This window comes from Besnoitia besnoiti (assembly GCF_002563875.1).
Source record: "Besnoitia besnoiti strain Bb-Ger1 chromosome Unknown contig00007, whole genome shotgun sequence".
Lineage (NCBI taxonomy): Eukaryota > Apicomplexa > Conoidasida > Eucoccidiorida > Sarcocystidae > Besnoitia > Besnoitia besnoiti.
Genome location: NW_021703915.1, coordinates 1,049,326 through 1,185,546, shown reverse-complemented (window position 1 = coordinate 1,185,546; position 136,221 = coordinate 1,049,326). Strand labels below are relative to the sequence as shown.

Below are 136,221 nucleotides of genomic sequence, written 5' to 3'. Positions count from 1 at the left end.
AGAGCTCGTTTTTGCCAATGTGCTCAGTCGCAGTTGTCAATATACTTAGTCGCATTCGCCAATGCGCTTAGCTGCAGCAACAAATAAAGCATGTGGTACCGGTGGCGTAGCCATTTAGTGGATTTGCCAGAGTACATCTGTGACAATCTACCTTGTTAGCTAGACTCAGCTCGATTTCCGACGATGAGTCTCCTCTTGCAGAATACACTGTTCGGGGCACTTGCTGAAGAGAGTTATGAGTTCTCCTTGCGTCATGTATAGCCTACTCTTAGACGTTCAATATATTGCTATCTTCACAAAAGTTGTGCCCCCGCGCTACTGACTAGCAACTTCGGAGAAGGCTCTGCGCTAACTGATTTGCATCTATCAGTCGACGCGCAGCGCGCCCTCTTTGTTTGAGGAGCCATGCCTCATAAGGTGCCACAGGTATGCCTGTGTGCCCGCTCATCGTTGCCTCACTAACTGCCCTCAGAAAGCTAAGCAACAGATCGAGAAAAACGGGTTCTCTTGTCGCGCCTCATCATCAAGCCGGGCGCCTACGAGTTCGGCCGAGGCGACCAGGAGTTAAGACTCTGCAATGAACGACTTTGCTCTCCTTCAAAAGGAAGAGAAAACGTGACCAGTTGGCGTCTCGAAACACGCAAGCAAGCGACCTGACCGAACTTTGGGCGCACGCAATCGCCACGGACGACTTCACGCGCACTCACATACATATGCGGGCGAATGCAGAGGCAGAGGCGAGCTCAAGGAGATATTTAAAAGCGCGACTGTTTGTGTAGAGGACTCCCGCTGCGGAACAGCGGGTCGAGACAAGTTGAAACACAGTGCACAGAACGAGTCAAGGCGAGGGAGGGAGGGAAGCCTCATAGGCAACCATCTCCACGTCACGAGGAAGAAAACCTGCAGCACAAGAACGAGGTTGACACAAAAGCCGCTCGGGGGCAATCCCATTCAAAGAGAGTCCCGCTGGCCTGGAAAGGGAAAGCCAACCGACAAGCGCTCGTCCTACACGCAAGCGCACACTCCGTGCAGCGTATCTCTGGCGTGAGCGACATGCAGAGGACGTGTCCATCGACAGGCGTCCACACAGCGGGAAGAACCACGCATTCTGAGAGCTGAGTCTCTGCCTCGCAGCAAGACGCCGCCATTTTATTCGCCGCCCGTGGAAGTTCTAGCGGACACTCAGACTGAGCCACTCTCTACAGTCCATTATTCGTTCACGTGTTTCTCGAGACTTTTGCACGGTCGCTGCTTCAGACGATCTGGAAGCCGCGAATGCACGCCCCCGGTGATGCGGCGGGCTTCTCGGTTTCCGCGGTTCACCGCTGACACCCCGCTGCAAGCCTCCAGAAACAAGAGGTGGTGAACCCCCAGAAGACCAAGTGGAGATACACGCTTCAAGAAACACAGGCTCGGGGCCTGGCTGGCGAGCCTCGTATCCCGGCGCAGAAAGCCACACGGGGAAGGAACAGCGTGCATGGGTGTCTCCCGCCCCAGCACAGATCCATATGCCTACGCGCGCCTCCACCCGTACACGCGACACATGTGCATATGTGTATATTGATACACAGCGTTCCTTACATACGCAAAAGATGATCTCACAGCAGGTACACACGACCTTTATGACGGAACTCAGAAGCGTCAAAGGGAGACTCCAACAGAAAGCAGGAGCCAAAGCAGGAGTAAATTCGAGGCTCAGCAACACTGCACCACGCGGAGCCGCACCAAGCGTTCCGTTGCGCGGAAATTCTTCTGGACCTAAGGCAGACACTCACGGCCACAGGCCGTCCAGCATCATCCCCGAGGGGCGACGCGGACGTCGGCTTGAACGCCCGCCTCTGAGCCGCGGCGCCTTTCCACCTGGCGCGACCACAGGTTTTCCCGAACTCCCTCTCGTGGCAAAACTTTCGCAATCCTTGCGGGGAAAGGTGTTTCCCGCGATGATACGCGGCGGACCGAGGCTCCACTCCCCGCGCCCCTCCCTCTCGCGGAACCGTCGCGAGAAGAAAACGGGGCCCTCTCGCCACGCGCAGAACGAGACTGAACCGCCCCTGAGAGACGCTCCGCCTCCAGGCCGCTGGATCCGGCCCTCCGCCGCTTCACAAGTCGACGTTGAGCCAGGGCGAGTCCTGCGCAAACATGAAAGATGTGACGCGAACCAGCTGACCACCGGACCACGCACCCTCGAGTTGGTGGCCTGTGGCGAGGCGCAGCACGCCGTTGCCTTCTTTTCTTCCAGAGACGAACTCGCCTTCGTAGGCACTTCCGTCCTCCGCGCAGTAGAAGACGCCCTGTCCGTGGCGCTTGTCGTCGAGCCACTGACCCTCGTAGCGGTTTCCGTTGGCATAGGTGAACACGCCGAAGCCGTTGGCGCGGTCGTCGGTCCACTGACCCTTGAAGCGGTCGCCGTTTGCGTAGATGAGCTCGCCTTCTCCATGTTTTTTGGCGTCCATCCAGTCGCCAATGTATTTGTCTCCGCGCGTGTAGGTCAGCGTTCCCTTGCCGTGGACCTTGTCCTGTTTCCAGTACCCTTCGTACTTTTCGCCGTTCTGGTACGTGAGGACGCCGTACCCGTCCTTCATGTCCTGCGCCCACTCGCCCTCGTAGACGTTGCCGTTGGGGAAGACGTAGGTGCCTTTGCCGTGCATCTTTCCGTCGATCCAGTCGCCTTCGTAGACGCCACCGTCGCTGTAGACGTACTTGCCGTGGCCGTGCATCTTCCCGTTGACCCAGTCGCCCTCGTACTTCTCCACGACCGACCCCTTGGCGCTCACGTAGGTGACGCTGCCCTTGCCGTGGCGCTTGTCATCTCGCCACTCGCCCGTGTAGACGTCGCCCTCGGCGTAGCGGTAGGTTCCGCGGCCGTGCATCTTTCCGTCGACCCACTCGCCCTCGTACTCGTCGCCGTTGCTGTAGGAGAGCTTCCCGAAGCCGTTGATCCGTCCCATTTCCCACTGCCCCTCGTAGCGATTGCCGCTGGCGAAGTGCGCCACGCCCTGACCGTGGATCCGGTCCTCCACCCACTTGCCTTCGTACGTCGCGCCATCGGCGTACAGGAAGCGTCCGTGCCCTTCGCGCTTGCCAAACACGAACTCGCCCTCATACTTCTCGTTGCCGCTGTAGATCAGCGTCCCTTTCCCGTGGAAAAGGCCGTCCTTGATCTGGCCATGGTATGCGTGGCAACTCTCCATCGTGAACGCGCAGGAAACGAGCGGACGAACAAGACGAAGAAACCCACCAGGGCCAGTGGGAGACTGCCGTCGTCGCTTTACAGTTTCAGACTTGAAAACCGACGGGCGCCTCAGCGTCTTGAGGCGCGGCACGCAGCCAAAGGTCTTCTACGTAGGGACGAAGTCGAACACACGCGAAAACCGGGGATGACTGAGCAACATGCAGATTGTCCTTCGAAGCTATTGCTCTGCCGATACACGCAGTCGCGTCCGCACAGTCGACTCCACTGGGGCCAGTAGACAGGCCTACTCGTGGGAGGCACGAAAAGAAAGCAAAAGCAAGTCAGACTCGACAGCCGCGGAAAACAGCTCGCTTGAGTATCGAGGGGAGCATAAGGCGAGCAAGGGCAGAATAAAGGGAGCAACACAGGCAAGAGAGGAAAACTTCAAAAGACTCTGAAAGATAGTAGCCGAACACACAAGGAATTGAAGAAAAAACCGGGTACCTCTGTACCACAAGACGGGACGAAAGCTTGCGGCCGACTCCGTCCCCTCAAAGCGGTCTATGCTTTGCGTTGACGTCTGCTGACGAAAGAAATCAACTTATTGCAGCTCCAGTTGCAAGTTCAACAAAGCCAGTAAATCAAGGACGGGCTGGCCTTTCCGTTGAAAAGAGGTACCGCTGGGGAAGCCCACAGCAGGTCACTGTCAGATGCAGAGAGAAGACGCGCGAGCACAAAACAACGTGGACTGCGCTAGTTACAGAGAGTAGGAAGGCACGACGCTTCCCAAGAAGATTACAGCAGCGATGAAACGCTGTTCCCCTGGATTTCTAGGCTCACGAAAAGGCGGGGGACCTCCCTTTGTATGGGAAGAATCGCTTTAACTTTTCAAAAGAGTGGCGAGGACAGGAAGGGAGGGGGGGTCAGATGCCCGTCCGGTTTTGTGACGACCACGGAAAGGCGTCAAATATAGAAACACACGCAGTTCGTCAAGACAACGCCACTGTACGACGTTCGTTCCCCAAAAGAGATTATTTTCACAGCGCGCACGAAGTGCTTGTACGCCTTGTCTTCTGGCGCAGCGCGTCCACGTAGGAAAGGCTATCCGCCACGGAGGGCGGCCTCACTGAGTTCTCTCTCGCTCCGCGAAGACGCCGCGTGAGCAGCAACGCATAGTCACCGATCGCCCGCGCACGGCCTAGCCACACAGAATGAGATTGCAGAGAAGCCGAAGGGGGGGGGGGGGGCGGAGCTAGGGAAACGGAGACAGGCTTCTTTTTTCTAGCAGAACAACTGCTTTCGGTTACGTTCACTTCGTTAAGACGTCACACCTCTCCACGTTTTTAGTCACGAGGATGCTGTCAGCGATCCCGGAACCCCGGCGGACTCACGACAGAGGGGCGACAAGACAAGAAGAGGGGAGGACCGCGAAGGAACACGCGTTCCTCGGTATTATGGCATGAAGAGCTAGGAGAAGGCACTGTGTTCGTAACGAAGTAGCTTGACCGGCACGTCGCAAGCTCTCCTTGCATAGTCTTTTCCATTTCTTCGTTCCTCCTGTTACCTCCTGAGCGCCTAGCTTGACACAAAGTTCTCCACAAGAACGAAACGCCGTTCCGGACCAGAGCGCTGCTTCCCGATAATGAGAAGACCAGCTGTCAAGGTGTATCTGAAGGCATGATGAAATGCTGTCGCAAACCTCAGTTTCTTGCTTCCGCAGTCACTCCCCGTGCGATGTAAAGGGTGCTACTGGAGGATGTCGGGCCCGCTGCCGCCCGTAAGGCATTGTCGACAGACTATTTAGAACCGCCTGATAACTTCGCCGACACGACATTCACTTGAGGACAACGCTGATTTCCTATCTAGAGCCCTGATTTAGGTGTGCAAGATTCCGCCCCGGGAGCAGGCGCTTCGACATCCTTTCGCAGCAGGCTACACATTGTAACTGGCAACTGTGCCTGACCTCTCTGCAGCGGGAGTCTCTCAACAGAGAGATCTTTCAAAGCACTGTGCGGGTAACCGAACAGAGCCTTGCGAGTGACAACCATAGAGCGTAATTTGTGGACTGCGATGCGCTCGTTTCTTGCTTGAAGTTCCACATATGCGAGGCTGTCACGCGTGGTTATGCAAAAACAATGGAACCTTCAACTCCAAGCGTCGGAGATGCAGAAGGTTCAGATGCGAATCGCCTTGGAGACCTCCATGCTTCAGCTTACTCGTGCCAGTGTTTGAGTCCGCGCCTGAGGGAACCCGCCCTCAGAGTTCCCACTACTGTGAAGCGGGCGACCCCATATGGCAGGAACCTCAACTAAACGTGTCCTATTGTCGAGCTGACACCGAGAAAAGCATCGGCCTCTCAACAGCTGAGCAGAACTGGCAGAGTGCGGCACCTGTGGAGGGCCGTTAACCAGACGACGAGTTTTTGTATTTAGCTTTCCTGCGCAGTTACCTGCAGCATGCTCGAGCGGCACGCCACTCATCTCTGTACTGCTTCTAGTTTATCCCTAAAAAAGTTTTATCCTGATACGAAAAAACCGGCGAACTTAAGGTACAGACCTGTCGTTTGAAACGAGACAAAAAATAGTTCTCCAAGCAGCGGCCACCAGCCACGTGACTGACGGGCATGTTTTGACATGTCGCCCTCTGCACCAGACATATACACCAGAAGATCGCCTTGCTACCATTTGCTCTACTTTGTTCACGCCTGCGGCGGCTGTCTCACTGAAGGCTGCTGCACAGGCGGGGCCGGGACGCTCGGGGGGGCATTGGGGGACATCGACTTTTGGTCTTTCTGTTCTGACAGAGCTGCGTCTGCCTCTCGCTTCATCATCTCAATCACGCGCTTGGCGAAGTAGCCCGGATTCTCAATGTTGTATCCCCCCTGCAGAGCCGCGACATCGAAGAGTTGGAGGGCGACCTCTTTCGCCTTGGGGTCGGTCACATCTCGCTTGACCTGCGAGGAGACAGGCGCCACAGAACGTTAGCTCTTCATAGCACTCAGGGGCACCACGGGCAAGCAGATTCGCAGCAACTCCACGCAGTGCTATCTGTATTTCATGAGTGGGCTGCTGCAGCGTGAGATAAGCTACAGTAGGCCCCCCCGCCAGAAACAACGCGGTGCCCTCTGGCTGGCGAGGCGGCGCACATCCCCAGAGTTTCGCTTCCGGACTTACCATGATATCTAGTCGCTGGATAATCGGGTGGTAGGGGTTGAGTTCCAGGATCGGCTGATTGAGAGATGCACCGTAGAGCTCTTGTTCGCTGACGCCTTGCGCTGCCGCCTGCTGCTTCATGTATCGCTGCATTGTGGGAGATAATCCAAAGTCGCCCTGAACGAGGACTGCGGGAGAGGTGAACAGTCGGTCTGTGACGTGCACATTGTGGACTCTTGAGCCGAGAATCTGCTGGAGCCACTCGCAAAGGCTGCAGAGACAGAAATAGCACACAGAACCACACCACGGTTGGTCGGGCCTTCCAGAGTTTCAGTTTTGCAAGTAAGCTCTCGGGAGAGCGTCATGCACGGCGCAACACTTCCGGTCAAGGCTCCGTCCGATCCATCCACCTGAAACTGCGCATCCCTCTGAATCTACATGTTGCCACGAACTTGCATCGCAGCGAATTCACCGAAAAGTCTTCTGCCGAGACACTCCGCAGTTTTTTAGTTTGTTTTCGCCGGTCACATACCTGCCCATCTGCACGCGTTTCGTTTCAATGCTGTCCTTGTCTCCGACCCCAGCCGTCCTGGCCTGACCGGCTCCTGTCCCTCCCCCCGTCGAGGTGCTCCGGGTGCCGCTTCCCGGGCTTTCTTCGCCGCCTAGTTTGAGATCGGCCTTGTTCACATCAATCACCTGAATGCCCTTAAACTGGTTGATGCTGAGACTGGCAAGGAAAAACTCGTCGAGCGGCTCGGTTCCAAAGATGACTTCGTACCCGAGTTCGCGAGGAAGCTCCAGCGCCGGGCTCTCTTCTGCTGCCTTGCGGTTTTCTGCGGCCAAGTAATAGACTGCGTTCTGCTTGCGCCTCAACACGATGCGACCCGACGAGTTGGTCGGCAGCGGGTCCTCTCCACGGTCGATCTTGTCATTCCTTTCTTTCATGCGTTGCAGGTAGCCCGCCAAATCCGTCGTCTCCTTCGGAGATGCCGTCGAATAGAACTGGACTAGCGACGCAAGGTCTTCCTGGTTGTCTTTGTCTTCCACCGCTCCGACCTGAACAGACAAACGAGCCGCCGACGCCCCCGTCTCACATGAGGCGCTCGCAAAGCCCGTAGTTGCATGCGTCGCAGCATCCGGACGAGAAAAACCCCAAATCCACACCATAAACTCTCTAAGGAGAATTTCAAAAGACGCGAGAATGGCATAGAGCCGCTGGCGCCCTCCAGCTCCACCCCCCACCCCGCATTCGCTTCAGACTCCTCGCTCCCTGGTAGCGACGGCGAGCTCACACGTCTTGAGCTTTCTCCTCCACACTCCGCTGCCCCCGTACTCAAAGCTCGAGCTGTTGTTGCGCGCGCCATCTCGTGTATCACTGAAAAAAAAGCGTACCTTGACGTATTTTCCGTAGTTGTCCCAGAAACGCCTCCACTTCTCTCCCCCTTCGTTCTTCATGTTCTTCATCATTTCGACAGCCTTCGCAGCAATGCGCTTGTTGATCACTTGCAGCATGCGCGACTTCTGGAGGATCTCGCGACCGACGTTGAGCGGCAACTCGTCAGAGTCTACCACACCGCGAATGAACGTGAGCCACCTGAACAGACGTCACAGCCCCGTACAGAGAAGAGAGCGGTGCCTCTCGAGACGCCAGGGCAGGCTGCGATGACCAAGAATGCGTTACGGCGAAGCTAAGCGCGCGAGAGCTCCTCTCAGGATGGGCTGCAATAGAACCGTGACACAACGGTCTTTACGCAGTTCAACCTGGTATTACAAATTCCAGGCGCTGAAGCAGACGGGAAACGGAATTCGACGTTTCAGTCCAGCGCCCTTGCCATCGTCGCCTGAGGCTTACCGAGGGACGGCATCCGCGAACTTGTCGTTGATGAAGACACGCTTGACGTAGAGGCGGATTCCCCTGGACTCCTCGTCAAACATGTTGCGGGCGAGCTCCCACGGCAAGGCACCCGGAATAAACAATAGCGCGTTGAAGTCGACTTGGCCTTCGACTTTCATGTGCACAAATCCGAGCGGATCGTCGTAAGCCTGCAGAGGAACATGCGAAAAGCACAAGAACCTAGTTGACGGGCAGTTGCCGGAGAGCAGAGGGATGTACTCGAAGACAGCGTCCACTGGCGACAGTCAGCATCTGTTTATTGATTCCGGTATCGCGAAATCTCCTCACACACACCCGCGGAGCGGCGTCGGTAGAGGGAGCGAAATCATCATTTCTGCCGCTGGAGTTGAGATACCGAAGAGCACATCGCTTTCTCACAGCCCCCCAAAAATATAAATTAAACAGCTTGCAGTCTCCTGGCTGCAGAACAAATGGCTTGATGATGCATTGGGAACAGCGCGAAACATCAGCAGCGCATGCGAAGTCAGATGTAGTAAGAATACACAGCGACCCGACTCAGACGAAGGCGCATCAGAAACTTGTATTTGATTCCGGTACTCGCGCTTTTCCGCCAGATCACCGGCACTGCGGCCGCTCGGTAGAGGGAGCGAAATCATCACATTGCCTTCTTGAAGCCTCGGTCAAGCACCCCACGACTTCAGAACAACATACGCAAAGACGAACCATCACGCAATAAAATAATGACAATCACTGTGTGACCGCCGCGGGTGAAAAAACCTAGCTATCCGCCGAAAGCACCAAACGCACCATGCAAAATCTGTGACAACGCACATTTCGGCGTTCAGAAATAATAAATATGATTCCGGTTTCGCAAATTCGCCTCACGTGCGACTCTCACGAGGAGTGGCATCGGTAGAGGGAGCGAAATCATCACTGTGACGTTTAAAAAAAAACTTCATCACACGACGCTGCTGTTCAACTACATGTTTTTCACATGAAAGATGTAGACGCGGATACCGCTCACGCCATAACGCCACGGGACTCAAAAATACGTCTCTTCAGAAAACAGGCGCACTCCATATTTCATAAGCACACACGACCGCCGCAGCCGCAGGCATTTCCAAACAGTGTTAGTTGATTCCGGTACTCGCACGTATCCGCCACATCGACCGGCACTGCGGCCGCTCGGTAGAGGAAGCGAAATCATCACTGTTGCTTTCGACGACTTCGGCGAGACTCACACACAGCACTGCGCGTCACACCGCACTGTCGCATGAGGGCACGCTTTGTAGTTCCAGCACCAAGCCTCCACTGAAGAGACAGACGTCTGCGCCAGGAAGGAGCGCAGGAAGGGATTCGGGCCTTCAGAAATATCTAATTTGATTTCGGTGTCGCAGTACATCCTCACAACTGCCCGACAAAACGGGATGTCCGCAGAAGGAGCGAATAATCATTCAGACTACAAGCAAATCTGTACGGGGCAAGGCAAAGCACCAATCACATCGCACAGAGCACCCAGCCCCCCCATGGAGGCCGGTTTCATACACAGGACCCCTGAATCACAACTTGACACGGAGAGAGAGCCCATCACAACGCATCCGATAAAGAGATTTCGCGACTAGAATCCGTCAAAGGCAAATCAGACAGTTAAGTATGATTCCGGTATTCGCACTCCTCCGTCACATTTAGCCCTGCGGCTACTTCGGTAGAGGGAGCGAAATCATCACATTGCCTCTCACGCACGCTAGCCAAACAATGATTCACACGCCTGCAGGCCACACGGAGAAAGTCGACCGCGCCAGCCGCATCACCCGGCGGCGGCATCGTCAGGCACTACACACAGTGCGCCGCTCAAGCCTCATTCGGGGAGGGCAGCGGCGACGCCGGCCTCGCGCACAGGCCTTCAGATGTAAAAGTTTGATTCCGGCACCGCAAAGCCTCTCCACAGGCACTTCCGGCGCCAAGTGACGTCGGCTGAGCGAAATCACCAGTTGGGTCTGCGCGTTCGTCGCACAGCTACTCGCTTCCAACTCGAAGGGCAGGGCGCCATACGAACATGACTACGCAGCGTTTTCTTCACCACAGCAGGGCATCCAGAAGTACTGGAGTGTCCATATTTTCTCGAGGGAAGGCGCCGCGGCGCACCGCTCGGGCCTCGCTAGCTTGCATGCCTCTGCGTCACGTTCCAGGTTCGAGGGCTCTCCCCCGCGGCTGCGAGGCACTGAAACACCGGGCGTCCCTGCTTTTGATCACCCGCTGGAAAAGCGCGCACATCACATCGGTCCCCGCGCCTTCGCACCACCTACCTTGAAGGTTGATTTGTAAAAGTCGACGTAATCCTTGTCGGTTAACTGACTCTCGTCCCTTCTCCAGATGGGCGGCTGCGTGTTGAGATGCTCCCACTCGTAGTACCTGTGCGTGACCGTTCTGAACTTGCCGCCTGTGCCTGCCGCGGCTGGCGCGAGGCCCGTGTCACCCTGCCTTCGCGCCGCCAGGGTGTCGCTCACTTTGGTGAGTTGCTCGTCTACGTTCTCCGGCGTGAGCCGCGTGAGACCTGGAACCGGACCCTCTTCCGCCGCCGACTCCCGCCGCGGTTCGCTGCCTTCGGGAACGCGCTCGTACTCGATGCGCTCAGACCAGATCTGCAGCAAACATACACCCCCCACCCGCAACCGGGTGCCCTTGGCCTACTCGTGAACATGCATTGGGAGAGCGACAGCGAGTCGGGCCCGACTCGCTGTCGCTCTCCCAAATACCCCGTAGAGACTCTGCTCCCCCGCTCGATTCCCCGCCCGAGAGGGCTAGAGCATGCCCCTCCTCCCCTCCCCCCCCCCCCACCTCGCCACCCGCCGGGGGCCTCACATGAATGGGGAGCTGGATGAACTCGGAATACTTTCGCATCAGTTCCTTGAGCTTGTAGTCTTCGAGGTAGTCGTCGCTGTCTTCCTTCAAATGTAGCACCACGCGGGTGCCGCTCCAGTCCTTCTCCAGTTCCTCTTCTGCGTCTTTTTCGAGGTCCGCCGCCCCCTGCGAGAGGGCATCTGCCTCCGCGGGCGGGTTCGCCCCTGCGTCGCTCGCCGCCTTCTGCGCCCTCTGCTTCTTCCAGTGGTCTCGCAGCACCTTCCGCTCGTCGAGGATCCGCGCTCGCTCCGCCGCTGCGTCGACGCGCTCCAGTGTGAACGTCTGGCCGCAGGTGCTTTTCCATTTCCAGACTTCTCGCGCGCCGCTCGGCTGCTGGTCGCCCTCGCCGGCGCCTTGCCACGCGGCGCTGTACACCTCGACTGTGTCTGCGACGAGAAATGCGGAGTAGAAGCCGACGCCGAACTGGCCAATGAGCGAAGACGCCTGCGAGCCAGCGCCCGCGACGCCCGAGCTCTGCTGCTCCTTAAGCTGCTGCAGAAATCGGTAGGTGCCCGACTGCGCGATCGTGCCAAGGTTGTTGATCAACTCGGCTTTGCTCATTCCAATCCCGTCGTCCTCAATCGTCAGCGTATTCCGCTCGCGATCGGCGCGCACGCGGATGCTGCCGCGGAACTTCCGACCCACTTTCTCCATCAGCATGCGTTTCTTGTCGCTCGCGTCTGCGGCGTTCGATATCAGCTCACGCAGAAAAACGTCGCGATCCGTGTACAAGGAATTCACAATGATGTCCAGCACTCGCTTCACCTCAGCCTGGAACGGGAAGACTTCGGCCGCCGGCGCAGCAGCCGCGCCTTGCGCCGCCTCGCTCCGAGTCGCACCCGGCGGCGGTGAGGCTGCAAGGACTGAGGCATTGCCAGCGGAGGAAGAGCCGACCAAAGGTCCTTCTTGCGGCGACGCGGCTCGGAGTGGGGTCAGGACGGCGCCGGCTGCGAGAGAGGCTGGCCGCGGCGGCGAAGCAAGAAATGCATGCGGCGCTGGCGACGAACCCAGCGCGGCGTGCCGCGTTCCGCGGACGGCGTTAGAGAGCAAGAGGCTGCCATGCTGGGAAGCAGGCAAAGGAGAAGTTTCTGAGAAGAGTGCCCGCCACTGCGCCCAAGTGGCGGACTGCGAGGGAGACCGGCTGCGGCTGCAGACAGAGTTGAACGAGGCGGAGGGCAAGGAAGGCCCCCTGAGAGTGTGCTGCCGAGAGGGGAACACCGTGAAGAGGAGGGGGTCACGGTGAAGCCAGAAACAAAGGGCAGGAAAGTAGAGGAAACCACGGATAGAAGAAGCAGAGAACCTAGGAGGAAGGCGAGGGAGGCCGACACGGCATGGTCGCGGCAGACGTTTCTTAGCCGAGATGCCGCACCGGCTACGAGTGCGTAGCAAGCGGGACCAGACTCAAAATCCGCGGCATCTCCCGCGCTGCATACCCCTCCAGCGGAGCCACGAAAGCCCCTTTTGATCCATCGCACAGAGGGGACGGCACCCCGGCCGCCGACCTCAGTGACGGCGCCCATGGACGAGGCGTAGAGTTGACCTCCAAGCTCTGGGTTGGCACGCACACAGGTGGACGCCTCAAGCGCGATTCATGCTCAAACAGAACATATTTTCTCCTCTCGGTTCCGAAGCACACTTCCTGGGGTCGGAAAAATTCCCTCTGCTGGCCGTCCATGAGGAGTGCGACTCACACACCGTGAGAGGGGCGATCTTGTCTGGCGAGACACGCTCTCGCAGAGTTCACCCTTGCGCAAGAGCTGAGTGTGTTTCCCAGCGCGAAGAAGTTTCCCGCTGCCCAGAGCCGAAGGCCCACGACACGCCTCGCGACGATTCGTTTCAGTCGAGACGCAATCGATCTCACACGCGGTTGCTGGTAAACTCTGGCGCTCTCTGTAGACAGACTTCCGGTCACACGGCAGATGTCAGCAGACAAGCCCGCCGCGCATCGGGACACATGAGACCGTAGGCGACGCGGGCGACTGCATCCTAGTCCGTTTTTTCGTGGGGAGAGACTCCCTCGGCACTGCGCGGCCGCCGAGGGTCGCGTGGATAGGGACGCGCCCGCAGGGGGGTGGGGGGGACGCCTCGTGGCTCGCCCCGAGCCATCGCCGCCACCGACCGCAGCCGCAATGACGCAGCGTCATTGCAGAGCCAGCCACAGGGGCGTGCGTCCACCGGCGCGAACGCGCGCAAGACGCGAAGAGGCTGCGCTGGCCTTGCGTGGCGCTGCGGTCTGCGAGCTTTTCTTGACAAGGTTGGGCCCTGCCGCGACAGAAACTTGACGACAGCGCGTCTTTTTTTCCCGCACTCCGACCCTACTCCACCCCGCGCTGCAGCAACAGGGGTGTCGCCTCATCGCCGGGTTTAACCACATATCCCTAGACTGAGCGCGCAAACACCGTGTGAACGAAATCGTGGGAGGGGTTTCTGCAGAAATCTCTGGGATATCATCGTTTGAACTGTTTTTTTTTTGACGCCTTTTTTTCTCTTTAATCTTTCCTCCCCTAACTCGACAAGATGGGCAACTGCTTGTCCGGCGGCTCCAAGGCGACCCGCGATGAGCCTGTCAACGCTCCACCAAAGCCCGCAGCACCCGAAGCTGCGCCTGCTGCGCGTGCGAGCGGCGCTGTAGTAGAGAAGAAACCTACAGTTGTTGAGGAAAAGAAGGAAGAGACTCCCGAACAGGCGCCTGCAGAGGCTGCCCCTGCTGCTGGTGGTAAGAAACAGCCGTTCCCCGCTTTGCCCACGCGGAAAAATCGCGGGAAAATACCGCCCTCGCGCCTACCGCGGGAAAATTCCTCGGCGCCACCGCCCGAATTCCCAGACGGCATGTGTGCGCACGCGTGTCTGCCGTTTTTCTGGTGGACTCCTGCATTTGCGAACGGAAATTTGCGTGCTTCGCTCGGCGCACCTTGAAAATTGTGGACGTGCTGGGCAAGAGTGCCTCGCGGGACTGGCAGCGGGTCGCCGGCGCGTTGCTGGCGGTGACCAGCTCGCTGATCTGCGAGATCACAGTCCTCAGACTGCAAAGTCTTGGATCTGTGTACGGACGTGCTCTGAGAATGCGATCCCACCCGCTGTGCTGCAGTGTTGTTTTTGGAAGGAACACGTGTGTGGAACCGCACTTCACCTCCCCCCATCGGGAGCGCCGCACAGGCGCGGGGACGCCTGTGCGGCGCCAGGCCATATGCGTCGCCAGAGCGGCGGACGGAGTTGCAGTGTGGTGTGTCAGTCTTCGTTCTGGCTAGTCTCCTCGTCTGTCGACGGTGGTTTGTGCGTGAGGACGGGTTTTGGCTGCACGATCGAGACTACATGCTTTGCCTTGCGCTGCGGGATCTGGTGTGTGCGTTTTCTGCAGAGGCAGCCCCGGTCTCCGAGGCGACGCCCGCAGCAGCTGAGGCTGCCGCCGCTCCCGCTGAGGGCGAGGCCCCCGCCGCGGCTGAGGAGCCCGCGACGGTGGACGTGGAGATCTCTGGACCGCCTCCTCTTAAGGCTCCTCCCCCCCGCCCTCAGGCTTCTCTGCCGATCACGAAGAAGTCCACCGAAGTCGCTGCGTAGGGAGGCCCAGGTCTGCGAGGGACAAGGAAAGCGACGTGGCGAGGGAGAAAGGTAAAAATCCTCTTTCCAATCACCAGGGAGCGACGCTCGCGTCTCCGGTGACGCAAGAGCTCTGCACCGGTTCACCTTGAACCCTGACGAACCTAGCATGCAGGTAGTACTCCACAGCTTCCGTATTGGCTCTCTCCTTCAGGCACTCTTGAGGTGCCGTGGGGTGTGAGTTTGTGCTAAGCTTCGTGCGTGAGTGTTTCGACTGAGAGGAGGCCCCCGGGTGTGTCGGGGTCTCTCGTGCCATGACTTTAGCGGCGCCACACGGAAGGCAAGAAAAGGACGGGCGGTCGCCGCGTGCGTCCCTGTATGAGACTCCGACTTCTGTACCGGGGAATTTGCAGGACGCAAGAGTCCTGGGGCTCCACCAGGGGGACGGGCTTCTACCTAGGCGGCACCGGAAAAGGACGCCAGTGCATTTCGGTTAGGTGGCCTTAGTTGGTGTTGCGAGGCGGAAGTCCGCGGATATCTCCAGCAGGACGCGCGTGGAAAGCGGGAAGAATCCATATGTATGCGCCTTTATATGAACATGCTGAACACGAAGAGAGCTTGTCTGTCTTTGTGTATACGACCGGTTAGGAGGTCTGCCGGAACCGCCCCGGCAAACGCATGCCATGCTTTGTGCTCGTTTTGTCAAGTGTGCCAGACGTCGTGAGTCTGGCCTCTCTCTCTCCTGGGTCCGAAAGAGGAAGAGGATGGTATTATCGCCAGTGCAGTTTTCACTTCTGTTGATGGTGCACACTTTGGACCTTCCAGAGTGTCCTCGATGATGCATATTTGCTCGAAGTCTTCCACTGACAAGACCTTGATGCTACCATGATACATGGACGCGCGTCCTCACTATTTGTATTGCCGAGTTATGCCGCGTATCGACGTTTTTCTTGTCTATCAGCAGCGAAACAGAACACTTCTCCGTCCTTTTTTGTTGGAGTTGTCAAGTTAGATTGCGATGTGTGGCGAGTGACTACTTACTCGGGGTGGTCACCAAAAGAGGGGCTGCTCCCTGGCAAGCACCGTGGCGTTGTGAGGAGGCACCTATGATGCACTCAACTCTCTTTTGAAGACACAAGCATTCCTGCGCGGGTTCGAGACACCTCGCACATTTCGGGGCTAGTATAGTCAAAGGGCATCATGTAGGCCGTCGGACGCTGTCACAAGCCTTTAGGAGCCGCTGGGCGCCAGAGATTTTAGAAACGTCTAGACCAGCAGCAGAGTCGCTCGCGTAGTTTGCTCTAGTGGAGCACTTCCCGACTGGCGCCACGTATACCTGAGCGCCGAAATATGAGGTCGCAGTGTACGGGGTACTTGCATCGCTTCAGCCCGCTTTAGCTGCAATCGTGTGGAGAGCGAATGACATGTGTGACCGTGGAAGAAATTCGTAATTCGCCTTCCAAAAAGCCGCAGCTGTCCTAAAAGCGATTTGGGTTTACAAACGCAAAAACTGCAGCCCCTGAGGGCGTCGCGTTCGCAGAGCTGGCCCCCAGAATTGCGCTATCCCTCGAGCTATCAGTAGCGGAAGACACCGCAACGGCTTCCAGAGTTGTTCCGCGCCTTTTCACGAGAAAACGTAGCGAAAATGGACGCGGGGGCGGAAGGTGTGACTGCATATGGAACATTATTACACACCTCGGTAAGCACATGCTGGACTAAGCAGACTAAAGCTCTGCGAGATACCTGCGCACCTCGGATAGTATGTAATCCTGTTTCGCATAAAGATATGCTCACATATTTATATTCTGTTAACATCCCAACCCCTCCGTGCTATGGAGCGTACCGAGTAAACGCCAATTTATCCAAATTCTCTCCGGGCAGCTTTGTTACCTTCCGATTCCGTCCATCTACCCTAATGCCGTACGGGTTCAATCCAGAGCCGTCCCTGGCGAGCGCCTTTTTTCTGGCTTCCTGTATCTGATGGAGGAATGCTCCCAGAGTGAATATGATTGTATACACGCACCTACCATGGCGAAGCCTTTCTCGTATGTCTAATCTAGTCGTATATCACCTTGCGGCGTTTGCCGTGGATTCATACCTGACGGCGTGGACAGCGGTTAACCTCGGATGAAGCAGTTCTGCTTGTTTCTCATCCAGAATGCCTGGTGCTCGTTCGGGGCCGGCAAAAATGACGACTCCGAGAGGGAAACTCTTCAAAGGGGGTGTGTGCGGGTGAAAAGCTCTTCGCATCACTAGACGAAAACTCTTTCTCCACTGCATGCGCAGGGCGCTCGCAGTGTCTGCTGGATCTCTAAAACCACACACACTGCCTCTCTCGATGAACGAAGCTAATGCCTTCATCTTCATTATTAGTGGAATCACGGGCAGCCCATGTCAGATGAGCACCAGCTGTGTCTTCTCTGCTCGCCGTTGTCTCCCGTCGAAAACACACAGTATTTCTTTACAGTGCATGCGGGATCTCTGCAAAACACCAGGTCTCAGGGGGCCCCAGCCTTTCGCCGCCCGAAATAGATCCCCTGAATATCGTTCTCTCTAAACACAGAATTATCCTCTCCCTTCCCTCAACGGGCCTCCTGGATCATAGCACTTCCCATGCTGCGCCAAGTGGGCCGCCTTTTCCTTGGTCGTGCATGCATTGCAGCACACCAGCATTGAGGCGACGTCGTTGGCCTCCCGATTCTAAATTCTGAGCAGTTCCAGCTTCACCGACCTTGATGCGTGTGCACACTCAATTACTTTTTCTGTGGTGCGAGCCTGCATGCGAATCATCTTCGCAGCTACCCCTCGCGCTGCATCAACAGCGAAAAGTCTGCCTGGAAGGACCTGTCAGACGCCTCTACTCTTTTGCAGCCTCGTTAACACCGGCATCAGGGGAGCCGCTTGGATCCTTTCCACATTGTCCGACTGCACTAGAAGATTTCCATCCCGCCATTCCACCGCCGTTTGGAGGTGACCAGACCTGTCTTCGTATATTTTCCAGCATACATGTGTAGTCAGAAGAAGCCTCTTTACCACAGTCGGTGTCGGGGCTTCTCGCTTCGACCCGGTTGTCTTTTTCTTTCCGCCGTCAGGCGCGCCACAGGCGTCTCTCTCGGGATCGAGTCCTGATCTTTGCTCTGCTCTGTGTCGCAGGCAGCCTCGCGCGTTGACTCTGCGAGGAGCTGCAGCCTTCGTCTCGGCTTCTTCAGGCGAGTGACTGCAGCTCGTGTCTTGCCGCATGCATTAAAGGTTGGGCGAAAAATGCTGTCGCGTCTCTGCAGCACCAACAGCACAAAGGCCGTCGCCTTCCTGTACGGCGAAGAGCTCCTCTGCGCCGGTGTCGGGTCTGAGCTGCGGGTCTACGACAGTGCCTCGGAGTGCCCGGAAGACACTGACTCCTCACCGGGCTGCTCGAGGGGCGCCAGAGCCCGGTTTCGCGCGCGCGGAGAAACCTTCCCCACCCTGCAAGAGACTGAGGCGGATGGCGAGAAGGCGCCGCCGCCAGGCGTGGGTACCGGCGATGCCGGCGCCAGGCGGGCGTCGCGCGACAGTCTCGCGACGTCTAGTCCGCCGCAGCCCGGGCGGCCTGCGGCGCCGTCTTCGTCTTCTTCGCGCTTGGTTGCGAATGCGCTCTTCGCGCCGTCGACGCACATTCAGGGCCTCGCCACGTCGTCCCTGCGTGGACAGATTGCTGCGTACGGGCTCGGGCGCCTCGTCCTTTACCAGTTGCAGTGGAGAGACGGTGGAGGAGTGGAGTCTCACGGCCGGAAAAAGCGAGAGCGGGAGGGGGTTGTCGAGCCTCCGAGCCCTGAGGCTCCGAGGGACGACGACGGCGCCCCTCTAGCTCGTGCGCGAGGGAGCTTGAGTGCGCTTTTCGAGCTCTCCTCGCCCCAGTGGATTCTCGACGTCAGGATCTTGGAGACCGACGCGGTGAGGCGTTCCGCGTGCCCCCTCCTGCTTGCAGGCTTCGCTCACGGCGGCGTCGAGTTGCTTGATGCGGCCTGCGGCGCCCGCCTGGCTGCGTGGATGTGCACTGACCGCAGTCTCCTCTACTCGCTGGCGATCCAGGTGCCCGACTCCTCGGCGGCGACGAAGCAGGCCCCGGCTGAGGAGCCGGTGCGCGGACGCGGGGAGCTGCATGCGCCGCGGGCGGCTGAAAATGGAGCAGGAGGAGGAAACTGCGGAAGGCAGGGGGCAGGTGACGTGCTGGGCGATGCCCACGAGACCTGTAGGCGACCAGCCGTGCCCACGACCCCTTCGGAGTCTTCCGTGACAATTGCCAGCGGGACGGTCTACAGCAGCATTCTCATGTGGCGCGTGGATCTTCCCGCGCGCTCCAGCCATACACCTGCGGCGCCCTCGAGTGAAGGCGCCGATCAGGAGGGCGCAGAAGGCAGCCCGCGGGCGATCGCCGTCTGCTCAGACGCTTCCGACGCGCGAACGCAGTCTCCCCTTGGTGGGCTGTCTTGGGCAGAAACGGCGCACGTGAACCAGGTCGCGTCGCGCAGCGGCCGCGCAGACAAGCTGATCGATCCGAGTCAGATTCTCAAAGGCCATCGGGGAGTTATCTTCAAGCTGAGGTTTTATCTCGAAGGCATGCTGCTGTGCTCTGCCTCGGATGACCGCGAAGTCCGCGTCTGGTGGAGGTCGGCCTGCGAAGCAGCCCCAGGGGACGCGTCTGCGCTGCGCGGGCCTTCAGCTGACTGTAGTGAGCCTTTGCCGGCGCTCCAGGAGACGCAGAAGATACCCGAGTATTCGTGTGTCGCGACCCTGAAAGGCCACCGGTCGAGGGTGTGGGACATCGCCCTCCTGGACCTCTCAGCTCGCCGGCCGAGTCGGTCGGGGGGCGTCTCCGCCGAGGACGCGAGACCTGCGGGCGCTCGTTCCTTCGAGGACGCCCTGCGAAGTTGTCTGATTGTGTCTGCGGGCGAAGACTCCAGCTGCCGCATCTGGTCGCTCCGCGGCGAATTGCTCTACAGCCTGCTGGGGCACGCAGGGCGCGGCGTGCGCGCGGTGTGCACGCCGGAGCTCCCAAGTGCCGGTCGCTTGCCGTTGATCGGCTCCGGCGGAGAGGACGGCGACGTGAAGCTCTGGTCTCTGGAGGAGTCGCCGTCTTTCCTTGGCACTCTGGAGGCGCACCTGGCGCAGTGCGACGACGCGGCTGCGCGCCGCGCAGCGGCGGGAAAGGTATCAGGACTCAGTCCCCCGGCGGAGAAGGGCACGGCGCAGCCCCAGGCATCCCCCCTCGAGGCGCGCCGCGAGGTCGTTTGGAACTCTCGTGAGGGAGGGCGGCGGGATGATTTTGTGCGCGAGGTTCGCCTCCTGCACAGCGACTCTGCGCTGGTCGCGACCAACTTTGGCCGCGTATACTTCCTCCGTCTAAGACCCGACAGCTGCGGACCCGCCTCACGACACAATGGAGTGGAAGGGCGTCAGGAGGCCTTGGCGGCGGAAGACCTTGCGCGTGCGAGCCACGGGGACTCCGCCGGTTCTGTCGCCGCGTTCCTTCTGGTCGAGGTGCCTGCAGTGCTCACGTGTCTGCGCGCCCTCGACGGGCTAGTCGCCGCGGGATGCGCGGACGGAACGGCCTTCTGCTTTCGATTTTTCCCCGACTCGGTAGCCGCCTTGCCCGGAGACTCTCGCGGAAAAGACCGGCGGCCTGCGGAGGGCTCAAACATGAAGCCCGTCCTTCCTCGCCCGAGTCGGTGGCAGTGCTTCCGGCGCGCGCGGGTAGGGAATCTGTTTCAAGTTGCTCTGCCGGCTTCCCGCGGCGAAGTCGCGCTTTTGCGCCTCCTCGGGCCCCTTGGCGGCCTCCACGCCGCGGCGAGGAGCTCCTTCTCAAACAGGAGCTACTGGAGTGAAGTCTGCGGCCGCGTGGCTCTGTCCGCAGACGGAAGCCCATCGCGTTCCAAGCAGGATGCTGTAAAAACGCCTGCTTCCGCCGCCTCTGGGCTCGAGGCGCCAAGCGCAGCGGGAGGCGCGTCCGGCCGCCCCTGCGCATCCCCGCGACACGCCGACTGCGTGGATTTCGAAGCCTCAGGCGACACAATCCTCGTGGCAACTGATCACGCGGGGCTGGTTTCACTGTGGCATCTGTCGGGCGAGCGCAAAAAGGATGAGCGCGAGGCCGTCGTCGAGTCTCGGCCCGAAGAAGCGTGTGGGATGGACTACGCGTCTTTCCCCGAGGCGGAGGAGCTCTTGGAGCCGGAGGCCCCCGACTCGCAGGCGCCGCCGACCCAAAGCCGTGTTTCTGAAGGACGAGGCGACACGGAGAGCGTCTCAGCCTCCCCCGCTCGAGAGCCGATGCCCGCCAATCCCGCGGTGACGCCGATCCAGACCGTTCAGCTGCCAAACGCTGGCGGAAAGCGCACGGACCCGTCGCGCTGTTTCTCTTGCCTAGGGCTGCTGTGCGTGGCGGACTCGTCGTGTGAGGCTCCCGCGGCGGAAGCAGGCGATCTGGGTGTGACGCACGTTGGTCGTGAGGAGCTCGCGATTCTTCTCGTCCTGGGCGACGAGACGGGCAGCTTGCATGTGGTGCAAACTGTGGTGCCTGAGACTCCAGACTCGTCGCGGCAAGCCAGCGAGTCCAAGGCTGGAGGGCCTCGAGGAGGACGGGAGGCCGGTGAAAAGAGCCGCGTGAGGTGGGCGTGGTCGGCCGCACGAAGCAGGTTGGCTCACACAGTCCAGTCGGCGCACAAAGGCAAGAAAGTATGGGACGTGGCAGCGCACGGAGAATTCCTCATTTCGTGTGGAGGCGACGGGACTATTCTGTTTTTCCAAGTTACAAAGCAGGCGGAGGAGCCGTGCCAGCTCACGCAGAAGGGGGCTGAAGCGTCCGCAGGAGGCGGGGAGCTCGCCATCGGCGCTAGGTTTCCATTTTCGGTAACGATCTCTGCAGTGTCGTGTGTCAAAGTGCCTCAGCTGACGTTCATGCACTCTCTCGTTCCAACGGAGACGGCGCCTGCGTGGTGGTCTGTAGCCCGCTCCGCGGCCAGCGGTGACGCGGCTGTCTCGGGCGATCCGCTGAGACACCACTGGCTCTGTGCCTTCCGGACTGCGGACTTTGTGCTGTTTGACTTTCGAACCTCGATGGAACTGATGCATGTGAGATGCGGCAACAGCCGCCGCCCACTCGATTTCCACCGCGAGAACTCAAACAGGTACACCTTCGCGAGTGCGACGAAGCATCTGCTGTACTTCCATACCCGTGGTCGGAGCCCAGGCCTTTCTGCGCGGACGGAAACGGGGCTGTGCCGCACCCCTACGGCCTCGCGGATGCCTTGTCTGGGCGAGCCGGGAGACCGCCCAGCGCGAGGCGGCGCATGTACGCCGTCGCTCCAGGGACACGGGCAAGACCCAGCCACAGACAGCGAAGATGATCCCGGCGAAACAGGCGGGCTCGCCGCGCGAGGGTCGGACGATCTGGTCTGTGGACACAAAGCGCTTGCCCTGAAGGATGGGACAGGCGCATTCCCCGTGGAAGACGAACGCAGGAGCGCGTCGTTCAATCCAGGGTTTCACGGCAGGGAAGTCTGGTCAGCGTGTTGGCTAGACGACCGCACTCTTGCGACTGGCGGCGAAGACAACTCAGTCAAAATCATCAACCTGGTGGGCGAGGCGTGCGCAGAAGCTGAGGAAGAGTCGCGCGACGGGCTTTCTCGGCGAGATATAGCTGGATGTCAAGGGGATCGAAGCGCGGCTCCTCTCAGCGGCTATGCAACGTCGGTGGTCCGCGGGTTCGCCAGTTTTGGCGAGCCGTCCCCTGGTGAGCGTATCTGCCGTAGGCCGCCCAGGCCCTGGCGGCCGCGGTGGCGTCTTCAGGTACTTCAAACCGCAGTGCATCACGCGGCAGCGGTGCGCGTGGTGCGCCTGCTGACGTGCCTTTTTCCAGCGGGGGCCTCTCACGAAGCCGAGGCCGTGCCGCGGATCTTAGTGAGTGTTGGGGCCTGCGACATGGTGAGCCTCTTCTTTGTCCCGCCGTCGGGCTGCACTGAGGAGGACGGAGGCAGGCTAGGCTCGAGTTTGAGCAGAAACTCGCTCCTCATGCGCCACTTGCTCTCCGCGAGGCTCTCCGAACGAGGAATGGGAACAGACGTACGCCTGAACGGAGTCGACGGCTTTCTGGAGCACCGCTGTGCCTCCTTTGAAACAGGGCCCCGTAATAACGCGTCTTTTTCGGCGAAGGAGCCAAAAGTTTTGACAGCGCATCTGTGGACTGCTGCGTCGGCCGCCGAAGTCGCGTATCTCCGCGCGACGGTAGACTATGCGGCTGCCGAGGATTTCAACGCCCTCGCAGGCCGCGACAAGGACAGCAAAAACCTCCTGGAAAAGCGTGCGTATGCCCCCTTGGAAGGCGCCGCACTGTGCGTGCGCACAGTCGTTTTGGACAGACTTGGCATGCTTCCCGCGTCACAGAGAGATACCCAAGATGATATCCACAGGCCCGAACCAGCCGAAGCTCGGACTGTCCTGATTCTTGTAGGGATGACAACGGGCGAGATTGCCGTGTTCGTGGGGGGCACTTCGGAAACGCGACTACACCTCCAGCGCATGTCGACTCTGAAAGCTCACCAGTGCGGCGTTAACGACCTGGAAGTGACTGAGACGGATCTTTCCGGCGCGTCTGCGTTGGCGAGCAACAGTTCTTCGAGGGTGCGGGGGGATTCTTCTCCGGCACCTGCGGAGAGCCACAGCAGCATTTCTCGCCGTTTCTGCGTCGCGTCGTGCGGAGACGATCAGTCGGTGACCATCCAGTTTGTTGGCGTAGAGTACGATCCGGGCAGCGCGGCCGCGTATTCGCTTCGCGTGTTCTCAGCTTGCCGCGTGGAAAACGCCCATGCATCATCCGCGAGAAGCTGTACGCTTTTCTTTCCCCTGTTATTCACTGTAGGCTGGGACCGGTGGGTACAGGTGTGGAACATCGCTGAATTAGCGCGATCCAGTGGCGGGGAAGCACCTGACACTAACCCAGCTGCCCTACTTAACGACGGGGGAAACCAGGCAAAGCGCCCAGCTGTTGCCCTATGTCCCTCTACAACTGCGCAACGGCTAAACGCCCGGTCGAGCGAATACCAGGAACGAAACTACTGGGGGGAGTATGGGTGTGGCGGGCCTTCCGGAGCCCAACCTTTCTCCGTGGAACGCATCGATGCGATTAAAACCTCCGTAGCGGATGTTGCCCATCTCGACGGACGCGCTGTCGCGGGGGGCATCCGTTTGTGCGCGGTGGGAAGCTCTGGCGGCATTGACTGCTTTCTGTTCAGAGGGCTGTGCACTGAGAAAGATTCACGAAAAACTTAGACACAGGTACTTGTCGTACGATGACGCGAATACATCGTAACGATCGTGATTATATATGTATATATGCAGGTGGCAATCCCCTTCTGTCCTGCATCTAGTCTCGCATCTTTGGCTCGACTGTGCTTGGGCCCCTGAAAGGGCGGCTTATCTAAATGATTCTTCACTTGAGACACGTTTCCCCTCGGAAAGAGGGCATGCCGAGTTTTGGACAAAAAATCCCCTACACCGAGGCGATGCATTCGACTCAATTAGCTTCACACCGCAAACTGAATACCGTTGCCCTCTACTAGCATTCTCTGCTGGGGCAAGCAACAAAAGACAAGTAAAAGTTGTTTTCAAACGCACACAGCAAATTGAATGTTGAGCGCGACGAACGATGCGACACCTGTACGACCCTTCGCTTCCTCCGCTCTCAGCTGTCCCTGAGGCAAGTCTGTTCGAGAACTTGCCTTTTCTCGACGGCTTTCAACCCGTCTCTTCGCTTTTTACACAATGTCGGACTCAACCGGAATGGTGCCAGTGAGGAAGACATGCCACCACAATTTCTCGAGTTCGGTCTGTTTACCCGCCGGTTCCCATGGCTTCGGAGAAGAGCAGAAATGCAAGATCTTGATCGGTCTGACAGCGTCCCAGTATCCTCTCTGACTGGCGTAAGTCATGTGATACAGTGTCCGTTGGGCATTGTACCGGAACGGCAATCGGGCGCCGGCAGGACTGGTATACCACGATGCGAAATACGCGTTTAAAAATCCGGTATCGCTGCCATCATGGGATGGTAAGTGCGCTAGAGCGGAAACCATTTTCTCAAACTCACCAGCATCCGGCTTCAAAACAACGACACCCGCGTTGAATTTATCTGGCGGGAAAATATCTGGAGCAAAAGCAGGCAGAGGCTGCCGAAAAAAAAGGTCGTCTATACAGTCTAGCACGATGCAGTCCGCATCGACGTAGACGACTACATCGAAATCGCTCTGTTCCCAGAGGCGCAACTTTGTGAAACAAGTCTCCCAGCCGGGCACATGACATTTGCTTTTTTTGTTATCAGGATAGGGAATGGGGTCAACGAGACGAGGAATAACACAGATCTTGCCATCTTTGCTCAGAACGCTTTCCGATGCCTCATTTTCCGAAAGATGTTCATCTAAATTGCCCTTCGGCTTCGAGTCACGGTCAAAGGGCGTATCTCCTTTCCCTAACGCGCCCTGATGCCCTTCTTTCGATTCCGGCTCAGACGCACGCACGTCGCAGGAAATATCCTCTGAACCTGTCACAGCGGGACACGAGTCATACTCTTTTTCGTCTTGCGGCGCCAGTTTACCTGGCGCCTGTTCCCCGTTATAGACTGCTTGGCGCTTGTGAATCAAAGATTTGATGGTGCTCTTGGAAACACTTGCTGTGTACAGAAGAAGCAGGGGATACTGCGACTTTGTTGCCTCAAGAGACTTCAAAAGCGCCTCGACACCGTAGTAGAAGGAGTTATCGGTCAAGAGTGTCGCGTAGGCGTATCGCGGCAGCATTGTCCCGACACAAATAAAAAAATCATCGGCGCCTCTCGACAGACTCGCCAGCACTTCACCCTCCGAAAAACAACGAGCGTCCGCAGCTGCTCGAACCCCGCGTGGTCTAGGCACGTACACTTCGCTCCCAATCCCGTAGCATGGCAGCAGGTATCGCTGTCGCTAACAATTGATTGTCTGGAATCAACTTGCCTAATATACACACACATCACATTTCCTGTCTCTCGGATTTCGACCGCGCGGCCTCCGTTCTCGTCCCTAATGAAAACACCATGCAGAGTGCTGCCTTTACGGGTGGCGTGTTGATTCCGGCTCCTGCGACAGCGACAAGAACGGTGCTGCCTCAGAATGCAGCATGCACGGAATTACATGACAGAGGCAAACAAAGAAATTCAACACAAGAGCTCTGAGGTACTCCAATTTCCTTCGCGGACGTCTCACTGACTTTGTCCCGCCGCTGCTCGCCGTGCACGTCTCGATGGAAGCCACGCGGATCCGCACTGACAAGAATCTCAGAAGGGACGACGGTACTCAGGACGGCGCAGCTTAAGGCCGTGGACAAGACCCTCACCGAAGCACGAATACAGCCGCAGCCAGCGAAAGCCACAGTGCTGTGGAAGGCGAGACACAAGCGCCCACACAGCACGAAGATGGACTACCTTCCCTCAGAGCGTGCACCACGCAAGGTCAAAGCCGCTCGTTCCTTTGCGATGCCGCTACGGACTCGCGGGCAGCTCAAGAATATTTGTCTTTTCTCATCGCCCACCTAGTAACACAGGGGCAGAACCGGTCATGAGGAGGGAGGAAAGATCTGCAGGGGGAGGGGGCTAGAGGATGCGACAATCTAATAGGGTTGAGCACGGAAGTACTGACTGTCTTCCCTCAATCGGTGACATGCACGAAAACGAAGAAGACGTGAAGACTAGTGAATAGGAGCCTCTTGTGCCGGTCCGGTCGCTGCCGCGAGCGAGGAAATACCATGCGAGCCACAGAAGAAACCGGCATCCGCTCGTGATCTCCCCCTCACACTTCACCGCGAGACACCCCAGTGTACATATGGACAACGAAAACAATTCAAATAACAAATACATCTACACACACGTTGAAGATCCGCTGCTGGGAACGCACACGCGATGTAGAGGGGTTGCACATTCCTCGGCGAGTTGCATGCGAGGTGCCGGAAGTGACCGTAGCGAGCTGCTGGAGTTGGAGCCTCGGCTGATAATCTCGCACATCAGCCCCGTAACACCCCGCGAGACGCGAGGCGGGTCGAGCCGGGAGAGGGGCAAATTCTGTTAGGGATTACCTTCTTTCTCCATGCTCTGTGGTATCTTTTTCCATGTTAGCTAGCCGTGTTTGCATCCCTCAAAGCCCCTGTGGCTTGTGAGAAGCTACTAAGGATGCGGGAGTTTGGTTCGGGGGAAGGTCACCGCTGAGCCGCCTCACCCTTCTTCCGCTACTCAGCTGAGACGAGGGGGGTCAACAACCTGCGCGTCGCTGCTTTTTTCTTTCAGACTTCTCTCGTCGTGCGTCACAGCACTGGCAATATGGGTGTTTTTCATGTCTCTTTTTCTGTAGTTGTGAGTGCGTTGCTGGCTGGAAGGTACTTTTTGCACTCACAGTCTGCTCCTGCGCTAACCGGTTCGCCCGGTTTGCCATGCCCAGTGGGTTCTACAGAGGGGGCAGAGGCAGACTGGAGGGCCGTCCAAGGAGCACGCTCGTTTATGGCTGTGCACAAACTTATATGTAGATCGATGTCGTGTACAGGCTGCTAGAGGCTGAACTAGGAGTTACAGGGCCCTCAAGCTTGCACCTGTTCTGGGCTTCACTTTCAAAGTTAGTCCTGCTGCGATTCTCTTTTCTGTTGCAGAGGAGAAAGCGACGCCAGCCCACGCCTCGAAGGAACGAGCTTAACGCCCGCTCTGTACAAGTGGCACCGATCGTACGCGGCTACGGGAATCCCTATGCAATATAGTTAGTATCTTAACATCCCGTGTTGTGTACCCGCCGTACAAATGTTCAGGTATTCACCCGCACCGGGAGAGCACTCCTGGGTACGAACCCGTGTGTAGTTTTTCTCTTCGTGTGCTTCTTAGCGAAGCTGCGAAGCGGCATTTGAGGACTTTCCACCCCTCATCACAACAAGACAAAGATATCGCCAATTGTTCTTGTTCTTGAGTCCCTCAGAAGTGAGGAAGCGCACTGGTTGTACTCGCTGTTCGATAATGATAGCGTTACTTCTGAAGGAAAGCGGGGAACCACTGGAAAGGATCTCGTTAAGTATAGATTCGACAAGGCTACTTCAAGTTGCTGTGCCCCCCCCCCTTCCCCTACTCCTCCGACCCTCGAACTAGTGTGACAATTACAGCCCGATGTGGTTCCTTCGAGGAAGTTTGGAGTACATGACGAGCACACAGAGCGTCTATGAGAATCCGGGTCGAATGCAAGCAGCGTTTCCGAGATTCGACGTTCTAACGACACAGAGAGGCGAAGAAGGCCAGAACAAGGCGAGCGGCAACGGAACTAAAGGCGGAGGACCTGTAGGCCATGCAGGGCGTGACTCTGAAGAGACTCGCCGATAGGCGTGCGCATCACGAAGGCCACGAGAACTGACGGCGGAGGAGCTGCACACATCACCGTCGTGCTGCCGAGAGACCATGGGTTTTTTTTCTAGCCGGTCAGCGACCTTCTGGGTCCCTATTCTAATCGCTTCCGCCTGCCTCGCGTCGACGTTTTTCGTCTCCATGCATTGGGTGACGCTTCTATTTGAACTCGATCGCCCAGACTATCCGACGAAAGAGAGCGTCGAGGCTGAAGGAGCACATTGGCAGCCACCCAAGTCGAGCTTGGGCAGCGTTTTCCTTCCAGTTTCGTTTGTGCTTGGCATCCTCACCTTTTTTAGCGCGTGTCTAGCGTCATGCGCTGTCGCGGACCGGGTAAGCCCCGTTTCCTCTCATCTGAACTCTTCAGTGTTCGTCGGCAGTATTTCGCAACGCTGTATGCATCCCCTCCTCTTTTCTGTGTCTCCTCCTTGGCGTCAACTCTGGTGGATTAAGCTCGCGGCATGCCCCTGTATGCGCAACTTTCAGCGGTGCAACTTTCGCGTTGATGCACACTGCTTCCTTTTCACGTCTCTCCACGTCTGTGCCTTCACTTTGACTTCGCTTACGGAGCGCTCGTTCGCAGAGTCGTTTTTGACAGTTTTCTTGTCCAGGCTTCGGCGTGTGCATGTTGCACCGCGGAGTCAGATTCGGGGTAACGCCTGGCGACGTTCTTTTCTTCCCGTTGACTTCAGGCAAAGTTTGAGGCTCCACTGGGGGCAAACTGGGCCTTCTACTTCACCGCGATTCTCTCCACAGGCTTCACAGCGACAAGTAAGGCTCCGTTTAAGTTTTCTGTTCTGTGCTCACGCTCCCATTACGCTGCTGCCTTTGCCATATGTATACATATATATATGTATATATATATATATATATTCCTGCACTCCGTTGGTATACCCGTATACGCACTACGCACGGCGTATCATTCATTATATTTATTTGTCTACTATATTCACACATGCGTGACCGTATCTGCGAACCTGTGGTGGATTCTCCTCTCCTCCGCTTCCTGCATAGTACCGTTTCGAGGAACGACAAACCGGATATATAAGCACGCGCATTGAGGCATCATAGGATACTGCCTCCCTTGGGGAGGAGCGATGCTCTCGTTGACAGGAGTTTCTTTTGTGTTTTTTTTTCTGCAGGTGTCGTTTTGTCGGTCCATGCTTGGATCGCGCGAGAGCACGTGCGAGCAAGCTTCTCCTGTTCTTCGACTGGGTCCTCTTCGGCGGCTTCTCAGATCTGTACTGAGCTCGCAGATTGGCGAGACGCCACTGAGAACAAGCTCTTGTTTCTTTTCCTTGCCTCGTGAGTTCTTCTCCGGCTGTTCAGAGGAGGGCGCGCTGCAGCCCTTTTTCCATGGGTTTGTGTGAGCAGTTTCTCTTACTAGCTGTCACTGGTGTCGTATAATTTTTCACGTCTGCCGAAGTAATGTCGCCGTGCTGTTTCTGGATGTTGCTGATTGCAGGAGTATTGCCGCGTTGGTTACAGGACTGCTGACGCTGCTTTTAGCAGGCATTATCGGCATGGCAGTTTGTAAGTCTGCTTCTAGACCTTCCTGAGATGTACTTGCTAGCGTCGCCTCTCTGCGTCTGGCGAGCTCTATCCACCCTCGCCCGCTCGTTCTGCCTGCATCCTACGTATTCCTGTAGTCGCTTCCGGCAGATAACTGTTGGGGTTCTACAGACTCTCTGAGTCGCTCCGGATGTGACTGCGTCACAATCTGAAAAAATCCGCGTGTAGGGTGTCGGCACATTCTAATCTGGGCGGCTCGTGATTGTGTACACGCATATTTCTCCGGTGACCTCGTGCTTGCTTCCTCGAATTGTCTCTCACCATCTTGTTGACAGGTTACACGCAAGTGTTTGCGCATTTCTCGCTGTCTTGTTCAGGTTTCCCACCTCCAGAGTACCCGGACTTTCCTGCGAAGGGCGGACGTCTCACACGGGATGTCTTGCAGATGTCACCCTACACAGTGAAAGCAGTTCAGGAAGTGGGTCCACATTACTCCACTTCCACAATTGGCCCGCTGACTTCAGACTCGGGTAAGACTCGAGAGCAGCAAGCACGCGAAGGCTGAGAGGGGAAAACGGATGCCAAGCAGGCGCCGTCGGTGGCCTTGGTGTAAACGTATAGCGGCTCCCACGATAATATATCAGCCGATAGCGCATTAAACATCACCAGCATTTGAATACAAGCTGGACGAACATCTTGACATTCACTTTGATACCCGCCTCCTTGATGTTAGGCTGTACCGAATACTTAGGATGATATTTTTGCACTGGTGCTAATGCCTTTGGAGGACTGCATCGAAGTTGGTTCCGAAATATGGGTGAGAAGGAAACGTCCCCTATCACGAAGATCATCAACCTTTGTGGACTGTATTACCTGTTATAGGTCTCCCCTTTGCCGCAGTAGACTGCGGGGAGACGGTGAACTGAGAGATCATATATAGAAAAGTGGATGACGGAGAGAGGCTGCTCCAACAGTGTCGGCGGTACCTGCGCATCTAGGTATCTCCGCGTGAAGTGCAGCTCTCGCTTTTGTTTTGTGTGGGTTTTCTACTCTTTACAGATATTTTTCAGAGCGAGAATGGCAGACGGCTAGCAGTACCTGCTGCTTTGCAGGGTCGAGGGAGGCATTACAAAATGTAGCTCTTGCGTCACGCACTTTTTCAAGTAGTAGAAACAAGCAGCTTTTTAACTAGGCGTAGATGCATGGAATGGTGGCTAGTTCTCCGTTGCCCCATGAGCCTGGGAGGATATGGAGTTGCCTCATTCTCTTCAAAATAGAAACACGGTTCAGGAAAGGATTGGGACGTGCAGACGTTAGCGAGGGAGAAGAACAGGAGAGATAAAATGGTATCTACCCCGACAAAACATGCTGCGTGCCAACTTCGGCAACCTAGGCATGATGTTTCCGTTCCTTTCGTTTGCTCGAAGAATCAGCTAGGAAGAAAACAAAAGAGGACCTCTTCCGGAGGGGAGGAAACCAGAATATACAGAAATTGGTTCTTTTTCCTCAGGCCTTCCTGCGTCTCATGTGTATCGCTGTTGCTGGGGCAAAACACAGTCGTCAATTTTCTTTCGACATTGACGGCAGTGGATTGAAGGGAAGAAAGTCGGACCAAAAAAAAGCTGGTTTGTTCTTGGAGGTTCTGAAGGGTTTGCCCCCTCATTTCGCGTGTAGAACACCACGATTCAAAGGAAATGGAGCGAAACACATAGACACCGTAATAACGATTTCTAGGGAAAAGTAAGGTGCGCAGAACCGTGCGGATTTGACGCAATACCGAAATTCGCGAGCTTCAGCCGCGTTTTCTGTCTTTCTTGTCGATCTTTTTTTATGTACATGAATCCCGCGAGTCTGTTCCGTGCGCCACTGCATTGGTCGAACTTCGTTTGGTAAATTAAAAGATTCGCAGACCGTCTCCAAAGTCTACTTGCGGCTTTCTTCACACCCGCAGCAGGGTCATTCGCCATTTCAACCGGCATTTCGTAGCAGCTCGCCCCGGCTTCTCGCTCGGTTTTTTTGCGTAGGTTTCTTCTTTGCCACGCTGCCGGCACGTGTCCCCCCGTTGTTGCTGTTGCCTCTCGTCCACCGCCTAAAATCTGCGTTTTCTGTTTCGCTCTCACGTACCCTGGCCTCCGCACAGACCTACGCACCACCATATATTTATCAATCTATGTATATATCTATATCTATTAATCTATGTATCTATCTATGCATCCATCAAACAATATATCTATCTATCTCCATATCTATCTATGTATATGTACACGGTGGGCGTGATTCAGGAGACTTCTTGCTTGTTCGTTCAAAACAGTGAATAACATGCAGATATACAGACTCGGAGATTTTTGTTTCACTTGTGAACCGCGTTGTCTTTGAGTGGGAATCGCGCCTGGGACGATCATGCCCCCTCGAGCCCTGAAATTTGGAGGAAAACAGTCACGGACATCCTGTCGTCAAGCCGTTTCGTCGGCGATTCGCTTTTTTCGATTGAAAGCGAATGGAACATCGCTTCTGCATGTTCACACGAGTCAGGAAGCATAGTCAAAAAAGAGAAAGGGAAGCAGACACGCCAGAGACCAGAGAGAAAGGAGAGAGAAGAAAAAAGAGGAAGATCGAAATCTGTTTGAGCGCATTCAATCAACGCAGCGATTGCCCAAAAGGGGGGAGCCGGCAGCAAACCAAAGAGGCGAACCCGTTTCACTCTGTGAGTGCAGCCTTTGGTTTGTTGAAGAAAGGCCGAATCGCCCACTCTGTCTCGACGTCTTTCATCTCTGCAGTGCCCAGGTCGATGCGGTAAGGCTTTAACGTGAAACGCGGCCCAACTTCCACCAGCTCCAGTCGTCCTGGGCTCTCCTCTGAGTCCTCTTCTGAACAAAAAAAACCACACGCACACAACCGCCTTCGGCTTTTGACTCGACACCAGAAATCCACTGCCATTCTAATGACTACACATACAGACTCATGCATGCCTTTATCCACATGCACACACGAACGCAAGATACCGAGCTGCAACACCTGCGCTATCGATACATTCGAAAAAAAGAATTCCGCTCAAGCGATCGCCTCTGAATGCAACTAGAAGCTCTTCTTTCGGCGGGAAAGCCGCAGCTGAGGCAACAAAGGCCTCGAAACACGCGTGTCTGTCACTATGAGACTCCAGACAGCTGACTGGGGTCTGGGGCTGAGAACCTGCGCATGCATACGCGCATTTGGAGACACAAGCGTCTCCCAACATGTGCACTCGTTCAACTTTCGGCGGTTTGCCGCTGGCTTACGGCCGTCAGCAGCGGCGAGCTCCGAGGCACTCTGCGAAGTGCGCGCCTTCTTTCGAGTGTCACTCCACGTGTAGTGCCGAAAGTGGATTTCGTCGCCGACGTTCACGAAGGACTCGACGCGCTGGGCGACAGGGTTCGCCGGAGGATACAGGAACTTGAGGATGTTCATCACGCGCTTCCCCACGCGTGAAGTAAAGTTGTGGAACACCAAATGCGGCGCCGCCTGCAGACAGTCACACGCCCCGGACACGTCGAGTCAACTCTTCGACGCGGGCTGCGAAACGCTTGGCATTCTCGCCGGGAACACATGCATATGCGACACAGAACAGGGAGCAGAGGCGCGAGGCAGGCTGGCGCCCGCTGGCTTCAGAGACCTGCAGCTCGGCTCCACACGTCGTAGAACTGCCCAGGTAAAGCACGAGGCATGAGGGCGACAGGGGATGCGGAGCGCTCCGCGGCGAAGCGAAATCCCCACGAGACGAGGAAACGGCTTGAGAAAGAGCTCCGCATTCCACGCAGCTGCTCACCTCAGACATGTTGGCGGGCTTTTCTGGCAAGTCGTGACGAAGCGCGACGTTGGAGAGATTAAAGTGCGCCGCCGGCCCGTGCGGGAGGTGACAAATGACCATCGCATCCGGCTGGCCTGACAAACGAGAAAATAGGAAAAAAAAAGCGCGCTCGACACTGTCCCCCGCACTCAAGTTTGCATGGAGGACCTTAAATTTTTTTCAGCGACCCGGACGCAGCGAGGCGAAACGGCGCCTCTCCATGCAGCCGCCCCGCCCTCCACATCTCCATGTCGAGCTACGCGTTCCGACACGTGCACGCCTTCGTGCCCGCATGCAAACACGCACACCCTCGTCCACGCATAATAACAACTGAATAGGCAACACATATATACCTACGTGTCTAGATACGTATGTATATAGCAACAGGACTCCGCGTTGCGAGAGAAAGACTCCAGACGCACGGTGAGCACCCGCGTCCGCGCAGGTCTGTGGCCTGGGCGAAAACCGTGACGCGTGGGATCGAACCTCCCCCCCCCCCTCCCCCCGCGGGGGTCTCTGCCTGTGGCGTCCTCACAGAGCCAGCTGCGCAAGAGGCCGCGGGCTGCGACTCTCACCTCTGTGCTCGTGAATGATGATCAAGTCCGTCACGTTGTTGCTGCGGCAGAGCTCCACGAGGTCGGACACAACGTAGCCTCCGCGGTTGATGCGCTGGCTGTTTGGAATGATGAGGCGCAGCTCCTTCACGAACTGCTGCAGCCGACTCGACGGATTTCGCGAAGTCGTGAGCACGACCTTGGGATCCGCGACCCCTAAGCGGCCCCACACACATCCGCAGACACAAAGACCCGCACACGGAGTTGTGGACCAACAACACACAGACTCACCCCTGATGCCTGAAGATATACATAAATATACACGTAGGTGTGTGTACATGAATGTAAACAAATATACATATATGGCAATGTGTATGTATGTTTGCACAGACGGAGAGAACAGAAGAACATCCGCGCATAGACCTAGCGGAGAGACATTCGGCGCACACGGATCAAGGCACGCACACGTCGTCGATTTGCGCAGGCGCTGAAAACGCGCGGCTAGGGGGTCGCCGGCGAGCCGCAAAGCAGGCGCCAGGCACCTGAGGCTCAGTCTCCTTTCGAGACGCATTCCGCCTCCTCGTGAGGCCTGTATCCCCGCGAGAGGGGGGGGGAGGAGGGGGTGGGCAAGACTTATTGTGTTTCCGAGTATTCCTTCAGAGCGTGTGCAAATGCTGAGGTGCTGTAACTTATCGGTTTCTGATACGGCACCGAGCTATTTTGTGTGGTGGTGCTCACGAACACCTCCCCTCTCATTTCGGCCTGCAGGGGCTCGTTTGTCGCGCACTCCGCGCAGGCTCACCGGCGAAGGCGTATTCGTCGTCGGCGTGGGAAGATGTCTGAGCGGTGTGGACGTCTTCGAGGTCGAGCGTCGGCAGCAGTTTTTGGGCAGCCTGCCCGCGGAGATCGGAGGGAACGGGCTGCCCGCTCTCAAGCGCCTGCTTCAGGCGCCTCTTCCTGTCCGCCAGAACTCGCTCCTTCTCCTCAGTCGCCTTGCGGAAAAGATACTCTTTCCGCAGTCGAACCGTCCGCCTCAACATCTTGCAGACAAAAGAGATGACGCTTCCAAAACGCGAAAGAGCTCGCGAAAACCGAACGGCGTGGGCACACGCAGAGGCACCTGCGGACAGCCGATTCGCGTAGACGCGGGCGCAGGGCGCGAAGGCCTTCTCGCTCGCTCTGATTCTCGCCGCGCTGGTGTCCTTCCGCGAGCCTGCGTGCGTGTGAAGAGTCCGCAGCACCTCCGCCTCCCTTTTATTTCCCCGGATATTCCGTTGAAGGCTGGCGGAGGCAGAACAGATTGAGCGGGCAATTTCTCTCCGGCTGAAAATGCCAGGTGGCACTCCGAGAGCGGAGGAATAGCTACCGCGACCGGGGCGGGGCGCAGTCCGGCCTCAGAGAGTCATGAAAATGACCGCTTCCCGCCGCATCTGAAGCGAGGCACGCGAGGAACGAAGAGGAGTGGGCTGGGCGCGCCCTCTTTTTCCCTCCCTGCTCGGCGCGCGGAGCGATGAAGGCGAGCGAAGGCGCCACAGATGCAGTCAACACGAGAGGCCGACGGACTAGTTCGCACGACGTCCTCAGGCAGAAGCACTTTGCACGCGCAAGTCGTAACTTTTTGGAGGAAACTCTCGCTTCTTAGCCCGGCGTCTCACGATAAGGAGTGCAGCTTTTCGCAGAGTGCCCCGCGCCATGTGGGCGAGAAACACTTGTGGAAAAAGCCTGGCAGATCAACGGGCAGTAAGCAAGCGGAAGCCACGCAGAGACACAGAAGCCCCTAAACTCCACACCTGGGACGCGCGTGCACTCGAAACCCTAAACTCACCGAGTTCCGCCTCGACGACGGCAAGTCGACCGCGCGTGGGACCGCTGCAAGTTGTTTCGCGCTGCACGTCGCCGCAGGAGGAACTATGTGGTTTTTTCCCACCGAGAGGCCCTTCTGAACGACTTCGGGAGGTTTCCGCGTCCGAATCGAGCAGGAAAGACTAAAAACCGCCAGCGCGGCGCGCCGTGAGAAATTCGGTCCTGCATGCGCAAGCTGTGCACATGCGCTGCGCCCATGTCAACCCGACGGAGCCACCTGGAGCTTGGCGTGCCGTGCATCGGCATTTGAACGGAGTTCTTGAAACGAACAATCGTCCTCCTGCCTGCCGTGGGCGCGCGAGTTTGTCTGTTTCGTGAACCTTGGAGGGTGCTCAGCAGATAAACAGCAGTATTCGCCTCGATTGGCTGCAGACACTAAGCCTGCGTTCCCGCGGAGACATACACATGCAAATGCTCGAACGCGTAGAGAAGACATGCGCGCCTTCCCAGCCCTCGCGTTGTCTTCTGCCAACCGGCCGTTCTGCGATCTTGAGTCTCGCTGTGAGACTACAAAATTCAAGAAACGCCTCGCCTGACTGCTGTACGCATTCCCCCGTTGACCCCCTTGCATCTCTCGCAACCTGCGCGCGCGCGCATACTCCTGTATGTATGTATATATATATTGTATATATATATATATATATATATATATATATATATATATATATAGGTATAAATCTAAGCAGACAGTGGCTATGTGTAGACTGTATGTGTGTGTAGACGTGCGTCCACGAGCCTGGAACGAGCTTTTCAGATTTTTGTCAGGACTCGCTAGGCGCGAACCGTCAGCCGCGTCCGCTCATCCAACCAACCACTTCATCAAAACCAGGGAAATCACCTTTCTGCATGGCAAAACGTATGACTTCATGCAATATACACAAGCACGCACAAACAGCGTTGGTTTTCAGTTCGAAATCTTGAGAAGAATAAGGGCATCACACAGCGAAATGTCACGACAGCTACGCAGTTTTTAGCGTCGGGCGCACGCGGGTTAAAAAAAACACGGCATTTCCACATCCACATTCACCGCCACACACTTCTTGTGAGACGTTGGAGCGCTCGCGAATCTTTTCAACTGAGGAGACGCGCGCATGCAGGAGTATAGAAACGCGTGAAAAAAACTGTCCTTCGCCTACTAGGCAGCGCCACGCCCCCGACACAGTTTGATGGTCCAACACAACACATGAAGAGCGTTTGAACGCAGAACGAGGCGCTGATCAACCGGGAGTGCCTCAGGAGAAAACAGCTGGCGCACGCCGCCCGTAGATGCGCGTCCACGCCCTCGCCCCTGGCCCTTGGCCTCCCCTCCCCCCCCCCCCGCGCCGTCGGCGCGTTCGAGAAAAACATGCAGACAGATGCCGCTTGAAAACGAAGGCAAACATGGATACCTTCCTCATACACAGCTAACAGCACCAAGAAGATCGCTCCAGTCGCTAAACGCCTTTTCAACCGGACAGACTACTACCTTGCATACGCCTATCCACCAGGCCCTGAGTGCGTACGCACATACACGCATGCATATGCATATGCATACATATGAATGTATATATGACTTTTCATACACGTATGTGGATAGGAAGAAAGGCACAATAAAGACAGCACCGAGATGCACATACACAAACACAACAAAGACTCTCTTCGTGAAAGAAAGACACGCGATCGTAAACACGCGTTAAGTGGATGGATGCAGACGCACACAATGCCGCATGCAGCGGACAAATCTAGATGCGTACACATATACATTTATATATGAATAAACATATACATACATATATGCACGACGCGGGATAGCGCGCGGGCGGCTCGATGCACACAGCCTGCAGGCAGGCGAGTTTAAGTTTTGGATACGATTACGTTTAACACCGCTTAATATGCTAGGAAGTACCATTCAGGTACGATATGGAGCGGAGTTACAAACCGATGCACAGGCGCGGAGTTATCCGGGTGCGAAGATTCAGTCAAACGTTTTTCGAGTCGCAGAAAGGAAGTCTAGCCACGTTTCACACAGAGGCAAGATTGCGCGCGAGGTTGAGTCGAGGAGCCGAGAAAAGATGTTGCAGACAGACAGACACTCTGGCGTAGCGGGACGCGCATGCAAACACGCCGCCTTTCCTGTCGATGCTGAGTCAAAGATCGCTGAGCGGTGGTCTCCGACTTCGATCCAGTCGCTCGTGAGCGTGAGACACGCGGAACGGGCCGACGAAAAAAATCAACAAAATCGAAAAACACAAAAATCGGCTCACGAGCCGCCGAGAACTCAGCGCGGCAGCGGCGCAGCTCGCTGAACGACCCCGTCGAGACGCTTCGCTTGAACTGAACGACAGTCACTGGGCTCGCGGAAGTGCAAACAGACAGTACAGGGCAAACGCTGTGCCCAGAAAACCAGGGCCCACGCGCCGCCAGTGCTGAAAAAAATCGCACACAGCATCCGCAAAAAAACCAAAAAACACCCTTCAAGCATCTATATACATAAAATGTACAGATTATATAGATATACATACCTACAGAGCTACATCCCTACTAGTCAATACATGTATACCCGCAGTCTGTCACCTTGACCAGCACACGCACATACATGCATAAACAGAGGACACGCGCCTCGGAACTGCATGCATGAGAAGAATAGAACGCCGCCTCGGCCGCGGCGATGAAGCGCAGTGGAGCGACGCTGGAGAGCTCTAGAGTTCGAGTCGCTTTGCGACGTTCGTTTCGGGCAGCAAACAGAATCGCCGCAGCAGCTTTTTACAACTTTTCTGCGTCTTTCTTTACCTCGCTCGCCATGCCAACGAAGAGAAGAAACCAGAGCAGCGGGCCGATGAAGTACTTCAGTGCCGCTGAGAAGAAGAAAAAATGTCGCTCGCGGGATCAACGGGGGAAACGCCAAACGACCGTCCGGCGCTGATCTCTCGAGAAGCTGTGACTCGCAAAGTGTCTGCGCGAAAGTGCATGCGTGAAGAGAGCTGCGTGAAACCGAAAGCCGCGAACGATCGCCTTCTACATGCAAAAAACGAGAGTGGCGCCTCGCCCTAATGACTGCGGAAGCCGCGGGGAACGGGCGCTACACGAGAGAAGCGCGCGCGGCGCAATCAGCTTCTCTCTGCATCTACACATGCTTGCCGCCTGGAGAGCTGCAGGAAAAAGATTCATGCTGTCTTCGAAAATCTTTTTCCCTTCCACTTACGGCTTCGATTGCTGAAGCCGAAAAACGGAGTCCAAAACGCCAAGGTCTTCGCGCCGATCGACCCCAGAAGCACAGCTGCGATGAAAGCACAGTCATCCGCACGGAACAGAGATAGATGCAGACGTTCAAATTTATCCCGATACACGCGTCCATGAGTGAAAGCCACGCATGCATGCAAAGAAGACGACCATAACCCTCGCAGACATCTACGCACATATATATGCTTGCAGAGCATGCAATACCGGCAGCTGCAGATGCTTGAAGGATTGCCTGCCTAAACCCTACGCGCGCAGTCGATCAGTCTGATGAGCCTCGACTGTGCGTTAGTGCATGCAACATACGTGACGCACTGGAAGACATGGAGCAATTTCTCGCTTAGAAAAATTCCCCGCGGGACTTACTTCGTTCAGTGCAGGTTATCTCGTAGAGACTTGGCCCGCCGAACGGCAGACTGAGCCTGGAAAAAAAAGAAGAAAACACAAAAACATCTCTCCTCAAGCATGCCTACAGTCAACGGTATCTGCCTCGACAAATACACACATATATATATTTATATATACTGCTACGTCCACGAACGCCGCGTTTTTTTCTGCGTACAAGCGGGCACTGAGTCGCGCTAATATTGGTGGTTCATGCGACTATGTAGAAAATAGAGATGTGAAAATGCGTCGTTCTCCGCCTGTGTCTGCATGCAGGCACGTGCGTCTTCAGGGAGGAAAGGCGCTTGCAGATGGATTGACAAAAAAACTTTGCACAGAAAAAACACCCTAAACGCCTCCTGTTGCCAGAAGCCACGCGCCCATGCCTGCACATGTCTATATCTGTATACACGAGTCGAGAGAGATATCTTCGAAAATGCGCAGGAAGGCGTTTTCTTTCGCGGGGCTCTTCTCCTGCGGCCCCCAAGACGCACAGGGTCTGCAGAGGGTCGGCGACGAACTCAGAGAGAGACGGCAGCGAAGAAAACGAGAAGGGAAGGTAGGTGAACGCCAGCATCACGACAACAGATGTGAGCCGCACGCGTACGCCTGCAGAATCCTGGAAAAAAGCGCGCGCATGAACACAAAATCCCCGTGCTTCTTATCTACCACGCATGAGGCATGCACCGCGAGCTGCGCTGGACCTGCGTTGTCAGTCCCTACATACCACCAAATATATATAATTCTACATAGATAAATATATAAGCACGCATTTATATACATGCGTGTGCACATTCCAAATCCGCATCGGGGTCCTCTTGCACTTCGAAGGCCCTTGCCCGCTTCTAGCCGCCACGTCACATGCACATGTCCAACGGCCGCAGCGAAGGCCGACAAAGGACGCGGTCCTCGGGCGCCGCAAACGCGCCGAAAAATCGCGGAAAAAACTCGAGGCAAATGAAGATCAATAAAGCGACCAGCGGCATCTGTGTCATGAAGCCTATGCAAAATTAAACAGATGCAGCGTACACACACCGGCGTGGGGTGCGTGTGCCTGAAACGGCCATCGGCCTCGCACATGCCCACAAACATATATATATATATATATATATATACGCATATATATATGTATGTATATATGAATACGCATATCAACATGTATATATATGGGTTCTTTGTAGAGTTGTCTGGTCTGCCATTTGCGTACCCTGACTGCGTTGACCGCACCCTCGATGACCTCGCCGGCGCGCCAGAGGAGGCCAGCAAGAGCCATGCCGCCGACGATCGCGAAGACGAGGCCGGCGACCGTCCAGGTGAAGCACTCGGGTGCGCTGTCGAAGGACGTCTGCGGCGCGTAGGGCACGAAGAAGAGAGAGTGCTCCACGCGGGCGCGCTTGAGGGCACCGAATCGCTCCTCGAAAACCAGCGAGGCGATGGGCAACGAGACGCCACCGATCGCGCCCGCGACGCCCACCGACGGCGGCAGACAGGTCGCCGCGACGGCAAGGATCGCGGATACCACGCCGCAGAGAAGCAGAACCAGGTCCCCCGGCGGCGGCGAGAAGAGGAAGAGCGTAAAGGCAAACACAATCGTTACGCTGCGCACGTGGAATGGCAGCGGAAACTGAATCGAAGGATCTGCAAACATGCCGCTGTACACCACCTGCATGGAGAGAATAAAAAACAAGCAGCGCGGAGGAACGAGGATATCAGCCGGCGACGCAGTCTGAACTCGAGCTTTGAATACCCGAATGTCGATGCGACAATGCTTGCTTGGAAGCTGGAAGTCGGAATCGGTGCTCAGGGTCTACCCGTCGAGCCACGTGGATCCCCTCCCCATATTCACCTCGTCTTTTGTCAGTGTGCCCTAAATATAAGCTACTGGAATTTATAATACAGGGTGGCACTGAGGCATCTCGACGAGACATACGGTGCGGAGCAGACGACCAGAAACGAACCGAAAGGGCCCCGCGACGAGGCCCGACGCGGACAAGAAAAGAAAGAGACACACAAGGACGACGGCACAGAGACGTCCTTCCCAAGAGGTAGATGCATTCTGGCCTCTGCGAAGACTACACACAGAGTTACAATGTGCAACGAGAGAGAGTATTCATGCGAGTGAACGAGAGTCACTTCACGAAAAAGGACGCAGAGAGGGTCTCACGCACAGCAACACGCAAACGCCTGCCCCCGGCTGCATAGAAAAGTAGATGTATGGATGTATGTAAGTGAATAGCTATGCATGCAGCGTGCGGGGCGATGCAATGCCGCTCTTCTAAGAGACTGACGACGTATCTCTCTCAGCCTTGCTGCGCACGCTTCTTGACCCTCGAAGGTCGCTCCGCGGGGCGAGGACGCATTTGCGGTGTTCGATGCCTGTGAAATCGACTTGACGGGCGTTCTGAAGAGGCCACCTCGAAGTCTACAAGAATAGGTGCATGCGTGCTATTGATATATTCTGTGAGACGTGTTTTTCCACGTACGGGGTCGTAGAAGAAGACGACAAAGGCGAGGGCGTAGACTGCGCCTTCAATGCCGAGGTACCGGTAGGGGACGGCGGCCGACGCGGAAGGGAAAACCTGCGTCACAACCCAGGTCATGAGGACTCCGGGCAAGTACAGGCAGATGAGAATGGTGAAGATGGAGCGCATTTTCGGCGAGGAGGAAATCACCAGGTCGCCGCGGCGCTCGTGGACGACCGACATGCCACGGCTCGCCTCGACGTGCTTCTGCTGGATGTAGAGCGCACAGGAGTAGAGCAGGAAGGGCCCCGCAAAGAGCCAAAAGACGACGGAGGTCGGCGACAGGTAGAAGGGGTGAAGAAGGAAGCGCCCGAGCGGCGAGTAAGAGTTCTTCTCCGGAAGGAGGAAGGAGACAAACGCGCGGAGCGCATTTCTGCTGCTCTGCGCCTCATCGTCCTCAGGCGTCGCAGTACTGCCTTCCGCAGCCGGCGCAAAGACTGCAGGCGACAGAAAGAGATCGCGATACGAGATCGCGACGGCGCTCGGCGGGACTGGCGGCTCGGAGAAGCAGAGCGGAAGCAGACGCAGCACGAAGAAGGAGAGGTACGGAGCGAGCAGGGAGAGGAAACAGGGAGAGAGGAAAGTCGTCAGAGAGAAAAACGAAGACGGAAGCGTGTGATGGACGGTAGCCAGGTGCAGGCGGAAGGCCCGAATCGAGGCCGAGATAGAGAGCGACGGAGAAGACGGCGAGTTCGAGCTAATGGCGTGGAAACAGACAAACAGAACAATGAGCGGAAACAAAATGTACAAGAGCTCAGAGGGCGAAGAAAACAGAGGAGAGTTAGGAAGAGGGGAAACCGCAGCCGAGGCGAAAGAAACGCCCGGAAACCTCGGCAGCTGCGCAGAGTCGACTCCAGCGTCCATGATGGCGACGAAGACAATCCAAGAGGGAACCGCGAGGGGACGCGTACGGAGCTGCTAGGGAGAGGACGAAGAAAGACAGGACAAAGACCGACTGGCAACTGTGTTGTCGTGTTTTGCTCAGAAACAGACGTCAAAACGATGCCGGGCGAAGAAAGCAAGGAATACCGACCCGGGGGTCATGACCGCGCGCGCGGAAAACACAGGCATAAGAGGGTACGCAGCGCCCGCTTCGATCCTCGGCGCCGTGAAGCGAACGCCCTCGGCGGATTTTACAGGCACGGAGAAAAAGCTTGTGGGTCAGCATACAGCCCGTCCATCCACACAGGAAGTGAGCCATCTGGTGTGTATGGCCCCCACATGAGAGGAGGACCAGTTTTTTCTTCTTCAGCCACAGAAGAGCCAGGCTCCTTCACATGGCTTGGATTTCGACATTGCGTAGAGAACTGTGCGGTGAAAAAACAAGGCAAGTCGTGATTCTGCTCAAGTAGCCGCGCACGGGAGGAGCAGCGCAAAAAAAGGTGTCTGGTAGACTGTATGTATATGTGTACACCGTCGCTGCTGATGTCGCCATGTGAGTTTGGCTAAACGGAAGGAAAAGCGAGAGACAAATCGGCAGACGGACGACGAGAAAGACTTCTAGAAACACAGGCGAGTGACAGAAAACAGCGACATGTGAAACGTTTCTGTGCCGCAAGAAAGCGCTCCCAGCCACCGTGTTCGCAGCCGCGCGCAAAGGCTTGTGTAAGCCAGGGTGGCGACGTTTTCTCAACTTTGCATGCGCACTCCGGGGGGCTATGCGACAACGCCGAGGCCCATGTACCCCAAGCTTGCAACTACATTTGATAGTCTCATCTTTTTTGTAGTTCCAGCGACTCGGGAAGACTCAAAACCACCGGAAGACATGGAAGAGCATTGAGGCGGGTGCTGGCCCCCTTCGTGGAAGGCAAACAAACAACTTCGCCCGCGCCAAAGAGCGTTCCAGCGGCGGGCGCCAACATGAGCCGAACCCTTACGAAAACGAGTAGACATGCGCTCTGCTACGTGCATGTAGCGTAGTGGAATGCATCGAACCGACGCACACTCGCTGGTGTCTACGCCGCGCGCAAATTGCAATGCTACGCTGTGTTCCAGCCTTTCCCTCGAAATTACCTTGTCGTACACACTCGGCATCGGTATGCCGTGAGGATTTTGCTCTGAAGCACACACAGGTGATAGAATAGAAGGGAGCGAATTTGACACGAGGCCGGTCAGCAGAGGCAGGCGTGATTCACAGGGAAGCAAGGCGTACAACGTCGCTGTAAGCAAGGCGTACAACGTCGCTGTGCGGACCCTTGATCGTTACATACATCACCCAGATGTATGCATACGTGCATGTATATATATGCTTCATAGCGACGCTGCAAGAACTCGAGTACGTAGGCGTGCATGCGACTAGACAACATCCGTTCCACGACATATGCGGCGAATCTGGTCGTTGTTGGCACGCCAATTTTCTGACGTCGACGCCTGTCGAAGCGTGCCCTCGCCCTCCTCTGCCATGCCTCCAGCTTCACTTCCCTTATCACTAGGTTTTTTCGGCGATCTATCTTTGCCCTCCTTCGCACGGAAAACGCCCTTCGTGTTCTTGAGTAATGCTCCAACCATATGCACCCGAAGGGCTCGCTACACGAAGAGCGTGGGTCTGCGCTTGAAACTGCTTCAGAGAGCCATACATTCAGCGCGGCGGTTAAGGCCGCATATTTGAAAACCCTCGTCACACACGGTTCAGCTCGACTGTCATGCCTGTGCAGCTCCTCGAGTCCTGCGGTGACCCCACTGAGGAGGGCGATTCTCTCGGTGCTGCACTGCTGATAGAGGCAAACTCGAACTGATGCACGCTGAGTTTGTTTGCATTCAAGATGCTTGGTTGCCCCTCCCCTCGAGCGCCAGGGAAGGGACAGTCGCCCCTGGGCTGATGCGACAGCTAGGGAGTCACTTACAAGGCCGCCCCCGAGCTTGCCTGCACAACCTCGAGCCAGATGCGCCACACAGCTAGCAAGAATGCAGTGTCTCGTTGCTCAGTTTTTCCTCATGCGTCTCCTGGTACACTCTGGCATTTTTTTTCACGACCTACGAGAGAAGATGTTTCTTCCCTAAGATTAGCCAGCCACGCCGCTCAGACGCAGTCTATTCCGTAACGGTGCAAGCCCGTGCACAGAATAAGCTGAGTACGAAGTTTCTGCTGTCTGAAGACGTGAGTTCGACTGGCCTGCGTGCTGCGCGATGCCCGCATCTCCTGTCAGCTCCGTATGCGGTTGTCAACGGCGACACTCACTTGCTGTATACATACGAAGCCCTTAAGTTTGCTGCTCAGCCCCAAAATGCCGATCCCACGCGAGCACTTCAGGGTTGACACGAAAATTATCCGGTACACGAGGTTAGACAGTAGGGGTGTATCTGCTAACGTTCCAACCGCGGGAAGCGTCAGACCGATTTCCCACCCTCAAACCCGCAGAGGCTCTCCTCCTCTGCCACGCTTTACGCTGCTGATGGCGCACTGCATCTGTACTTTTCTAGAAGAGATCTCGCTCTGGGGCGAGAAGTCTCCACCGGCAAGTCAGTTATTGCAGAGACTAGGGGGCTCTGATAGGCTGCGTGATTTGTCTGCGCGGTTCTGGCTTGCTTCGGCGCATCACGGATACTTGCTCTTCCGACTTGCTCATCAGCAGTTCGATGGAACAACGCAATATAAACACGCTGTTATTCTGGAATCTATGCGTCGCTAAGTGCGTACGATTTTGTTAGTGTGCATGCGACGATGTGACTTTTTCGAGTCTCCGCTTAGCCCCCGCCTCGCGATGAACCGCTGTAAGGCAAAACTCCTCCTCGCGAAGAACCGCTTGCGGCACCTTTCCCTGCACAGCGAAACAGTGGTCTTGGCTGAGACGACAAACCGCTGCTCTACCCGTCATGTGGGCGGGTGCGGACGCGGGGCTTCCTCTGCGAAAAAGGAACGATGCGGATCGAGAGTACTCCGACGCCTGTACTCTTGAAGCGGCATGCTCTCAGGGCAAATCACAGAACTGACGTGACGCGCTCGACCTTAACGTGCGAACAAAGGCTCCTTAATAATCGGCCGCTAAATGCAGTTCTAGAGTCTGCATAATTTTGGGATAATTTTCTCAGCGATTTCTGGGGGAGAATCTCATTTGATGCTTGGATTGTTTGTCGCAGTGCGCACCGTAAGCTGGGCTAACTCTATAGCAGCCTTCGCTGACATACGCTTCTGCGCTTGAATAATATCCATAGATTGCACATGCATGTTAACGGCGCAGTCCGGTATCTACTGCTTGCGCGGCGGCGCTTCTGCGTGCGAGCGTCCTGTGTGCTGACGCTCACTAGACATCAGAGGCGCTAGGGCAGCTGAAGCGGACAAAAGGATGCAGGTCCCTGCAAGCAGCCTGCGAGAGGATTCTCTCAGCCAATCTGTCAAGATTCAATGCGAACTACAGAACCCTCTCTGCGCGCTGCGTTTGAGCGAGCATCATATCAGCCAGTTTGTCAAACTGTTTTTCAGCATATGATCGCTTGCACGGAGCCTGCAAGAAACGAGCCATGACGCGTTAAACCCACGTCAAAATGTGAAACCAAGCATTACGTAGTACTCAAACTAAGGACGGGACCAGTCTTGCCAGGAAGAAAACGACGAGAATGAGACTAAAACTCAACACGGCGACAAAGCACAGGCGGAACAGCAGACCGGAACAGGCATGGCAGCAGAGATAGTCTCTGCAGGCGAAGCAGGAGGCCTCTGGAGCTGCGACGAAGTTTAGGGCAGGTGTTCAAGAGTCTACAAACCTGCTGCTGTCCAGTGTCCTGCAGCCCAAAGAGCGGCAAGAAAAACTCCAAAGGCAGAGACGACACTGCTACGGCCGCGTCGGCGACCTTAGGAACTGAACGCCAGTCGGTTTGAGAGAGGAGCAGAAGCCTTCCATAGGATCCTGGCGGCACACGCCTGTGTTTCCGCGTCAAGATGGACAAAGGCCCGTCCCCCTCTCAGGATCTGCAGCTGTCTTCGCCGATGGCGGAGACGGATAGCGAAGGTGCACAAAGCTCGATAGCTACGGAAGTGGATCAGTCTCAGGCCCCAAGAGGAGAGGGGGGAACACAGAGTCGGGCAGCAGAGCTTCTGCGTCTGGTAGGCTCGAAACTGAGACCCTCGCGCCACAACCTGGCGCTGACGCCTCCCCCTGAAGTCAGCTCGTCTGGAATTCCATGGGCGCCTCCAGCTCACCCCGCCACATGTGACTGGCTGAGGACAGAGTGCCCACAATGCCTGCCTGCGGAAGCAGTCAATGCCGTGCACACGCCCCAGCCTGCGTTATCGAGGCCTGGAAGTCGCTGCAAGCCGTGCACCTCTTCGCGTGGGCCTGGGGGTGGAGTTCGTCAAACAGACACCCTCTCGCGGACAGACTGCTTGACAGAAAGAATGCGAATTCCGGCTGAGGCGCTCCGGGCACGCTTTTTTGAATCAGATCCTCTTGCCTCCGTTCCAAAGGCGTCTCCGCGCCCTCCTACCGATGCTGTCTTCCCAGACAGCGCCTTTCCTTTCGGCAGCAGTTGTGCGCGTTTACCTGGCGGGCAGGTCGCAGAGACAAAGATAGAGGATACACACCCACAGTGCGTTGCTCAGAAGTACTTTCTGCTTCAGGCAGCCGCTTTCCCCGCCGTGGCGGGGCTCGGAGCGCATCTGGGAGCGTCGCTGCTGGCGCCCCTCCCCAGAACTGCCTGCGAGGGACAAGCAAGCAGCGTATATGCGTTTTCGCCCAACCCACAGTCCGTCGCCCTTCTGCCCTCCCCCGCTTCGGCAAACGACGCTGCAGTCGCTCCGCCGCAGGGGAATGGAAGCCGAATGCCCGAGGCAGCGCAGCTCCACGCGCACCAGCGACAACTGCCGCAGGCCCCAGATAACGAGGCCGTCTTCACAGTAAGCTTCAGAATGGAGCAGACCGCAAAGGCCTGCGGCGACGGCGCTGCCGCGCAGGCGCCGCTTCCCAGTCCAACGTTTATTCAGGGCGAGGCACTGCCGCCCCACCCCCAATTCCGTCTCTGCATCGCGGACTACGCAGCGCCCACGCATCCCACAAGGCCATGCACGGATTCTGCGACGCTGAATCCCCCTGAAAACCTGCAAGCGCCTGACCCGCTGCGCTCTGCCAAAAACGATCGGTCAGCCACCCCCCAAGCGCCGGAAACGCACAGCCAAAACGACGAAAGCACAGCTGCGCGCGCAGACTTGGCGCGTCTCGACAGCGAGGACGCGCCGCCTCAAAGCACGCCAAAGGAACGCCTCTCGCCCCGCGCGAGTGACGGCAGAGGCGCGCGAACTGGGCACTCGGAATCAAAGGATCCACACAGCGGCAGACCCAGCGCTCTCCAACGCCAAAAGGAAGGCGCTTCAGGCGATCAGACCGCCAGTCTGCGGGCTTGCGGGCGGCAGCTTGAGGGCGCTCATTCGTCGCGCAAAAGTGAAGCGACGCCTCGGGAAGCGCAGAGCGGGGCGGAGGCAGGGCCGCCACAGAACGCTCACCTCGAGGTGCCTCTGCAACTGCTGAGACGCATTCTGGATCAGCAGGCCGAGCAGCTGTCGCTGCTGCGGCTGTGGGAGAGAGAGAGCAGCGGCTGCCCGCCAGACAACGGGCGAGCGCTGCGCAGAAATGCGTCACAGGAGCAGGGGGAACTGAGAGCGGTCGCTGGCCCTGCGGCTCGCCTTTCGCCGGCAGAATCTCACGACGCCGGATGGACGGGAGACATCCCCAAGCCTAGGAACCTGCCTGGAGAGCGAAGGGCGGCAGAGCGCCTTCCGACAGCCTGGAGCACTGCTGAAGACTTGGTATTGCTTCTTGGGAACGGGCGCGAGGGCAGAGCGAACATCCAGTGGCCGCGGGAGACGCCTTCATCGACTCGAGAGGCAAGTCGGCAAGTAGAGACCTCCAGCGAACGCCATCAGAAGCACCACGCAACGCAGCAGTCCGCATGCGCGGGGCACGACCGCTCTCGAGAGCATGTTCAAGAGGGCAGGGGGCTCCGCGAGGCGCGCTGTTGCGACCAACGTGCCGACGACGCTCAAGCTGCGCCGGGCGAGCGAGGCGGCTGCCCTCTCACCCAAGAGAATCTCCGGTACCTCTCCAACCCGTCCTCCTATGTAATACGCACAGACTCCTCGCGCAGAGAGAGGAGGTCGCCAGATTCGGGGACTGCGGAAGCCTGTCTGATGAGCACACGCTGCGCGAATAGCTATGCCTCAGAGCAGCGCAACGAAGCCCGATGCGCGGAATTTGCTTGCGCTAGCGAGCGCAGAGAGACGGCTCGGCGTCCGAGCGGCTCCCGCTCGGAAGGTCGAGGCGAGCCGCCGCGTGCGGTCACCCACGGCCCGCCTCCTACCGCTGGCTGTTCGAACGCTGCCGAGTTTCCTGCGATTCCTTCTCACTCCTCACCCCGTCTGTATCATCATCTGCAGGGGGCGGGAACCGCGCGCCGCTGCCGGAAAAGCCGCAGGGAGCACGCGCACTTTCCGCAGACACACCAACTCGGGCGAGACGCGAGGCCGGGCCTACCCGACAGAGGGGGGGTGGCATTCCCGCAGCAGGGTTTAGAGCCGGAGACGGCAGTGTGGCGGAGGTCTCCGCGACAGAGACGTCCGGCGAGTAGAGACGATGCGCGGCGGCCTGCAGCCGAACGGCTCCCGCTGCCGCGGTGTGCGTTTTCGATGGGGCGCGACTCGCCATGTGGCACGGACCCAACCGATGACGCATGCGGTCGTGGAGAGGCATATACGTCGATGGATCAGAGAGAACTAGAGTCGCCCTCGAGAGAGGACCTCGGAGCACGAGACATTCCACCTGACACGCAAGACAGGAGAGCCAGAGATGAAGGAAGCAGACTCTCTCTGGTGGCACCTACAAGCATCCCGCACTGTAGGCGATTCGTTGAGTCCGGCGGGATGCAGTTTTCGCCAGTCGAGGCGCACGCATGCGGCGCTTCGCTTCATACAGTGGCGGAGATGAGCAGAGGAGTAGGCACATGCGGCCACAGCTCACGTCGGGCGATTGGCAGCATCCCATCCGGAAGCCTCTGTTGGCGTCATGTCGCGGCACTCCACGCGCACAAACTGCCTTGCCAATGCAGTCACACAGAGTCTGCTCCCTGTCCAGGTGGCGCTGTCTCGGCTTGTTTTGCCGATGCCATTCCCGCGTCGCCTACTCCGGAGAACTCAATTTCATTTTCTGCGGGCGAAGTGAACGGAGGGGGGGACTTCGTAGGAAGCTGCCGGAGTCAGGCGGGGTGGCGTGGAGCGGCGCAGCAAATCGAAGGCACAGAAGCCGTCCTCGCGCGAAAAATGGAGGAGGTCGAACTCGAACTTCGGCACCATCTGCATCGATACGTGCAGCAACAGCGGCTCGAATCCGAATTGCAGTTGCGTCAGTGGCGCCACGCTCGACAGGGCAACAGCTTTCCGCAGGATGAAAGTCGAGCGCCTTGCCGCGTAACATCTGGGCTGGGGAATCCTATCTTCTGCGGCAGCTGCCTCGCTGGCAGGAACGTCGTCGCTGAGGGGGGCTGCTGCCGGAGTCAGCAGAAAGACTGCCGTCATAGGGCGAAAGTCTGCGGCGGAGGATTCAAAGGCACGGAAGAGGACGACCCCCGTGGCGGCGATGCCAAATGTTCCTGGGGATCGCCATTCACCAGAATGATTCAGAAGGAATTCTGGTGCACCCGGTACCGACAAGCGAGCGTGCAGACCGATCGCCGGAGTCGATCTTCTACGTCCTCCCCGCCCCGAGGAGGTTTCAAACCCTCTCCGTCCGCGAGGGAAACCGATGATCGTCTTCGAAAAGGGCGCCGTCGCACACACAGACACAACAGAGACATACGCCCGCACAGTTCACCAAAACACCGCCAACGGAGGAGTCTCACCGAACAGCAGCGAATTCTCCTGCTGCGCGTCCTCGCGGATTTCCCGCCACCTTCGCATTCAGAAACGTCCACGCACTCCTTGTCCACGAGAAGTGAAAGCAGCGAGCGCAGCTGCAGTTCGCATCGCAGTCAGTCTCCCCGCACACAACTGCATCTGCCACAGCAACCGGAAGTAGAGTCGGAGCAGCTCCTGCCTGCGGCTCAGCAGCCGACGGCGACCGCTCACACGGCGAGTATTTCTTCTCGTTCAGTCAGGCACAGGCAGTCACTAAAACACCCTACCGACACCTCAGGTCTCGTCCACGAAGCAGATCCGCTAGCTGCCCCAGATCAAAGGGCAGCAGTGGCGGCCGCTGGCAGGGCCACGCCTGCAGCGTCTGGCCGCCAAGACATGTGGGAAACTTCTGCAAACGCTTGTCAGACTGAAAACGCCAGTCTCTGCGCGCCGGGCGCCTCGCACTTTCGTCGAAAACCGACGCGAAAAAATGCCGTCGCGACGGGCACGACGTCGCGTCTGCTGGCGACCGCGGGGCGCTGCGTATTGCGGCGCGAGGGGACTTTGGAGAAAAAACGAGAGATGCAGTCACCCGCAGCTGCGTATCAGAGGCGCAGTGAAGTGAGGCGGAGGCTCTCGATCGAGCGCATTAGTTACGGAAAAGAAAACAGTGCGAGGCGCCCCCCCGGTTGTCGTGTTGGGCCTCGACTGCGAGCAGCCGCGCCCACGCGCGACACAGCGTCAGGCATTGAAGACAACTCGAAAGCGCCGTTACGGAGGAACGAAAAAGAAGACGCAGGACACGCTCGAGAGCAGCACTCCGCCCTCCAAAAGACAGCAGCCAGCACAGCAGGAAATAGTTCCGAGCGGCGCGTTGCGGCGGAGGCAAGCGAAGCTCAGACACCATATATCCAGCGACCAGATAACCGAGCCCCGCCGAAGCAAAACGTTCGCTTGCCCGCCGCTTTCTTCTCGGGAGGGCGATGCTCGCTACCAGGACGATGCGCCAGACAAACTCCTTCCAGTGCGAGCCAGGTTGCTCATGTGGAGCAGCGCTCTGACGCTGGAGGGCGAAGCGAAAGATCCAGCGGACCAAAAACCCGCGAACGCGCGGTAGGTCGGAAGACGCCTCGGGCGCCCTGTATTGCCTCATTCGCACTGCGGAGCGATTCCTGGTCGACAGAACGTCCAGCCGAAGGCGAGGCCGCATGCATATGCGAGCAAAGCAGATCCCATAACGATCGCGAGTGTGAGCGGCAGCTGACGCAAACCCACGGGCTGAGGCGGAGGAGTCCTCGACGTCGCCCAGAGGACTATCGAGGAGAAGGGCATCTGAGCAGCCCGAAACCGGAAGTTGCATCTTTGAGCAAGAGGGGGAGCATAGAAGGCCGGAGTGTCCATACGCGGCGGAGGATGCAGGAAACAGAGCTCCAAGACCTTTTGAATGCGATCAGCCGGTGCCTGCGAAACAAATGCGGCGCCGCGAACGCCAGTCGTGGCCTTCGAATAAGTAAAGGAGACATCGCTCTAGATATTGCCTCCGCGGCCGAGGACGATTCAGCAGGGGAAGGCACGAAAGAAAGGAAAGATACAGAAGCTAGCACGCCCCGTGTGACGAAGCGTGGGGACAACCCTTTTGTCTGTCTCCCGGATCTATCTAACTGGCTCTAAATACCCGCGAACAGTGACCTTGACACTGAAGGCAGGAGCTTCGCATCCTCGTCCAGCACAAAAAGAAAGCTCCAACACAATCTATGAAACAGAGCAGTGACCTCATCGCTTTTCTGCACGCAGATGCAGCGAGATTATGACACACACACACACGCATGCTTCTTGGAGAGGACATGGAGAGATCCAGAGGCACATTCGCCCCGTCGGATCGTCTGCCCCCCCCGCCCCTCGTCTCTCTCAGGGTAAAACACGTGAGCGCCCAGTGCTCGCCTCGGGGATAACACACACGCACGAGTTGTGAAACTGGCTGCTTTAAGACCTGCATCGCCCCTTCACTGATCCAGAGCAGCTCCTTCGCGAGAAGAGCGAGCGGGAAGCGTCACCCGGCAGCTTCGAATCAGAGTGCGACAGCCGCTGAGTTGGATTTTGTTGCCACAATGCGCTTCATTCTCAGCTCGAGCGGGAAGAGCTCAGGAAGCTGCCGGCGGGTCTCGCGTGCATTCCCCGCCCATCGACGACACGCTGACTTTACTTTCACGTCGCTCACTCGAATCCAGTTGCGAGACAGAGAAGTGGAACGTTCGCCATGCGGGTGGTTCCCGATGTACGCCGCCGAACAGGTATACAGCTGCACGCAGACGGGCAGCTAATGCGCTGCATTTCTTCGCCTGACTTTCTATTTAACGCTAATGTGCGCCGCGAGCTGGCGTCCTCTAGGAACAAAACGGAGTATATCTGTATACGCAAAAGTTCCATATAGGCCGGCCCTGCGACTCGAAGGTACGCGGGAAGACGCCTCTGTGCATTTGCGTGGAGACAGGCCGAAACCCTTTCTTCGTCGTGAGCAACAAAAGCAAGCAGACGGCTGGACTGCGGAGTCTGAGACTGCGTATCTTCCTTCTGGCGCCCGCTAGCGCCTCTCGCGTTGCCCTGTGCCTGACTCATCACACAAAGCGACTCTTCTGCACTCGTCAACACGCTGGCGCTTGCGCAACAGAAACGCTAGTTCCGTGTGATATTCGGTGAAACCCAAAACCTTTTCCGAGTGAAGAGCTTGCCAATTTCGTGGCTACTTCTCTGCAAAAACGACCGGCCCCAAAGCGCGGAGCGGTCGCCGCTGGTGGACGTGCAGTTCTGCGTTCTTTGGAAAAAACAGATGAAGCGAGAAGGTGCTCTCAGTTCTGTCTCCGTAAATGAGGCGCTCCTCTGATGTTCGAGAAAATGCGCGACAAAACTCGCACACGACACGCGCGGAACCAAGGGCTCAGTTCACCGCGAAAGTCGCGCACAACAACGCACCCACAAGAAGGAGAGTGATTGCTCAGCTCACCAAACGCTCACACGACGAGCCTCTCGCCGCGTAGCTCGTGGTGCGGCGGTCTCAGGACCTGCTCCCACAACCGGCCCTACGCATCGCCCTCACTTTTGTGGCGCCTGCGGCTTTCACGGCTCTCTCCGATCTGCCGCGCAGGTGGCGTGCGCCCTCGTGAGCCGCGTGCGCGCCTGAGCCCGCCCTCCAGCTGTTCCCCCGGAGATTTTTGAACGAAGGGCGCGCAGCGAAGGCGAATTTCGTCCACCGTGTGCTTGTTCTGAACTGAAGACGCCTCACGGGCCCTCGGCCGCACAGGCACGCCTGGGGCCTGCGCGGCGCCCGCTGTGGGCGCCGATCGCGACGGGTATGTCCACTCAGAAGAGGACGGTGAAAAACATCGTCAAGAACGTGTAGGAAATGTAGCACTGCAGGAAGAAGTAAAAGACCTCGAAGGCGAGGACGAAGGAGAAGAGGAACGAAAACAGGCCGGAACTCATCGTTGCCAATACGAGCTTCATGACCTCTCCGAAGACGCTGAACGCGAGCAAAGGACGCACAGCCTGCAGAGCGGAGACGCGAAAGCAAAAACAGCAAGTCACCGCGAATCACGATCACTGCGGCAGACTCCCTCGCGGCCTCTCCCGCACCCAGAACAGCAGGACCCCCCCCTTTCCCCCCACGAGAGAAAACCGTGTGTTCACATAAGCCTCTCTCTCTCTTCGAATGTATATATATATATATATATATGCGTTCTATTCGCATCATATATATACGTGTATATATGTATGCGTGTGCGCAGCCAAAAAGGGGAGCATCCCTCTCACACACACGCAAGTCACAGCTCGACTTCGGGGCTGTCGCCTCCACACACAGACACATGCATAGAGAGACGTTTGCGTAGGACGCGCGGCGTTGGCGGCACAGGGGCTGCGTTATACCTGGAACGTCGTTCGCGCCATGTACATGAAGTAGAAGCGGAGATTCAGGAGGAAAGTCACTGCAAAGCCGACCATTTTCGTCGGGTGCAGGAAGCCGACGCCGAGAGCGCCCTGGGCCTTCTCCACCAACGACGTCTGAAACTGTTCCGCGCTCAACTGGCCAGGGCGCGGTGGGCCAGAAGACCCCCGGGGGCTCGCGCTGACCGGCGCAGCCTTCTCCGGCGCTGCAGAGAAGAACCTGCGGGAGTTCGCCTGACTCGCGAGAGGGCGAAGGAGCGGCGCCTGCGAAAACGAGAGCGCCACAGCGACAACGAGAGAACCAGGGAACACGCTGAGAGACGAGCTAGAGGCTAAGCTCTCGCCAGGCTCCAGGCTTCTCTGTCTCCCGCGACTTTCCACTTCAGCCTGCGTCGTGCGGCCTCCTCACTTTGTTCTTACCGACTGCAGAGAAGAGAACAGCCGCAGCTGGTTGCCGGCCTTCGCGGCCGCGAGGCTGCGCAGATGGAGCACACAGCAGAAAGCGACTCTCGAGCGTTAATGGAAAACAAGTCGCGCGGCGGTGCGGATGCGCCCAGTTTCCAGCTCTAAAACTGAGCGCCCCCATGTTTGCTCAGCTTCTCGAAGCCTCCAGAGGCCAGCGTCGCTAGCGAGCTGCCCCTCCCCCCCCTTCGCACTTCGAGGAACGAAAGGGCCAGACGCGCGTCCGGACAAGGCTGTCTGCAAAAAAAAGCTGAAGCTGAGATAGAGCATCTGCGATCTTCCTGGGGCATGGGCTGGACAGGAAAGTTGCGGTTTTGAATCCACCCTTTCAGTTCCTCCTTCCTGCGGACCAACGGCTGACGCATCTCGATCCTCTCTCTGCTATCCTGTTTACGCGCAGCTTCCCCCCCCTTTCCCCCCTACTCCTAACTCTGCTTCCTTGGGCTATTCTCTGCCGATAGAGAGAGAAAACCCGCACCGCGCGGCGGACAGCATGGCGCACCTGTTGAAGAATGCATGCCTCTGCGGGCCGGCGAAGAAAGCGGAGGAAGTGAGCCTGGGGAGCGCCACGGCGCGGGCGGCCTGAGAGGAAAACGCGCGGGACGCGAGAGGAGAGAAGACCGAGAAGACCGGACGAAGCAACGCTCGATCCGCCATTGTGCCTGGGGCGGGGAGAAGCGTCTCGAAGAAGGAGTAGGAGAGAAGGCGTGCCAAAAAACGCACAAGAAACGAGTCCTGCTACAGGCGACGTTCTCGGTATATGTACGCCTCGGGAACGCGGGTGTCTGCTCACCAGCCCTCAAGGCAAGAAAAGCAGAGAGAGCGTTTCGCAGGAAGTTCACGCGAGTCCAGAGAAGAGTGGAAGGCACACAGACACGAAAAGGGACGAAGGGAAAATGCGTCAAACTCAGACTGAAGTGCGCAGGGCCTTTCTGGGGAGACTGACCAACGACAGAGCGAGGCAAGATGCGTTTTCGCGACTCAGACCGAAGGGAAGACTTCTCCCAGGAGGGACGGCGGTGTGTGCGCACTAGTTCAGACAGTCGTCCCGTTCGTCGTCTTTACGCCGTGTCGGGAGCGAGCGACAAGGAGGGCCGCAGAGAAAGATAAAGCCGACCGCGATTGGAGACACACTGGGAGAAAAGTTCCTCTCTTGGGATGATGGTTCACGGTCGGGGTGAGAGGCGAAGCGACGACACACGCGCCCAGTTTTTGAAGAGCTCTCCCGCGCAGCAGACAACTTCACACAGGAACGCAAACGTCACAAGAGTTTTCCTCCGCTTCCTCCAGCAAAAATGCTCCAAGCACGAACCGGCAAAGGCAGAAAGCAGCGGAGAGAGGAGGAACCCCCCGGGGCGAGAGAGCGCGACAAAAACTGCATGCGCGCGGACGCCTACAGACGTCTCTCGCGCTCTCGGTTACGCGATCCTCCCTCGGCCTTCCCTGCGTTCGGCCGTTACGCTGCCCTCCAGTTCGCCTCTTCTCCTCTCGCGGTTTTTCTTTTTCCTCTGCTACCGAGGCCTTTTTCATGCGCCGGGGGGCCTGTGCTGCCTCCATGGCCTCATGTGCGTCTGTCTCCCTGCGGCCGTGAGGACTCGTCTCTCTGTACGCCGCCTCTCGCCCTCGAGTTCCTCACCAAGTAGTTGCGTCGACCCTCCTTTCCTCTCGTTTTCCTCTGTTAGACGAAGTGTACGCGCGCCCTCCTCAGACCTCTCTCCTCTCCTTCCGCTCGCGTCTGCGGCTGATGATGATCTCTTCTCTGCAGCGTCTCACTTTCACGGCCCTCCACAGGCGGCGCAGTTTTCCTTCTCATCTCGAGCTCGTTGCCGTGCACAGACTCAGGGCGGCGTGCAGCGACTGTAGCTCTAGCCGTATTATTCGTTTCCTCAGCGCTTAGCTACAGGGGCGAGAGAGGGAGAGGACTGACACACGCCAGCGGAGAAATCTAGAGTTCCGCCTGGCTTCGCGACGCCGCGCACAACCCTCTGACGCAGAATGAAGAGCCTAGAGATCCACAGTACACACCGAAACATGTAGATATACACCTTTTTGCAGTCTTGTTTAGCGGTTTCCAGCCACATCCAGACGAATTTCCTGCCGTTGCTCTCCCCTCCGCCTGGTAGTGCGGCCGCGTCTCCTACTGGAGTGCGAGTCGCCCCTCTGCAGACGAGGCAGCGGCATACTCGCAGTGCTCGAAGAGCTCGCAGCACGCAGAGAAGCAGTCAGACTCGAAAGCGAGGAAGAGAAGCTGCTCCCGCCGCAATGACCCCAGACGAGCGAAATTCCCCCACCCCCGCGAGGTCTTCTAGACGCGGCGTGAGGATGCACGGACCTAGCCGCACTTGCCTCTCGTGCTCAGGGGCCTAGTGGAGCAGCTAAAAGTCGTCGATCTCGCTGCGCGTGTGTCGTCTGCGGCTGATCGAGACTCCCTCCAGATTCGGGTATACGAGAGAGCGAAGCGCGTGGGAGCATTTGCTCCCCTCGATGACTCTAAAGCCGAGAGGCGAAAGAGCGAGCTGAAACCGCCCTGTGTGCTTGTGAGGCAAGGCGTTTGCCTGCAGGCGGAACTGCGGCGTCCTATCGAATGGACTAAAGGTCTGACCGTGGCGTGATATTCTATACATTTGTATGCCTATACCTAGATGTAGGCACATTTGATCAAAAACGGTGGGGAGCTGTTTTCCGCAGGCTTTCCACGCCCTGGCGCGCATTGCGGACAGGCGGCCTGCGGACCACAATTTTTGAGTGAAATTTGTCACATACCCAAACAAGCAAAGGAATCCCTGTAAGCATGCAGCAACTCACGTAAAAAAAACAGCTTCGAGAGCGCCACGCAGAGACAGGAACGAGACAAAATACATACACATACGTGCGTGTATATATACATATATATAACCGTATGTATATATATATTCTCGACTACGTGTTCACGGTTTTCTGCCCGTTAAAAATAATTTTCCACGTTCTGTTCCCTCGGTGAGTTCGAACCCTTTTCTCCCTGCGTGTGACGTCCGTTTTGTGGTGCTTTCTCATTTGTTCCCTGTCTCCTTGCGCGTTTCCACGAGCTGTTTCTTTGGCGGCATGTTCGCGTTCTATCGCTTCTCGCTCTCCGCGCCGCCGCGGGCGTCGCTCTCTCGCGGCTCCTTCGGCGCTGCGGCGTTCGCCTCAGAGCGCGCGGCAGCCGCAGTTTGGTCGAGAAGTTGCGCCAGCACCCGAAACCGCACGTCCCCCGGCGTCGCAGGTTTGCACACCTGCGTGTGATCAACGTCCACCAAAACCCGCGGCGAGGCCGGCAGCCACTCCGGCATCGCTGACCACGGAGGCACGATCAACGTGCTCCCGCCTGAAAAAAGCAAGTAAAAAACGCAAGAGCGTGGGAAGCTGCGCGCCCGGCGCTTCGACGCGCGCCGCTGCGCTACAGCCTCGCTCGCGAGACATCGCACGCAGAGACACTCGCGCCGGGGATCGCCGAAGGCCATCTATGGCTGCATGCGCATGCCGCGAGAGAGAGAGGCGGAGATCTCTAGGCAGCTTCCTAGAGAGGTTGGTCTGCTAGACACACACGCCGTCTGCAGCGAAGCGGAGATCGCCGCGACTCACCGATGTAGGGCAGCGGCGTGACTTGCATTTCGCCGAGCGCGGCGACGCGAATGCGCTGGCCTTGGGGAGACTGGAGAAGGGCGCGGAAGGCGCCCGCGAGCGTCTGCCGCGAGGTGTCCGCCGGCGAGAGTTGGAGGACATACTGCGGCAAGAGACTCCTGAGCACGCGTGCACCCTCGCCCTCAGCCAGCGGCGAGCCTGAGGACGCCGCGCGCAAACACAGGCAAAGAGAGACAGATAGATGGGAGGTACACAGATACATATGTAAACACATAGATAGATAAGCAGATGGATATATACATAGATACACAGGTAGCTAGATACATAGATGATATATATATATATATATGAGACAGATACGTGAGACACAGATAGAGTGGACTCGCAGGCTTCCGCACGAAAAAGGGACGCAGAGGTAGGAACCAGGGGGGATCGGGTTTGAGGCCGGCGAAGCGCGGAAGTCTCACCTTCGAGAGGCGCGGCGAAGAAGAGCACCGCGCGCGTGTGTCTGCGGATGTCAGGGTCGTGCAGAAGAAGATACTCGGCGATCAGGCCTCCCATCGAGTGCGCCACGAAGACAATCGGGCGCTCCTCCACGCCGACGCCCGCCGCGCGGAGCTGCTCCTGCGCACTCCGCCCCAGCTGCTCCAGAGTCACACCCGAGGGCCCTGCGCACTCCAACAGACGCGTGCTCAGCGGACGAACTGCAACAACAGAAGCCGAAGAAGAAAGAGAAGGAGAAGAAGGCGCCGCGGAAGAAGAAGGAGAAGACGGAGTGGGAAGAGGAGCGAGAGGAGGCGGTGAGGAGGAGTCTCTTGGGGCGTCCGTCTGCAGGTCGGTGTCGGGCGCTTCGCCTGGAAGCAGGGGCAAGGCGACACTTGATAAATCGTCCGCGAGGTCGCTGCGCACCGGCGCTGCAGCGGCGGAGTCGCCGCGGTTCGCCGGATGGCGGTAGAACGGCGGCTGCTCCCGAAACAGAGGAGCCTGCGCAGGCCCAAAGAAGACTCGACACGCAGCGACTCAGCCCAGCGCACAGAACGGAAAGAGACGGCCAACATACACACGATGCCCCACGTAGCAACACCTGCAGAGATACTCATATAGATGTATGTGTGAATATATATTTATACAAGCATATTTGTGGATGCATATCTGTGAAAATCCACATGTGATATATATGTAGATATATGTACCACGCATGCGCCTGAGGACGTGAACGGCTGAACTGCGGACCGCGCGAGGCCCAAGGGCGAGAGGCCTGAGCGTATCAGCGACCTGCGGAGAGACTGTGAAGAGCTCAGGAGCGCGAAAAAAAAGGGATGACGGCGAGGAGACGTCTAAAGCTTCCGGCGCCTGAGAAGGGGCTTTCTCAGGCGCCGCTGAGTCTGCTCTCGCGCGTTGTGGCGCGTTTTCTTGGCCGGCCATTTCGCCGCGCTCACCTGGTAGTCGATCGCCAGAACTTGGCACCGGGGGTAAAGCCTGGCAAATAGCGAGCGCGGCCAGAGGTAAAAGTACGAGTTGAAGGCCTGAATGTCTCTCTCCTCGACGCAGGCCTCTGCCTCGGTCGCCCCGCAGACCTGGCAGGCGCAGAGCTCTGCGGAAGGCGCCGCTTCCGCAGGGTCTCTCCTCTCTTCTGCCTCTTCCGCCGCGCGCCCTGTCTCGCGCGACCGTCTCAGCATCGCGCCTGGCCTGTTTCTGCCGTCGCCCGCGCTGTCGCTCGGAGAAAAGAGCGTCCGAGAGGAGGACGAAGCGGAGACCGGAAGGAGCAGCGGAGGCGCGGCGGCCTGCGAGGGGGAGAGAGACTGGGCATCGCCCCTCGGCGCGTCGAGCTTCCACGCGTCTTCGGGACGCAGGCGAACGTCGTCGTGGCACCGGCTGCACCGCCACGTCCTCCACGCGCTGCCTCGCAGTCCGTGGAGGAAGACGACGAAGGGCGCTTTCGTGTCGTGTTGAGGGTCTCGCTCGCGCGAGGCCCAACTCCCACGTGCCTCTCCACTCTTCGCCTTCAACTCTCCCTTTCGAGGAAAGCTGCTGCACTCATCGACCTCCTCCCCGCGGTCGCTTCGAGTCCCTGCGGAGGGGGAAGGGGCTTCGACTTCAACTCCTTCTCGCCTCCAGCCCCACCTCGCCTGCGGGCCTTGCCTGTCTCCTTCCCCGGCGCCTCCGTCGGGCGGCGCAGCGAGAGGCGGCTCGCGCGACGCGTCGTCGAGATGATGGGCGGCGCAGAAGTAGAAGCAGCGCGGACACTCGGCGGAGCATTCACACGCGCGCGCCTGCGACCCGGAAGAGGGGGCGGCCGAGGGCGACAGCGCCTCAGGAGTCTCCCTGCGGGCTTCGGGGGGCCCTCGCGGGGCGTTCGCATGCAAGAGGAGCTGACGAAGCTGCCGGCGCGGTAGATGCGAGGCAGGCGAGTGGGGCAGAACGAGCGCGTCGGGAAAGGCCGTCAAGGCGCAGAACGGGGATGTGTCGCTCAGGGGCAGCCACGCGGGGGGGAGAGAGAAAACAGAAGACGGCGGCGGCGAGGTGGACGCCAGCGACGAGTGCCGGAGCGCAGAGGACAGCGGCGCGCCGGATGCGGACGCCCGAGAAAGAAAAACCGACACGTGGGGCGGAGGAAGGAGAAGAAGCGGATCCAAAACTGTGTGCGACTCCCCCGGGAGAGAAAATGGGTACACGCAGCTGAGGTAGACGCGTCGCGCGAGTGGAAGGGAGGAAGACGAAGAAGAGCAAGGCGAAGACTTGAGGTTGTGCAACGCTCTGAGCACAAAAAAAGGCGACACAGTCACAATTCATCCACACCACGTTGATGAACAAACACTAACACACCACCCAATTCAGGTGGGATATATGTTTACCAGCGCATTCCGAAGCGCATACATATCGACATGTAACGTGCAGAGATGTAGCAAAGAATCAGAGTGAGAAGCTGGAATTCAAACTGTATCCAGAGCGGCGACGCGGGGTGCCAAAGCCGGGAAATCTCCATTGCACCCCGAAATGCAGGGTAACTATTTGTCGGCATGTGCATTCGAAAGCGAATCTATATGAGCAACGCTGACAGCTAGAGATGCCCGAAGGGGGCGACCCTCCGGAGTCATCAGCGACACACAGATGTATGCGTAACGCGAGAGTATTCATCGACACACGGGTATGCACGCCTCGATTTAGGGTGCGGGGATTCAGCGGCGCTGGAGTCGGACCTGACGGCTTCGAAGTAAACGAGACTCGGGGAGGACAAGCGAAGCGAGAGGGCAGGGATCTTCTGGCGTTCTTCGCGGAAGACAGGAGACAGCAGAGCCGGGTGTACGTACACCTCGTGGACGATTTGCAGCAGCAACTGCTCCCAGGCAGTTCGCGTCCTAAGCGAGGCCACGAGCGGCGAATCGGCGGCTGCGACGACAAGAAGAGAGCAAAAGGGAACAGCGAGCGGAGACGCAAACGCGGGATGAAGAGGCCAGTGCCACGCGCTGGAAGGAGACGGCAAAAAATCTCTGTGACGGGTGCAGTGAAGAACGCGCGACAAAGAAATGAAACGGAAACCCCACAGCGAAAGCGGAACTCAATCTCACCTGCTGCACTATTCGCAATCGTCCGCACCATCCAGTGAAGCTCTCTCCAGAGTTCAAGTCTTTCTTCGCGCGTTTTCTCGATGTCTCGCAGGAAGGCCTTCTCTTCTGGCGTCGTGTTCTTCTTCTTGTCATCGCCCACCTTCCTCGCCTTCTCGGCGAGCACCGCGGGCTGCGGTGCCGTCGTCGCGGGGGGCCCTCGGGCACCACCCTTCTTCTCCGTCGTCTCGCCGTCGTTCGCGTTTCTGTCCTTCGCCTCTCCGGAGGAAAGAAAGGGCAGCTGCGATGGCCGGGGCAGCGAGAAGGGCACAGCACCCTTCTTGTCGTCAGGTTCCTCGGGATGCTGTAGCGAGAGCTCGCTTTCGCGGGGCACTGGATCTTCGCGTCTCTGTGGCGGGTCGCTGGGTCCCCTGCATCTGATCTCTACGTGATTCGCACCGCAAGAGAGCCACGACGACAGAGGCGCCGGAGGGAAAGCAGAGAAGGAAGACGTGCTCTGCGGCGTAAGCGTCTCTGCAGGCCCGGTGCCGGAAGCCGCCTGGACCTCCGCCTCAGCCCGCGAAGGGGTAATGACCGCCTCGCCTTCCTTTCGGGTTTCCTCTGCGACCCGTTCTCGCGCCTCTCTGCGCGGCGCCTTGGGGTGTACGTACAGCTCGAGCGCGCGGGGGTCGCGCAGCAGGAAGTCGAGAGTTTTCGCTGTGAGAAGCAGAAGGACATCGTACGCGCCGGCACGCCAGAGCTGGCGGTGCGGAAAGGACAGGGGGCAGCACGAAAGCAGCGCGAGCTGGTGCAGCGCGTGCTTTCTCTCCTCGTCGTCGCGAAGGAGCACGAACAAGGCGTCGCGCGCCTCACGCGCCAGCGGCCGCGTCGCCTCGCTCTCCAGGCGCAACACAGACGCCGCAGGGAACCCCGAAGACTCCGTAGAGGGGGACAAGGCCAACGAGCCCGAAGAAGGAGCCGTATTCGGCGGCAGCGCAGGGAGAAGGCCGGCGGCGACAGGCGTGTCTCCTGCGGCGGGCGGCGAAGAAGGCGGGGTGTCGCTTTCATGTGCAAGCGCCTCCGGACGTCGATCTTCCGCGGGATGCAGCGCCAGCCGCGAGCCGCCGCGTCCTTCTTGGACTGCGGCGGCGCGCGCGGCGCCTTCTGCAGACAGCAAAGCGGGCGCGGGGGTCCGCGCGCCTTCGCCCTCTTCCCGCGCCGGCGCGTCGCGCGTTCGCCGGGCGATCAGGCAGCGTTTCAGAATTTCCTTTTCCTCACGCACGACCGCGTGCGGCGGCGACCCATCCGCCTTGGTTTCCTTCGAGAAGAGGAACAGCGAGACGGGCGACCCTGCGGGCGACGAGGGCGAGGGAGGAGGCGAGAGCGAGAAAAAGGAGACGGGAGCGCGCGCTGGACGCGCCTGACCAGACGTGCCACGCATCGCGGAGGAAGCCGCCGCGGGGGAGGGGGGGTCCCGCAGGGGAGCAGTCGCAGACTTCGCCACAGCCGCGAGCGGCGGCCCCGCAAAGCCTGCAGCCGGCGGCGGAGGCGGCTGCAGAAGCGCGATCGTCTGCGCAAGGATCGAGTCCATGTCCCAGTCGAAAAAGGCGTCTGCAGCCTGCCGCGCGGGCCATTCAATAAAGTCCTCCAGGAGCAACAGCTGCATGCCCTGGAGAGCTCCCGAAAGCATCTCCTCGATCCAAGCCGTGAAATGACGAGACGCGAGGCCTGAATTGACAAGCGAGTGCACGAAGCAACACACGCACACGCTCGAAATCGAGGTTATTGAATATGTACATGTATGTGTATTTTATACACGTATGCATATGTATATCTATATCTATATATACATGCATACATATGTACAATGCATTGATACATGTATAGATGTGTAGGAAACTTGAAGAAAGACACTGAAACCTCCCCGAAGGTGTCACGCACTCCACGCGGTGTGCGAGACTAGACTGTCCGCGTTCATGTTCGTCGGTCATACCAAACTCCTCCACATACGCGTGGGACTGTATTTCGTCCCTCTTTCTGGGTGCCGTTTGTAGATGTAAAGAGTATAAACGGTGGAGATCGCCCATCAGTAGGCTGCTGCTCACGGACTGGCTACCTCCACGGTCGCCGAACCCCGCCTTCGCTCCACCATGTTCCATCCTCTACATATTTCACGTCCAAAGCCATGCATGCATGCATCTACGCTTTGATATCTATGTGCGCATATGCCGTTTCGGCTCTGCGCAGGCCCGTGCGCCCTCAAATTTGCATATTTTACACGGACAGCTACCGCATGTGCGCGCATGTGGGCAGTCTCTGCGGGAGGCCAGTGTCTGGAGTTTGCTCTTCGCGGGGACGAGCCTACTTTGCGGAGCCATCCACAGGCGGACGGCGTGGCGAATCGGTTTCGCCCAGTCTGCGTCGCGTTCGCGCGCCTCGCGGTCAACTGGCGCGTGCTTCTCCTCAAAACGCGGCGCGGCTTTACTTCCGCTGCTGCACCAGGTTTCCGCGCAGGGCAAGGCTGGCGCAGGAGACGCCTGGGTCCGCGCCGCTGGTGGCTGCGCCACGTGTTCGTCGTCCTTTCTGAGCACCTCTAGGTGCCTCAAGTCCCCCACGCGCAGCGCGAAGCGAATGAAGGCTCGCCCGATGTCTGCTTGGCCGTCGCTGCCCTCTCCGCTCGCGCCGCGAAGCAGGAATGGCAGCGAGTCCGGCGGCGCGCGCGCGAGGGCAGCCGAGACTTGGCTCGCCAGCGTGTCGCGAGAGGCGACGGTTGCCGGCAGCGAGCGCGCACTCGCGCAGGGAAGCGCCGGCTGCGCCACCGCGTCGCCGTCGCAGCGAGAGGCGGGGACCGGCGACGCGTCCAGCAGTTGCGCGTGAACAGCGCTGGTCAGGTAGGGCGCGCTGCCCACGATCGCGCAGAGGAAAGCTGCAAACAGGGACGCAAGGTCGATTGCGCACGCCGAGGGCGCCTGGGCGACGCGGGCGTCTGACTCGTGCGTCAAGAGGGCGCCTTGCTTTCCCGCGGCGGGCGCTGCGATCTGCAGAGGAGGCGTGTCGTTTGGGTGCGTCGATTTCGCCGCGAGAACGAACGGCAAGAGCTGACAGGGCGCGGCGCCGCGTGCGCTCGCCCACGCAGGCCGCCGCGCCGCCTCGCGCTTCGCGTTGCTCGCGCCGCCTTCCGTGCCAGAGGGCTCCGCCGCGGCGAACGCCGGCAGACGCAGCGCGAGAAGCAGCGAGCGCAGGGCGCCCGCCTGCGGCTCAGAGGGGGCGTTCTCCGCGGGCGCGCTGCCCCCTCCGCCCCTCCTGCCTCCGCTGGTAGGCCTGCGGCGGCGTCGCCCTGCGGCGGCTGCGGGGCCTCGAGCGTTGCAGGCGCAGGCTCACAGGGCGCATCCCGCGGCAGGAGGGCGAGACTGAGCGCGTCGAGCGCGCTGCCCGCGAAGAAGAGAAACGCGGAGGGGAGCAGAGGGACCGCGAGGGGGTCGACGGCCGGCAGGACAGCAGAAGCAGCCGCTGAAGGGGCGCTCGCGCCAGGCGGGGGCTGGGAAGCTGCGTCGGGCCTTCGGAGGAGCGCAGAGAAGAAGGAGGAGACAGACCGCGAGGGCGGGCTCGTGCGGCGGGCGAGGGCGGCATCCCGGCGCTCGGAGGCATCTCTCATGCTGTCGCGCAGCGTCCCCACGAGAGCGACGAGGCAGCTCCCCGCTGCCACGGGCGAGGAGAGCAGCAAAGCTTGCGCCGTGAGCAGGAGCGAGTCGCTGAGCGGCGCCGGCGCTGCAGAAGACGACGCGAACGCGCGTAGAAAAGCCCCTGCGGGCGTCTGGCCCGCGGGCACGCCGCCCCCGCGCAAAGCGCCCGAGGCCCAGGGAGAACGCGCGAGGGCGTGGTGATGGAGAGCCGCGTGCGGAGAGTCAGGCCGCGCGCGAAACACGCCTCCCCAGGGGCGCATCCAGCCAGGCTGCGAGCGAGCCAAACGCGCGCCAGGCACGTCCCCCTCGCCTTCTAGAGAAAAGCACGAGCGAAGTCGCCCCTGGAGGCACGCGAGGCGAAGCGTGTCCAGCCACAGGCGCTGGCAAGGCACAGACCACCGAAGGACATCAGGCGCCGCGCCGAAGAGAAGCAGCACGAGTCTCTGCGCCACCTCCTCCACGCCGCGACGCCGCATCTCTGCCGCGCGCTCGCCGAACGGGAACGCGGAAGGAAAAGGCGGCGCCCGCGACGCAGGCGCGGCGCGTGCGGCCGCCGCAGAGGCCGAAGTTGCCGAAGATGGAAAGAGAGGAAGCGCAAGCAGCGCGTAGCGGAGGAACGACAGCGCGAGGAGCTGCCGCAGCTCCGTGACCGCGTGGCGCTGGAGCGAGGCGCTTTCGAGGTCAGCGTCGGGAGAGGAAGCCGCAGAGGCCAGAGGAGGATGGTGAGGTCCCAGCCACGAGGCGAGGACAGGGAGGTCTGCGTCGTCTTCCTCAAGGTGAAACGAGAAGAAAGGCATTTCCTCAGGCTCTGTGTGGAAGAGAGCGAACTCGGTTCGTTCGTCCTTGTCCGCGTGGCGCGTGGCCTTCGTGACGAGCGCATGCAGCCAGTTGGAGAAAACCACGCGCAGCGCGACACTCTCCGCGTCGCGCCACGCCTCCCAGTCGTCGCCCCAGTCGTCGGCCCCCGCGGGCCCCTGGCGCGCCGCGGGGCGAGAGGAAGAAGGCGAGGCGGGCTGCGGCCGGGCGAGGAACAGAGCCTCGCCTGTGCATGGGCAGGGGTCGTCGACTTGGTTGAGGAGGCGCGAGAGCGAAGGCGGGAGGCGCGCGGAGAGCAGGGTCGCGTCGAGCGGCTGCAGCAGCATTCGAGACAGAAAGCCGATTGCCTGTGCGGCAGTGGCGCGCGAGAGGTCACCGGGGGCCGCCGTCGGCGGAGACGCGAGCGAGGAGGGGGCAGACGAGAAGAGTGCGGTGATGCGGCGAGTCCACGAGGAGTCGGCAGGCGGCTCGCTGGCAGGCCCCTCTGGCAGGTCCTTCACGAGCTGAGACAAGACGACATCAAATGCGGAGACAGAGGGGCACGCCGCAAGAGCCGCAGGCGCCCAGGACTTGCCGTCGCCGTCAGCCAACAGCGTGCAGAGGAGCAGAGCCGCGGCGTCTGCCCGCTGGGCACTGCCGCCCCGCTCGCGCTCTTTGAGTCGCAGCCTCGCAGCGGAGACGCCAGCCCCCTCGGCCTTCGGCTCGGCTCGCCCCGACGCACTCCCCAGCCGCGGCGGCGCGTCAGGGCCCCTCCCCTCCGCCGCCGCCCATAGCCGCGCCAGCAGACGCGCCGACGGCGCTGCGTGGGCGGCGAGCGCCGCCACGTCCGCCGCCGACGCCCCCCGCGCGCCGCCAGCTGAGGGAGATCGCGGGTGCAAGGGGGAGGGACACGCAGAGAGCGAAGGCGAGGCGACAGACGCAGGCACGTCGGCGGACGAAGCAGAGGGAACGCCGGCGCAAGCCGCAGGCGCGGCGACCGCACGCGAGGGGAGCCAGCCCGGAAGGGGGGGGGAGCCAGGCCGCGGAGAGAAGGAAAGCAGAGAAGCGGGACTACCAGAGCGAGGAGCGAAGGGGGAAGGCGACGGAGAGCCAGTCGACGACGGGCGCGTTGCCGACGAAGGCGAAGGAGAACGCGGCAGGGCGCCCAGCGGGCGGGGGGGAACGAGGGAGACAGGCGAGAGCGCGGCGCCTCCTCCTCCTCCACTCCTTGTCAACTGGCCCCAGGCCGCGTTCTCTCGCCCTCGCCGACCAGAGCGCGGCGCGCTCTCAGCTGGTTCCGGCGCGCGGGCCTCTGCGCCCCTCTGGCTCCGCCCGCGTCCACGCCCCTCGGCCGTCAAACCCCCGGCCTCGCCGGCGCCGCAGTGCGGAGGAACGAGGAAAAGCGTGGCCCAGGGAGAGACAGAGCGAGGCTCCAGCGCACCGCGCAGCGAAGCAGCGCCATGCTCGCTGCGGCGCTGCGCCGCGGAGCGAGAAAAAAAAGCTGTCGGGCGGGCGGCGGCGCGTCCCTCGGGTTGTGTGGTGCAGCAGCGCGGCGCAGCGAGCTGCGCGCGTCCGCCAGCCTCTAGAGAGGCGCGGGGCGAAGGATGGAGGCAGCCAGCCGCGCGCCGGGCGAAAGAGAAGTCGGGGGCGGCAGAGGGGCAAACCGAAGCGGGCCCGGGGGGAGAGGGAGGCGAGACGCGTTCTGCGGAGGGCGACTGCGGACGAGCTTCGGTTGAAACGGAGTGAAGGAGCGGAGAGGAAGCGAAGCAAGCCAGAGGCAGGAGGGGCGGCAGACGCCACGGGGAAGTCGTCATAGGGAAGGCGAGGGGGGGGCGCGCGAGAGTCCGACCTCGAATTGACCTCGCGTGAGTCTTCACAGAGCACGCGGGAGGGGTTTAGAGGGGGGGGTGGGGGGGGGGACACGCAGACAGGTCCTTCTCTGTGAACAGAGCACAGGGAGACGAACATATAGACGCGCAATACAGCCGTGAAGACGGCGGCCTGGAGCCCTGACTCCGGCGAAGCGACACGGGTGAGTAGAGATTGCGGCGCGCGCCTGCGGCGTGTGTATCGCGGAGGCCCCTTGTGCGGAGAGGGCCTCTATCTGCTTCACAGTCCCCCTCCGTGGCGCTGGCGTCTCTGGCTCTCTGCAGCGTGGAGATATACATACTTAAACGTACGCTCTCGGCTCTACGTTGCAGGCCTCGGCGAAGCTGCTGAGAGGCGCCGCCGCGCCGCTCGGGTCGCGGAGGAGCGGCGCTTGCGGATTGGAGGGGGAAACGAGGCCCTGCGCGGAGAAGAAAGGAAGTTTCAGCCCGTGCGGGGCTCCCGAAGAACAGGAAGGAGAGCGATGCAATGCCGCGTCTGCGATGAGCCGCATGCTGAGAAGACACCCGCGCACACAGATCACTTCACCGTGTGTACGGCGCGGAGCGGAAGACAAGCGCCAGTGTAGACTGCGGACGGGACATTCGGAGAGCCGAATAGAAGAAAAGAGTGAACAGAAAACGTGGGAAGTAAGGGAATCAACGAGAAAATGAGCTGCTACGCAGCGACTCGGGTCTCACGCGCTCACCAAAAACCTGAACATCTGAAGCAGCTGCTCGCCAATCACTCGATGAGACGTTGCATGCGCGGTGGCAGCCGGCCGACTCTCTCGAGCTGCTGCCGAGTTCACCGCAGCGCATATCTTTCGAGACGTCGTCCCCTGTGTCTGTATGTCATGAGAGAGGGAAACCTCAAAAAAATAGCTAAAATAGGGACTGCACGCGTCCGTTGGGTAGGTGCGGGCTGGCTGCGCCAGATGCCGACCTGGCGCACACGCGCAAACTGTCGTGCCAGCAGGCAGTCCGCCGCCAGTGTTCTGCCTTTCTGAAAGCTCGCCCCCTACTCCAACTCTTTTTCATTAATTCTGGGCAGCGGCGTGTTGCTTCGTCGTTGCCTGCAGCGGCCGATCTGTCGAAGCTGCGGAGGGTTCCCGCTCTTCCTCTGGGAAACGGCGCTGCACGCGGAACGCGAAACAGCTGCGCAGTCTGCCTCTGTTGAACAAACCGTAAAATTGGGCTGCGGGTCTCGAGCGCCTTATCTTCAATCACAACTTCACGTTCGGCGTTAGCCACCGCGCGCGTGACAGGGGAAACCCAGGCATATAAGCGTTAAACTTCATTTCATCGCGGGACTAAAAATCGAAGTGGGCATCGCAAGCCGCTAAGGTTGAACTCCTGAACCCCTACACGAGCGCAAAATAAGCCGCCGACTTGATGCGCCGATTCCATTCGCTCCTTCCGATTTTCCCTCACAGTAGCAGGTTTGCAATCGCAGCTGCTGCGCCGTCTGCTAGGGCTCGAGCATCATCAGGCTTCTTTAGCACCATCCCTCTGCTCATTCGCAGCACACGCAGCCGTCTCGGGAGGTACAAATCTCGCAGAACCATCAGGCACCGAAGAAAGCGTCAAGCGGAGAAAAGTGAAACATGCAAGCATGTGGCGCAATGTAGGCACTGGGACTCCGAGCCAGAAGAGGAGGCAGCGAGGCGAGCGAAGAAGGCACAGAAACGTATAATTTGTGTTGATTTGGCACTGTAATGGACAAATTCCACCTAGCTCCATAGACGAGCGACCCCGATATCACGAGCGAACAGTTTTCAGCGGCACAGACGTGCGATGCGGCCTCAGACCGTCTACCAGCCAACGGTGCACGGAGACGGCTCGAGGAGCCCGCTGGCCGCTGCAGTCTGCATCCACGGCCTGAGGCACAGAGAAAGCCCCGCTCCGACACGTGGATGAACACATTTGTTGAAGACGGAACGGGAAGGGGTTCGGTCGAGCTGCATGGCGTCCCCCGAACTTGTCCACAGGCACAAGCTGGACGGAGAAGCAGATTCAGGACGGTTGTGGATCATGTTAATCTGTGCATCCGTGCAACATGCTTACATCCCTGAGATAGCGTCTGGCTGTGCTCGGGGCCACTGTGCCTCCTCCACTATCATTCTGGCTCCTTGCCTTCCTCTGCGCTAGGCTTTTGACATTTCCTGTGTTCTTCGGTGCGATGCCTCCCCCCTTGAGTGGCAAGCTATGCGCATGTCTCCTCCTGAGCCAGTGAGGGAACACACGGCAGCATAACTACTGCTGCTTGGTTGCTCTTGAAGATTCAGGCCATGAATTAGCACCCACTCGACAGGGCATTAGAAGACTGCTGTCGGTACAATCTTCGCATCATCGCATCCTGCCCCCGTTACACGGGGCCCTATCGCACCCGTCATCTGGCTAGAGGAACTCTGTCGCACGTAACTAACTTGAAATCGCAGAAACCCTGTCAACTAGCGAATGAATACACGGCCTACTTTAGGCGGACTGTTGGAGTCGCCTTGCCCATACCAGCACAGTTCGCAATCGGTAGCTGAACGAAAGTGAGAGAGACTGTGATTGCACTAGGAAAACTGCAAGAGGCACCTATGGCGTATCGTTGCTAGTCACGCGCCGGAGACGCGCTGCAGCTCGCACGACATGCAGAGTAGTAAAACCAGATCACAGAGTTCGTCAAGATTCCCACAGGCAAGCATTTGATCAGGATAGTATTGTGTATAGATGGTGGAACGTAACGGCCCTGGGTTTGAGCTATCGCTCATTTTGCCTCATTTCGTATTGTGTAGTTGTTCAGAAGACACCATACGACTCCGGATTTGAGCTATCGCTAATTGGTGGCACTTCGGTTTGGAACAGCCAGTGTGCAGAGTCCCAGGAGTTACTCCTACCTGCCCCGTATGCATCCGCAGTGAGGCCCTTATATGGCTTTTCAAATTGCCTGTCACGATGTTGAATATTCTTCGTGAAACAAAAAACAAACCCGTTTGGCTTCTCTTTCACGCAAGCGCTGAAGCGATGGCGTAATGCGTCGTTGCTTTCGTTCATCCCCTTAGCTAACGAAGACGGCGGCGCGGCAATATCATTCTAGCGCTTGGCAGCCTGTTGTATGATCCCTTCTGTTCTCTCCACAGGTGCAGCTGTACAAGGTCCGCAGAGTAACGCATGTATTTAGTCATGGACAGCAAGAAAGTAGGAGCAGGGACATTCCGACTCATATCGTACCTGAGTAACATTTGTTAGCTGGACGACACACGAATAACAGCCGTACGCAGAGCATCAGGAGTTCTAATGGTGAGAACGCCCCGAAACTCCGTCAGGACACCCGGCGTACGCACGACTCACTCGCAGATTTTCATCAGCGCGTATCAGTTGGCGTTATTATGTTTTTGTGACACTTCACGTCCGAGGATGGCACCTGACTTTGCTCTGAGGCTGGCACGCTTCCCAAGTCGAGCTTTTTGTCCCGGACGGCTGCATTAGCCACAGAAGGGCAGTCCGCAGATCGAGTATTCTGTGTCCGGCCGCAGTTAGCCACCGGCCTGCGCTCGTGCCTGTTGGCGCGGTCCCGTCTCTTATGGGTTCTGTTTCGTACGGAAGCCGTGTCCGATACCGCCCCTCTTATACTCCAGTATTATTCCTTTGCTAGTTTTCTTCATGCTTGTTGCTGGAAATAGCAACTACAGGTTCCCGGCGATACTGTTGCTACTTAGTGTAGCGGACCCATCGCCGCCAGGACGGTGCGACGTACATTATTGCGATCAGTTTGCGCAGCCTCCCTCATCCAAGATAGCAGTATGGCGTTCACTCATGCCGTGAGAGTCACGCCGGTTTTCATGGCGGTACTCACTGCCTCCTGCTTGGTGAATGAGAAGACCAGCTCGTTTGCGTCGACCGGCCCCGGTAAGAATCGACGAGTAATCGAGCTTCTCTAGCGGCCCCCTCGCCGGTCAGATCAATAAAAGTTGTAACCTTCGCACACTACATTTGTACATTTTCGCCACATACGTAGGCACGCCGTTCGTGACTGGTCACTGTAGGGGACTATGTGGTGATAGTTCCCATGTGCATACGGTACGCGGTCCCGTCCCTCCAAGTTGGGAGATCACTGCTGTTGCGCGCGGTGTAGTTCATCGATTTGGCACTCGTCCCGTCTCCGTCCATATCGAGCATATACGTCCGTTCGGCATTTCTGCTTTCAGGATTTCTGACTTCCCCTTCATTTGCAGCTGCTGAAGAACTCGCCACAGCGGGGGCGCTACAACAGCAGTTGGATCGCTGGTGTCAAGAGGAGTTCGTTCGGCTCTGCGACAAGAAATACTCATCTTTTTGCAATCGGACGGCTGTTGCACGGTTTGGAAAAGGCGTCGGAGGGCAGCAGACCAACGAGTGGCGGTGTTATGATGCGCATCCTCTCCAATCCAGCAAACGCGAAGTTCAGTGTGTCGATAACTGTGGGAATCATATTCCATGCTTAGGCGCTGTCAACGCCTCAACTACGAACCATGCCTCACGCCCAAGCGAAATCACTAAGCTCCTGGATGAGCAAGTTAGGCGTTTCTGCAGTTCTTTCCAAAATGCCGCGGACAATGTCTGCAGCGCCAAAAGAAATGGAAGTGTCGCCAGAAAGGGGCTTGGGGAAGACGGTAGATCAAGTGGAGACTGGGCGTGCTACAAGAAGGTGAGAAGTCTTCTTGCACATGGTTCTAAGAGATTTTCGCTCCTCTGACGGGTGGCGCGCTGTCCTATGTAGCCCGCTGTCGCCACGCTGTGGGCATCGGAAGGCGGTAAGCACTCGGCTGCATTCTGTTCCTTTTGACAAGGGTTTCTTCTTACCGGCGGTGTGCCCCACTGGTTAATTTGTGGGCCGGCCAACGGGCACTCGAAAGCACAATCACGGCTGTTTCGTGAGCCACGCTTTGCGTCGACCAGCAAGAGTCTGCGAGCGAGCCCCGTCTTAGCTGGCAGCGCCAAGGTTGCTGTATTACATGCAACACATACCTACGGAAACTCGAGGCGGAGAAGCTCTCCTTTTTATACAGAGCAAGAGGTTTTACAGACTTTGTTTATCGGCGATGAGCTTCCTTGGGGATCTGCGATGTTGACAAGGGGCAAAGCATGCACAGCCTCTGTAATGCCAATCGGTGCACTGCGACTTCTGTCCGTAGGATAGTTTAGTTTACGAGGCGCCGGCCGTGTGTGCGAACAACTGCGGAGAAGACGTAGGATGCGTCGGCGGCCCCAGCAGTAAGCAAGCAGGAGAGGTTACTGCGGGAAGATAAGAAATATAAACCTGGCAGAGCTCGAATTTCAGTGCAAATGGCAGATCATGTTTCGTGCTATCACCAAAGCAGGCAGCCAACGCGACCCTTTGTCACTTCTTCGTGCCACTTAGACAATTGAAGAAACGTTTCGCCTCAACTCTGCGTATCCCAGCGCTTGCGACTTCGACAGAGCCGGTGTTGTCGAGGCACTATTCAGAAGCATACATTGCTTGCGCAGACATTTTTGAGAAGAAGACTGTCAGAAATCGACCCCTGCGTCACGTATGCGTGATCAACTCATAGTTTCTGTTACACTGCGTAGTAAGCGACTCATGTAGGGCAGCTTGTGGACACCGCAGGTGCATCAGCAGGATGTGTGTGCGCTGCTTGTGTTCGCATTTAACAGGCGGAGTTGGTGGAGCTCAAACGAGTGACGTTGAAGAAATCAGAGCCATCATGACGGATAAGTCTGGCGCCTGTCCTTCAGCATCTGGGTGTGTTTCTACTGTCGTTAATCCTCCCCTTTGTTTGACTGAAGGTGAAACCGGATCACCTGCTGACAACGACATGTCGCATGAAAGCCGCAGACTGGATGAAATAGAGACTTTGTGCCGAGGCAACAACGATGCCAGCTGCTCTGGGATTTCAAGTCAGAAAGTGCTATGTCCGAAATCACCAGCGACCGGCGGTGTCCACTGTTTCCCTGCAGTTCAGCTGGGTGGCAGGGAAACCCCGAAGAACCTCGATGACTGCATCATCTGCAGCGCGTAGCGTAACAAAGCTTGTTATATCGTTGTGGCATTTGGATCCTGTAAAATAATCTCGCTGTGTATGAAGTCGGATCGGCCCATGCCTGCAAGCGCCAGAGAACTGTGCTGAGGGCTGGGTCACCACAGAATCCTTTTCCCAGAAAGGCGATATGAAGTGCACGACTGCAAAGCATGCGCACACGCGTGGCTGCCGCGTTGCCGTTTGCGTTCGGGGTTCGGTTCGGTTTATGATATAGGAGACAGCAGACGGAAGGTGCCCGCAGAAAAAAGGCTTTAATGACTTGCTCTTCAAGACGGAGGCTCTCTCCCCCGCCGGAGTGCCCGTCAGGTACGGGAACTTTCACACAGTAACCGTCCGAACGGCTCATGTCGTCGAAGTTTGATAACGATTGCATTGGTACTCTTCTGTGATCGATAAAAAGCTTGATGTCTTCGCTTGCGACATACACGGTAAGGGGAATTCGCAAACATTTAGTTGCATTAGAAGCCTGCAGGCTTTGCTTTCCGATATATACTTTGGGTAGATTTACTGTCCTAGAAAGACGCTTCTTGTCGAAGGAAGCTTTCTGTAGACATAACAAGCGATGTGGATTGCAGTGAGGGTATTGCTGCATCTTTTTTTTTTTGCATCGTGACTGTAGAAGCCCTAAGCCAGCAGAAGCTTCGGAATTTCTTGTAGGGTCTCAAAGAAACCGTTTGTCCACACCCATATGCGCAATGGACCCGCCCCCTCCCCCCCCCACCCCGCCCCCCTCTCCCCGCGCGCGCTGGTATCCGGTCACTCATCTCACAAAAAAAGAGAGGTCGAGCCCTTTAGAACTATGCTACGCATATCTCCGGACGCACGTTCTGACTCTACACTCCAAGGGAGAACTAATTCAACAAGTAGCGCTGCGGGTGTTTCTCTCCCCTAAGAAGCTCCTCGCTATATCCACACGCTGCGGCCGCTCTCGACTACACTTCACATCGATCCGGAGAGACACGCGCACCCCGTTCCTTTCAAACGGGAGATACATTCTCCCGAGTGATTCGAGTTAACCGAGCAAACCCGAGCTTTGCTGCAAAGACAAGTAGAAACTAGTCTGTGTCGAGAATCCGCCGCAGCGTTCATATGCGAGCCAACAGAGCGCGGAACGTGCCCCGAAGCCAGACCCCAGTTGAGACCGTGGCCTTCTGCCGGCGTTCCAACAGTCCCGAAGTGATGAAAACTACATGTGCAGACTCGCGCGACTTGCCCTCTGTCTACAGACGTCCTGGAGCGAACGTGCTAGAGGAAGCTGAGGGAAAATCCGGTTGAACATCGACGGAAACAGAAAGGCATGAACGTTCAGAGAGCTCCCTTGCTTCACAAGCACCGCTTCAGTGCGAAGGCGCACTCACGTCCCAATTCTGGCTCGACTGATTTCTCTGTGCGTTCGCGTTTTGCAAAACCCCCTTTTGAACTGCTGAGCGCCTACCGAAAGATGAAGCCCAAACGAGGTCAAAATTGCAGACATAAGCACCGACTCTGCATGCGCACTCGCCCGGAGTTTTTTCGCAGAAGCAGGGCAGCAATAGCGGGACTAAGGACTCACGAGGCGGGCGAGCAGCAGAAAAGATGAGTCACATACTGCCTCACGGCAGACCGTCCAAGAACTCGTGTGTGTGTGCGCATTCTGCTGCGAGAAAGACCTCAGAAGGACGCCCTGCTGCTGACGAAAGATCGCCATTTGCGGGAAACGCTGTCCGCGAGCCACGATGCGGACACTCGGCGACCCGCTATTGTCGCAAAAGCAACACATGGCTTTCTTTCTGTTTCTCTTTGATTCCCGAGTTTGTTTCGATTTTCATGCTTGAAGGAGCAAACAACCGGGCTCCTCGACCCCCTCCGCCGCGCGAGTGAGCGCGCTGCCTGCTGCTGCGGCGGCTTTTCCGCCTCTGACCTCGCCTCTCTCACCGTCCTTCCTAACGTAACTCACCCGGACCTGCTCATTACCACATTCCTTCGGCGCTTTACTCTTATCCTCCCTCCCCTTCTAAAAGCAGTCTCTTCTGCGCAGCCTCCGGCTTTCACGACGCTCGACCCCGCTGCAGCGCCGGCCTGTGTCTAGGAATTCGTTCTGTGCCGACGGTCTCCTCTCTCTCCAGTATCCGCGTCACCATTGTCTCCTCTTCTCCAGAGGATTTGCCTCTTCGTCACCCTACATTTTCTACTCAGGCCACGCTCCGCTGGAGCCTCTGGGCCCCGCAAGGAGTGTTTCGCAAAAAGATACTCCTAGCGCCGTGCAAGGGTACTGCTACTCTTCTGTAGTCGTTTTTTCCCTTTGCCTCTCTCTCCACGTTTTCCGCTTCAGACACAGCGAAAAAACATCACGCAAGGGGTCGACGGCGAGGAAGCTTTCAGCGGCTCTCCCACTCTATGAAGCTCTCAAGTTGCTGTTCGCAAAACGCTTAGCCGGCCCCCCCTTCTGTTTGGAATTTTGGGTTCCGCGCATCTTCGCGTTTGTCTCTGCGTTGAGCAAAAGGCTAGCGTACCCCATCCTGGCGAAGGCCGTTCACTTCTTCCCTGTGGCGTCTGCTCTCCGGCTGAGTTCTTCTGCATCGCAGTGGGAACGTTTGCCTCTTCGTCGCTTCCTTCTCCGTTGTAGCCGAAGGCCTGGCGCCGCGAGACAGCGGACATGCCGATTTCTCGTCTTTGGCTCGTGAGAATCCTCTTGGGAGCTGTGGAAGGCCGCCGAACGCTCTAGCAGTTTCCCGCACGCAGACGAAATGGGCGCCTCGATTCGCGAGCTGATGAAAAAGGAGAGGGAGAGGAGGGAGAAGGAGCGCGTGCAAAAATCACTCGAAGCAGCGCGCAACTCTCAGCCGGCGCCTTTGTCTTCTCCGTCGTCTGCAACGTGCCCCGTGAAGTGCGAGAAGGCGACGACGGAAGTTGAGGAGGAGGCCGCTAGCGTGCTCGCTGCGTCGCCTGCGCGCCCCTCGGCGCGCAAAGAGGAGACCGCGGAGACAGGTGTCTCTGCGCCCGAGGCGTCCGCAGAGGGGGGCTTCAGCCTGCTCGGAGACGCGTACGATGAGGACAGCGCAGAGGCGGGACAGGTCACTGGCGAGCAGCAGCATGGAGTTGCAGAGAGTCGCAGCGCTTCACCGCCGAGCGACGAGCCGCGAGACCGAGCAGGCGATGCGACGGGCGCGGATCTGCCGGCGGATTTTTTTGACACCGAGGTCCCACAGGGCGAGGGCGAAGGCGCGGGCGCGGAGATCGAAGAGACACAGAGAGAGGAGCCGCCTAGCGACGGCGACGCGCCAGCGGAGCCTGAAGAGACGCTCGCGCGCAGAGGCCTCCGGGGAAGGGGCGGGCCGCGCGCGGCTCCGCGCCTCGAGGACTTTTTGAAAGAAGCAGACGAAGGCGGCGAGGAAGGAGCTGTGGAGGTGGCCTTTGAAATCGAAGAGCCCAGTGCGGATCTTCTTTTGCCGCTGAAGAAGGCGCTTTCAAAGTTGGCGTCGCAGGGGGGCGGGTCCGACGACGCGACTTCACTCGAGGCGACCGACGCGCCGCCGCCAGGCGGCCTGCGAGAGCGAAGCGAGGACGCGACAGACGCCGTGGAGGGCGAGAGAGACGAGCGGGGCGCCGCCGGCGCCGCCGCCCAGAGAAAGCGCAACCTCACGCAGGCGTCCGCTGGCGAGCCCGACGCAAAGCGTGAGCGGCGCGCAGACCGCGACGTCGCGGCGGAGCCTGAGGAGCCCGGAGCCGGCCGCGAAGGCGACAAGGCAGGCGACAAGGCAGGCGACACGGCAGGCGACGAGGACGGAAGTCTGCCCTTTTCCATCAGTGCCGCGCTGCTCGCGTCCACGGCAGTGGATGAGATGAAGTGGTATCACCCTTACGCCACCGTCTTGCACAGGTAGGCCGCCGCAGGGAGACTGCACACAGCTCAGCCCTCGAAGCCGCAGCCCCAAACACGCCCACGCGGCGCGCAGCAGCCGCCGTTGGAATGCCGCCGCGAAAAAGGTGGCCGCCTGTTTCCTCGGGACAGCCTCTCGACTTGTGCGGGGCTGGCCTTGTTCCGCCGCGTCTCGTCGCTTTCTCTTATCGCCCAGGACGCGTCTAGGGTCCCTGCCTGCGTCCGCGCTGCAGCCGACGCGCCGCGAAATCTGCAGACCCCGTTTCCGTCTTCGCACGGTGTCGTGCGCCCGTGACTCTGTCTGCGCCTTTGGCCGCTGTGGAGTTTCGGCTGTTTTCCCGGGGTTTTCGGTTTTTTTCAGCGAGATTCTCCACGAAGAAGCGGAGCTGGAGGACCTCCGGCACCGAGTCGAGGCTGCGACGCGCCGCCGCGAGGCCGCGCGCCAGGCGGCGAGCTCGGCGCTGCCTGCGGGTCCCAAGGCGAGCAAAGCCACGAAGGAGGCGAAGGGCAGCAGGAACGGGGCTGACGACGAGCTTGAGCGCACCGCAGAGTTCCTCCGCGCGCTCGAGACCCAGGTCGCGGCTGAGCGAGGCCGCGGAGACGGCGCCGCGGACACGCAGCGGGGCGCAGACCCTTCTGGGGGCGTCGAAGGAGGCGCTGAGCCCGACGAGCCTGCGGGCGAAGACCAGCTGCCCTACGGCTTCTTCGACGATGAAGAACGCGACGCAGAAGTGCGCGGACTCGTCGGATTTAAGAAACTCAAAGAGGTGCGTCTGCCGCCTTTGCCTCAGAGCATGCGGGGGGGAGGAGGGGGGGACGGGGAAGGGGAAGGGGAAGGGGCGGGGGAGACAGAGCAGATGCTGAGCGCGCGCGAGAGCCTCCGGGATCGCGCTGGCATGTGTCCTGGTTCCTCACATCGGCGTAAATGTGTCTCTCCCTTCTCCCCGGTCTCTCGGGCGCCGGGTTTCGTTTTCTAGCCATGCAACCGCTTCCGGCTGCATTTCTACTGCGCGGTGCCCGCGACGCGCGCGTTGCTGTCGTCTCGCTTTGCGTGTTCATGGACAGGTGGCGCAGCTGGTTCGGAGCTCAGTGCGAGTCGCGGCCATCAGCTGCCGTCGTGCGGCGCCTGTGTGTCGCCTCTTGAACCGCTCTCGGGCGCGTTTGGGGGCGAAGGGGCGAGTCCAAAAATCAGTGTTGATGTATGCCTCAAAAGACTGGAAGCTTGTGTGTTTTTCTCGCGCGCACAGCTCCTGGCGCGCGTCGCCGAGAAGCGCAGGGAAGTCGCCGACGACCTGCGGCAGAAGAAAGAGACGACTCTTCAGCAGCGTCAAGACATCCAGCGCTTCCTCGCCGAACTCGAAGAAGAGGAACAGAAGGCCGCAGCGTACCGTGAGCGCGTGCTCAAGCTGAAGGCGCGGAGACCAGCAGGGAGCGCCGCGGAGACCGCGCGCGACGAGCGAGTCGCCAAGTTGAAGAGCGAGCCGGCCGGAACGAAACTCGATGAAAACAGAGGCGAAAGCGACGCAGCTGATCGCGTGAAGACGTCAAACTTGAAGGAGGAAAGGAGCGTGAAGCCCGAGCTGGCTGAGGAAGAAAAAGACGAAGCGGAGGACGAAGAAGAGGAGGACGAAGAGGACGATTTCGCGTGGCGTGCAAAGTCCTTGATGATGACGTAGTCGAGAACTCTCTCCCGGGTGCCGCTTACGAGAGGAGACAGACGCGCGCAGGAGGCGGGGCGCTCTTCATTCTGCAACGTCCCTTCTTGTACTTGAGTACAGGCTCGGAGTGTCCGTTGAGAAACATTCTGCACGATTTCTCCGCTGTGGGGGGGAGGGGGGAAGGCGCGCGTTTTTCCTTCCCTTCTATATCGTATTTTTTGGCTGCGGCTGAGGTGACCTGCAGCCTTGTGCGAAGACTCGAATAAGCTAAAATGCGCTCTACTGTTTGCAAAAAGGGGCGCTAAAGGTGCGTAAAGACGACTTGGCGCCGTCTGGCAAACCGGACTGGTATTCCCACATCTGTGCTTATATCCTCGATCATTCAGAAAAAATATATACGACTATATATATATATATATATATATATACGGATACGACTGTATACATGTCTATATATTCGCACCCTTTTACCCGTCTCCCTGTGCTTCGCAGCTCTCTCTTTGCCTCCAGCTCTGGACATTGGCTAAAACGCGCCTCTAACTGCATTTACATGTATAGCTGCGTATCTTGAATCGGTCCGTCTTTCTGTCTGTGCGTTCCGTGTCTCTATCTGCAGCTTAACTCTTTTCTCTCTATAGTTGCAAGTTCTGAGTTTTTACCTGGCGGAGCGTGCACTACCTACCGATTTATCTAGATTTGTAGTTCATCGAGCTCCCACTGGTCTCTGTCTGTATCCAGCCGACCTATCTCGCAAAATGACCTTCTTTTGCAGTTAGCTAGTCTCTCTGTCCACGTGAGCAGATACACCTTGCGAGCTTGTCGAGGCGTCTCTGTGCGCAGTTACGCCCTGCCCTGGGGTCCTAAACCCCAAAGTTTCACGATGGCAGTTTGATCGCCTTTCCGTGTCGCAGCATGCCACGCCGTATTTTGTCGCATGAAAACGTCTAAAAGACTGGAAAAAAGGCACCGAAGGAGCGCTTCTCGCCGTAGGAGCCCCACGCAAAGAAAAGAGCGCTCTTGAGCCGCATGCACGAAGGAAAGAAAATGAGGGAGGGGCGGCGGAGGCCTCCAAGATGCGAAAAAGCATGCGAGTCTCGCCTTTCTTGTCACGCTTCCCTCCGAGCCTGCCCCCCCTCTCTCCCCCCGCCATGGATTCCCTCTATTTTTCTTTCTTCTCCTTTTCCTTTTTCTCCTCTTCTGCGTTCCTCTGCGCCCTGGATGCGCCCGGCCGTGCCCGCCTGCGCCCGCAGACGACCAGCACGAGGCATCTGAAAAGAAAAAAAACCCGAGATACACAGGAGACAGCGCCATAAAGCCTCCGCGGGAAGACTCCGCAGCCGCGGCTGACCAGCAGCAAGTCGCAGAACTGACGCCCGAGGGGGAGGGCGGAGGCAGCACGAAGAGCGAGAATCGTGGGCAGGAACCGCGGAGCCTGCCGCCGCGAGTGACAAGGAAAGGAGAACGAACGCGCGGCGGAGAGAGAGGCAGTCGCCACCGACACACACGCCCCGCCACAGACACGCTGGAGACAACAGGCGAACGAGCGAAAAGACACAAGGCCACAGGCGAAGCGACGTGAGGCCTGGGGAAGGCCTCTGGGCAGACGAAGACATGGCGAGGGCAAGCTCACGAGAGGCCGCAGGTGCAGAGAATCTCCAACCGCCAGACGCGCTGCGAGAATGGAATCGAGCTACATATAACAGCTATCGTGTAGGGCACTATCCACACAAGATTACCCGTAACTACGACTGTAGTACTACCTAGAGTAAACGCGAAGCCGCAAGAGACTGCAGGCACTTGGGCGGCTCGTTGGCCTCTCCAGACGGGGGGAGGGCGGCGGATAGAGGGAGAGAAAGAGGAAAACATCATGAAAGACACGCTTACACGATGCAGCAGGCGACGGCCGCGAGGGCGAACAGAGGCAAACCCGTGAACTCGCGGAGCTGCTCAAGTCGGAGGGCGAGCGCATCCAGAAGCGATGGCGGAGGCAGCGCCGCCTTGATGGCCGCCTCGTGCTCGGCTTCCAGCGCACGCTGCTTTTCAGAGAACTCAGCGAGCCACGCTCTGTGAACTTGCTCGAGACGCCGATGCAGCTCCTGCTCCTTCACACGACGAACCTGGCGATGAAAAGAAAGAAGGAGGAGACAGACAGAGGCATCGCTGGACTCGCACGACAGACGCGCGCAGACACTAGCCTCCCACGCTTTGCGAGCGAGAAAACAGCAAAAACAGACACGGACCGACGCAAAGCGCCCGGCGGCAAGACAGCGCCACACGCCGAATCTAAGGTTTCGAGCTAGGGTTTTTTCGCGCGACGGGAAACCAACATAAAAGAACGTCGACCTGCCTTTGGCTCTCTGAAACTAGACATGCAAGTGTCACCATACCAAAATCGCAAACCCTAAAGCGCCGCCATACCCAAACCCTTAACCCTAAACGTCGCGCCGCTGCTCTGCTGCGCTGCAGCAGTGCAATGCGCGTTTTCTCGCTTCAGGTCAGCGGGCGGCTTCTCCGCTCGAAGGCGCGCGGGCTCACTTCGAAGGTCGCTTTGGCTACCTTCCGCGCGGCCTCGATGGAGTCCGCGAGCAGCAGGTTGTCAAACGCTGTTCCGCCCTCGACGGTCCACAGCTCCAAACCGATTGCGTTCACGTCTCGCAGCCGGTGCGCATGCTGAAGAAAAAGGAAAACAAGAAAGCGAACGATGCGAAACGGCAGACGCGTACCAAAGACCAGACAGCAGAAAGCGGAAAAGCGCGCAGTTGCCGGCGCGAAAGCAAGAGACTCACGGCGAGCCGCGGAGGAAACAACGCGAAAACTGGAACGCGAGCCTGCCAGAGGAACGCCAAGAGACACTGGCACACACGCTCGCCTGCATAGAAAAAGGAACGACGCAGGTGTAGGGTACAGACTTGACAAAGAAAGCGGAGAGGGAGAAGACAGAGAATGAGAGGCTGCGTAAGCGAGAATCGAGACGGCGCGATAAGACTAGACTCCGGACTCGATGCGGGATCGCTACCGCTGACGTGTCTAGCCACCCTGTGGAGGGGTGCCATTCACAGAGAAAAATATGGAGAAATCCCGAGAAAAAGACTCGCCTCGCGAGCAAGCCAACGCAGAGACGGCGTCCGTCAGCACGACCCCAAGAGACTCCCGCAACGAAGAAAAAATCTAAAAAACGGCTACAGAGTGCGAACTCACCTCAAGTTTGAAGTAGGCAGGGTTCTTCACACTCGAAGCCGCTGTCGCCTACACCAAAGCGAGACAAAAACACGCGTGTCCTCTAAGAAAATGTCAAGCTGGCAGACGGAAGCGCGTCGCTAGCCGAGGGGAATCAAATGGCCATAGAGGCCTAAATTCCTGCGCAGGCCGGCCCCCTGTCACCCGAGAGGAGCAAAAACTCTTCTTGGCACCTCGACACGTTCGCTGGCGCACCCGCTTTCTGTCTTGTTTTTATTTCACGTTCTCGAAACTAGCTCGCTGGTGTGCCCCATCGGCCCTCCGACCTTCCTGCGTACCGAGTCGCCTCTCCTCAGGCGCCTCTAGAGAGCGCTGGCCGGGGCTCTCTCTCCTCGCCCAGCCTGCTCATGCGAGACAAGCCTCGTCGCTATCCCTTTGCGCCCGTGGCACTCGCGCGTCCACTCAGGATCTGTCTTTCTGCGAATCCAACGAACCCGTCGCGGCATCACCGGGTGACTGTTTACCTTGTTTCCTCTGCGGTCGCTTGCCGCCTCGTCGTCGTCCGCGGCGGTACCGACGACTAAAGTCTCCGGCGGCTGAAGCGGCGGCTCCATGTCCTCCAGGAGGCTACCCTGCACGCCGAAAAACAGGGAAAAAGAGAGAAATAGAGGAAGACGCCGCTGACAAAAGGCCGTGGATGGACCCCAATCACCCAAGACAGGGACTTCATTCTTGCGAAAATTCCACTCGGCATAGTGGGCAGTCTCGGGCGTGGAGACTTCGCCGCAGCGCCTCGGCATTCGCTGCGTCGCAGCTTTCACTCTGCCGATCTCGGCTCGCTGGCCTGCTCACAACGCGGCAACACGTGTTGAGCCGCAGCGTCGTCATGCGGCGCGAGGGAAACCGCGGAAATCTGAACCCGTGGCAAGGAAGGACACATGCGTAGACTCACAGTTCGCACCGTCACGCCGTCCACGAGGATCTCGAAGGAGTCGTCGGGCTTGATCCACAGCGTGAGCAGCGTCGAGAACGGGGACGGCTGAAGCTTCGGCGGACTCTGCAGATGATGCTCGGTCCTGCAGAAAGCACGTCCGCAGTTCTTTTTTTTCCATTTCTCAACGCACAAACTCAAAAAAACGCTCTGGCCCCTTTGTCACCACAAGCAACCGCAGCCATACATATATATATTTAGAATATACTTTAAATATTGATACTAATCTATCGAGCGAGGAGCTGGACGCAGAACGCTGACGAGCCTCGCACCCTGTCGCCCTGTGTGACTGTGGACGCTGTCCGCTCACGTAGACGACGACACGTCGACATACGTGATTCAACACGAAGCATATATACATATACGTCAAGTGTATATATATATATATATATATATATATATATATATATATATATATATATATATATATAGGCACATATGTGCATATACATGCATCGATGTAAATATGCATTTATAGGCGCATATATACAGATATAGGCCTATACACACATATATAGAGACATACACGAATACTCGCATACACACATGGACACCTGTGTATCGGCACTCGCATGGACTCGCAGACAGGCCGTCGCGGCTCACCACTCTCCGGTGAGGGGGTTTTGGATTTTGAGGATGAAGTGAATTTGGTTCCTGCGGCCACAGACGTCAGGGCCGAACATGACGAGATAGTCCGTGAGGTGGTTGAATTCGCGCAGATGCTGCTTCTGCGGGAACTGCAGCAGCTTCAGGTAGCCGCCACCACAGGTCAGCGGCCGCGTCTGCAGGATCTCGTACTGCAGCACAAAGGACTTTTTCAGCGTGTCGTTCACCGGCGCAGGCAGCCGCGTCGAGATGCCGTGGAACTTGCGCTGCGCAGACACACACGCCGCAGCAGCGCCACAAACCGTGCGCGCGGCACCCCCTCTCTCGCTCGCCGCCAGAAGATCCTCTAGGGTCGTCCGCAGCCTCTCTCTGCTCTCCGCCGCACACACACCCCCCGCGCGCGGGAAAAAACGCGCCTTTGTTTTGCTGCTGCTTCCCTTGCCGTGCCTTCCCGCCCCTGCAGAGTCGCTTCTTCGCATGCGCCTTGGGGGTCGTCACGCCCCCCGCCTTTCTTTAGCGACCCCCTCGCTCGCTTTCTCTTTCTCTCGCGCATTCAGAGTCGAAGACAGCGTACCATGTCCTGCAAAGTGAGACTCCTGTCGCCTTCAATCACCGCCTCGGAGCGTAGCTCTGTCGTCCAGCGGCCTGCGCGCAGCGAATCGGAAGAATTCCGCGCAACTGCAGTTTCAGACGCCTCCGCGCATCCCTTCCTTCAGCGCACGACACCCGCCGAGGCCGCTCCTCCGCAAACGCTATCACGCGAAACAAATCTCCGAGGCAGCGTCCGTGTGTCTGCGTTTGTCGACACTCTTTTTCAGTTTCCATATGCTCCACCGCGCAGAGACGCAGTGCACCTCCGCGCGCCTGGGCGCCGCAGCGTGGCGAGACACGACGCATGCGCTGGCAAAGAGGAGACGGAGAGAAACGCGAGAGAGAGGGAGAGAGGGGCATTTACGAAGAAGAGGAATTCCACCTTTCTAGCCTGGCGCCGAGAACAGTGGAGTTATCCACCTCTGCAGTTCGGAGCGCTCTGCGAACTCCATTCATCTTACAGCTGAGAGAAGAAGGATGATCAGGGCAGTACGTATCTACTCACCAGATGTCCCAAAACACCACACACATCATCTTGCAGCGCATCTCCAAGCGATTCAGTCTCCGTCCCGTTTGTTTTGGCCCTGCGCCCGCCCTTTGAACCGCAACTACGCTCGAGAGGCTTTTCTTCCTCACCCTGAAACTTGGGGTCGGCGCTGGCGACCCATCGGCCGCTCTCCAGCGGCTCATCTTGGAAGGTTTCGAGGAACAGGATCTGTTCGTCTGCCTCCAACGCAGGAAAGGGGCTTTTCTCCATCTCTTGGATGGCGCCGTCGATGCGCTTCTTCAGCTCGTTCGTCGCCTCCTCCCTCAGCGCCGAACGCGCCCTGCGCACGCGCTCTTCGCGCTCGTCTGCGCCGCCTCCCTCTCCTTCAGCGCCAGCTCTGCGCTCGAGGACGACGCCCTTCTCTCGCGCGCCGTGCTGGGCGTCCTCGCCCTCGGCCGCGTTGGCTGCCGCAGCGCTCGCGGAGTGCTCTCTGCCGTCTGCAGGCGCCTCGCGCCGCTTCTTCTCTCTCTCCGCCGAGCGCCCAGCGGCCGTCGCGGCCTGCTGCATGAGCAAGAGATCCTCTTCGCCCTCTTCGAGGTCGTCGCCGACGATGCCCTCGTCGAACTCCGCAAAGCCTGAGTCGTCCTCGGGTAGAATCACGTCGTCCTCCTGCGAAGACGCCGCGACCCCGACAGCGAGGCGCGAGGCCGCGAGAGAAAGAGACGCCAAAACGGGCTCCGCAGTCGAGGCGGCCGCGCCCAAGACGGGCGCAGATGGAGACAGCAGAGACGCCGACACAACGAGAGCGAGAGCGAGCAGGAAGACGGAGGAGAAGCGGCGAGAGAGGAGAGACAAGCTGCGCATCTGGGAGGCGAACTCCCAACACCGCGTGCAGGCATACGCGCGCGAAGCGTCTCTGATAGTCGCTGGAGCGTCTCTGATAGCCGCTGCAGCGTCTCTGATAGCCGCTGGAGCGCCGCCAGCCGCTGCAGCAGCGGCTATCAGAGGCGAGGACTGCCCCATGGTGTGAGGCGGTCCGCGAAAAAGGCCCTCAGTCACAAGGGGCGCGACGGAGAAGAGAGGCCGAGCTGCTAGAAGGAAGACGGGCGTGGGAAGGCGCTCAGCGGCACAGAAAGAATCTCGCGGCTGCGAAGCGAGACGGGAGGCGACGAGGAGGCGGAGCAGAGTGGAAAAAGGGAGAGAAGAAGCCGCTCAGACCGACACGAGGCGGCAAGAAAAGTGCGACTTGGGTGCACACGTGGTCTCTGTCTCATGCAGAGCGGCACGCATGCAGGCTAGGACAACGCGAGAAGAGAAAAGGGGAGGAGAGGAAAGAAGACGTGTCGACAGAGATGAAGAGACGAACGCAAGACGTGAGCAAAGCAGGGGCGACTCTCGAGCCGCTCCAGCGACGAGACGGAGGAGTGCACGCGGAGAAAAAAAACAAACGACGCGCAGAAAAGTTCCCCCGCTTAGGGAACCAAGACCGACGGGATGCGAGAGGATCACATCCGTACAATCGTCGCTGAACGTGAGAGATAGACACGAGACAGAAAGAGGCAGGACAGTTGAGCAAGAGGTGTGCGCAGACGAAGGTTCACACCCTGCGAGCTTCTGAACGCACTCGTCTCGAGGCAAGAAACCGTGAGTGCTGCTGAGAGGCAACAAAGGCAGAGAGGAGACTTGGAAAACGACTGCTGAGAAACTCAATGGCGTTTACTGGACGCCCCTGCTCGAACCGCCTTGCTGTGTCTTGCCGCCGGGAGAAATCGAAAAAACACAGTGCATGCGCCGCATGCATGAAATCCGAGCCTCGCCTCGCGACGCCCCTCAAACCCGATCTCGTTTCCTCTTTGACTGAATTCTTTGCGACCCGTTTGCGTGAATACCGGCATTTTTATTGCCGAACTAGGGACGCGGTTTTCCTTCTCTTGGCGTGCTTCCTGGCCTGCGCGCCTCCCTGCATGCGCCCTGTGGGTCCGAACCACTCGTCGTGGCGCTGTCGTGGTTTTCCCTCGTTTTCGTCCCTTTTGCTGTCTAAAGAATTTTTTCCACGCCTCGCCTTGCAGATAGGTGCGAGCTCAAGACATCCAAACAGAGGGGAGTTGCTTCTTCCGCTGCTTCGCCGCCGCACGCCTCGCTCCTGCGCCCCCCGATGAGTCAAGATGACGCCGCAGGCCTGCGCCTCTTCTTCTTCCGTGCGCGAGAATGGGCAGGACGAGTGCTTCCTTGATCCTTCGCAGGCAGTCGATGCAGAGTTCGTCCTTCCGCGGGGGGAGGGCGCGGAAGACGACGTCTCGATGAACGATGAAGGCCCAGAAGACGACGAGGACGATGGCGACGAGGTGGATGAAGACGAGTCAGGGTTTCCCGCGGCTCCTCCAGGCTGCCGCTGGGTGATTGAGACTCCTGAGGGAGAGTTTCTTGACATGGATGATGCCTCTGCATCCGTTTGCCCCGAGCTTGTCGCGGAGGCCTCTCGGCGCCTCCGCGCGACCTGCGAGGGCGCCACAGACGCACTGGTCGCGGCCGCCTCGCTCTCCTCGCCCTCGCGCTTCGGCGGAAGACCGCTCGTCGCACTCGGCTCATGCGACGACAAATGCAGACTCTACTTGCTTCGTTCTTCTTCCCTCGTTGCGGAAGGACGCGAGGCTCTTTCTGCGGACGCGGCGGCGGGCCCTCTCGCGCTGCAGCCCAGCGCCGTCCTCAGCGAGGGCAAGGATACCGTCTCTGCGACCGCCTTCTCGTTCGACGGCAAACTCCTCGCCTGCGGATGCTTCGACGGGGACGTCCGAGTCTACCTGATCCCAGCCGACGATTCCGCCGCCTCCTCTTCGTCTCCTTCTTCTTCCTCTTCCTCTTCTTCTGCGTCCGCGTCTTCCGTTTCGGCGGAGGCGTTTCCAGTGTCGCTGCTGCACGCGCTGACGGGCCCTGCGCAGGACGTGACGGCGGTGGCGTTTCATCCGCGGGGCTACGCGGTCTTAGCGGCGTCCGCGGATCAGACGGCGTGGGTGTGGCTGCTTCCTGCGTCGCTCTCGAGCGCGAAGCGCGCCGCCGCGCCGGTCGTGCTTTCTGTCTTTGTCGGCTCCGCGCCGCTGACGGCCTGCGCCTTCTCCGCAGACGGCCGCAACTGCATCGTCGGCGCGGAGGACGGCAGCGTGAGCGTCTACGAGGCTAAGAGCGGTCAGACGCTTTTCGCCTTCGCGCACCCCGCGCTGAATCCGCAGGTGCAGGACCCCGGCGCCTTCGTCCCGCGCCCGCAGCTCCTCGGCTTCGGGCGAGACGCCGCCGCCCCTCTACGCGCCGACGGAGACGCGGAGGAAGACGCGGAGACCGCGCGCGGCGTCGTCGCCCTCAAGCTCTTCGCGGGCGGCGCCGACGAGGCCGCCGCTGCGGCGGGGCTGGAGGGCCTCGTGTGCGTCGGCTACGAGGACGGCTGGATTCTCCTCTTCCACGAGAAAACGGGAAAAATCCACTTCGCCTCCTCCGCGCACCTCGGCTCCGTCGAGGCGGTCGAGTTCGTCCCGCCGCCCGTCGCGGCGAGCCCCGCCGCCCCCGCCCCCGCGACCCCGACCCCGACCCCGACCCCGACCCCGACCGCGGTCGCGGCCGACGAGCTCGACTCGCCGCTGGGCCTCGAGTTCTTTGCGCCGAGCCCGCGAGCGGACCGCGCCTCGCGCGTAGGGGCGCTCGCGGCCTGGCGTGAGCAGCTGCAGCAGGGCTGCCTGGTCACCGCCGGCCTCGAGGGCGGCGTTTTCGTCTGGAGTCTCTCGCAGAAGAAAGTCCGCGCGTCCCTCTCGCTGGCTGCGCTCTCGCGCGCGGCCTTCCCGGCGCTCGCCGCCGCAGCCGCGAAATCTGCAGAGGGCGCAGAGGGTGAGGCGCGGGCTGCTGAAGAGGGTCCGGCGCTCTTCGCCGCGGAGGAGGGCTTCACGCGTATCTGTCGGCACCCGAGGGGCCTGCCGCTGGCGCTGGCGGGCACGACGGAGGGGAAGTTGGTACTGCTTGATCTGCGCCGCGGCGAGCCGTTGAGCGTCTGGGCCGCCCACGCAGGCGCCGTGATGGAAATCCGCTCCCTCGCGCGGGGCGCGCCCGGCGAGCTGCCGCGCGAACGCGAGTGGGAAGTCCTCAGCGCCGGCGAAGACGGCCTCGGCAAGCTGTGGAGCTTCGACGTACTCGAAGAGCTCAGAGGAGGCGCCTCGCAAGCGTAGAAGCGAAGGAACGCAGCGCGGCCGCAGGAGGAAGAGACGCGGCGCAGAGCGGAGCGCGAGAGGAGAGAGATGGGAGGCACACGGAGTCAGAAAGAAGGCAGAGCGGACATGAGAAGCGACTGCGCAAGCCGAGAAGAAGCGAGATGAGAGGCCGGGCGAGGCGAGCGGCAACGGATGAAGACGCAGCAAGAGAACGAATTTTAGCACCCCCACAGAAGCGAGGAAGATGAGCGAAGGTTGTGTGCGGCTGAGATTGAAGAATGCGTCAGTGTGAGAGGGAGTGTTTCGTGCTAGGAGTGGAGCTGCCCATTCAGTTCAACTCTAATTTTGCTCGTCTCTCGAGTTCTCCCGGGGGCTTGAAGTATCTCTCGCGCCACTAGGTACCTTTTAACTAAGTGTGAAAGTGTGGGAAGGAGTTGGCGCGGGGGCCTTTCACCAGTGTGTGTTTTTCAGTGTTTCTGTCTGCTGTGTCCTCTCGCTTGCAGTGTGCTTCGGTCGGTCCTGGGTCGCGCGTGCCGCTGCCTGAGGCGTCGCTTTTCGGCGTTTTCCCTGGGTTGCTGTCGCGCTGCGTTTCGATGTGCCTCTTCGGCCTCTCTCGCTCGCGCCTATGCTCGGTTCCGCTTCGTTTTCCCTGCATGTGATGTCACCTTCTCTCAGCGTCACTTGCTTTCTGTTGTTTCGCCGCGAGAGCGATCTTCTGCGCCGGCGCCTACATGGTAGCCCAGGCGTGTGGCTCTGCGCGGGTTGTTGACATTCCACTCTGCTGTCTGTGTCGCGCCATTTTCTAACCGTAAACCCTAAACAGTGACGCGCGTCTCTAACATATTTCTGCGAAAAACTGACTCGCTCTCACTCTGTCAACTCACCGTTCGCCGCGGGCACAGCTCCGCTCTCCTCTAAGCAGCAGGGGCGGGGTTCTCTCCCGTTACTGCCGACTCTTGTCGCGCGTCTCCCTCAGCGTTTGGCCTGCATGTTTTCCTCCCGCCGCTGCCTTAGCCTATATCCCGACCTCTTTCAGCTTCCAAGTCGCTCTTTTTTCTCTTCTTAGCGCTTGTTTGCGGGGTTCGTGGCCTGAACGCTTTGTCCTCCGGATCCGTTTCGCGCTTCGAAGTTTGTTTTAGCGTTGATGAGCAACAGACACTCGGCCACACGTCGGTATCCTTAGCCGAAACATGAAAAAATTCCGCGAACACGTGCGCCTCGACGGGCCCATGCATGCATGCCGCTACACAGGCGAACACAAGAGCAATCACGCAGGTTGGTGCGTCTGCAGGTCTTCCTATACGCGCGCAACCTGCCACGTCTGTCTAAACCGCCCTGCAAGTATCTCCGTCCCCCAGACCTGCCGATACATACACGTATACATACATATATGTACATATTTACACACATCTACACGAATGTGTATATGCATATGCTTATACATATACGAATATATAGATAATATATAGAGATATTCATATATGTAAATAAATTTGTTGGATGTTAGTGAGGGAGACGACAGCCGATCGACATAGCATATGCTTCAGATGTTGTGGCTTTCTTGTTGGGGTTCTTCAGCGTTTCCTCGCCGTCGCTCACGCTTTCTGCGGACTTTATTCTGCGGGCGCGCGGAGGGCGAAGTGCGTCCCGAGGACGCCGGGCGCCAGGTCCGGGTAGTCGCCGGCGAACCGTTCCAAGCTGCGCCTGCGAAAAAGGACCGAAAATGTTAAAAAAATTGAAATAAGGGGCGGAGCGCGGCCGCGAGCGCTGCAGTACGCGCCTGTGAAGCCCGCGTTTGCGTGGAAGCTGTAGTCATTGGAAGTGTTGCTTTCGTATAAGCCCAGAAGCACTCGGGTAGTACGATACAGATAGTAGCTGATCTACCACAGCTGACAGCCCAGGTGCGGGCTGCGGCACGGAGCAACGCGTGCGAAACTGAGGACGCGAATTCGAACGAAAAAGAGACGCGTCTTCGTGAGGACTCCGAGGCAGTGCAGAGTGGAGGGAGCAAACGACGCCTTACTGGAAGAAGGCCGTCGACAGCACGCCGCGGGGGGCTCCTGCGGCCTTGAGACTGTTGAAGACCAGCAGCCTGAAGCAGAGACAGAGACAGAAACCGCGAACCAGAAGGACCCCTTATTCTTGAGAGGAATCGCGTTCCTTCACGGCTAAAAACGCAAAGATACACACGTTTACAGTGAGAGAAAGCTCGCCGTGCAGGTTTCCCCGCGTGGCCTCGCGGCTCACCTGCAGTGCGGCTCACCTGCAGTGCGGCTGCACGTCCTCGAGAATCGGCGCGATGAGCGTCCAGGCCTGCGTGATCGCCTCGCGCCTCAAGTTTTCGAGTTCTTCGCGGTTCGTCTCTTCTGTCGCAGTCTCCGCGCCGGCCTGCCCACCCCCTCCTCCTCCCCCTCCCGGCGCGGAGGAGGCGAGCGCATGCAGAAGGCGAGCGCAGTCCTGCGGCGAGCCGCGCGTCGCCGAAGAGAAAAACGCCCGCGCGAGGGTGGCGCTGTCGTTCAGCTCCGGGCGCGACGCAAGAAAACAGTCGACGCCAACCAGAAAATGCTGCAAGAGGCGCGAGAGCAACGGCCGCGGGACTTCGAAGCCGGCCTGCGGAGAGAGGGAATCACGAGCGCAGAAGACACCGCCCATAGAGGAGGCGAAGCCGCGCAAACTAAAAGCCCTTCCTGTGCCTAAACACCCTGCGCTTCACTCTCCGCCTTCCCTGACGGACTACATATAGTCTATATATATATATATATAGACATGCTGATGTAGGTACACATATATATGTATATTCATTTACAGCTACGTAGATGTAGAGGCTCGAACTCGTACACACACTGGAATGCATCACGGATATATGCATGCGCATATGCATCGACACTAGAACGAGATCGCTCCGAAGATGTCTAGACGCGGCAAAGAATGGCGTCTGCTGCTGCGCACATATGCCCAGCTGCAGAAATCAACTCTTGCCTTGCAGAAAACACCTCAAAGGTCATCTGTACACATATGAACTCTCACGTCGAAACAAGCTTGCATCTGCAAGTCTCCGCATATATATATATATATTTATATGTATCATGTGTATATTCATAAACAGTTGCCTAAGGGAGCAGCGGCGGGATTTGGCCTCCGTTTTTGCATGTCTTCTACGAGAAGCTGCTTTGCTCGCGCGTACCGAAGCGAAGTCATCAAGAACGGCCGCGACCTCCTTCAGAGAGAGGACGCCTTGCCGCGTGGAGGAAGCGGAGCTCGAGCTGGCGAGCGGAGTCTCTGCAGAAGCCGACGCGACGGGCAGGGGCGCGCGCGCGAGGGTCTTGTGCAGCGCGCTGGAGAGCAGCTGCACGAACTCGAGCGCGGCTGAAAAAACAGAAAGCCAGAGAAAGCCCCGCACTCCGAGCGACGGCGCATCAAGCCAGGGCCGACAAGCGGAGCGCGCGCAACAGACGCGCGAAGTCCGTACGCAAAGCTGCGCCTTGCAGAGACGCAGCCTCGCGGCGTCTGGACATGCTCGGAGGCAGGCTCATCTCCTCGCTTCGCCTTCCCGGCTGGTGACCGCCCTTCGAGTTCGGGTGCATCTTTCCTCTAGAGAAGGACGAAGCAAGTCGGATGTGCGAAGGTGCACGGGGCACTCGAAAACGGACGGCGGACGTTTCGCGAGCGGCGAAAAGAGCTGGTGAGAGACTGAAGGCCCTGCCTTCGCGCGCCTCTGTCCTTCGGCAATCCTGCAGCGAGTGCCTCCAGAGTCTGCTTACGCTGATAAGCCTCCATTTGGAGAAAATTCGACAGAAGGAGCGCAAGCACGCGAGCCTGATGGATATCTCGCTGCGCAGTCTCCTCGGCGGTGAAGACGGAGGGCGAAGAGGCAATCTAAAGACCACAGTGGAGACGCCAGACACAGGTGTGCGCAGCATAGGCCCGCTCGCGGCTCTGCATGCGGACCCCGTGGGCGTGAGTAGCCCCGCTTTCCAGTCACTGCAGTCCCACCTCTCCGTCCAGTGCAATTTTGGCAGACTTTCTCCAAGCGGTTTGACGTGAGCGGGAGATGCAGCGGCGTGCATGCCATCATCCAGAGACAGAAAACTCGCACAGACGCGCCTCGAATGCAGAAAACATGGCCAGTAAACGCCCGCAACCTCCATCTCCGCGAGTCTTGACGGCCAGAGAGAGGATGCCTTTTAGACAAAGATGGACGACCCATACGCCACTAATCGCACGGCGCCTTGGTAGGAGCAACAGGGAATTTTCTCCTGCGAGCAGTCCTACCGTTTCCAGCACTTCGAGGCCGCGCAGACTCAGAGGCAGATTCCTGCATTGCTCGTTGACGGCATCTTGGCGCCTCTCCTCAGCGTCTCTCGACTCGTTCGCCGCGGCGTCGAGCGCGTCGGGCTGTTGTCTGTCGGTCTCGCCTTCGTCGACACGCAGGCGCTCGGTCTGCACAAATCCATTTTTCCATATCCAGAGACGCGCGGCGGCCTCCAGGTGGAGAGCCGCGCGGCCCGCGAGGCTGAAGGGCGCTGCGCGCGACAGCGCCACAGACAGCGCGAGCACGTGCGGGGCGAGAGCGTCTGGCGACCGGCGGAGGAGCCTGCAAAAACAAGAGAAAGATGTGAAAATGAAGCACGCAGCAGGCGACCACCGACGCGCACGCTGACACTGTCGAGCGGAGAGAGCGAAAAGAGAAGAACAAAAGACGGAAAAACAGAAATGGCGAAGTCCCCACCGAGGGGTGGGGTGTATGGGACGCGGCCGCAGGACTCAAGCGCGCGGCCGGCGCGTTCCGATGAGCTTTCAAACAGCTAGAGTTCGCGCGCAGAGGCGCATGCATCCACGTTGGAGAACGAATGAAACAGTTCTACGGAGGAGGTGAGGAGTGCGTCCTCCCACAACAGGTCAACATGCGCTCACACACAAGAACAGATACGTGCAAAGGCACGCATATTTATGTATCTGTTTCCCTACCTATTTATCTATCCATACCTCTCTGTTTAGCTACCAAGAATCATATCTAGCTGTGCCTGTCTATATATATATATATATATATATGCACGCGTGAGCTGACAGGGGAAGAATGCGCTGAGCACGCATTTTCGGATTCGATACAAAGAGAAAGCGACGAGAACGAGCAGGCTTACTCTGTCGCCAAAATGTCTAGCGTCTCAGGAAGGAGCTCGCCTCGCAGCGATCTCTGCGAGCCGGGCAGGCACATCGTGGCGACCGCGACCAGTGAAGCGATCTCTGCGTCCGCGTGAACGGCCTAAATGGAAGCAAAAACGAAAAGGAAGCGCTATGCGAGTCAGGCTCTCAAAGGACGTCCTCAACAAAGTAGGAAAAAAGAAGAATAATCGAAAAATCCATTCTCGCACAATATATATCATACGTATTCTATCTAATATATATATATATATATAGATAGATAGATAGATAGATAGATAGATAGATAGATAGATAGATAGATAGATAGATAGATAGATAGATAGATAGATAGATAGATAGATAGATAGATAGATAGATGGATAGATAGATAGATAGATATATGTGCTAATACGGATATATGTACTTCTGTTTTTTTCATAGACGTAGATAGATACACATACACCGACATGTACAGATATATCGATAGATGTACATATACACGCAGTGCACGGCCTATATATATGTATATATATATATATATATATATATATATATATATGCGTAAATGCTATCTTGGTGTTGCAGATGATACCTACACATTTAAACATGTGCTAGAATCTGTTTTTTAAAAAAGAAGACGCACCTGGCGTCCGTGGAGAGCGAGCGCTGCAGCCAACTTGCGCCCGTCGGCCTGACGGAGGACCTTCGCCTTCACGTACCGCGTCCTCACAACGCGGCGTTGCTTCTTCTCCCACGCCTCCATGCTGGAAAATTCAAAAACGAAACAACAAAACTGGTGCGTTGTGACATCCTATCCACACACTGAGACACACAGCGAACAGCGGTGCACGCAGCTACACACAAGCACAAATATATATACATATATATTTACATAGGAGCGTACAAGCCTGCGTAGATCTATGTATGCCCATAGATACATAGACGAGCACGGCTAGGAAATGCTGGGAGGCGGCACCTCTGCAACGTTTTTCTCTGGAAGGACTCTCACGGAATGAGTTGACTCCACACATCTGGAACATGCAATCTCGGTGCAAGACGAATGATAAGGCAGAGGAGCCTGCGAATTCAGAAAGTGCCTGGCGCCTGAACGTCAGTTTGTGTCGGCGGCGCACACGAAACTCCAATGTCGCTAGGAAGAAAGCTCTCTCACTCGACAGGCTGCATTGTTTGCCAGTTGGGGAGGACCAGCGGAGCGGCCTCCGGCGGCGCGAGCCAGCCCTCTGCCTTTCGCCGGGCGGACGCCGAGCGTCGGTCCGCCTGGAAAAAAAACAATAAAATGACGGAAAAAGGAATGCCAAAGAGGACGAAACGCGCAGCGCCGAGAGAACAGAGATAGGAAACGGTCGCGAGGAAGAGGCGAGGCTCCTCAGAATCTAGCGCGTAGCCGACTCGCGCCGCGGCCGCATGTGTCGGGTAACGGAGCGGCGATCCTCGAGCAAACAACCCCAAAAAACGAGATGGAACGCTTGAACGCAGACGAGGGAAGAAAAACGCAGAAGAAAGAAAATCGCAGAAGGGTCACGCGCCAGGAATCAGAGGAAAAACAAGCGTGGGAGAGGCTGGGCTTCACCAACACTGCCCGACTAGAGCTCTAGCTCGTGTGCACACTGAGCGCGAGCCCGTCGCGGTGTCACATGGGACAAATCTCTTCGGCAAAGGTTCACAGATCCGGTTTGATGGCGTGCAATTCCAGCGGACTCAGCACGACCTCAGCAGGTCTGTACAGAGATCCCAGCGCATGCATATCCATATAAATGATTATATATATATAACGAGAGAGCGAGGTTATATGAAGCCGGCCGAGAGCTCGCCGGGCGCAGGGCACAAACATGGGCATCTCCAGACTTTCACAGCAAAAACGCGTAGTAAGAGTAGCGGATTGATTGCGAGCCATCCGCTTCGCCCCTCACGTGGTGGAGGCACCCGCATACCTGGACAATAAGGGCCTTCGCGCTGAGCGGCAGCGTATTCACTGCGGCCGCGAAGCTGTCGCAAGCGGGGTCCCAGATCTCAAACAACTGCGTGAAAGCAAAACAATCGCGCAAACAAAATGATCAACACCGCCATCCACTCACGCGCGTGCTCAAGCTTGCCAAACTCGCATGCTGTGAGTGCTAAGAGCCACGTGCATATTAAACAGACACACAGACACACAAATAGATACATAAATCTATATCTATCGAACTGTATACACACATATATTTGCAGGGGGCAGAAGACACGAGTAAGACCGCACTGTGCGTCGCTCCTCTAGCAGATGCAGCCGGGGAGTGTCGCAGGCATCGCCACAAAGCTGAGAGTTGTCGGTTCGACGTCATAGGGCAGTGAGGCAAGCAGCCTGAGTGCATGTACATCACGTCGTGCAATTCACTCCACATCAACGTATACAGTCACCTGCAGCCTATCCACAAATATATATATATATATATATATATATATATATATATATATATATATATATATGCACTCGGGAGGAAACAAAAGCGGACACGGTCATAGGAAGGCAGGCGCGAGTGCGGACGCGCGACGGCGACGAGGCAGAGGCCACGACGGGCTCAAATCGGGCGCATGCCCTTCTAGTATGGAGAAACACAGATAGGCCGTAGTTCAGAGTCGGCAAAGAGAGCCCGCTCACGAATGGACTAGAAAATAGGAGGTCCCGTTCGTTAGAGGCTCAAATCCCTGTTCGCTCTTCTTGCAGACCTTGAGGAAGCCTACAGTAGCCTGGCACCTGTTTAGTAACTGGATGAACGCTTTTTACGCCTGGTATGCATGGATAATACTCGACTCTTCTATAGTTCGACCGCTACTGCTGGGACTGTAGCATTGAGTCCTGCATGCGTGAACTCATAGACATAGGTCCAGTCGCAGACCCAACACAATAACCCTAAAGCCCTCGCTCGCCTACAGGGTGGAAGAGGGGCTTTGAGAGCGCCTGCGTGGAGAAGTACGCGGCCTCGAGTCTCTCCAACAGCGCAGGCAGCAGCTCGCCGTCGACGCGGTTCGTCGCGCACATGGCGTAGAACGCCAAGAAGGAGTCCTGAGGACGAAGAGGCGGAAAAGAAAAGCATCAGGAGAGCGAGCTTTTTTTTCGACTCTGCGACTGTGAAACCGGCGAACTGTGGCAGAACCGCTACTCGGGAGAAGCGACAAGAACGGGGAGCGAATCGCGTGTGTGCATGAAGGATATAAGTTGAAGCCGCTGCGCTGCAATCAATGCGAAGGTCATCCGCCTTGCGGCCGGTAGTGAGTTCGCGGAAAACAAAACTTCTAGCTCTACCACGACAGCAACGCAGCGACATCCGCCACACGCCGCCTGTCGCTTTGCCTGGGCGACTCACCTCGGCGTCGAGAGCCAGTTCCTTCAGGCGCGCGACGCACAGCCTCCACTTTTCGAGATTCGCGTTCTGTTTCAGAAGTCTATCGCCCGCATCGCTAGTTGTGTCCGCGCCTTGCGTGTCCTCTCTGCCATCGCTCTGCGTCTCTCCTTCCGCGAGGCTATCCTCTTCGGTCGCCTCCGCCTCCGTAGTCTCCGCGGCGCTCGGCTCCTGAGGTGTACATACACCTGCCGCTTCTGTCCCCTGCGGCGGTGTACTTACACCGGAGCTGGCCAATGTCTCAGCCTCCGCGGCGAGCCACAGGAGCAGGTTGACTGCGTCGCCGTGAGGCAGGGACGGGATGCGGCTGTTGTCGGCGATGCGCGCGCCGTCTTTGTCGGCCAGAGAGGAGAAGGTTTGCAGAACTTTCATTTTTCGCTGAATCTCCTCCTGGCGCGCGATCTCTTGCTCAAAGAGCGACGCCGCGCCGCCGAACGGACCGTCGCGCCCCTTATTTGCTGCCAGACTGCGGCTCTCTCCGCCCTCAGCCTGCCAGGCGAGAATCATGTCCTGCTGCTTCTCGTGGAGCCGTGTGAGTAGCAGAGACAGAGAGAGCAGCGGGAAGTCGCGCACGCGCTTCGCGGAGGCGAAGGCCTCAGGCACGATCTCGCCTGTATCTAGAGTCCATCCGCCGGCTGAAGAGCTGGGCGAAGCGGACTCTGAGAAGGCGGAATCGAACAGCGCAGCTGCAGCTTCATCGGCACCGTCGGGCGCTGCCGCGGAGGCCTTCTTTGCCTCTCGGGCGGCAGAGGAGAAGGCGCGCGAGGCGAGCCAAAGGCGAGTCTCCGCGCCTCCTGGGATCTGCGCGAGAGCCTGGAGACAGGCAGAGCGAGAGAGAGAGAGCGGCAACGGGAGAGAAGAACGCGAAGAAGACAACGACGCGGACGCAGACGCGAGTGAGGAAGGCGGACGCCGCGCGACACCCTTCCTAGGAAGCGCTAGCCTCCGACACCACATCATGAGGAAGGCAGAGTACAGACGACGCGCGAGAAATGAAAAAATCCTGGAACAGGAGATCGAAGGAAGGTCGGGTTCAGGCCACGAGCGAGTGGCCGGAAGAGCAGGTTTCTCGCGAGGGATCAAAGATCGCGCCGACGCACCGCGCGCGGCTCGACAGCGAACATCCGGTAGCAACTGGAGAAACGAACGGACATATGGATAAGAGGAGGCAAACGAGAGAGTGAGATGAAGCCTCAGAGGACAGAGGCAGAAAGAAGACGAGACCGGTCGTTTCTGAGAGACTGAGTCGCGGGGACAGTTGCCTCTCTCTCTACTTGCCGACCCCTAGAAGGAACAAAAGGCGAAGAGCCAGGGAGACAAGGAGCAGGAAGGCGAGCGGAAATCCGGTGAAACGAAAGGCAACAGACGAGAAGAAGATAGCGGCTTGGAAGGGCAGAAGCAGAAGAACTCGGCAGCCCAGCGAGAGGGGAAGTGCAGAGATCGTAGGGTGAAGCGCGACGGAAGAAGCAAACAAAAAAGCCGCGAATTTTTGGGCAAGAGATCAACGAAAAAGACGAAAGAGCTCAGGCAAGAAGAACAGAAGGTAGCGCAGCGATGCACATTCGTGCCTTCTGAAGACTACTCATGCGCGTGTGTACGGTCCAGTCCCGCGCGAACTAGAAGAGCGAAAAGGAGAGAGGGGCCCCCCGGCCGTCCTCGGCGAAGGAAGGGCGACAGAAGGAGAACTGAAAAGAAGAACGGAGGAGAAGGAGGCGGAAAGAGTCCTGGAAAAGGTTCGTCGTTTTCGTTGGGGTTGCATGCGCTCGAAAATCGATGTCGTGCTGCATGCGCACGGAAACGCATACGAGGGCCTGCCGCGGCGTGTGTTGTTATTTCTCGCTTTAGTGCTGATGACTTCGCCTCTCTTTCTCCTCTTTGTTTCCTTTTCCTTCATGTGGTCTCGGTTCGCTGTCTCTTGTCGGCGCGACTCCCGCGTGGGTTGGGCTCCTGGGACGCCGGTGCAGCGGGCCTCGACGCGGTCGGTGTAGGCCTTTTTCTTCGTCTTGTCTCTCTCGCTGCGGGTGGCTGCGTTCTGCTCTCCCTGCCTCTCTTTGTTCTGTCGGTTTTTCCATTCTTCTCCTATCGTCTGGTTCCCGCCTTCTCAGGCTCTTCTCTCTGTCGGGGCTCGACTCGCCGCCTTCCGCTGCTGCCATCCTGTCTCTCCTCTGCAGGTGTCTCTACATTAAAATTATTCCCAGTGGGTCATGTTCTAGACGCAATATATGGACTCCTGTGTTCGCCCATCTCAACAGCGAGAGAAAGACCTTCTCTCGGGGCAAAGCAAGAGAGCGGCATCCTTTTTCAGCACAGGAGACAGCTCAACGGCTAAACACGACGGCGCTGCAGCCGGCGTCCGCAGAAAGGGCGGGAAGGCGAACCAGACAAGCAAAAGTGAGAGGAAAGACAAGACAGCCGCGAGGCCAGCCAGGCGGGACATAGCGAATCATCACAGAGCCAAAAACCGTCTAAAAAGATGAAGGGCGCGGCGAGCTTTTCACTCGCCTCGCACGAGAAGAAGGCGGAAGGGTTTTTGCGCTCCCTTCTCGCGACCTTCAGAGACAGCGGACGAAGTCGAGGAAGCGAAGGAGAGCGGCGCTTCTGGTTCAAGGCGCCCGGCCTGCCTGCATCCGGTACGCGCGAGGAGTCGCGCACCTCGATTGCCACAGCGGCGAGAGTCTCTCGGTTTGTTTTCCTTGCTCTCTTCAGCCGTTACTCGGGTCCGTGCGGCCTGCGTTTTTGCGTTCGAGAGACTAGGGTTGAGACGAGGCACAGGCATGTGTTTGCGATTCTGACTTTCTGAGATACTTCGAGAAGCAGTCAGGAGCTGACCCGAAGAGCCTTTGGCGCCGACGCTGCGCATTCTTTTTAGTTGCGCTCTGCGTCACCGCCCTAGTGGCCCTGCGCGTACGCAGCTCGCGCGTACGCGAAGACTTGATTTTTTTTTCGATTGTGTTCTGTTTTTTTGTCGATTTTTGAAACTTGCTCAGGCGTCGCCGCGGCCGTCGCGCTCCTCGCAGTTTCGCAGTCTCGCCCGTCGTCCTCCGAGCGTCCTCTCCGCGCCTCTAAATCTTCGCTTCTTCTCCCTCCGTCTCGTCGTCTCCTCCGCTGCGCGGAGAGCGCCTCCAGCGACGCGCCCTTGCGGCTGCAGCAGGCGGAACCGCGTGCGTCTCCGCCGGCCTCGTTGTCATCTGCAACGCTCGCGGTGGCGCCAGTCGCGCGCTCAGCCTTCGCGTCGGCTCGCGGGCCTGCGGCGGCGTGTGCGGCAGCGCCCTCGAGTGCAGCCAAGAAAAGCGGAGAAGGCGCGAAGAAGAAAGGCCCGCGGCAGCAGATTCTCTTCTGGGGCGACAAGGCGGCGATCCCTGGCGGCGCGGCGAGCGACTTCCTCGCGCCGACGGAGATTAGCTGGTTCGGAGGTAAGAGTTTTTTCGCAAGAGAGGCGGTTCGAGGTTGCTGAAATGTGGCAAATGCGGAGCTACGCGAAAGCGGCCATCCCCGCGCCCCCCTCCTCCTCCCTCCTTTTCTCGCGCGACGCTTCAGATGCGTGTGGGCTCGCGTTTCGCTGTGTGTCTGCTTTCTTCTTTTGAAACGTCAAGCCAGAGAGGGGAGCTGCTGAGTCTGCGATTCGCAGCTTTAAGCCGTAATCCCTCACCGCCCGCGGGCTGCCTCCAGTCTCAGCGTCTCTCTTCGCTCCGCGGCGTCAGCCCTCCCGCCCCTCTGGCCTGTCTCGTCCGTGGCTGAGTGTCGCGTGTCGCGGAGTCTCTCTTGGCGCCGAATCCATTTTTTTCTCGCTTCGCAGAGCAAGCGGCAACGCGCGCTCCGTGGCGGCATCTTTCTTTCGGGCCAGCTTTCGGTGTCGCGCTCAACGAGCAAAACGAAGTCGTCATCTGGGGCTCCTTCTCTCCCGAGGAGGAGACCGGCGGAACGGAGGAGCAGAGAACGAACTCCGAGCTGCGTAAGCGTGTGGACGGGTTCTGCGCGCCTCACAGCTGCGACTTGCGCGCAGAGAGCCGCGTCAAAGCAAGCCTGCGTGTCCGGGAGTTTCGGGAGTTTAGGAGTGCCGCGCAGCAACGCTTCGTCCTCACAGCGCCTGTAGCGCACACTCGCGCGCAGTGTCGCGTCTCAAGCAGGGAGAGGAAAGAAGACGGCGAGAAGAGTTGAAGACCTCGAGAGCGCCTATTCAGCTGTCGCTGGGCTGCTTTCGCCTTCTCGCCCGTGTCTCTTCGTGTGTTTTCCATTTTCTCCTGTTTTTACGAGCCGCACACTTGTGCCTTTGTCAGGTGAACGGGTCCCCGACCTGGTGACTCGCTCTGCACGTCGTATCTCTGATTGTGTGTTCTCCGTTCGCGGGTTCCTTTCGCCTTCGACGCCCGTAAGCCCTTGTCTCGTTCGTTTTTCTGTCGCTGTTTCGTCTTATTTTCGCTGCGCCTGCAGGCTGCGCGCGTCTGTGCTTGTCAGATTTCATCTCGCCCGTTTACCTCAAGCTGCCCTTCCTCGTCGCCGACGCGCAGTGCTCAGCCGCAGAAATTTTTTTGCTCTCCACATCTGGCCGCGTGTTCATCCTCGCCGACCTCGCCGAGCTCTTCCGGCGCCTCTCTGAGGCGCCGGAAGTCGTGCAACACGGCGATGACGTCTCCGTCGAGGTCGATGCCGAGGGGACTGTCTCCGCCTCCGTCCCCTTCCTTCGCCTGCGAGGTCTTCCGCCCGACAGCGGCGCGGAGGCGGCCGGCGAGAAGCTCGACGAAGGCGCGGAGAAATCGCGTGGAAGTTTGTGGCTGAGCCGTGCGAGGAACGCAGTTCTTCAGTGGACAGGCCTCGCAGATCGCGTCGTGAAAATGAGCGTTGGAACGACACATGCGGCTTTCGTGACGCGCGACGGATCTCTCTGTAAGCCTGAGAGGGCGCCTAGGGGAGCGACTAGGGTACATGTGCCACGCTCTCGCTCCCCGGATGGTTGCTGCGTCGTTTCAGTTTGCTGTCGTGTTGTTCGAGGCCTTTCGCGGGCCTTGCTGTCTCTTCGCTGCGGTGCTCGAGGCGCGGTCGTCCCTCCATCTTTATCTCGCGTGCGTGTCTTTTCGGATGCGGGCGGGCTCCGTTCCGTTTGCAGACTGTTGCGGCGCGAATCTGTACGGCGAGTGCGGCGTGGAGCCTCGGCCGCTCGACGAGGCCTCGCTACACGTCCGCATGCACCGCGTCGACTTCTCCAACGCCGACGTCGACTGGGGCGCGACGAAAACGAGCGCACCCAAGATTGCCGACGTCTCCTGTGGCCTCCACCACACCCTCTGCCTCTCCAAAGAAGGAAAAGTCTACGCGTACGCGAGCCGGAACCCATTCCCACGCATTCGCGCAATCTCTACTATTTTTCCATTTTTAAAAATATTTACACATATATGTATATATGTTTGTGTATGTGCGTGTAGCGTTGTACGCGTGTGTGGGTCTTGGAAAGTTGCGGTGGATCCTGTAGCCACTTAGGTTTTCTAGGCAGATTTTTATCTGCCGTGGAACTTCCGGCCGGTATCCAGGAATCCGTCCAGTGTGCGTGCATCGGTTTTGTTAGCCCGTGGGATTCGCACCTGTGCAGGCCTGCGTGTCCCCGTCAGGCCGCTCAGAGCCACTTCAGTTCCAATCCTGCACATTTAAAGGGATTTTAGATGCGCATGCGTTTCGCGCTAGGCGGAGGCCGTCACCTCGGATGGTCCTAAGTGATTCCTGCCTCCCGCGAGGTGGCACACATGCCCCTCTGCGCGTAGAGAGCTCTGCATCACATCGTATGTTTTGAAGTACTACTTGCTATGAGCGTAGGGAGGCCTTTTCGACTTGAATTTTGTATTTAGCTTCGGCGACGACTCGAAGATTCAGCTCGGCCTCGGCGACACGCGTTCTAACCAACAGGGTGTCGCAGGCACGACGTGGATGGAGCGCCTAAAAGGTGAGGAAAAAATTGCAGAAATTGGAAGAAAAGTCGGAAAATTGGGCGACGGGCAACTGATCTCTGTCCCGCTGAGGCGGCGCTCTGGTTTCGCGGATTACCGCTGTTGCTGCGTCAGACGAGGTCGGCCTCTGAGTGTGTCTCTCTGTTGTGTCGCTCAGGCAACAAAGTCCACATTCCGCGCGCGGTGTCCTACAGCTACGCAGACCGGCACCTTCAGCACTCGCCCGTCGCGGTGTTGCCCCCGTCAGGCTTCCCAGGAGGTGAACTTTGTCTGTGCACAAAAAAACAAGTTTGAAATCTTCCCGTTGCACAAACCTCGGATGGCCGTCTTCTGGCACCCGTGCGAGGCCGCAGACAGCGGCGGAACTCGAGTCGAGCGGCTGCAGTCCCTGGGTCGGAAACGGGGTCGAATTCATACATGCGTGCTTATGTACCCGCAGATCGTTTGGCGCAGAGAAGCTCTGTACAGATGCACGCGGACGCCGCGCGGAGCCGCAAATTCGAGTCGAGACCACTAGAGTTCTGTTGCTTACGACAGGGGAGATTCGGTCACACATATTTTGCGCGCGCGTGTCCGAATTCTCCATGCAACTCTCGATGCATTTAGCCTTATTTCTCTGCGCTTCGAGGTTGAGGCGAAAGGGAGCTTGTCGCGTGTCGGTGTCGGATGTTTGTGTTGCCTCGGATCTGCAGTGAAGCAGTGCACAGTGACGGCCGTCGCGGCGGGAGATGATTTCTCTCTTCTCCTCTTCCAAGATAATCACCAAGAGTACGTGTGAGCACTTCACTTTGCATGCGAATAAGCACCCCTCGCAGGCGAATATTCAGCCGATGGGGCGGATGCAGATTGGCAGGGCAGTTCGGGAATGAAACAAAACGCAGAGACTCGTGTGAAATGCCGACCAATCGTTGCATCCCCCCACCCTCCCCGACCTTGTAGACAGGGTCGGGGCGGGCGGCAGCCCGCCACATCCGTTGATCTGAAAGTTGATTCTCTCTCTGCGTCATTTTGCGCATAGAGCCCTGCGTATCGGGGTATCTCTCTCTTTGCTTTTTTCTTCGAGCTTCTCATCCACGGAGGAAAGAGGAGTCTCGAGGCTCGCAGGGTACTGACTAGGCACTTAGTGAGAAGAATATGTGCATACGTGCGTGCGGTTCGATAGAGTTGGAGATGAATTTGGCGATTCCTAGGATTCCACTTTTTCCTCAGGTTCTCCGACACGCGGCTGAAAAGAAATGCGCTGCTCTGCTGCGGAGAGACGGCGTTTGGGCAGTGCGGACGAACGCTGCAACAGCAGCAGCAAGTCCTCTCCCCAGTTGTCGTAAGTCTCGTTTTTCTGGCGCCGTGGTTCTGGTCCCGTGTTTTTTTTTGGACGCGTTCACACAGAGGAATTTCGGTGCTTTCTTCGCGTCGGTCATACCTTTCCTGCATGCCAAGTTCTCTCAGTGTGTCCTTCTTCAACCTGGCAGACGCCGCTGACTTGTCTGCCACCTGTTTCTTTGCTTCTCTCCCCGGTTTGCGTCTCACCTGCGCCGCAGAGGCGTTCGCGTCTGCTTCGTACCTTTGGGGTGTTGAGTTGTCGCCGCGGGTGTTTTGAGACGAAACACTCTCGCGCCTGAACGAGCTTCTGCACTCCAAAGTTTGGTGCAGCTGCTAAAGACCCGACTCACGTCTCGTCTGCATGCGTTTCGGTGGCAAAAAGTGTGGTGTAGTAGGCACCAGGCACGCAAAGCCGGGCTCCAGGGTCGCGCCCGCCGCAGCAGCCTCCCCCCTGCCCCCCCCCCTCCGGCAGAGTTTGCAGAGGCAGAATAGGTCTGCACTCGCTTTCGGGGGCCCTCCATGTCGAGCCTTTCGCAAGTCGCGCGGGCACTCGGCTCGGTTCCACCTGCGTGTCGCGTCGTCTCGCGCGAGAGCTGCGACAACCAGAGCACTCCTGGCGGAGCCGTGGGAGGCTGTGCCCTGCAGCCTCTTTCGCGTGTCTGCGTTTCGTCGCCTTCGTTCTCGTCCCTCGACTGTGTGTCTGTTTTGCTAGCCGTCCTCTGTGCTCTGCGGCGTGCGTGTCACGGCCCTGTCGGGTGCAGTCAGCCGTTGAGGCCGTTTCGGTTTCTTGAGGCGCGGCTTTTTTTCCTCGCAGTTTCCGCGCTCCGCCTCTGCGGTCCACTCGCCTTCGTCCCCGGCGGGACGCTCGTCCTTTGCGCTGACCTCCTCGCGAGACCTCCCGGGACCGTCGTCGATTTTCTGCGCGGAGAAAGTCGCATGCGGCAGCGCACACTGCCTCGCGCTCATGAGTTCCGGCAAACTTGTCGGTTGGGGCTTCAACGCCCACGGCCAAGTCGGCGCTGGCGGCAGAGGTGCGCGGAAGGCGAAGAGGGAAAAGTGGAAATAGAGACACCTGAGAAGGCGGATGTGATGCGCGGATGCACACGCGTGCCTCTGCGACGGCGCACGCAGCGACGTCGAGCGGGAAGGGGGAGTCGAGGTTTAGGCAGGAGTCGTAAACCGAGCGTCCAGCTCGGCGTGCAGGCAGTGCATATATCTCTCTGCGTATTTTCGGGCTGCCGCACGCAGAGCGGCGAGTCACAAAAGCATCGCAGGCGGTAATGACAACAGGCTAGAATGTTGAATCTGCGTTCATGGCCTTGCTGGTAGGCCGGCATGCAGGGCAGTCGTCCGTCCCCTGCCTGCCCCCTTCCCTCCCCCCCCCCCCGGCCTCTCGTCACGTCTCTCTCCGCTCGGGTTTTACTTTTTTTGTGTGTCATCTGTCGTTTCTCAGTCAAGGGCGCTGTGAGTCCTCCGCGAACGATCGCCGTAGACGCTCAGGGCTCCACGGGGCCTTCTGCCGGATCTGAGTCTTCGCAAGGCGACGAAGTGCAGGAAGGCAAACTCGCGCCGCCTCTTGCCCGCTACCTCTCAGATGGCGATGGAACTAACAACTTGGAGATTCGCAACGTCTTCTGCAAGTTCAACTCGTCTGCGGCGATCCGAGCCGAGTAATTCCTCGCGGTGTCTCCTCGTGCCTGTCTTTCCGCGCCGCAGTCTTGTCCGTCGCATCTGCGGCGTCTGCCTGAAATGTGCATGTCTTTATTTGTCGCATCCACACGCAGAACCCGGGCGAGCTCAGTGGCCATTCGATATTCACATTTGCCTCCGCGTGGTTAGGTTTGAGTCGAAATCGAGCAAGCATCGAGTCTCTAAAGACGCAATTTCACTGTGCACGGCGGTGTACTTTTTACTAATACTCGCGCGTGGTTCTCCGCGTAGTGCAGGAAGACCTTTTCGTGTGTACATGAGCGAGGCGACGGTGGCGGGTGAGGAGCTCTATACTTGAGCCTCTGCTTTGTGGTATTCTACGATCGTCGACTAGTACTTTTCATTCCACTATAGATAGCTCTGTCGATATCCATAATTTGGCAAAACACTATAATTGTCTTGTTATTAGCGCTGGGTGAGAGGCCGTCGGTGTTCAACGCAGGGGGGGAATGCCTTGAAAATGTGCAAGGATATGTGGCTGCGCCTTTACGGAAGCGTGCGGTTGTGTCTACGCATACATGGGTGCGACAGTACAGTACGCAGAGGTGTTGCGTGCCATCTATCAACACTACAGCGGATCTCCAATCCTAGGTGCTGGTAGCAATGTGTGTAAAGCGACCATGTGCGTGCAATTATGTGCACGGGTGTATCCTGCGGTTTGTCTCCATTGACAAACGTGTTGTTTGATATTTTTGCGCCATCGCCTTGCGCTGAGGAGTTCCTGCTCCCAGCGGCGCACGCCAGCGCTCTTGCGGCAGCGCAGGCGCAGCAAAAAACGAAATTCATCACCTGCAGAGAGTCTCTGAGAAGCACACACTTGCAGCACATGCAGTCGGGCAGCACGCGGAGACGGAGCCGGGTTTTTGCTCTCTGCGTGCCACGCACGAAATGGAGGTTTCGAAGAAAACCACTGAATTGGGGCCGCAGCTTATTCTGCCGGTTCTGGTAAAAAAAACTGCGGGATCTTCTTCGCAGCCTGCCCCCGTGGGGGGATCCTCTCTGTTTCACCTGTGGATTTAAAATGAGGCGGAAACAAGTCGCTGATTTTCTCAGCAGGCGTCTTGTCGGCAATCTCCTTGGAGAGGCAACGCACAAGCAAAGAGATGGGAAGTTTCTGCCTTTTGTATCATGACAAAGAGAACAAACCACAGCCCGCGTTTCCGTTTTTCGGGGGAACGAGGAACGCAAAGCACGGCACCTGCGGGCTATCCTGCAAACAGCACATTAAAGTTCCCTAGCCACCAACAAGAAGGCTGTTTGGCGCTGGCACGTCCGCACACAATGCGCCTGAAAGGCAATTGTTTCATGCATCTGGTACTCAAAGGTCTTCTTATCCTTCTGCGTGTAGCTGTGAAGAAGGCCTGGATGAACGCCTGCGGAAGGAGTTGCTCTCTCCATTGTGAGCAAGCTGCCGCTATGCTGGAGTTCCGGCGAAAAACATCCAGAAAAAAGCTACCCGCGGCGCGAATGCCCCAACGTCGTTTGGCACCGGACGTGCACGGATTCGCAACTGCATACATACTAGCCGTAGTCAATGGATTCAATCAGTTGCACGCAGCATTTGCATACGTGTCCATGAAACGCACCTTAATGATTCATCTCACGCGCGAGTACGCCAGTCGGTGCACACGCGCAGCTGCATACCTATGAGCTGTTTTCGTCGGGCTGTTGAGCTCCCTACACCAACATGCATGCACATCTACACATATATATAATAGTTATGCGTATATGTTGTATCTGAGCTGGCGCAGGGAACGTCTACCACCTCGTGAAGGTGTGGAAATCCCCTTGTGCGCCATGAGTGAGTTTCCCCGTCCAGTCGTTAAAAAACGCAATTACATCACCAAGCAGTTTCGAGGGTCTCCCCACGCATCCGCCTGTCTCCTGGAAGACGACCGCACATCCGAGGAGGAGAATGACACAGAGGAACTGCAGTTGCTGTATTTCGATTTTGGTTTCAAAGAAGACACGGTTTCTCTCGTCCTCAATGGGATCTTCCCCGTCCGAAAAAAGGGCGCCTTCGTGCCTGTCAGTCTCGAGGAGCTGTGCCAGAAGTGATTCCGAGAACAGCGTCTGCGGCACTCTACAAAGCGACGTTTTTGTGACTCCGAGGGAGGCAAGGTGAAAAAGGATCCCCTGCACGCACGCGAGTACAACGAGTTTAACGAACCCTTCCGACGCTAGGACCTCTAGAAAGCTCTCGGGAAACGGAGTGAACGACTCCATTCTAGAAACTTCTTCATATACCCCAGTGGACGTCCCTGGACGATGGCGAGAGTACAGTGGAGCACGGCAGATGAACGTTGCGTCCTGCTAACCCGCGTCCAATTACAGAGCGACCAGCAGAATGACACCTGAAACCAGTGAGCCTCTGCGCATGCTGCTGAGCACAAGGATCCACGCTTGCTGCCTCTGCCTCCGAACTGAAGATCCACTGGTCTACACGGGGACGGGCAAGCAGGAATAGAGTTGGTTGCTAAACAAAGCTGCTTAGGACGAGATAAATGCGAGAAGGCAGCAGACCCGGCGAACAGCGCGGTTAGGCCGTGTCAGGCTGACCTAGCGCAAATGCAAGCAAACCTGTTGCTGTGTATACTGAGTCCGGTCTACAGCTCCTCCCGACCGCTGGAAAATTCGGAAAACGCGGCTGCTTGGGCCTGTTTCGGAGATCCGCAGACTATAACCTGGAAACACTGTCCACGGGGTTGACCCCGCAGCACCACGCGTGCGCAGAAGACTCGTTTGTACACAGAGGATTCCACGCGCTTTTCAGAAAACAACGATTTTTTCGTCTTCCAGCATTTCCTCGCGTGAAGCGGGGGAGCTGTCCGCACACCGGAAGTTTCAAGTCGTCCGGAGCTCAGTTGGGTAGTCCGCAACGAAACCTGTGTTCGGAGCGTCGGTGGATGCGCTGATGGGATGTTGAAGCAGTAGCAGCAACCCTCCAAACTCTTACCCCGTTAAGCAGACACTAAGTGTGGGATTCTGGTGTGGGAACGGGACTAGAACAGTTCCGGTCGGCCGCAGGAAGGCATCGGCATGAGCTTGACGGCACCCGAACAGAGCGAAGAAGCTGATGCGGCAACTGGCGCCGTGCATATAGCTGAGTTAAAAACCTGAAAAGCAAAAATATGCCTGGTTTTTCTAGAAAAACCGGAGTTCTGGCTCGCGGCAGAAATACCGCGACTTCACGGCACGAGACCTGGCCTCTGGCCAAAAAGATTGCGAAGAAGCGTAAAAACCACAGAAAGCTGCCCCCGCACAATCTTTAGGCGGGCGCCGACAGCGGAGAAGGTTGATGCAGGGCTTGTCTTTCGCATTCGGGGATGTTAGGAAGCGACACCTGTTATGATAATTTCTTCGTTATATTTATCGTGAGGTATTCGTGGTGTCCGTGAGAAGCCTGCCAGTGACGACCGCTACGCTTTCCCGCCTAGAAGGACCGCATCTACAGTCAAAACTGTGACTGGCGTTTTCAAAAAGTATGCCGGCACACAGCCGGTTTTCTCCCATGTAGTTTTGTATCCCGCCGCCCACGAAACATCGGTGCAGCGCCGTCCTATGATTCGAAATCGGCGCAAGGGGCCCAAGAGCCTATGCAAACAACGCGGAGAATCTTTACGCTGCAGCTTAACAGGGCCGCAGCAAGAAATGCCTGACGCCTTGGTTCTGAGACGCTCGACTGCCGCCACCAAGCCCGCAAGACTGAGCCACCTGGGGCGTGCATCATGCAGTTCCTCACACGTGCAAACGACTGTGGAAGCAAAGATTGCGAGGGAGACGAGGCGCGCCCGGGGTGCAGAGATCGAACAGGCTGCCCGCTTCATGCACGTATAGGTGTTGTATACAGTTCGGACGTCCGGAGCGGTGCCGCGGGCTCATGCCATGCCCACCAACGCAACTCTACCAATACATATATATATATATATATATATATATATATATATATATATATATATTCATATATCTTTGCCTTTGTACTGACACGCAAACAGCGCTGTCTGAGACATTACGATGGAGACGCACCACGCTGATTTAAGGGACAGTTTTTCTGCAAATGCTTTTAGCGAGCCCGTGTGCCTTTCTAGCCGCGATCCCGGCACGAGTTCCAACCTCAGTTTCAGAGGCTAAATCTGCTTTCTTGCATGCATTTGCTATATGTAACCCCCTGTTCGATCTGTGCACCTGTATCTGAGATCTAGGATTCTATCACAGTCTCGTGGGTCGTGGCCGCTGGCGTCTTGGCGCCCAACGGGTGTCTTGAGGTAGCGGAGAACTGCTGCGCAGCCCTCTGTGCAAATCGGTTGGAAGCAGACGCGCTGGACTCGGGGCGAAGAGTGCCCCGGCGGCTTGTTGTGCATGCCTCTTGACTTGATGTCGACAAAACAGACGGAGGAAACAGAGCCAGAAACAAAAAAAAAACTCCTGCTTCCAACGCGGAAAGTTCGTTTTCGCCCGTGCCACACAAAATACGCAGGGCTGACAAAATCTATACACAATCTCGGGGACGTACGGCGACGCAGAGACGCACAGCAGCGGCGAAAGCATGCAGCCCGAATTCTTCTACATATAGATATACATGCGTTTACTTCTATATATTATATATGTTTCCGTGCACGGACAGATGCAGTGTGACCGGCGACACACGAGAGTGCGCACATGCGGATCGCCGGGGAGCAAAGGCAGGCGAGAACTCGCGTGCCCTCGAGGAGACGAACGGACTTTTTGACCTGCGGTGAAAGCGGGTCACACGTCAACAGACAAAAGAAGAGGCAGAGGCGCTGGCACTCGAGGAGGCATCGAGGCTGTCCCTGGACCTGGCGCCGCGTCTCCTTCCTGTCCGCCGAGCGCGTGTCCCGTCTCTCCTGTCGCGTGTCTTCACGAGCTGAGCGCGGGGCGAAGCGTCGCGTCCACGCCGCTCCGAGAAACGAAAGCGTTTCCACCTTTCCCGCTGCGCCGCAGCGTCTTCTTTCCCACGCTCTCTTGCTCTTCTCGCCCCCGCGTTCGACGGAACGAAGGACTCCACACGAGCCATACCTCCCTTTCCTTCGTTTCCTCTCTCCATCAGATTCGGTCTCGTCGCGGCTCGCCTGTTCCCCTCCCCTGCGTTCTCTTGTCTTCACCGCTGCTGTCTCCGGACCTCTCTTCTTTTCCCGCCTGTGCGAGCGTCTTCCTCCTCGAATCCCGAGTTTCTGTCCGCTCTCTTCTCTTGTCCGTCGCGCTTTCCCCCGCTCAAAGCTCGGTCATGGGCGCCGTCGCGGCCTTGTCCTGCTCAAGCCAGAAATTCGCTTCCTTTGAACACCTGCGTCAGGCGACAAACCGAAAGAAGCAACAGGTTGCACGCGCCTCGCTTTTTTTCTCTCGCGGGTCTCAGGCGCGCGTGAACACCGCCGCACACGACCGCTCGCCTGCATGCACCCCGCACCAGGACGCCAGGCCGCTGCGCCGCGAGCCGCATGCGCGCGTCCATTGCGCTCCCGGACACGGCGTCCCTACCTCTGTCTCGCGCGGGGAGACGATCTGCATGCGCCGGCAGCCCCTGTACCTGGACCGCGGCCGCGCCCCCGCGCCGTCTCACCTCTTTTCGATGGTTTCGAGAAGCATTTGTCGGTTCGCGAGGATGCGTTCTACCAGTTCACGGGTCGTCCAGGAGGAGGAGCTCTCGACTTCGCGATACATCCCGAGCTCCTTCGGCACGCGGTACGGGTCGACGCTGTCGTCGTCTTCCTCGCCCGACGAAAACGCCACTGCAGCCTCCGGCAGGCTTGTGTCCTCTTCCCGGGCCTCGCCCTCCGCCCCGGCGCCCGTCGGGCCCGTGCCCGCCTCCAGCGGCGGCGACGCCCCCCCAGCCGGCGTGTACGCGAACGAGTCGATGCGACTGCCGCGCACCACGACGTCGATTTGAAACTGCTTCAGCATGTAGTGCGGAATCACCCACGGCGCGCCGATAATCACTTCATCCACTACGCGCATCGCTGCACACAGACACACAAGTAGGATACGCAAACAGACATGCATGCGCATGCAGAACGCACCCAGCCCGCCGACTCCGAGTAGCGTCCCTAGCGGGGAGGCACACTGTCCAGTTGGCAGGGCGAGCCCGGCGCGTCGCAGGCAGGTCAAAGGGCGCCTCTTGGAAAGGGCGCAGCTGAGGGAGCTGTTTCTCTCTCCGCGCGCGGCAGCGAGCATCTGCCCATCCCCCGTACCCAGACCCAGAATAAACAGTGACCCAAAATATATGTCGAAAGAGCACATTACTTGCACGACATGCATAGAACCACACAAGTCAGCGGAGGTTCGCAGCTGCGTGCAGACGGCGCGCCTCGGTGACGGCGCATAGGCTTACCGAGGACGTTCAGCGCCCTTTCGTGCAAGTTGAGGACGGGGAATCCGGGCCCCTTGACCCGAGAGACGGTTTCGTCGTCGTGGATGCCGACGATGAGGTAGTCGCCAAGTTGTCTGGCTTTCTCGAGGATGCGCAGGTGCCCGACGTGGAAGACGTCGAAGGAGCCGTCGACGTAAATGATTTTCCCGCCCTTCTTCGGGCGCTTCGGCTGACCAATGAACTGCAGCAGACGCTTGGTCGACATGAGCATGCGGCGCTCTTCAGGGTCCTGTGGCATGCGCGGGCGCCGCCGGGGGCAGCCGCGGAAGCCGCCTGCGCAGCACTTTTTCGCTCTCGACTTGTCCTCTCCCCTCCGCGCGCGGCGTTCGCCCTCGCGCTCGGGGTCGTCGCGGCGCCCGGCGCGCCGTCGCCCGCCCTCGCCCTCGCTGGCGCCCTCCGCCTTGCCCTCGTCGCGCTTCTCGCGCTTCTTCTTGCTGGCGCACCAGCAGCCAAGCATGCTCTCCTTCTGCTCCCGCAGCGCGTCGCGCGCGAAGCGCTTCACGGGCGTCGGATGCGTCACGCTGTGCGTGTTGGCCGCCCCGGGCGCCGCGGCGGCGGAGGGGCCCTTTGCGGCCTCGTCGGCTGCCGTGCCGTCCGCCCGCCTCGCGGCGTCGGCGGGGTCGCGCGGCGCCGGCGCGTTCCCTTCGGCGGCGACGCGCGCGCGTCTGCGGCGGTTTTCGACGTTCGCCGTAGCCTGCAGCAGCCGAGCGACGATCGTGGACGTGCTGATGCCTTCGGTGCGTTTGAAGAGCTTCATGCGGCCAGCCTGGCGCGGGCCCGCGTACGCGTCGGTTCCGTCCGCGCCCACCACCCAGTCGTCGCCGTGTGCGGCGAAGCCGCAGTTGAGCCGGTCAAGCATCTCGACTGAAACCTCGTAGGGCGTCCCCACAATCACTTCATCGACCCACTTGCAGCCGCGCACGATCTCCGCGCGCTCAGTCTCCGTGTAGATCGGCCGGCACTTCTTCGCCGCGAACGTCGCCTCGTCGCTGCAGACGCCAACGACCAGCGTGCCCCCCAGCTGCCGCGCCTGGCGCAGCGCGTTGAAGTGCCCCGAGTGGAGCAGATCGAAGACGCCGTCCACGTAGATGCGCGACGGCAGCGCCCCCGACGTGGCTCCTGCCGGAGCCGCGAACGAGGCGACCGACGTCAGTGCAGGCTGCGGCGCGAGTTCGGTCGGCGGAGACACCACCCAGGCGGCCGCAGGCAACGCGGAGGGATGCACAGAGGCGGCCTGCAGCGCGAGCGAAGCCGCAGGGACAGCGCCGCCAGACTCGCCCTCCGTCCCCGGCAGAGACGCGGCCGCGACGGCGCGCGCAACAGACGCGAGAGAAGAAAACGACGACGGCGGCGCCGAAAAGCGCGGGCGCGGCGCGGGCGCGGGGAGCACCGGCGGAAGCGCACTCCAGTGGTGCACAGGGACAGTCTCGACGCACGAAACGACGGGAGATCGCGAAGGCCAAGACGAAGAAAGAGAATGCGGCGGGCCTGCGAGGGCCCCCAGCCAAAGACTTTTCTTCTCAGCCGACTCCTGGCGGCTCTCGGCTCCCTCCGCCAGTCCGCAAGCGTCGGGACGCCGCACGGCCTGACTTGCGCCGGCTCCCTCCACGACTCGGTCTTGGCCGTCGGTCGCTTGGTCGCCGCGGCGCACGGCAAAGTCGCCTTCCGTGTTGCCCTCCTCCGTGGTCGAGTCGCCGGGAGCAGACCCCGAATCCTCCGTCTCCGCGGCGCTGTAGGCCTTGCGCGCCCTGCGCGGTGTACATCCACTGCTCTCCTCGTCCTGCGTAGGCGAGAGGGACGAAACGGTTTTCACGTCCTCGCTCTCGTCCCTTCCAAAATCGCCGCTCGCCTTCCAGGATCCACGCGGCGACGACGCGCTCGCCTTGCGCAACACATCCGTTTGCTGCGCCCCAAATTCTTGCCCGCAAACGTCTCCCTTCTGCTTCTCTCCCCTGACACCACTAGTCGCAGGTGTACATACCCCTGCCGCGCTCCCTTCCTCCTGCGAGTCACGCGCTGCATGCGCAACAAACGAGTCCGTCCTTCCATCCTGCGCCACGAGTTGCTGCCCGCGTCGGCCGAGAAGGCCGTCAGCGACCTGTCGGTCATCCGCCCTTTTCTTTCCGCTTCCTTCTCCGCTCGCGGCGTCGGCGCCACCCGCGCCGTGCCTGAGTCCCTCCTTGCGTCCTGCTTCGGCAAGCGCGGAATGGCTCGCGGTGCGGGGGAAGGATTTGTCATCTTCGCCTTCCCGGTTTCGCTCCCCTACACTCGTTTGAGCTGAAGAGACCGACGCTTCTCCGTGCGCGATGAACTGAAGAAGGTGCGCGCGCAGCGCCGAGAACTCTGCATCAGCCTCCGCAGTGGCTTTCGGGTCTCGCAGGCAGCAGCACACGCAGCAGGAGCACTTTGACTGACTTCCGTCTTCCTTTTTTTCCGCACGCGCCTCCCCTCGCGGGCTGCTGCAGGAGTCGCCCTCGCATGCGTAGCAGGGAGAGGCTGAGCTGGCCTCGCCCGAGCTTGCGCAGCTTCCCGCGAAAGAGGGGGACGAGAGAGAAGGCGACGGAAAAGACGAGAAAGAGGCGCGGCCGGAACAGGAAGCCCGCCAGTGCTGGAGCTGCGTAGAGAGCGCTTCGTCCGCGTTGATGCGGAGGTAGAGGAAAATGAGTTTGTGGAGGTAGGACGAAGAAGGGAGCGGCGACGGCGTCCACGAGTCCGAGGGCGGCGCCAACGCCCCCGGTACGTCAGGGCCTGGCAGGCCCGGTGCCGGCGCAACTGCTGCCATCGGGGAAAGAAGGAAAACGACAGGCTTCCGGCGAAGACGGGGAAGAGGTCCAAGGACGCAGCACACGCCTCCGACGCGAGTGGAGACCAAGACGAAACTTCTCCTTGGCGGGGAGGGGACTGCGCGGGCAGCCAACCAGCAACAGGCAAAGAATGGCACACCGGAGAGACGGCCTCGCGCGCGCGGGCTACAGGCTCCTCATCGCTTCCGCTTGACTCGATGGAAGGGCACTCTGAAGTCGCAGTTCGCTTTCGACTTTGACCACGTCGAGGGTGGTCCGCGGTGCGGCTCAGCATGCTAAGAAAACGACCCGTTTCTGTCTCCCGCCCCCCAGTTCAACGGAGAGGACAGTTCACCGCAGTCACCCTTTTCGTTAAGTGTGACCCAAGAATTCCTTACGCGAGAAACGCACGGCAAAACAGGGGACAAACAGCGCAAAGGAAAACACAGATACAAGCCGTCAAAGAAGCGCAATTCAGACGAGCAAGCTCCGAGCAGAAACTCCTACGGCATCGCCGAGGTCCAAATGGACGAAGAGGGTTTAGGGTTAACTCTACGTGCTGCACGCGAGACACGAGAGAAAACTGCGGCGAATACAGGAAAAACGAGCCACCGGGAGGGAGGGAGCGGAAACGCGCGGGTGGGAGAAAAAAATGCTGCAGCGGTCAGGCAGAGAAAAAGAAAACCAGGGGACAAAGGAGAGCGAAAAGGCTTTCTTCCTCCACGCCAACTTTCCGATGCGAACACCGACGAAAAACTGGCGGAGGGAGGAGAGCCTGAGGATTCGAGCCGGGTAGAAAAGACAGAAAAACGCACAGCCCGCGAGGTGAGGGACGACGAGTTCGCTTCTTTGGCGGTCTGGTTCGCGGAAGAAGTGGAAAAAATGGGTAAGTGTGTGCAGCCGTCAGTTCACGAGGAGAATCCACAGAAAAAAGCGGAAAAAGAGACGAGAAAAAGCGGACACTACGCGGGGCGACACGTGTATATACAGACGAATCTTTATCGACAGCGCATGCTGAGGTAAAATTAGGGTTGCAGCGACAACCTGCACAGATTCAGACTGGCGTGCTCTTTCTTCTTTGCACGCGCAGCATCGCTCGTCGCGTCTTCTTCACACGAAGTAAAGAAGGAGTAAAGATGCGGGAGAGACGAACTTTTCCCCGTCTTTTTACAGCCTTTTGCTCCTGACCAAGGGGAAACTGCCTCTGGAGAAATATCTCCGTGCATTTACCCCTCTGCAATTCGCTCGCTCTGCCACGCGTCACGCTACAGCTGCTGTCCACCCCCTAAACAAGTCATGCGCGCGCCTTCAGGGGGGTAGAGTCTTCTCAGCCGGTGGCGCTCCCCCCCGTCTTGTCAGCGCAGAGACGTCGAAGTTCGACTTTTTAATCGAAGCCCGCGCCAACTTGCCTGCAGGCAGAGATGCTCGGGAACGCGGCGTGGAGTCTCTAAAGAGCGCGGAAAACAGCGTTACACCCGCGCGAACCGGGTCCGGGGCGAAGAGACAACCCAGCGCGTACGATACTCGGCGCGGCGCGGACCGGGTACAGGGCCCCGCGAAAACTGTACCAAGGAGACACGCCAAACGGCACAGCGAAGCCGAAAAGCATATGCAGATGCGTCTACGGTGAGGATGCCGAGTTTCACCGGAGAACAGATATGAATCACGAGGAAGAGGACGACAAGCGAGTTTCCGCCAGGGGGGCGAAGCAACGCCAGAAGAGATCGTACAACAGTGTGAGGCAGCCCTCACCCAGAACCTACGTAGGTACATAGGTTTATATATATATATATATGCGCCATGCATGAGTTGATTTAGGGGAACACATAGGCGATGAAACGGAGGAAAGGGCGAAAACAGAGGACGAGTGGGCGGCAACGCGAGGATCCCGCCGCCTCTTGCGGCTCTTTCAGCTTCAGAATCACCGGTTCTTGTGGCAGGCTTTTGAAATCTCTTGCGTTTCAGGCCTCATGTAAAATCGAGAATGGAAAAGAAGTTCACCGTACCTCGAGAACGCTGATCCACACATCGGTCAGACAGGTTTTGCCTTGTATAATGTATTGAATTGTACCGACTCGCCAGCGTAGAGAGCCGTGTACTGATGTGCCTCTGCACCCAGAAAACGGTACCGTTAGCGAGAAACCGAGTGCGCGGAGCATCTAGAGGGTTTAAGGGAAAAGAAGTTTTACGTGTAGGCGTCTCTGTAAATAGCCTACGGCGAGAGCGTAGAGGAGTCTTTAGTTCCGCAGCAGTTCGGTCTGTTGAGGTCCTCTAGAACGGCCGTCCGTTTACCTGCACGATCGCACGCGGCGCATTAGTTACTATAGAGTTCGCATCTCCGTGTACGCTAAGAGGAAACGATATGGTTGAAACTCAGACTAAGCACTCAGAAAGCCCGCGGGCTGCAGATCGAGTCTGCACAAGGCACGTCGGCTCTCGCATTCCGCAGAATCGGAGCTCCCGCCGCGGTGTTTGTGTCACCGGTTACGCAGAAACGGCCAAAGCGAATCTTTTATCTGCTAGGACTGCCGCAAGCATGCTTGAACACGTGTGATGGGTCAGTCTGGCAACTGGAGAACGGACAACTACGAAGCAAGCCGCTGTGTGACCAGGAGAAAAGAACTGGAGCAGAGCCCGGGTACGCTGAAACCCACAAGATCCTTTGACAGCGGCGGGACTCATCTCCGCGCCGTGCGCATGGAAAAAAAGAAGAAGACGCTCAGTCACTGGAGTAATAATGCGCTCGTCCCCCTCCACATCAACCAACTTTGCCTCCTACAAATAAGGGCCGTCACATATCTACCCTCCCAGAAGATGGGAAGTTGCACTGCTTTCACACACCTGCCATAGCAACACAATCAAGACCCGAGCACACCCTCCTCTCCCAGCTTTCTCCCTCTTTCACGTCGTTCCACAGCATTTGACATTGGCTGGTTGGTCCCACTGGCAGACACATAATTCACTAAACCACGTGTTTAAACTATGCTGCTGCGGCCGAATCAGCAGGCGCTCGCGTGTTGGAGTATCCGCCTACAGTGGAAACAAGCCAAGAGCGAAAACATAGTTCTGTAGGGCGAGTCAAGTGCAGCAGGGCGAGCGCTTGGCTAGGGGAGGAACGAACACACAGAAGACAGAGGAAAGTGAGGCACGCGGTCTCGCTTACTCCAGACCTCTACAGGTTTCTTTCTCGTATGGATCGCAAGGCATGTATTCTTTCCCGCTCAAGTCGCCGAGAGCGGGCGAAGTCTCCAGAAAACCAATAGCAGCCTGGATCGGGCGGAGACTCGTGGAGAGCGTGCTGCAGAGAGTGTGGGGACAAAGCACGGAAGACGGCTCAAAAGCAAACAGGAGCACCTTCCAGGCGAGAATGGAAGAGGGGAGTTATTTCACAACGGCATCTGGCAAGACAAAAAGATACCATCGCACGTGTATATTTCTTCAAGCATGAACTTGTAGCGGGGTTTTTTCCGTCGATCGGGCATCTATTGTGTCGTTGATCGCAGTCTCGAGAAGTGGGTTTGGATTATCAACCTCACGTCTTGCTACTTCCCTTCACGAGCCCCGTCTGCACTGCGCGAAATTACAATTGCCAGCTGGCACGGGGCACCTGGCTCGTCCAGCATATTGCTAGCCAGCAACTTGAGGAGCTCGTCAACGCGTACGTGATGTGTCCTGCGCCTAAGTGCGGGTAGGGCTGTTTCCTTTGTGCGTTTTGTCAACGACGAGAACGAACCACGCTGTCTGCGAGGCCGCCGAGTGAGTGTGACGGTTTCGTGATTTCTGAAGCCGTTACAAATCGGGTGCCTCCCATCATGCGGCCAGCTACCGTTGCATCCTCCTGATGCAGGACTCGACTTGAATAACGGCGTTCATGCAAGCGGAGCGGTTACAGTTGCATTTCGAGGTGCTCGAGGCCTACCTGCGAGCGGAAGTTTGTCTCTCGACCCGCCAGCTTTTCGCTTAGCGCCAGACAACTCTCAGCCCACAAAGTACAGACAGAATCTGCCAGAGTGAGGTGGTCGAGGAGCTCGCAAATGATGTCTGTGTGCAGTGCAACAAGCGATATCCCCCGGTCGTCCGTCGGTTCTGCACGCTTTGAGTCCATCCACGTTTGGACGGACGACGCACACGCAAACACAACCAATGATGAAGGAATGGATTCCAGTAAACTTCTGCATTTGTCGTTTGTATACATGTACTAACGACTGTCTCATTTTTCTAGAGAACACCAGATACGATCAGCAGGACAGCAATATCAATATCGTGAGCTGTATCGTGCTTCCTTAGGATCCTTTTTATGATCCCTGCAGGTTCTTCGTTTTTAACCTACTTTCGCCATCTTCTTGTGTGACAGTCTGGTCTCTGCCAAAGGGACCCGTACACTACTCAAGCAGACTGCTCAAACCTTCTGAAAGGCCTCCCGTGCCGTTCGGATATGTGTAGTTTAAGCCATCCTGCCCGACCTGAGTCTCAGAAGCATCATCATCGTCCGGTTCCTCCGTTTGTTCTTCGTCGAATTTGACTTGTCTCTCGGCGCACTCTCCTGCGGCAGTGTGCCTTTGGCTCGCCGTCAGTGTCTTCGTGTGCTCTTGATAGCCCGCCTCACACGAACTGCCACACGCACGAATTCCACGGAAGTGGAATTCGTGCGTGACGAGATCGAGTGCCTTCGCCGCACAGCGCCGGAGCGAATCCTGAAAGAGCAACAGCGGCGCCTCCACAGAGGAAACATGCAAAGTAGTGTGCGAAGTGTATGCGGCTGGACGCCGGTCTTCACTGGAGACTGCAGGAAGAGAAGCATTCATTGTTGCCTGTCCACGTTTGCGGACACGAAAGAATGACAACGTCTGTCTAACTTCCCGCTCTCGCGAACCCGGGCACCGTTCAGGAAAAAAGATGGTGGGTCAGAAAGCCAACGCAACCACGAAAGCACCTATATACACACATCGTGATATGTATTTGTGTTGAAATGTGTATGCGTGCAGTGATGCACGGATACAGGGAATAATTTGCCACGATATTATCTGTGTGTATTAGCGTTGAATGGATCACGAGAAAGCCCTGCGAGAGTTCGGTAAAAAGTACCCACTTCTGAGTCGACCCTGGATACACGCCAAGCAGAAACTACTGTTCCTGATTTCAAGACCATTTCACTATAGAGTTTTTTCAACCTGTAGTGCGACGACTGACCAAATATTCCGTAATAGCCAGGTCAGTAAGGTGCAGAAGAAGGAAATGGACTCCGTTCCCAGAGTGTGTTGGCGGATGCCTTCTACGAGTGTGCTTATGCATATCAACTCTCCTCCAAGAGGGAGGAGGCGCGGGATCGAGCGTATGAAGTCTCAAGAGACGTCGAAGCAGCTTCCGTTCGAGCTTGCATCGTTTCCACTCAACATCACTTTTTCCTGTACAGTGGGACGCCGACCCCTCGTATGTAGCATGGGAGGTTGTGTGAGGGGCGCCGATGCTGCGGTTGCGTTCTTTCGCGTTTATAAATTCTTTCTGTTTCCTTGCAGCGTACTGCCAGATTCCATTTATGACGATCTGAGCGCGTAAAACGACTGCACATATCAGCAGAACGTCGGGGCTACAAACCACCAGGTGAACAACACAGAGGGTTTAACATAGAGTCTGCAAAAACCGAATACAGGGGGGCACCGACAAAGATTTTATCCCTTTCACACACGGGATTCTCTTGGCTTGTAAATTGTGTGATAGGAAGCTCTGAAAACGTTTTCCTTTGCGTATGCACTTCGGGCCTGACTGCAGCAGTCGAGTCTGCGAGGATTCCGGTGGTAGTTCTGCTGCTGTGATGTCCGGTGCGAGCTTAACACAGCTCTCGCCCCCCGACTATGGCGTACTTTCGGGTAGAAACCTTGGCCTTACAAACGCTTTGTACAGCGGCTGAGCAACAGTGTATGCAGACCGGGACAGCGGATGCCGACAGGTTTCACGGCTGGAAACCACGAGAGGCGACCTCTCAGTGTTGCGTGCACAGCTTTGCTCGCGCACACAAGAACAAAAGAGTGTGCGTTCATGGAGAAGGTGTGACTTGCCCGTTATTGACTCACGAATTTGGCCAGTGGTCTTCGAAAGGAATATGCGATACGCTGCGCAGCCTGCCAGCAAGCGCCGGACCTTCCGCATTCGCCTGAAGTTCGGATTGCGAGTTGCAGGACTGGCGTATGTGAACAGCATATCCTGAGTGTCGCCGATGTCAGCTATGCGGGAGGGGGACACAGTAAAGGAGCGAAATCCAAAATAGTATCCATGTGGCTGGTGACGTGACCAACAACTTCCGTGTCCACCAAATGTATTCGTGCAGATGTTTGAAGCTAGAACTGTTCTGCAAAGCGTGTCTCGTAGCGTGAGGGCATTCACCTGCTGGACGTACTCAGATGTGCCTATTTGTGTTGTATGCTCTCATATTTCCGACGCCTATATCTCCCTATTGTCAGACACGATAGAGAGAACGTTTGTGGCTGATTAACCGCCAACAATGCCAGGGACCGTATGAACTGTTTCCTCGACAGTGGTGGAACCACGCACGTTGATGCAGCTGTATGCAGTCCAGGGGAATGTTTACTACGCTACAGGTCACCATGTGTCCCACACTCACAAATGAGTTTCCTGGCTTGGCCTTCTAAACTCAAGAGCTCGCTGATCCCGGAGGAGCTGAGCGGGGACGCCAGCAAACTCGCTTCGGCATTCGAAGGGGCATGGCGGTTTTCCGCTTTCGACCTGAACCTGAAGCACCAATCGAGACCACCGGAACACTTAATGCAATACCGGTATTGTGCACAAGCACCTGCAAGGCATAGTTACTTGGCCTTCGGCTTCTACCTACGAGAAAACCTGTCACCTGGCCTCATTTGGCGCAGCAGAATCTCTTTTCTGTCAGGATTCTATCGGAACATATGCGGGGGCTAAGGCTATATGGCTAATACACTTCGGTGATTACGTCCTACAAAAACTGTTCTATATCTCCTCACATCGACAGGAAAGAAAGGATGAGGGCGAAGACACATGCAAAAGGCAGCAACTGTAGTGGTCTTCCGAAGAAATGAGCAAGTCACCTCGGCGGATGTGCTAGTAGGAAGAAAAACCGTTAAGCCACGGCACAACTGGCAGACCATGAATCTCTTTTCTGCGGCGTGTCGTATTTCAAACACAACTCAACCTGTGAGCACGCAGATCACATGTTCGGTCGCGTTTTCGGCTTGCGAATCGACCTGGCAAACTTGGACTGATTGTGTCACCCTGGCATGTCTCACATGGTGCGTTCGAAGGCGTTTGCTGGTAGAATCAGCCCAGATCGAGTCGGCGTTCGCGTGGTGGAGGTTGGAGGGCAGCCAGTGGACGCTATCCGGAATCACGGAGCTCGATGACGGTGCCGCGAGCACGAAAGCTTGTAGGGTAGCGCTCACAAACAAAGACCGTATGACAGCGTACGCGTCTCGCCTTCCGCGAAGATTTTCTCGGTGCGCGCATGTGCCAGGAAGTCACCGCCCGACGAACAAATGGCACAGGGGTTTTAGTAACCTGTTGCCGAAATAAAAACGATTCAGCACCTGACACACGTAGAAGAAATGACACATGCTTGACATATGTTTCCGCTGCAGAAAACCATAATGTTTCTTTATGGAACATCGTGACCAGCGAACACTCTTCACCTACTAACGGGAGCTACCGCCACGAGGGAGATGCCGAAGGCTCTGCTGCATTCTGCATGCGCGCACGTCTACTGCGTGTTGAGGTCGCTTACACTCTCCCGTGGAAATGAGTGTCATATGCTTACGAGCAAAGGCCAAAGATCGTCTGGTGCAGGGAAGAATGGCAGCGAGAGCTCTGCAACATTTCCACCATTCTCTGGAGTGAACAAGTTTGATGTGAACTTTATATGTGGTCGCTCAGCTCCACAGTCCGTTCTTTACGTATCTACATGGCAAACCCGGACAAATATTAATGTTTGTTGAGCAAGACTTCCAAGACGCTTGACGGCTACCGTGCCGCGGAGCAGGACCTCACTCCAGATAGATAGAGTACGCTGATGAGTGCAGGAAGCGAGGATGCATACTTTCACAGTCAATAACTGCTGTCTCTCCATGGAGATGCCAACGCTACAAGGAAGCCAAGTCTTGCCATCCGGCATACGGCACAGAATCACTGTGATGCATATCTATACGCGCATGCGAATGTGAATATTTGCACACCTGAGGCATATGCACTTGATGATACACTACCACGGGAGGAAATAGTCCTCTCTGTGCAGAGTGACACTGTCGCTAATACGTTTCCCGTGCCCTCCGGGACACACGTAGTTTCAGTTCCGCCTCACGTCATTTCGCTCTCCTGCTGTGCCCGCTTCGCGGTTGCCTCTGCTATCTGAAAAATAAGCTTTTCTCGGAATCCTGTCTCCGGCATGCGTGTGTTTCGTTCGTCCCTCTCGATTCGGGCTCCCGCCCCTCGAAAAAGAACCGCGAGCACGCCGTCGAGCAACGGGCACCTCTCACGGGTGCAATGCGAACTAGAGGTTCACATTTACAAGGGCCCTTTTCAAGAAGGTTCGAAAAAAACGACACAGCGAGTGTTTGCAAGTGGTCGCCAAAACTGTAATCCCTCGTCGCCTAGCGCGCGCCTCACGTCTGTCGCCTGCCTGATAAATCACAGTTTCCGGCAACCCTATCTTGGTCCCTGTTGGAGCCTTCAGCCGTACCCTCGAAGGCGACAAAACACTTCACTGCGGTTTGCCGAGACGCAGGAACACACACACACGCACCCAATATACCCTCTGGGCTCTGCCTTCCTCGTGTGAATTAGTCAACCAATCCCCTCAGTCGGCCCCCCCCCACCCCCCCTGACGCGCTTGCAGCCACGCACATTGTCGCGTTGATGTGGGCGCATGTGCAACACGCACATGCGCGTGTTTCGCATTCTTTGTAACCAGAGGGCAGATGCTTAGGAACAAAAGCGTGCAGCATCCTTCGCAACTCGTCCGCGGAAGCAGATCCGCCTCATGTGGCTCGGTCCGTGTGATCCAAGTCACTCGCGCCGAGAGCTGTGACAACGAGGTGCTGGTGTGCTTCGAAGCTGAACAGCGCGCGGGCGTCTGGCTCAGCGTCGCTGTCACTCGCCTCCGCGATGGCACTAACTTCTCCAACCTCCTCCCACTCTGCAACGTGAGAGGCCTCGTCGTCCTCCCTGCTGTTGTCGTCGCCTCGCTTCCAGCGCGCCTGACCGTCTACGCGTCTCCCAGCCACGTTCGCGCTTCCGTCGCCGTTCAGCGGCGGCTCTCCGTCGCCTGCGATGGTCGCCTCCTCCGGCCCGCGTCCTCCCTCGCTCTGGGCGCGTCTCTCCGCGGCCTCTTCGTCGGTGTCGGCGTTCGCGGCACGGCTTCCGCCGCGCTTGCCGTCGTCGCTGCCGTCTCCCGCCGCGTCGAGTCCAGAGACTTCGCTCTCCTCCTCCGAAGGCGAGGCCGGGGGCCTGGCGAGACAGTCCTGAAGAAGTGCTGCCGGGAGTTGCTTCGGCGCGTCGCCCATGGCCAGAATATGTGGCAGCCACAAGTTGCAGTCCGCGAGGTTCGGGAGCGCGACCGACGCCGAGAGCGAGGCGTCGCTCACCCACGCGCGAACGCACGCGAGCACGTGCTGAAGAAGCCCCGGCTGCAGCTCCTGCGCCTGAACATCGGCGGCGACGGCCCGCAGAAGACCCCGCAGGGGATAGGAGCTAACCGCGTAGCGCCGCAGCAGCGGCACGACGCGCGTGTACTGCACAGAAGCAAAACAGACAGCGGAGAGACGCGCCAGCGCTGGGCGGCGGTGACGCAGGAGGAACTCGCGCCGAGCCAAGGCAATACGCAGTCGCAGAGGTGCAGAAAGAGGGGCGAAGCACGGGCGGAGAGGCTACCACACGCGTAGAAACAGACAGGAAGCCGCACACGCGGAGTCAGAAGACCGAGGGTCAGATCGAAACGCGAAGCCACGTGCGAGTAGCAGTGAGAGCGAAACATCGATGCAAGACTTACCTGCTTCAGCTGAATGAGAATCTCAACGAGCTTGGGCCAGTCTCGCTGGCGGAGAGCCATGTCGAGGCAGGCCTGACGTATCCAACGTTCGTCTCGAGCGCTAGCCAGACAACGCCGGCGTCGCGCGCGCAGTAGGGACCAAACGATGAAGAGACGCTTGATGATGTCGGGGGAGTCCAGAAGGATGTGGTACTGCAGCAGCTGCCTGAGAATATCGCCTGAAAACGCAACAAAGCAACAGGACCCGGAGGGCATACGCGAAAGCAGAAACTTCACACACGCGCCAACTCGCCAAGTGACGTAGACACGCAGAGACATCCGGGCGACCGCACACCTGAGAAACCAAGAAAAACGATTATTGACACAGATAAAAGACGAGCAATGACAGAGAAGCACGCGTGGGATGGCGCGAGCGCTCGGCATCTCATGAATGCATCCGAAAGCCCTCTGGAGTTCTTCACGATGAGCGCGACGCCAAAAACTGCACACCGGCGACCTGATGGGGCTTCTGACTCCCCTCTGCGATTTGGCAGTCAACTCGCTGCTCCATAAAAAACGAGTAAAACCTTTCAAACCCGCTCCGAGCGAGCCAGATGGACCCATAGCTCGTCAGGCATCATAGTGTTTGGAGTTTAATGTGAAAGCGATGCGTCTGTGGCGATGGCGCGTTTCAAGACTCTGTCTAGGGCTGAACGTCGGCGGCGACGGCCCGCAGAAAGCCCTGCAGCAACGGCGCGCCCCTCGGTCTGATCCCCGGTCTTCTGACTCCGCGCGTGCGGCTTCCTGTCTGTTTCTGCGCATGTGATTGTCGTCCCCCTTTCCCCCCCTCCCCCGTTAGCGACAGACAAAAAGAAACTCTGTCCTCAACAGAGCTCAAGTTTCAGAATTCGGGCACCGTTTCTCTCTGCTTCGCCTCGCGTACCTCTTTTGAAAAAAACGCATGCATCGAAGATAAAGGTCTGCAGGACCCGATGCGGAAGAACTTGCTGACTCAGAAGCGAGCGCATGTACTCTAGCGCGGTTCTGAGGACGTATGGGATTTCGCTCGAGGCGTCATCCAGGCCGGCGTCCTCGAAGAAGGCCCCGGCGTCGTCGCCTGTCCCTTCTGTCCCCCCCTGGCCTCCAGCTGCGGTCGGTCGCGAGGGCGACGCGGGCCCTTCTGAGTCCCAAGAGCTGCCGGCAGGGCGCCAGCCCAAACGCTTGGCGTTCGCCGGGCTCCGCGTCACGGCCCCACAAAAACGACCGGGGCAGCCGCAAGGCGCACAAGTGGAAAAGGAGGCAGATGCGGACGAAAGCAGCGAGTGAGAAGACATCTGGCGACAGAGAGAGGACGAGAGAGACGCGGCGACCCCTGCCGGCAAGTCGAAGGCAGCCTCGAGCAGCAGCTGACCCGGAGGAAGATCAAGCGCCTGAGAACGCGAAGAAAACGAGAGAAACATTCCGGAGGAAATGAAGACGATACAGTCTCCAAACAGTCTCCAGACGCCCTAGACACAATCCCATAACGCGCCCTCGTCACAGACACATCGCGCTCACACTGAACCCTAAACACTCTGCGCATCGCCCCTCCCTGAACCGGGCGGGCTCCCTTATACCTTGCGCCCTCCCCCGCTGGCGTCGTGATTGCTTCCCGACGACGCCCCAACGAATGCCCTTCCCCCGCCGCCCTCTGCTTCACCACATTCCTTTCGCGGGGCCTGCTCTCACCTCGACGACGTAGGGATACAATACAGAGAGGACGACGTCTCGCTCAGTCACGATTGTGGCATCTCCCACCCACGCGACGAGCCGTTCGAGGGCGACGCGCGTCTTTCCTTTCTCCTCGACGTTCTTCGGCGGCCGTTTCTTGCTGTCCAGTCTCTGCGGCGTGGACCCTCCCGCAGCATTCTCGTCCCTCTCGCCGCCTTCGCCCCTTCCGCCCACGCGCGCTCGGGCCCGGGGACTGTCTCCGCCAGCGGCGCGGTTGCTGTCTGCCGCCGGCGAGCTCTCGCCCGCGCGCTTCTTTTCGGCAGCCGGTGCCTCCGAGAGCCGCAGGAACTCGTCAGGGACGGACTCCACCGCAGCCCGGTATCTCTGGTTAACGAGTAGGAGCACTGGCGACAAGTCCGAGAGCGGCGTGCGGAGGCGCAGCGCGTGCTGGAGAAGGCGAAGCACCTGGCGCCGGCAGCCGCTGCGCTGCTGCATCACTTGGAGAGCGAACGACTGAAGGAAGCACAAAGGAGAAACGCCATTTCTGTGGAATGTTTCTTCTAGGGCTCCAATTTGTCGAATCTTGAAACAGTTGAGACCGTGCCATAGACGGCTCCGCGTTCGCCCACCCCATGCGCAGGTGCAGACAGAAGATCGGAACGCAGCGTGGCTTCTACGTCCGTCGGTACATACGCGCAGAGCAGAAGGCACCAGGCGACAGGCCAACCCGCGGTAAGAAAACGTCGACAGCGGATCGGGCCTCCATTCGCGCTGGAGCCCTAATTGCGAACAGCCACGACGGAGCGAACAAAGGGGGCAGTGGAGACGGGGAGAGATGGAGATGGAGCCAGCGTAGAAAAAGGAGAAGTGGCGAGGGGGGACGGAAAAGCGCGGTAAGCGTGGAAACATGCGCCAGCAGAAAGTCGAGCAGACTGCGGAGTATGAGCTTACCAGAGACTGCCGCTCGAGAAGGAGACGATGCATCAGGACATCCGGGTTCAGCGCCAAGAGATACATGCGACCTCCTTCCTCGTCCATGATAAATTCGCCGCCCACGAAGCGCGCGGTCTCTGAAGAATCGACAGCAGAGACAGACATGGCACTTCCGTCATCAGGGCGGACATCAGGCGAGGCATGCTGAGTGCGAACGAGACGTTGAAGGTCGCACCGTGCGCGGCGGTGGACGGCAGCGCCTCTCGCTCTGCCGGGGGTCGGTCGTCCCTGCCCTGCGCAGGCGAGGCTTACCAAAGTCCACAGTCTGCAACTCGACTTCGTCGAGTAGCTGCGTCGTGTCTTGCTTCGCAGGCCTCGGCCTCCTGCCCGCGCCCTCGCCAGGCTCGTCGTCGCCCCCTCCCTCCGCCTCAGCCTCTTCGAAGGAGAGCGAAGGCCCGATGCCGACAACGCCATGGCGCACGAGCGGCGCGACCGCGCGGACGCTCTTGGCGCCGCCGCCCGCGGCGAGTGCAGAGGCCAGCGAGACGGAGAACGGCACCGTGGGCAGCGAGGGGTAATCGAAGATATCGTAAATCAGCGTCGAGCGCAGGCGCTGGTGATGCACCAGGATTAGATCGTCCACCACCGACACCTCCATCGGGCCTGCAACCGCACCGACAGAGGTGAAACGCGGAGCGTCAAGTCGCCCAGAGCAACGCCAGGCGCCACAGGAGCCTCCGCCGCAGGTGGCGACCCAAGGCGACATCGAAGCTCTCGCGCAAACGTGCAAAAAGACGCGCACAAGGCAAGCCCACCGGGACTCAAAACGCTACGGCGGGCGGGGTCGGGAAGGGGGGGCGGGGCGAAGACAACACGCCGGAGAAACCGGCGGAGCACGAAGACAACGTAGACGGAGTGGTGTGGAGATATAAGGCAAAAGAGCAAAAGCGCCACATAGACACACATTTATACATATATTTATAGGTATTTGGCAGGCGTCGGTTTGTGTAGGCGAAGGCGAGTGCTTGGTTGCATGCATAATTCTGCTGCAGTCGAGCAACGCTTCCTCTGGTTCGCTAGAGCGTCCCTGCGTACTACCTGGTTGGAGGCAATCCAAGACGACGTCGGGCTGCAGAGGGCCAGTCAGCGTCCGCATGGAAATGCGCCCGGCGGCTTGGTCGACGTGGATGCAATACACGACGCCATAGACGAGGAGGAAATGCACCTCCTGCTGCTGAAGCGACTGCCACTGTGGCAGGTTCAGCTCGATCTTGGGGAGCTTAGCGAGGGTCTGCGCACACAGACGGCCACAGCGAGGAGAAAACACGCACACACAGCCGTGAGCACGCTTCACAACACCACGTGGCGCAGCCGCACCGCAGCCACGCAGAGACTCCGCCGACTGTCTCAGCGCGCCTCCCCACTCCCCCCCGCGGCACGTCTTCCGCTCGAGCGCGCGAGCAGCGCCTGCTTTGGTGTAGTGCTCGCTACTGTTTGTGGCTCTGCCTGCTAGAGCAGAGATTCGACTTACCACTCCCGGTCGGCCGTCTTCGTTCCACTTGAGCAGGAAAGGCTGAAGCGTCCGCGCTGCGACGGCCAAGACGAACGCGCCTGCGACCGCCGGGCGCCGGGCGCGCGGGGCCACAGCTCGAGCCCAGCCAGCTTTGGCCCGTGCGGCGGCCGCCGGAGACACGGCCGACGAGGGCGCGGTCGGAGCCGAAGAGGAGCCGGAAGAAGGAAAGGGGCACAGCACTGCCCAAGCGAGGCTGCAAGGCTGTGGCAGCCGACGATTCCGCCGAACGGACGGGGGGTTGAAGACGAACTGAGGAGCCACACACGACAGACCAAGGGATGCAGCGGCGAAGAACGGGAGTGGGAGTCCACATACGACGCGGAAACGCACAGGGCACACACAGGAGCCTTCTTGTCTGTGCCTCTTTTTCTCATGCCCCTCGCCACCTCTGAGACCTTCACGTTTTGATTGTTTCCCCTAGGTGATTATCTCGCTGCCCTCACCGCTGCCCAGAGCCGTCATCGACTTCGCGTGATTCCCATGTATCATACTTATATATATATATATATATCTGCCACCGATTGCTTAAGTGGACATCTGCGTCCCTTGCACTTCTCGCTTTCTGCTGCGTGTGCTGCTCCCCTTACCGTGAAAATCTCGACTGCTTGTTTGGTGATGACACAAATATTCGCTTCCGACTCCGCAGGGACAAGCGAGGGGAGCCAGAAAGCCTGAAGAATTGCCTCCCCCGCCTCTGCACTCTGCTGCCCCGGTTCTGCGCCGCCGAGAGTGCCTTCGACAGGAAGAAGCACGACGGCGCCGTCGCGGGCTCTCTCAACGTCAACGATTCCAATTTCCACGAGTTCACGGTCGGCTCCTGCTGCGTCTCCCGTCCGTGTCTCCGCGCCTGCAGCCCCGACGCCGCCTGCCTCAGGACCCCGGCCCCCCACGCCTCCTGGCGAAGCCGGCGCCGGCGACTGGCCGTTGCCGCCGCCCGCCGCAGCGGCGAGGGCGGGGCAGAAAGGGGCGGCCACGTACAGAAGATAACGCCCACACGGTGAGAAGCGGAGAATGGACGCGAGCGACTTCTCGAAAGGAATGACGAGGCCTCTTCCGTCGGCGCTGTCCTCCACCGGATCGCGGGAAGATACGTCCACGGTTCGCCCGCTGTCGCCCTGTTTCTCTGGCGTATCCACGCAGAGCAGGAAAGAGCAAGTGTTACTTCCCGGGCATCGCGGGCTGCGTGCGGCCCAGGGCGCCGCGGACCGAGACGCAAGCGGAGGCCGTTGGAAGACATGCTGCTCGCTGAACGCCTCTAAAGCCCCGGGGTCTGACGCCGCGTCCACCGGGGAGCTCTGTTTCGCACGCGGGTCGAGATGACGCGCGAGGGCGCCAGGCAGCGATGCTCCAAGCCGGCCGACTTGCTGATGTAGAATTTTTCGGTGAACTTCATCGAACAGCACTCGCTGTTGCCTGAAGGGTCGCGAGCTCGACGTGCCGCTGGAGTTCGGCGTCCACGAGTAAATGGGCGGCTGGAGATAGACGGTCGGCAGAGCCGTGTAGTACCGCAGCTCGGCCTCCGTCAAAGGCGGCGGCGGGCGGTGCGCAGAGTACTCCAGGCAGCCGATGCCGGAGCCGTAAGAGCTCGATAAAACGCGGGTCCCTGCGCTCTGCTTGCCTGTCCCAGACGCAAGGTCTGTGCAATGCTCGCCTGCGAGCGAGGAAGAAGACGGGCCGTCGCCCTGCCCGCACAGAGAGGACGGCGAAGTCGGCGAAGGTGCTCCCGCCGCCCGCGCCATACTGCTCAGACAGAGGCGCGCCCGCCGGAATCTGATGACGAGTTCGGCGGTCGGAGGCCGGAAGGGCGAGTCACGCTCGTCGAGGCTGAGAGAGCATGGGAGGCGAATCACACCTCCCTCCAGACACTCTCAAACGGTGGGCGACTGAGGAGGCAAGAGCCACGAGCACAGGCGAGAAGAAGACGTGCGATGCTGCAGGGGCAGGCTCGTTCCCTATGAAAACGAAGATAGACTGGAGATGCACAGCAAAGTGTGGCTACCGGAGGACAAAAAACAGTCATGTCAAAGAGCTCGGGGAACTGTGTGTCAATTGCGGGTAGCCCTATAAAGCTTGCAACCGACACAATTGTGAGTCTGCAGCAGAAGAGCGATACACAGTCGAGGGCTTTTAAGATTAAAAGGCCCCAGCGCCCTCCCACTGTCTGAAGCACCGAGCGAGACGAAACGCAGCACTTTCGGTCTCAGTATCCTGATGTAGAACCTACACAAAAGGAGCCGCAGCATGCGACCCCGCAGCGTCTCTCAGCGTGGGCTGGATGCATATCTCCGGCTGGCGTAAGCGCGGCAGATCCTACACGAAACGAACGTCAGCGTGGGCTGCCAGCAGTTCGTTTCCCTTCCGCCGCCGGAAGCTGGGTGAGGAGCTCGGTGTATCGGACCAGGTTCTCCGCCTCAGGCCTAGACAGCCGAAAGTTACCAGCCAGAAATGGAGAAAACAGTTACCCGTGTCCAGCCATGCACCAGAAACAAGGCACTGTCGGGCGATGTTCGATGATGTCACCACAGCAGTTGACACCGAAAAGCGAGACAGGCGTTTGTTAGGTCTGACAGCGTACAAGACCGCGGAGGCACGGACACGGTGGTGGGCGTGTAGATAGGCAGAGAATTATCCAGGCAATCCCAGGGCGAGGCCCACAACTCAGAGCGTCCAGAAGCTATTATCACGTTAGCGCGGCAGTAATTTAGGCTACTGGTTCTTACTCCGGAGCTCGAACGACCCGCAAACGGGCAAGTTGTCCGCATGCGACCGCGCCGAAAGCGAGCTTCTCACATGCCGACCATCTGAACAGCTACCTTCTTTTCCATCAAAGCGCTACTTCTCTGGCAGAGGCTACCTTCACAGACACAAAAAAGACTTTATGCTCCGTCCACGTTGATAGAGGTAGGCAGAACGGATGATGCCGGCTGTCGTAAACACGCATCGTAGACCCTCGCTTTAGCGAGTTTTGGGCCGCGCTCCCGCCAGCCAGTACGGCGACCAGGAGAGAAGTCGTGACGTGCTGGTGGCGATCCACAGCTCAGTTCCTCTAGAACACCTATTCCAGTGGTACGCTTGTACTCTTCGACGGCCCAGAGAGCGGTTGCGCTTGGCTTCGGCGGGAATTTACACGGTCGTGGTTAAGCACAAGCTACTGCAGGTCTCTGGCACGAACCCAAAACGACGCCTGCTAATATCGCTGGTACACCACACCCAGGTTAACTCCGTTTCGAGCGCGAAGTGGTGTAAGTTTCACGCTGGGAGACAAGGGAGCAAGGAAGATTTTTCAGAGCGCTGCGTCTGGAAGTCCGGTCCGTAAAATCACGGTGTGCACCCCAGCGAGGGATGCACGAATCGCTCCTGTTGCAGCCTGGCGGCGAACGAAGTTTTCTTGGAGCGTTTCCTTGACAGTGCCAGTGGAAGTTTCTGCCCATTGAAGACATCTCCCGGTTGCTGTCGGCTTCGGCACCTTCGAAGTCACCGTCTGGCACATCAGCAGGGAGAGAGGGTTGCAGCGGCCAGTTGCGGTGTTAGTAGAGGCTGCCAAGACCGCTTGTCAAAATAATGTATGCTGTAAAGCCGATCTTCATGTCAACTTTGGAATCGGAAGAAAATGACGGACCTTTTCTCCTGCGCTTTCTTTGAAAGAAGAGGCCTCCGGACCAACAGTTGATACCAACCTTTTGCGGCATGGGGCTGTCTTCTCTGTCAAAAACCTACTTGCTATACGTATATTACTCCCAGCTTGCCCGGGCGGCCAGCTTTCGTAACTCGGAGGACGTCAGTGTCTGTCTTTGCAGCTTACCCAGTAAGTCGGCGAGCGCATGGGGTGCGATGCCATGTGTCACAGGCGCCACCTCAAACAGGGATACTGCATAGCCGGCCCTGTAGGGTCTCAGCTGATGCGGTTGTAAAATAGAGCGTCTGGAGAATGCGCGTGGCGTATCAGTGCCGCTGGCTGCAGGTGCGCGTCATGTCAAGCCCATGAAACCAGGCGCCACTGGTCTCACTCACAGCCATCAGTGGACCATGGCTGGACTGTTGCTCGGTCCGACAGTCTCCGCCGCCCCACAGTATCCCATTGACATAGCTGGCGTCTCGTTGCCGCTCCCTCGGGGTAGAATTGACTCTCCCAATTCGGCACAAAGAAAGCACGAAATCTGCACGGGGCTCTTTGGAGAGCGATTACAGTATGCTGTCGGTTTCCTCTACGCCCCGTCCTCAACCGGCTGCCCCGTGGGAAACGTATACTCGGTGATGGTTGATGCCTGCGTCTCTGCCGTACACAGGAATGATGACTGGAGTATTACTGCCATGTAATATCAATTATGAATGCTCTTGACCTCTGCATGTGTTGACGAAACCAGATGATCATCGATGTCGTATTGATCCAATCATAAAAGTCGTAAATATCGCGCGCCCTACGTATGAAGACGGGGTCGACAGTTGCCTTCGTGTGCGCAAGGCGGAAAACCTTCCATGGAAGCTTCCAGCTGCTGTTGGACTGGTGAACTCGCTCGCGGCTGCCATTCAGGCTCCCAAGAGACTACAGGCTGTTTCCGGGCCCACGATTGTGGAACAGGCCTCGTGCTGATGGGGTGTCGCGACGGACCGTGTTGCATTGACACGACTTCACGACATTCACGACCAGCACAGGCACATTGGGTGCCACGGTCTGCACCCACGTGGTGCCGAGTGTCCGAATTATGATCGTGTTGGCCTGGCTTTGTCTAACCGCAGCTGCCAGACGGAGGACGTTTTTTCTTTATATGGCGGTCCGGGTCGTACCCATTGTCCGGGCAGCGCGCCGGGGAAGGGGCGTGGATCCTTTTCAGTGAGCTTGCCGCTGTGGAAGCGGTCTATCGAAACAGCAGACATTCCTCAAGGAGCAAGGCCGAGGTGGTTACTTGCTCCCCTCTTCCGCAGCCTGAGCTCATCACTCACAGTTCTAACAATACTACGACTGCACCAGTTCTTGCAGCGGAGACCACCGCACAGAGGGGTTCGGCCGACGAAAGACTGGTGGCTCTGGACGCGCAGCGGGCTATTCTCGCCACCCTCGGTCGTACAGGGAAGGCGAGTCTACGACGACTAGTCCGCACGT

General features: G+C 58.2%; 20 protein-coding genes across 20 annotated transcripts; 8 read left to right on the top strand and 12 right to left on the bottom strand.

Annotated features, from left to right (window-relative positions):
* Positions 1–2,099: 2,099 nt before the first annotated feature.
* Positions 2,100–3,191, bottom strand: BESB_071940 (membrane occupation and recognition nexus protein MORN1; the record flags this gene model as incomplete). Its single annotated transcript, XM_029365567.1, has 1 exon — positions 2,100–3,191. The coding sequence occupies one exon, from the start codon at positions 3,189–3,191 to the stop codon at positions 2,100–2,102; it is 1,092 nt and encodes a 363-aa protein (XP_029218051.1).
* A 2,679-nt stretch (positions 3,192–5,870) lies between these two features.
* On the bottom strand, positions 5,871–13,454 carry BESB_071930 (Hsp90 domain-containing protein; the record flags this gene model as incomplete). The annotated part of the gene is made up of 9 exons (XM_029365566.1): positions 5,871–6,125; positions 6,346–6,595; positions 6,857–7,380; positions 7,717–7,918; positions 8,177–8,367; positions 10,486–10,821; positions 11,042–12,142; positions 12,514–12,629; positions 13,400–13,454. The coding sequence occupies 9 exons, from the start codon at positions 13,452–13,454 to the stop codon at positions 5,871–5,873; spliced, it is 3,030 nt and encodes a 1,009-aa protein (XP_029218050.1).
* A 143-nt stretch (positions 13,455–13,597) lies between these two features.
* On the top strand, positions 13,598–14,638 carry BESB_071920 (uncharacterized protein; the record flags this gene model as incomplete). Its single annotated transcript, XM_029365565.1, has 2 exons — positions 13,598–13,796; positions 14,439–14,638. The coding sequence occupies 2 exons, from the start codon at positions 13,598–13,600 to the stop codon at positions 14,636–14,638; spliced, it is 399 nt and encodes a 132-aa protein (XP_029218049.1).
* A 3,240-nt stretch (positions 14,639–17,878) lies between these two features.
* On the top strand, positions 17,879–23,917 carry BESB_071910 (WD domain, G-beta repeat-containing protein; the record flags this gene model as incomplete). The annotated part of the gene is made up of 1 exon (XM_029365564.1): positions 17,879–23,917. One exon carries the CDS (start codon positions 17,879–17,881, stop codon positions 23,915–23,917), a length of 6,039 nt encoding a protein of 2,012 aa, XP_029218048.1.
* A 485-nt stretch (positions 23,918–24,402) lies between these two features.
* Positions 24,403–25,434, bottom strand: BESB_071900 (glycosyl transferase family 8 protein; the record flags this gene model as incomplete). The annotated part of the gene is made up of 1 exon (XM_029365563.1): positions 24,403–25,434. The coding sequence occupies one exon, from the start codon at positions 25,432–25,434 to the stop codon at positions 24,403–24,405; it is 1,032 nt and encodes a 343-aa protein (XP_029218047.1).
* A 2,744-nt stretch (positions 25,435–28,178) lies between these two features.
* Positions 28,179–30,688, top strand: BESB_071890 (uncharacterized protein; the record flags this gene model as incomplete). Its single annotated transcript, XM_029365562.1, has 6 exons — positions 28,179–28,370; positions 28,730–28,808; positions 29,180–29,342; positions 29,503–29,570; positions 29,927–30,079; positions 30,609–30,688. The coding sequence occupies 6 exons, from the start codon at positions 28,179–28,181 to the stop codon at positions 30,686–30,688; spliced, it is 735 nt and encodes a 244-aa protein (XP_029218046.1).
* Positions 30,689–32,246: 1,558 nt separating this feature from the next.
* Positions 32,247–34,966, bottom strand: BESB_071880 (brix domain containing protein; the record flags this gene model as incomplete). Its single annotated transcript, XM_029365561.1, has 5 exons — positions 32,247–32,411; positions 32,997–33,047; positions 33,352–33,467; positions 33,948–34,142; positions 34,729–34,966. 5 exons carry the CDS (start codon positions 34,964–34,966, stop codon positions 32,247–32,249), a joined length of 765 nt encoding a protein of 254 aa, XP_029218045.1.
* A 3,147-nt stretch (positions 34,967–38,113) lies between these two features.
* Positions 38,114–42,775, bottom strand: BESB_071870 (uncharacterized protein; the record flags this gene model as incomplete). The annotated part of the gene is made up of 7 exons (XM_029365560.1): positions 38,114–38,194; positions 38,559–38,623; positions 38,971–39,045; positions 39,372–39,427; positions 39,884–40,008; positions 40,597–41,052; positions 41,873–42,775. The coding sequence occupies 7 exons, from the start codon at positions 42,773–42,775 to the stop codon at positions 38,114–38,116; spliced, it is 1,761 nt and encodes a 586-aa protein (XP_029218044.1).
* Positions 42,776–46,787: 4,012 nt separating this feature from the next.
* Positions 46,788–52,923, top strand: BESB_071860 (uncharacterized protein; the record flags this gene model as incomplete). Its single annotated transcript, XM_029365559.1, has 2 exons — positions 46,788–51,839; positions 52,852–52,923. 2 exons carry the CDS (start codon positions 46,788–46,790, stop codon positions 52,921–52,923), a joined length of 5,124 nt encoding a protein of 1,707 aa, XP_029218043.1.
* A 1,160-nt stretch (positions 52,924–54,083) lies between these two features.
* Positions 54,084–55,784, bottom strand: BESB_071850 (uncharacterized protein; the record flags this gene model as incomplete). The annotated part of the gene is made up of 4 exons (XM_029365558.1): positions 54,084–54,269; positions 54,648–54,929; positions 55,086–55,140; positions 55,630–55,784. 4 exons carry the CDS (start codon positions 55,782–55,784, stop codon positions 54,084–54,086), a joined length of 678 nt encoding a protein of 225 aa, XP_029218042.1.
* Positions 55,785–58,219: 2,435 nt separating this feature from the next.
* Positions 58,220–68,564, bottom strand: BESB_071840 (uncharacterized protein; the record flags this gene model as incomplete). Its single annotated transcript, XM_029365557.1, has 8 exons — positions 58,220–58,470; positions 58,728–58,925; positions 59,195–59,711; positions 60,167–61,484; positions 61,928–62,117; positions 62,297–64,000; positions 64,638–65,618; positions 65,684–68,564. 8 exons carry the CDS (start codon positions 68,562–68,564, stop codon positions 58,220–58,222), a joined length of 8,040 nt encoding a protein of 2,679 aa, XP_029218041.1.
* A 3,845-nt stretch (positions 68,565–72,409) lies between these two features.
* Positions 72,410–74,647, top strand: BESB_071830 (microneme protein MIC13; the record flags this gene model as incomplete). Its single annotated transcript, XM_029365556.1, has 4 exons — positions 72,410–72,515; positions 72,815–73,293; positions 73,781–73,859; positions 74,283–74,647. 4 exons carry the CDS (start codon positions 72,410–72,412, stop codon positions 74,645–74,647), a joined length of 1,029 nt encoding a protein of 342 aa, XP_029218040.1.
* A 2,747-nt stretch (positions 74,648–77,394) lies between these two features.
* Positions 77,395–80,203, top strand: BESB_071820 (uncharacterized protein; the record flags this gene model as incomplete). Its single annotated transcript, XM_029365555.1, has 3 exons — positions 77,395–78,527; positions 78,889–79,294; positions 79,775–80,203. The coding sequence occupies 3 exons, from the start codon at positions 77,395–77,397 to the stop codon at positions 80,201–80,203; spliced, it is 1,968 nt and encodes a 655-aa protein (XP_029218039.1).
* Positions 80,204–82,065: 1,862 nt separating this feature from the next.
* BESB_071810 (uncharacterized protein) lies at positions 82,066–87,060 on the bottom strand (the record flags this gene model as incomplete). Its single annotated transcript, XM_029365554.1, has 7 exons — positions 82,066–82,302; positions 82,721–82,855; positions 83,384–83,431; positions 83,887–83,994; positions 84,315–84,438; positions 84,957–85,225; positions 86,056–87,060. The coding sequence occupies 7 exons, from the start codon at positions 87,058–87,060 to the stop codon at positions 82,066–82,068; spliced, it is 1,926 nt and encodes a 641-aa protein (XP_029218038.1).
* Positions 87,061–88,202: 1,142 nt separating this feature from the next.
* BESB_071800 (WD domain, G-beta repeat-containing protein) lies at positions 88,203–90,245 on the top strand (the record flags this gene model as incomplete). Its single annotated transcript, XM_029365553.1, has 1 exon — positions 88,203–90,245. The coding sequence occupies one exon, from the start codon at positions 88,203–88,205 to the stop codon at positions 90,243–90,245; it is 2,043 nt and encodes a 680-aa protein (XP_029218037.1).
* A 1,595-nt stretch (positions 90,246–91,840) lies between these two features.
* BESB_071790 (uncharacterized protein) lies at positions 91,841–99,724 on the bottom strand (the record flags this gene model as incomplete). Its single annotated transcript, XM_029365552.1, has 12 exons — positions 91,841–91,931; positions 92,251–92,319; positions 92,491–92,837; positions 93,412–93,593; positions 93,989–94,103; positions 94,500–94,821; positions 95,369–95,490; positions 96,013–96,133; positions 96,541–96,647; positions 97,322–97,408; positions 98,299–98,430; positions 98,732–99,724. The coding sequence occupies 12 exons, from the start codon at positions 99,722–99,724 to the stop codon at positions 91,841–91,843; spliced, it is 2,688 nt and encodes an 895-aa protein (XP_029218036.1).
* Positions 99,725–101,240: 1,516 nt separating this feature from the next.
* On the top strand, positions 101,241–107,697 carry BESB_071780 (regulator of chromosome condensation (RCC1) repeat-containing protein; the record flags this gene model as incomplete). The annotated part of the gene is made up of 11 exons (XM_029365551.1): positions 101,241–101,397; positions 101,755–102,180; positions 102,564–102,725; positions 103,223–103,651; positions 103,872–104,079; positions 104,605–104,699; positions 104,861–104,962; positions 105,396–105,471; positions 105,913–106,024; positions 106,838–107,054; positions 107,477–107,697. 11 exons carry the CDS (start codon positions 101,241–101,243, stop codon positions 107,695–107,697), a joined length of 2,205 nt encoding a protein of 734 aa, XP_029218035.1.
* A 5,268-nt stretch (positions 107,698–112,965) lies between these two features.
* On the bottom strand, positions 112,966–116,900 carry BESB_071770 (Phosphoethanolamine-cytidyltransferase; the record flags this gene model as incomplete). The annotated part of the gene is made up of 3 exons (XM_029365550.1): positions 112,966–113,035; positions 113,312–113,708; positions 114,080–116,900. The coding sequence occupies 3 exons, from the start codon at positions 116,898–116,900 to the stop codon at positions 112,966–112,968; spliced, it is 3,288 nt and encodes a 1,095-aa protein (XP_029218034.1).
* Positions 116,901–121,283: 4,383 nt separating this feature from the next.
* BESB_071760 (uncharacterized protein) lies at positions 121,284–121,706 on the bottom strand (the record flags this gene model as incomplete). The annotated part of the gene is made up of 1 exon (XM_029365549.1): positions 121,284–121,706. The coding sequence occupies one exon, from the start codon at positions 121,704–121,706 to the stop codon at positions 121,284–121,286; it is 423 nt and encodes a 140-aa protein (XP_029218033.1).
* Positions 121,707–125,915: 4,209 nt separating this feature from the next.
* Positions 125,916–132,859, bottom strand: BESB_071750 (uncharacterized protein; the record flags this gene model as incomplete). The annotated part of the gene is made up of 9 exons (XM_029365548.1): positions 125,916–126,668; positions 126,926–127,143; positions 127,848–128,334; positions 128,633–129,127; positions 129,566–129,684; positions 129,860–130,210; positions 130,646–130,838; positions 131,079–131,369; positions 131,708–132,859. 9 exons carry the CDS (start codon positions 132,857–132,859, stop codon positions 125,916–125,918), a joined length of 4,059 nt encoding a protein of 1,352 aa, XP_029218032.1.
* Positions 132,860–136,221: the final 3,362 nt, after the last annotated feature.